Source organism: Echeneis naucrates, chromosome 6 (assembly GCF_900963305.1).
Source record: "Echeneis naucrates chromosome 6, fEcheNa1.1, whole genome shotgun sequence".
Taxonomy (NCBI): domain Eukaryota; kingdom Metazoa; phylum Chordata; class Actinopteri; order Carangiformes; family Echeneidae; genus Echeneis; species Echeneis naucrates.
The window spans coordinates 1,323,579-1,467,757 of NC_042516.1; the positions used below are offsets into that span (position 1 = coordinate 1,323,579).

The window sequence follows — 144,179 nt, forward strand, 5'->3', positions numbered from 1 at the left end:
TAAGGGATATGAGCTACATGGACAGGCAGATCTTTGGGTTTTGAAAATTGACACCTTTTAATGAAACCCAGAAATACCCCAGAAGACAGCTGAACTGAAAGTGGATGCAGGGTGACTGCTACAAGAGATTAAAAAATTATAGTCCCAGATATAACAGCATGACTCAAAATAAGGTTTAGGTCCTCAGATAGACTGAGTCTTTGAAACATCCACTTTAATCTAAGTGCTCTTTGTTTTTCCCAAAATATAGAAATGTAGAAGTTATAAGCAGTGTCACACCTGATATATTAAAGCTCAAATTGTCATTATAATTGGATGATAACCACAATTTGAAATCTGAAGTCTGTACCTGGACAACATTTCTTATCTATCAATAGGAAGGAATATGCAGCCAATCGTGTTCTACATGCCTTTGAAGATTCATCTCAGTCCTGTGGACACAATCCTGTAGTGCTGCATGAAACCAGACCTGAACCACATATGGCTGTTATAATTGGGCCACTGACACATTATCATCCAGTCTGGCTCATGTAGGTTCTTTCCATTTCTTGTCTGGAGAAATCACTGTCTGTCATTCTCATTCTAATCCATTACAATGTGTTGTTTTCAGCGATGGAACAGGGTTTCTCCAAGGCACTTTTTAGCGCTGCTCATACTTCAGAAAAGTGCTTATGGTTCACAAGTGACTGTCACTTTTAAATTGGAGATATCTTTGCCAAATGGAACACAAATCAAAAACTAATCCTGAATTAGCAGCTGGGTGTTGTAACCTATCCCTGCTAACTTTCTGGGCGAGGGTGGGGCTCACCCTGGAAAGTCTATCGCAGGGCCGACATATAGAGACGAACAACCATTTACTCTCACACCAACAGAGAATTTTCACTCGCCTCTGAATGTATACTTGTATATCTTTGGACTGTGGGACCTGAAACCTAACCCATGGTGAGCCCACGCAGGCACAGGGAGAACATACAAACTTCCCACAGAAAGGCCCCAGACCTGGGACTTGAACCCAGAACCTCTTACTGTGAAGCCATTCCTCCAACCTCCACTGTTGCTGAAGATCAAAATATTTTGAAATTGTGTTTTCAAGTTTACACAAATCATACAACAGACACTTATCAGTCTACTATCCAATATAAAGAAAGAAGTAAAAACAGGACGAAAAATAAGTTTCTCACCTGTTCTGGTTTGAGATGTGCGCATGAGCTCTGTCATGAGGCTTCCTACATGTGCTTGTTATCATTAAATAAATAAATGCCTTTGTTGATGAGACCAGATAATCAGTTTCATTAAAGTTTGCTGAACGTGTTTTTTTTTTTTTTTTTTGAAGGAAAAGTTATTTTGTGGAGACAGTAGTTTCCCCTTAAGGCCCGCTTCAGAGGGATTTTCCTATTTTGGTTTTTGACAATTTATCCTTACTCCTTTCCATCTCACCTTTCTGCCTCCCACAAATATATGCACAACTATCTCGGACTATCTCTCTCAGACTTACCAATCATTATGATTGATCAGAGCTGGTGTCCTGGGCTCTGCTGAGACCATCAGATTTGCTCCTTCTAAAATCTATTGTATGGAGCCAGACATGGATCTAGTCTACTTTTGTCAAAGTTACTTTCAAATCTGCCATTTTGTTTGGATTTGTGGCCAGGTGTAACTAATTCTGAGGTTGATTTGAGCTTGGAGACTTGGCTTTAAAGCAGGAGGTCCCAGACATTGTGTGGAAATGTGGATAGTGGGGTGATCAATCTATTAAAAGCCTTTCTTAAACAAATCAGATTTTTAGCCCCATTTGGAATATTAAAAGCCTCCCTTGTTAAATTGTGGTTGTGCATCTGTAGTCCATTTCAGTATCTTAAATTGTTAACATTGTAGTGAAACCAGTGAGCAGCAGGAGCATTTACGTCACCATAAGCTGGACCCTGTCATTCATTATGAATTTAGTTTATTCATTAATTCATCTTCTACCACTTATCAATTTCCAGGTTGTTGGGGGTGTGCAGGGGGGGTTGACCCTGGACAGGTCCCCAGTCCATTACAAGGACAACATACATACTCCACTGGAGTACCTGGAGGAAACCCACACAGACATGCGGTGAATATGCAAACTCCACACAGAAAGACCCCAGGTCCAGGAACCAAACCCACAAACTTCTTGCTGTGAGGTAACAGTGTTAATCATTATGCTGCCCCACAGGGAGTTTCACAAGACTTAAAACAACTGTATTATTCAGACAAACGGAAGCCTCTGGGCTCATTTAAGCCACCCAGTCAAGAACATAATGAAAAGTGAAAAGCCCTTTAAAGGTGAAGGCACGTCTAAAAATACAGCAGTAAAAGGAAAAGTCCTGACCTCTTCTGATCTTATGGGATGTTCAAAGCGGGCAGCAGGCAGCGTGGTGGTTAGCGCTGTTGTTCGTCCCTGTCTGTCTCTGTGTGTTGGCCCTGTGATGGACTGGCAACATGTCCTGGGTGTACCCTGGCCTCACCCAGTGTGAGCGTAGATCAACTCCAACACCCCACGTGACCTGGAAATGAAATGGAAGTGGTAGAAAATGGATAGATGGATGGAATTTCAGAGCTGGTTGCAAATATCTGTGGGTGCATCATTGCCTGTGCTATATTTAATGTTGATGATTAATATATAAAATATTCAGTCCAGGCTTAAATTGATATAATTACTATAAGCTTTAATGTTGCAAGTTGTCAGTATCATATTTTCTACAACTAGTGTTAGTTGAAGGCTGAAGGTCAGTCTGCAATTCATAAATCATCAATCATTATCTTTTTTTCCACAATTTTAATGTTATAATAATAACAATAATGTTATAATCGAAAAGCTCTTACTTCAATCAGGTAAAATGACACATCTCACGAAGAGATAGAGAGTAAATCAGGCATGAGCATTTTCATGATACTGTTCACCATCCTAAAACTATTTTCCATTTGATAGCTTATTCAATCAAGTGAAATTGCTCTCTCTCTCCCTCTCTCTCTCTCTCTCCCACTCTCAACCCAACCGGTCGAGGCAGATGGCCGCCCCCCCGAGCCTGGTTCTGCTCGAGGTTTCTGCCTCTTAAAGGAAGTTTTTCCTTACCACTGTCACCAAGTGCTTGCTCAACGGGGATCTGTTGGGTCTCTTTAAATCATTTTATAAAGAGTTTTGTCTAGACCTGCATCAAGTTCCTTGATGTAACTTTGTTATGATTTGGCACTATACAAATAAATCTGATTTGATTTGATTTGAAATGTTGGATAACACTCAAAACCACGAAGCTACTCCTATGTAAGGATTGAATACTTGGTGTGTGTGTCATCCATATAAATATAATGTATATCTGTGGCTTTAAGAACCAAAAATCATGTCAGTATAGTTTACCTTTGCCCACTCAGTAAGCAGTCAGTCAGAACACACTCCCTTCTAATGAAAATGTAGCTGATTTCAGCCAAACATTCAATGACACTAAATACCGCAAGCTTGGATGATAACTTTAGGTGGGCTGGATTTTTTTGGCACAAATTACGTGACTGTTTTCGTGTGACATCAAAAAGTTCCAGAGTTCCTGACAGCTCACAGATGTCACAGATGTATGCAACTTTTAAAGTTGAGTACTTTGATTCTTTTATCGTTTATCCTCTAATTAATAGTATATTACTTTGATAAGTTAATAAACTGGCACGTGAAATAAGCAACAGACATGAGGAAGGCAGTTGTCTCTCAGGAACAAACCATTCTGAAATTTGGTAATGAAGCAAGCCAAATCAGTGGTAGGCTCCCTTCATTTGCTTCTGTTCAAGTTGTTTTTCCTCTCTTGGGATGGCTCATTGCAGTTGCTCTCAGTTTACAGCACAAACAATAACAGCTGATAGAGAGTTCTCGTGGTGGAGATAAATAGCCTCAGAATAATCCCATTCCGTTGTCTGATCAGATATTAAGTCTAATCCATATCTTGTCTCTTCCATTTCACAGGTTCTGTTGAATCTCGGGGTCGACTGATGCAGCCATGGGCCTGTCACTGGATCTTTGAGTGAAGTCTTTGTCTGCCTCCTCCACCAGCATATTATCTCCCTCTCCCCCTCCCTCTCTTCTTTACCGTACGCCCTTCAGTTGAGTCCTTCAGTTAAAAGTCATTGGCCAAGGATACATTCTTCTCATCATCCACAAACCATGGCAAGCATTGTTCCTCAAAATCCTGGCCAGGTAGGGCAGCCTCTCCCAGTGCTGCTCTTGTATTTTGCCCCTTTGCTGCTTATGAAAGGTTGGTGTCATGCAGCTCCCTCGGGCCCAGAGTCGGACTCATGTTCCACCTTAGTTCAGAGTCGCTTCTTCGGCTTCTTCCTGTCATCATCTGTGTTTCCCACCACCCCTTGTTCCTGGACCCTGCAGAACCCTGATCCACGGCGCTATACCATATTCATCAAGGTGACCAAACCTACACAGGACTGTGTTCCATCACAGCTACGTACTTTCCAGTATGACTCCTTCCTGGAAACCACACGCACGTACCTGGGCATGGAGAGCTTTGATGAGGTGGTAAGGCTGTGTGACACCTCTGCACCGGTGGCCTTCCTGGAGGCTGGAAAGCAATTCCTCCAAATGAGGAAGGGGCTTCCTCGGGCCAGTGCAGCCATCCCAGGTGGTGACTGGGATTTCAAAACAGAATACCTGGTGGTGGGGAAGCGCAACCCTAGCATGGCAGCCTGTCAGATGTTGTGCCAGTGGCTGGAGGACTGCCTGGCTTCTAGCACATCTAATAGGCCCTGCGGCATCATGCAAACTCCATGTTTGTGCTGGGAGCCACCACCACAGCTCAGTGAGCGGAATACCTGTTATCACAATGGAGTTTACCTGGAAAACTGTTTACCCACTGCAAAAGAGAATGCAAAAGATGCAGAGATAAGCGGTGAGTTGAAAATCTCAAAACACTTGTTTAACTGAGAAGTAAAAACCAATATGACACTTTTATTCATATATCGACTTCACAGTTTTCAGAGCACCCAGGTTATATCCTTGTGCCTCTTTAGAGCAACTGCAAAAGAGAGTCAGACTTTGAATGAATTAAATAAAATATTTTTTTTGTTTTCTTTGACTTCAAGGTCCCCTTTCAGTTTAGCCTGCACTCAGCAAAATAAAAGAGAAATGGCATCTTCAATTGCAATCAAGCTGGTCAAAATAAGTGTGATTTGTGAAAAGTGTGGATAAAGTTGTGACAGACGACTGAATTTCTTTGGCTGAAGAGGGGGTGGAGGGCAGAGAGAGGGAAATGGATGGTTTATGGTTTCATCCAATGAAAACAAAATCTGTGACCTTGAAAGGTCGACACTGATGCCGTCCCTCTGCAATCCAGGGAGGGACACTCAATCGGGTTCTGGGAAGCCTCTGGAAGCAGAGGAGAATCAAGTGCTGATATCTGATCACTCTGGGGATGCTCAGAGTGATGGTGGTGGTGATGTTAAGAGAGCAAAAAAAAGGAAGGTAGAAGAAGAGGGCAGAAATAAGATGGGATAAGGCCCTCTGGCTTGAAGTTTAATTGTCTGCTGTTTGATCCCTGATTCTCTCCTTCCCTTCCCTCAGCAGATGGGATGTGTCGTGACATCTCTATCCTGACTCCATCCGGACTCTGTCCAGAGGGGTAGAATATTTCTTGGCTTCTCTTTCTCCAACTAACCTTTCCACCATCTATCTTTCCCTTGTTCCTCTGCTTCTCTCAGTCGCTTCTTTTAATCTGCCTCTGGTCTTATTCTCTTGGCCCTCCTCCTTCTCCACCTCCCCCTCCTTTTCCTCTGAGCCACCATGGCTGCCTCCCCATCTTTCACACCCCAGGCTTATATTTGGCCAATACAGAGCCAGTCGTGGGAAGCCAACCAAGCAGAGTTGTTGCAGTGGGTATCTCCTGCCTTATCCTCCTCCAGTCTCCGGAGTGGCTAATATCCCCTCGCTCCCCGGCCTCCACTCCTCTAGTTATCACAGTTATGTAAGTCACCAGCGGGGTGTGGGCTGTTTGTGCCTCAAGGTGTGAAAAAAAGAAAAAAACCTCAGCGGTTTGTGCCTTGATAGAAAGAGAAGTATGCATTATAGCTTATATTGTTCCTCTGTGTGCTACAACTCACATGGGTACAGTGTCTCCTCGATGATAATCAGAATGAGTGAATGGCTGTGGAGCCCTGTGATGAGCTCAAATGGAAGAGGCAAGCAGGCGGTGAATATTTGGCAGGATGGGTGACTGGATGGATTGAATTGGTGGATCAAGATAAAGAGGGGCTGGGGAAATGTAATGGATTTTGTGTAGAAATAGGTTGGGGGAATGCAATGGTTAAGGCCTGTGGTGCAGTGAAGAGGGGAATAGACGGGTGATGGTTGTGAGTGATGAATCAAGAAGAGACAATAGATACAGAGAGGAGAGAGATAGTTTGGCTGAGGGGAGTAAAGAAGAGTGAAGAGGCTGACAAGAGCTGAGAGAGGGGTTTGTCTGATGGGGACCAGCTTGATGAGGATAGATAGTTGTTGCATGAGTCAGGCCGTACACAGCCGGACCTGTTGGTCTCAGCACCTTCAGTAACTGAGTATTTCATAAATTGCAGTGTCTCTCCTGGGCTACTTCAATTCCTCTCTTCAGAGAGGCACTGAGGGTCAGCAGATGGAGGAGTTAGCCATGCTGTCAGCACTAGAGCTCTGCCCATGTGCAACTTTAGGACTACAGATGGAAATTAGTATTTTGCTAGATCTGGTGCAGACATTTTTTTATTTTTTGTGAATGATTAATATCACTGCATGTTGTCCTTTATAAATTAAACAAATAAAATAAATCATGGGGCTCAATGAGATCTCGATGTGGATGTGGGAGAACTTCTTGTCCTATGTTCCTGTTTACCCAAACCATATAAGCTAGACCAGCTAAAATTCACCTTATAGAAGAAAACACCATGCAGCTCTCTTTGTCTAAGCAGCTTATCAATGATTGCATGACGAAAAGTTTTCTTTTCATGGTAAAAAGTTCAATATGTGATACATATCATTGTTCAACATTTAAAAGCTATTGCACAACTTACATCTGACTTTTATCAAGGAAAGTTCAACAAGACTTGGCATTTAAATTAAAAGATAAATATGGTGAAACAGAATCTAGGAGTTTTCAGAATCAGACAGGCAGCAGGGTTGGGCTTGTTTTGTCAGTATTTCTACTGACCAGTGTTTTCCCTGAGGCTGTGATATGCTGTTGCAAGGAGCATTTAATGTAGAAGCCAACTGAAAGCCACTTCAGCCCTGTTTGATTTTACACCTGGACTTTTTGGCAGAAGAGCAAATGTCCTTTGATACAATGGATTTCACAATTTGAGGGCAAACTTATCAAGAGGTTTCTTCTTACACTTCATAACGAAGAGTGAAAATAAGATTTATTTAGAAGCAAGTACTAAACAAAAAAAAATATTGTATTTTTCTGTAAATACTTCATGATAAAACCCAACTTGTATTTGCAAGATAAATTATTGTATCATTGGGCCACAAATGAATCAACATTTCCAAATTAACACTGCGGAAAGGCAGGGTACAGCCTGGACATGGCACTGGTCATTTGCAGTTTATTGCAGTTGATGTTTTAGTATTTAATTTGGATTCATTAATGAACCACGTTTTGGTGTATTTTAGAGCAAGGTGAATCCATAGAGGTGCTATGAGAACATGCAAGTTACACACAGAGTGGTGACAGTGTGAAATGCTAGCCCACTGTGCCATCTTGTGACCTTTTGGAATTGAGCATTGGAACATTGGAACACTGGAACATTACACTCGCTGTTATCGTCCATGTTTAGCGCGACACTAACCCTAATCCCAGTTAAGAAGATGATGATGTCTCATATCTTAAAACTGCCTGGAAAGCTGGGACTGGTCCTTCTTTCCACAGCTGGAAAGACAACAGCTCTGATTCCCAGATTCCTTTTTCTGTTAAAACCTTTTTTTTTTTTTTTTTATTATTAATTTGAATCGGATGTTACCCAGTCGATCTCTGGTATGGCAATCTGCAATGCAGCTTATTTGTCTTCCTTACTCTGTCAATACAATCATCAATACGAAGCCCTTAACCTTGTATTGATTCAATATGATCTTTTTAGCATTTTTAGAGGGTGAAAGGATGTTTTCTCAAACATCACAATAACGTCAATAAAGAGTTTCAATGTCCTTGAATAGCAAATAGCAAAGAAAAGATCCAGGATCATGAATTGAATTACTAAATATTTATGACTATTTGCAGTGAAGCATTTCAGTTAGTTAAATAATTGTGACTTCATAGATTAATTCAATTGATGAGTGGGAGTCTGTGATTGATGTGTCTATGATGACTGTGTGATCTCAGCTCTCATGCTGTATGAGAAATTTTTAACCTTTAAGTTGACAATACTGGTGACTTCATGGCTATTTTTGGATGTTCTGACATTCAGATGGTCACAGTTAAAGGTTTTGGGACAAATTATTGGCTGCTTGTAGCTTCCCTTCAAAAACACTCTCCATGGCAATCTTTTTTGGTGGACCTCCAATGTGTGTTTGTGTATGTGTGAGGGTGCAGGGTAATTCATGTCTTGATGTGTGTCTCAGAGAAGGAAGAGATTCATTTGTTAGCCCTCAGTGGGCAGCAGAGGAGGCAGTGAGTGATTAAAGGGTGGATCAGAGATGTGAGGAAATGAGAAGGCTCATGACTCAATCTGAATAAAATTGGGAATGTTTCAGGAAAGCACCTGAAGTGACTGTTAAATTGAGGGGGACGTGTAAACTCCCTGACTGTGCCTTGGGATCGTCTGGGTCATAACCTTGGTTGCAAGTCATGCAATTTTCAAGTGTGAAATACTTAATAAAGCAGAGAACCATGGAAAGTAAGTAAACAAGATACAGTGTCACAGACTGAAAACACTCTGCCCCTGTGTCATCTCACAGCAAGAACCAGCCCAATATGCAGTCCACTCGGCCAGCATAAGGTATTCTCTGTTTAATTCTCTGTTCTGTTCTGTATAAATGCAATATATATCAAAACAGTCAAGTGTGATAATGTGAGAGACTTTGCCAAAAAGACCCCCACTTTGATGTGTAGACCACGAGTCATAACATCTTCAATACTGCAATTCTGTGGTATGTTCCTGGTCTGTAAAGATCATGACCCAGAAGTGATCTACGGAAGGAAAACTGGTAGAACTGGTCTGAACTGTGGTTCTGATATAAGATGTCAGAACACACAGAGCATCACAGTCTGTTGTGTATGGGGCTTTGTAGCTGCAGACCAGTCGGTGGACAAGTTGATACTTGTACACCAACAAAAGCTCCAACTATGGACACATGAGCAATGGAAGAAGATGATCAGGTCTGATCAATCAGGTTTTCTCCAACATGATGCATTATGGGAAGATGAAAACCTGGTGACTGTCAAGTCTACCTCTTCATGGAAACAATATTCCCTAACGGCAGTGGTCCCTTTCAGGAATGTTTGGATTGTACTGGGCCAACAAGTCTGAGAGGTGGAGACCCCTCCTAACAACTTCCAGGACTTCCAGGACAAGAATGTGTCGCTAACATCTTGGCCCACATACCACAGGTCACCTACAGGATTTACACAAGTCCAGGCCTCAATGGGTCTGGGCTGTTTGATGGAAAACACAATACAAGTGGTCATTATGCTATGGATGATTGGTGTTTATGCCACATTAGCCGTAGATGTAAATGTGAATGTCACACAATTTATCCCAGGTTAATGTCCGAATCCATCAATGTTTGTGTTAATTTTCCAATCACATCATCAAATACCAGCAAGGTTATTACATTACATCTTTCAAATGTGGTCAATTCGTGCCCTGGGACATCCATCACAGCCGTCACAGTTACAGCTACAGCTGCAATCTGTTGTGCACTGGATGGTTTAATGGCCTCTTCACACAATACTCATTAATTCATAAACTTGACCAACGAAAAAGCCCTTGACAGATGCATGAAAGCTTGTATATGAAATTACAGAAAAGGTATTTCACAATAACGAATTAACAGATGCGGCAATATGATAGATATGTGACGTATCTATCATGTTGAAATAAAGGGCAGCAGGGTGTCATAGCAGTTAGCGCTGTAGCCCCACAACAAGAAGGTCACAGATTCGGATCACAGGCATTGCTGTGCAGAGTTTTTATGTTCTCCCCATGCCTGTGTGGGTTTCCTCCGGCTGGTCCAAAGACATCGTGTTTGGGCTGGTGTGAGTGTGAGTGGTTGTTTGTCTCTGTGTGTGTCTGTGTGTTGGCCCTGTGATGGACTGGCAACCTGTCCAGGGTGTACCCCGCTCTCACCCAATGTGAGCTGGGATTGGCTCCAACTCCCCCCGTGACCTGGATAAGGATAAGTGGTATAAAATGAATGGATTAATGTTGAAATAAAACTCCTCCCTCTTCTCTCTACCAAACCAGAAACTAATGATGCAAAGTGACAGGAGTGAATATGGACATATTGTGTCACCATAAATGAAGTATTTCAATATCTCTCGTAACTTGATGAAGTATAACATTTCTACGAATTCAATTAGTTTGTCACAGACTATAACTTGACCACTATCGTTTCAAATAGAATTTGTTCTCATTTTGGATTTTTGCTTGGAAAAGTTAAATGTGGTGAATACTGCAATTAAGCAGATTGGAGTGGAAGCCTACATAAGGGGCACTCAGTGGCATAGTAGTTAGCACTGTTACTCCAGTTTCCTCCCACCGTCCAAAGATATGCATGTTTAATTGGTCTGAGTGTGAGTGAGTGTGTCTCTGTGTTTTGGACCTGCAATGGACTGGCGAACTGTCCAGGGTGAGCCCCGCCCTTGTCCAATGCAAGCTGGCAATGGCTCCAGCAACCCCCCCCCCAGCCAATATAAGTACATGTAATAAACTCAGTTAACCCAGTAAAGGAATGTGTGTTTATGCATGCCATGTCTGGTCACAAGGATGAGGACCTTTCTGTGCTTGTAACGTCTGTCAGACTACATTAATAATCAACTCTGTCTAGTTGATGAGTGCAGGTTAACACCACCATTGGAATGGAGTTTGCATTAGAAACCTCATTGGATCTAATTATGCAGGAGTAGTTGTGACTGTAAATGGAAGGAATATTCTCATTGGTGAAATACTGTAGATGACTTTAGGTGGGGTCCGGGTGTATTTTGGTGTGTTTATCATTCTTTCACTCTGAAAAGACAAACTCGGGGGCAATCTTTTGCATGGATAAACAATCTCCAAAGTAGGACATGCGTTACTTTTCCATCACAGTTTCTAGATTGCTCAATGGCTGGATAATGGATAATAAAACACTGAGGAGGTATGAGTGACAACTAAATAAAATAATATGTACTGTGGCTGTGCTCAGATGGGATTAAGTTAGGACTTGGGAAGGAATATGAATTTTGATGCCTTGTAGTGCTCCCTCCATGCTAGCGCTGTGATACCTGATGTAATCACCAGCCCTGTGAAAGCCCTGCGATAGGACACAGAAAAAATGGTTTGAAAAGATGGAGGGTTGCAGGGAACAATCTTCAGTCTTTCTCTTCTTCTGATCATGAAGATAGTTTGTCATAGTTTCTGGAGCTTGACGGAAAAAAGAAATGATCATGTCTAGCCTGGCTTAGACAAAAACTGCCATCTCACAACACTGTTTCTTTTTCTCTAACTGCTTTGGAACCTCGGGGGAAAGAACGGACTATTCTTTCTCTTACTATCTTTTTTTGTGCTTCTTCTTTATGTATATGTTGTGTCAGAGTGTGTCAGGTGCATCACATATAAAACTACAGTACAGTACTTACTATGAAATTAGTTCTTCCTGAATTGCTCTACTTGGGGGGGACTGGGGGACATCTTCATCTGGCTACCTTGAACCACTTAATTTACCACGTTGATAGTCGGACAACTGAACACCAACAACTGTAATACATCATCTCACAGCCTTTCATCACACAACTTCAAAATTTATGTTTTAAATCTATATCAAGGAAGAGCATACAAAGTTATTAATGTGTTCGTTAGTTGCAGTTACTTCAGTTAATCAAATTGCATTAAGAAACCTGACCAAAAATAAGGTGGTCTATAAATAAACCCATTTTACGTGTCAAAATGCTTGATTTGTTTTTTGTTTTTTTATTATTTAAACATTTTCATTTCTTTCCATATGAATCAAATGTGACTTGACTGATTTTCAAGGCTAAACAAATTCACCATTATGATATTACTGTTATATTTCTAGTATGGATGTAAGTATATTAGCGGGCATACATAACCAAGTGGTTAGTGGAGAGTGTGCAAAAGCATATGTGCCAAGCCAAAATGGGATACACCTCCAAACATAGTTAAGAATGATTAAGATCCCAAGGGACTTCCCAAACGACACAGGACATAGAGGCTGATAAGCTGGTGATGGCAAATCAGCCGGATACATTAGTGGTGGACAAACAGCAGGAGAAGGCAGGAGTGATAGGTAGGAATTTTAATGCAGGAATAAAATAGCCCCAATGAAATCAATAGCTTTCAAAGTGAAGAACAGTTAAAACAAATAAAACAATCATGACTAAAACCCGCAGAGTCATTCTCCAAGAAATAAATTACCTTAAGGTAAGGTAATACCAGCGTCACCCTCAGATGAGAATCTGTTTTAAGGAGAGGGGAATTTTAGATTCCACCAACCTAATTTCTACTGGCAGATCTTTCCAGAGCCTTGGCATTGTAGCTGGAAACACTTTGTTCCTTTTAAACTTGGCACTTTTTTCATTCATCATCACATCGCAGAGTGTGTAATACCCTCTACATGATGAGATTATAGATTTGTCGTCATTTACATTAGACTAATTCGTTAGATAACCTTTGAAAACTGTGTGGAGCATTCTGGTCCTTAAATAAATAGGACCTCACCACTGCTCTGCAGGCAGCAGACCAGGGAGGGGTGTATATCACACTGACAGCAGGAGGAACATAACTTGAAACTTTTAACTTTCTCTGTTTGAGCTGTGACTGCACTGCCTCCTCTGGCCGCCTGGGAATGCCTGAAAAGTGTTGTGATACATCATTTCACTACTTTGATCACAGTCTAATCACTGCTGTTCCACATATTGATTGTGGTGGAAGGGTAAAGAAACAGTAAAGGGCCAGACAGAACCACGGTCCAAAAAAGTGACAGCATGAGGAAAGAAGAAATACTCATGAAGCCTCCTGACTTGCAGGTTTTTCTCACAGCTGGCAGCAGGCTACAGCTGAGGAAGATGAATGTAAGTGTGGTGTCTCTCCCTGCAAGCCTCTGCAAGGCTCAAGCACATTGTCGCTAAACTAAAGGATTCCAATCCCACCTCCATAAGGAGCACCGAGGAATCCTAAAGCAAGGCTAACGCATTAGCTGCTCTTCACGCTCATATATGTGGACGTGTGGACCGGCGTGCACTTGCACACACACATCTGTGCACACTTGTTGAAATGTCATACCAGAAAATGGCACATACACTCATGCAACCAAGCACTGGTCCCTTGTGACTGAGTGTGGGTGGCTGACTGTGAGAGAATAAAGCTGATTTTGTGTGTGTGTGAGCATGTGCAAAGAGCGAGGTGTGGTGTTAACCACAGGGGGCGCTGGGTGGGCAGGCATAAGCAGAGAGAGAGCAGTGAGATGCTCCATGCCAGTGTAGAGGTCATTCCGCCTGCAGGAAGCCTCACAGCCCCTTTGGGATGTTGTCATTTGGATGTTTTCAGTCAGGATGGTGGCAGGTAAAACAATTAGCAGATGTGTGTGGTCTTCTTGTTTGTGCTCACAACATGTGCACCTCAACCCTACTGTAATTATTAGAGAACAGCAGCTAATTAAGAGCAACACAATTATTACATTATAAATTAAATGCATCAAATTGAAAAATAAAGTGGGAGAATTGTGGCTCTGCATCACATGAACCATTTTCAAAAAGATGCAATATAGCCTTCACTACTGCTTCGCTGCTCTGCTCTCCACGTCAGATCTGTAAAAGACAGCATGAAGCTCAAAATTTTCAAACCTAGGTTGCAAGGATATAAAACCTGATTCAGAAAACAAAGTGGATGCTTGTTTTGAAACGATGCTGATATTACATACCATATTCATTCATTATGTATGAATCCTCTTTGAAACAATACGAGGAGCCAAATGATATCAAACCCATGACCCTGTTTTTGGTGATGCATTTTATTTCCTTCTTTTGTCATCCTTTTTTTCTCTTCCTCCTCTTCTTGAACAGTGTTGGTGTGTTATGGTGGTGCTACATAGCCACCAACTGAAATTGAGGCTGCATTTGGAAAAGCAAATGCATACACATCCTCAAATGCAGTTGCATCGGTAGTGTCTTGTGTGCTTCTCATAGACTACATGTAAAATGTGGCATACATTCTGGGTCTGAAAAGTGAAACCAATTTTGGAAAGCCATGAAGCATTCCATCAAGGGGAGACGTCCTGATTCATACCCAGAGCCATTTTAACCCCTAACCCTGAGAGCCCACAGTTTCAGTCATTAGTTCATGTGGTGTTTCCTGACCACGTATGAAGGTCATTGGTGCGTTTGACCAGTGATTCCAAAGGCTTCATTTGCTCATGTTCCTAGATTTTCTCACTGTGATGCTGTAAATTTATGCACAATTGACAAACGTGGCATCAAAAACGCTTTCACTTTCAGAGCTGATCAAACCAAACATACACACATCATATACTGTTGGAGTGTCTGATATCCAGCGATGGGAGCAACACAGTTAAAATATACTGCAGTACTTTTTTCAGTTACTGGTAATTTAACTGAGAAGTGTTTCCATTGTTAGAACTCCATTACCATTACCGACAATCACTCTTACAGTTACTTTAACTGAGCTTCTTAAACTGTAGTCACCACCAGCCCTCTTGGCCAGAGAGAAGCTGCAAAGTATTTTTATTTATTAATTGATTTTATTTATTTTTATATTTTTGGGGTGGGGAGAGAGGAATCACATGATAACTGATGATGATTAGCTCAGGTAGAAGTTGCCAGCATACGAAACGCACACACACATACAAATTCTCGGGACAAATGCAGCAATAGTGAGTCAAGACAATTCAAAGGTAGCGTTTACAAACTGGAAGTTCAATGTTTTCTGTCAATACCTTTTATAAGGGGGGACATTTCATTAATTAAAAAATATTGAGCATGTTTTGTTTTTTTTTATATTTAGAAATGATTCGATAAACAGTTAACTTTAAAATTCCATTAAACGGAAAAAGTATCCAAATCTTTTTAATTATCTGTTCATTAAAAACATTGTAATGTAGTAGATACTGGTAACTAAAAATTTTATAATGTAACACAATTACTAGCTCAGTTTGTATTTGAGAGAAGTAGCTAGTAACTATAACTAATGATTTTGTTCAAGTAACATGCCCAACACTGCTGTTATCAGTATATCTAATTCCTGTTTAGGAAATAAGAGTTTTAACGTGTTAAAAGCTGTAACTGTATTATCACATTAAATCAGAGTTAAAGTTCACTCTTTGGGATGTGTCTCCCATTCTCAGTTCTTTTAGCAACTCTGTCAAAGGCTGTGCCACATTGTACACAATAAAGTAATTCATTGAATTTTAACACTGTTACATCAGCTTTTAATTACTTTTTGGGCTCTCTACATCATCACCTGATTTTGCTTTGTGCATGGTGTCAGTCCTCTTTAGGAAGAGCTTTAGAATCACCTTGTCAACACACTAGAGTTAAGACTACACTAATAAAACGTACGTTTATATTATTGAGGCTCAAAATTTAAATGTTAATCAGTATAGCTGTCCTTCAACCTTCCACAGAGACACTCTTAATTTTTGTTTTTGGCCATGTTAGCAGTGCTGGCAGTATGTTTGTCCACTGCCCTCAGAGACTGAAATATCTTTCATAAATCATAATGGATTTGCTTATTTATCAAGCACTTCAACCAGGTCAACATTTTTACTAACTTTATTCCAACATTAGCCGTGAGATCTTGCACAGACATTCATTGTTCCTTTACATGCATTTAATTTAGAGAGCAGCAAAACCAATGATGGACTTTATCCTAGGCAATACGGCTCGGTTAATATGGCATCAGTTATCAGTACCTTGTATGGTTGCAGTACCCATGGATCCATTGGCATTGTAGTAGAGCCTATAAAGACATGTAGCCATGAAGCCTGTATGTATGAAAAAGTATGATGAGGTTAAGGTTGCAGCACCAGCTCAGAGGATGACACACACAGCAACTCAACAATTTAAGAGTTTTAACAAAGTTCAAAGCGGCGACCTCGCCACTAATGAAGTCTCTGGCCTTTATCAGCTCCACCTGTTCTCTGTCAAAGCACTCACTTGAACTTAAAGTCAGCGTGAAGCAAGTTGAGGAATTGTCTCTCTCCTTCCCAGAGGCTGTCTGTAAATGGAAGGCCTATCTCAGGTCCCTCCTCACAGAGCCCCAGGGTTTATTAAACATTCATGCTTTAATTAAGCAATTTTACCGCTCCTACTTACCAGGTGATGATAAAAGCACTGCTGCAGGAGGAGCATGGCGAGCAGACAAATGTATATAGTGCGTGTGTGTGCGTGTGTGCGTGTGTGTGTAAAAGTGTCCGACATGAGAAGCCATTAATTTCCTGCCATTAATAAAAGTGTGAGGATTAGAGAAAAGACAAGCTGAACTTTTTTCCCCCAGCTTCATCAGTCATGTGTGACTGCAGGAGAACAGTCTGTGGATAACATTAGGATGTGATAGGGATCCCTCTGTTTTCTGACAGGCAGCTTGTCACTGCACACTGCTGCTCTTTCTCATTCTTCTTGTCTCCATTTTACACTTCGTCACACCATCACACCCTTTTGGGGAGAAATCTGTTCGAGGAGATTTGAAACTCTATTCCCCTCTCTGAAAAGTGCTGTATTACTGATAGACTGCATTGTGTCTTCGAAGGGTGAAATTGTGTGAGTAAGGAAGAAAATAGAGAATTAGAGTGTGTGTTCATGTTGCCAGTCTCCTTGGCTGTGGGGACATTTAATGCTAGTCCAACTGTCTCACTGTCGTCTTTCAGATTTGATGACTTGGACAATGAAGATAAATTACCTTGGATCACACAGCAATGTACAGGTTTACTGCTGCTGTGTGCCAGACCTGGAAGAAACCCTCTATATAAATTGTGTATGTATGTGTGTGTGTGTGTGTGTGTGTGTGTGTTGCTGCATCTCTGTACCTCTGTGTCCTTGTTAAGAGCAGGAGGTAGCTCTGCGGGATGGCTGTAAAGGCTGCTCTCCTTGGCTGAATCACCTGGAATGACACCCAGAGGTGACACCCTGTCAGAACATGCACCCACACAAGACATACAACACACACAATGATACACACTAACAATAAACTGAGCACATCTTAGCCATAGCTTGCTAAGTCGAAGGAAAATAACTTATTAGTGCAGACATGTTGCATGTGCCCTTGTAACAACACACGCACACTGTCAGGAATTTTGCAGACCCACTATAACATACAACCATCAGACTTTTTTACCAAAATTTATACATGAATAAGTGTTGAAAGCAAAAGAACGCCTTATATCACGTGAACAGTCAGAATGAGCTGTTCAGTATGTATCCTGAAGTCCTCAGTCTTGATTGCTGTTGTTCGACTTATCTGGATAATTGGCTGATCATAGATAGTGAGGCATTTAACTGAGGTATGTCTTCCACAGTTGCAGTGGAGTCTAATTAGATTTTCTTATACTAGAAACATCAGCAGATGTCAGACTGAGGTGTCAGTTCCTGTAAATCACGGATTCTTTTGAGGATTAACTCTTAAGGTCTCTTCACATGTTCTTCAAATTAACCTTGATCATCCAGGCCAACAACTGTGTATCCTGTGACCTGTATCCTGAGATCTCACCTGGACCACTTTCTGCACATGAGGAGAAATTGGTTATGTGGACCTGAATGTTAATCGAGATTTTGATTTATTTGGTTCCTCAAAGCAGCTTTGGGCCTCTTCTCATTTTTTGATAAGCCAGGAGTTAGATAGAGTCAAGGTGACGATGGTGCAGTAGCCCACTGTGAGCTTTAATATCCCTCCTCAGAAACCAGTTGGTGAAGCTATGTTAATCTTTATGTGAGGACTCAGGGTAAAAGCTATATTTCTAATTATCTAAAATAGAAAGTAAGGATTAATATATTTTCATGGCAGACATTCGGTCACATAATTAAGTTTTGTGAACCTGACCTGTACTTCAATAATTAGTCAAAGTCTTACATAACATGACATAACATAACATAACATGTCTCAAAAATGACATCATGAGATGGAAGAAATATTAATGACTCCAAAAGATTTCATTTATAACCAAATACCTGCTCAACAAATTTGAGTCCTGTTGACCTCAATGGCACTTTGGTGGTTAGTGTTTTCAGCAACAGTTATCACACTAATATGCTTATGTTATAAGTGTGGCAGGCATTCCACATGTAGTGTAGTGTAATTTGTCCAGATTTGGATGTAGCATCTGCGAATGATGCTGTATATCAACTAGCCCAGAATGGGACTCAGGTATAGGCTGTAATAAAAGCTTTGCATTGATTCAGCTATCTTGCAAATTTCTAAAGATATTATATAGACACCTGGTGAAAAGAAATTTTATGCTAAAATGCTATGGCAGCAATTGCTCCACCTCAGGTGATAACATCCATCCATCTTCTACCGCTTTCCCATTTCTGGGTCGTGGGGGGTGCTGGAGCCAATCCCAGCCAACATTCCAGGCGAGGGGCAGGGTATACCCTGGACAGGTTACCAGTCCATCACAGGGCCAACACACAAAGACAAACAACCACTCACATTTGCACCTACGGTCAATTTAGAGTCACCACATGCATGTCTTTGAACAGTGGGAGGGGAGTGGGAACTGAACCCGCAACCTTCTTATTGTGGGGCAACAGTGCTAACCAGTACGCTGCCGTACTATATATATATATATATATATATATATATTATTCATACATATGAATGATAAATCCAATTTGCCAAATCTTTTTGGATCTCTACATTGCATGTGTGTGTACTTGAAGCTGCAAGTCTGCAAAGTCATTAATACAACAAAAGTAGCTAACTGGGCCATTTTTTAGGGCTCATTTAGTCAGCAACAGTTAATTAGTTTGAAATAATGCATGAACACTCCTATTTGGAATAAAGCTGTATAAAAGATGTCCCATTCTGCTGACATTGCATGAACATAGGATAAGTGAAACATAAACATTTAAATCAAAGGATTGCTGTACCTGTTCAGGTTCATTGAGCAACTATCAAATTAAACCTGGACTGTACTGTTTATGTGGCACATCTCTGGATGTCCCACTAAAGATTGTGCTGCCCAATCTAAACTCAAACATAAATAACAATTAATTGTTCTCATTCTGAAGGCATTTTGAAAAACACATTTTATTATTGCCGCTCAGGAGTCAAATTCTCATCCTCCCTCTATATTTTAGCTCCTTTCTTTTTCCAATGTAGTGTGGCTGAAGAATCTTTACATGTGCTGTTGGCTTTATCCTTCTTGCTGCAAACATCCACCTCTCAGATTGGAGAGCGTTTTTTTGTAGCTCATTTTACAATACAAAATATGAAATGTTATAATTTGAGCACTGTGATTTCTATAGAAAATAAAGGGAGTTGCTCTCTACCTCTGGAGAAAATTGGTGTTAGCTGTATGACCTTTTCCTGTATTAATGTTGATGTACACACAACCAGCTCAGCTGCATAGAGCAATATAGGGACTTGACTGGCTTGCACAGACACCTGTCGTCAAGCACATACCAAACCCAGCCAGGCATTATCGCCCAGAATCAGTGCCGGGAGCTGCAGCCAGGTACAACATGTAGTGGAGAGACCTCACAGTTTCTCAGAGAAGGAAAACAACCCTTACCTCCCCCTGTTTAGGTTTGATGGTTACACTAAACACAACATTACAAAATGTATTTTTTCATGTTGGGTTGTTGGAGCCAATCCCAGCTCACACTGGGCAAGGGTGGGGTACACCCCGGACAGGTTGCCACTCCATCAGAGGGCCAACACACAATAACCACTCACACTCACACTCAGACCGACAGACAATTTGAGAATCACCAATTAGCCCAAACATGACTGTCTTTGTACGGTTGGAAGAAATCCACACAGGGACGGGGAGAGCTCACAGTCCCTGCACAGGCCCTGACTTCTTGTTGTGGGGAAACAGCGCTAACCACTATGGCACCTAACCCTAACCCTAACCCGTCACATTACACTATCAAAAGGAAATATCAGTAGTCCTTGTTCTCCTCTCAGTGCCTGGATGAACTAAACAGCAAGAGAAGAAGAGAACAAAACTTTCATCCATTCATCCATCCATCTTCTACCGCTTTTTTGTTTCCGGGCTGCGGGACTGCTTGAGCCAATCCCAGCCAACGTTCCGGACAAAGCCAAAGCTATGCAGTTACATTTGTTTCGCTGACAGTGAATCAAAAAGTATAGGATTACAACCAAAAAACAGATTTGAGAGCAAAAGAAAATAGAATGAATTAAAAAAAAAAAAATGTTTTGAGAGCAGATTTCTTGGACATCAATCAAAAATAATGCCTACAATCAGCACTCAGAGAAGGATCACAAGACCATGCAGTAGATTCAGGTATCGTATTAATTGGTTCCAGCTCTGTTCAGGGTGGCTTAGGGTTACACTGTTCACATACACTTCTTCTCTTGCTGCACCGTATCAGCATCCAGACACACATCTGTCACCTTTCCAGCACAGCGCTGCTACTAACTTGCTCCTCTGACAGTGAGGTAAAGCAAAGGATAAATCAACGTTTTTACAGGAGTGTCAACTGGCAGCTGAGCGATAACAGCTTCCTTTCTGGCCTAACAAATTAAACAATTTATCACAGTCTTCACTCATCTCTGATCATCTTTATCGTTTCCTTAAAATGTCAATTGATGCTTACTTTCAGTCAGAAACTGGAAAAAGTAAAATGTAGTATCCATGATCTATTTTGCCTGTTATGTGGCACTTACTAACTTTAATTGTGAGTATATTACAATCAAAGCTCCTGTTTACAACATTTCATAAGAGAGAAAATGACTTCTTTTACTTTTTTTACTTGCAATCTAAATGACGTTTCAACGTGTCTTTGGGGCCTCACATGCACAGCAGCAGTACCTCTTTCCTCTATCTTGTTTGACTTACTGTACTATGGTGCCAAAGATAGAAAGAAGTGTTGATTTTCTGCCATCCATCTATCTCCAACCACTTATTAAGCTGGGTCGGAGGGATAACAGCTTTAGCGAGGACCCCCAGATTCCTTTTCTCTGGCAACCTCGGCTAACTCTGACTGGGGGATCCTGAGGCACTTCCAGGACAGTGAGGAGATATAATCCCTCCACGTTGTCCTGGGTCCGCCCCAAGATTTCCTCCCAGTTAGATGTGCCAGGAGCACTTCTCCAGGGAGATGCCTAGGTGCCATTCTTATCAGATTCCTGAATCACCTCAAAGGCTCCTTTACAAACAAAGGAGCAGCGGCTCTACTCCGAGTCTCTCCCTTCTCACCCTTGATCTAAGAAAATCCATTTCAGCTGCTTGTATCCACGACCTTGTTCCTTTGGGCGTGACCCACTGCTCATGACCAAAGGTGAGGGCAGAAACGAAGATTGACTGCTATATTGAGAGCTTTGCCTTCTGGCTCAGCTCCCTTTTCAGGATAATGGTGCTGTACAGTGAATGGAGCACTGCACCAGCTGTCCCAATTTTCCAGTCAATCTCAGGCTCCAGAGTTCCCTCACTTGTGAGCAAGACCCCAAGATATTTTGAACTCCTTCACTTGGGGCAAGGACACATTCCCCACCTTGAGTGGGCAATCCATTGGTTTCCTACTGAGGACCAGGTCCTCAGATTTGGAAGTGCTGATCCTCATCCTTGCCACTTCACACTCAGCTACATACCAATCCAGTGAGCGCTGTAGATCTAAGGATGATGGTCCCATAAGGACCACGCAAAAACAATTCATTCCTCTAGCTACCAACCTGCAACCCTTCCTCACCATGGCTTTGCCTTCGAAATCCAGTCCATGAATATCACAGACAGAATCAGAGACAATCAGATTGGATGGCCCTCAGAAGTGACCCCCTCACCCCATACTCCCACTGCACCTCCCTTCAGGGTGTATCTCATCAACTTCTGGGGCTTTGCCACTGCGGAGTTGTTTAACTATCTCAGTAATTTCACCCAGGGAAATTAACAATGATTCCCCATCATCCACCAGCCCTGTCTCCATTAAAGAGGCTGGATTAGTCCCCAAAGTGCTCTTTCCACCGTTCCATCACCTTCTCAGTTGAGGTCAACAGTATTCCTCTCCATACACAGATTGGATGGTCCTCCATCTGCCCCTCCTGAGGGGACGGACACTCTTCCAGAAACACCATGGGGCCATCCGCAAGTCCTTCTCCATGGCCTCACCAAACACCTGTTGCTTAGCCTCTGCCACAGCCATGGCTGTTGACCTTCAGGCCTGTCGGTACCTCGGGAATCCCTGGGGACAGCATGTCCCTAAAAGACGTCTTCTTCAGCCAGACAGCTTCCCTGACCACTGGCGTCCAAGGGTTACCGCCCCCTTAAGACACTAAAGACCCTAAGACCACATAACATCTCTGCATCTTCAACAACGGAAGGTTTTGAACATTGACCATTCATGTTCAATGCCACCAGCCTCCACAGGGATGTGGGAAAAACTCTTCAGGTGGGAGTTGAAGGCTTCTTGGATCGGGGCATCCATCAGATGTTCCCAGTTTACCCACACTACTTGTTTGGGCTTGTCTGTCCAGGGGTTTGCCCTGCCACCTGACTCAACTCACCACCAGATGGTGATCAGTTGGCAGCTCTTCACCCAAGTGGACACGGTGTCAGGTCAGATGATGCGATTACAAACTCTGTATTGACCTTTGCTCTAACCAGTACACCAAGTAGACTTATGAGCATCCTTGTGTTCAAATATGGGGTTCATTATTGACAAACTGTGGTTAGTACACAAGTCTAATAATAGAATACTACTTGGGTTCAGATCGGGGAGGCCGCTACTCTCAATCACACCCATGCATGTATCTCTGTCATTGCCGATATGCATGTTGAAGTGTCCGAGCAGTACCACAGAGTCCCCCAGCCAGGGTCTCCAAGATAGCTGAATACTCTGAACTGCTGCTCGGTGCATATGCACAGACAACAGTAATAGTTTTCAGCCCTGTGTTCGAGGGTAGGGAAATGACCCTCTTGTCCACTGGGGTTAACTCCAACACGGTGGCACTCAGCCAGGGACTTGTAAGTATCCACACACCGCCTGCTGCCTCATCCCCCTGGCAACTCTGGACAGGAATAACCTCTAGCCCCCTTCCAAGATTTTGGATCCAGAGCCGAGGCTATGCGTTGAGGTAAAGCACACTGCTCAGACTCCTTCCCCATCAGAGCGGTGACATTCCCGGGCTTCCTCCATTCTCTATCTTTCATGGGGTCTTTTGAACCATTCTTTGTTTGCCCCCTCCCCTGAGACCAATATTCCATGGGAGACCCTACCAGGGGCATCCTACAACACAGCTCCCAGGCTCATTGGGGCACACAAACCTCTCCACCACAATAAGATGATGGTTCCCAGAGAGGAATTTCAGATTTTCTGCCATCCAAAGGAAATTTTGGTCTTTATGTCAATACAATTTTATTTCAGCAAGAAAGAAATATAATGGTTCATTTGAAGAATGAAAACTGAATTCAAAGAGTACTCAGAAGACCATCTCAGATCAGTTACATTTATTTATTTTTTTTGACTGCACTTTTCATGCTTGGATGCTCAGATTGTCAGATTTTACCCTGCTAAAATTTAGAATTAATTTCCATTGAGTGCTGAATTTAATGGGCCGCTTTGTGCCACTTGAGCCTTAAGTACCAACAGCAAGCATGGCAGTTCATGTGTTTTAAATACTCTTTAATAACAGGGGACGACCTCCCACTGCTGTTAGCAGACTAATAGTAAGAGAAATTGCAACACAAATCATTTCCCACAGGTTTCCACCTGCAAAATACTGCATACAGATGAACCAGGGTTCAACAGGCACTCCTACGGTTCCTCAGCCACATTGATGTTGTCCAGTCAGGCAGAAGATGTGTGAGATTCCAAATTAATTATGTTTTGTTGCTCATGCAGACAATACAAACCTTTGTCGTGCATTTGTTTAGTTTGCAGGTTTCACAGTTAAGTGTGAAGTCTTGACAATTTTTTCCCATAACAGCCTACAATATCACTGATGAAACATTACGTAAGTATAAATGATGTTTTGTTTGTGCCATTTTTATGGTGAGGAAGGTGTTGTTTTGCTGCTTTTATTTAATAGTACATACTATCCTTCCTATGGAAAAAAAAAATCTTTTAAAGCTCTGATTATGTGGTTGGATTTATTTTTACAGAAGCTCTGTGACTTCCTTTTCCTGGCCAAGTCTTTTTTTAAATTATACAGTCAAACAGGAGGAAGAGAAGCATCATACCGAAACATGATGGTTTGAATTAATCCATGGTATTAATGTGTCACTATAACCGTCTCTATCTGGCTGGTGGTGTTTGTTGCTATTCAGCCATATTATTGTTACTGAGGCCCAACCACGGACAAAGGAGTGAGGCCAAAGCTGAAGATCCATAAACCTGCATTCTGTCTAAGGGCTATTAGGGGGCAACTCATTTGTCATCAATAAATAAAAAAAAATATTGTATTTCCTATAGGGGAATGCCTCTAGATGTAAGTCATTTTAAATATAGCATCATGTTAATTTAATATTTTATTCAGCATTCATTAAGCCAGGTAATATTACCTTAGATCTGCAAAGTCACTTTTGTTAGACCATGCTTTACATACATATAGAAAATATGGACTCATCAAAACAAATCATAAAAGCAATAAATTTAGACAATTACTTCACATATATGTTATATTTCTCAAATTGATATGTAAGCAAGCAGCTACCAAGTGTTATACCACTGTGACATCAGGTCATTGTTTTTTGTGTACTGCCTTGTACTTTGGCTGCCACCAGTTTTTTTTAAACCAGAAGACATATTTTATATTTGGGAATGTAGAATTTATCAGGAATGACAGAGGAGGGGTCTGACTTGCTCCGAAAACTTTGCAGGTCTGAGACTATAAATCAAGTGAGGAATAGGACCATTTTCACATAGCGTTCTCTTTACAGACCCAGAGTCCACCTGTGGCACTCACATGCTCTGTTTGATGTTACAACCAAGGGACCAGGTACTTTCGAAATCAAATCAAATCAAAACAGATTTATTTGTAAGTTACATCAAGGCACTTTACATATAGAGCAGGTCTGGACCAAACTCTTTATAAAACAGAATAGAAGGCTCAGCTATCTCGTTTCAGCCCCTATAACAACCCTTATAACAGCAAGTTGTGATATAACCATAGATTTTGTCCTGAAGCGCAAAAAGTTTCTACACTTACAAATGTGAATTCTAACCATGTTTTTATCTGTCATATTGGATGATGAAAAATCAACCAAGATTTGTTCGTATCCCAACCAGCAGTTGCTTCTAGATGAGTTTCCATGACATAGTGTTCATAGTATTCAAAGAACAAACCTGTGGCCCTTTTGGAGCATTTTGCAAAAATCTATTACAGAACAGTGAAATGTCTCATGCATCCGTGAGTTGTGTATGGCTTCATACACAACATTAATATGACACTAATGACACTAATATGAACAAACCCGCAGCATGGTGGCATAGCGATTAGCGCTATTGCCTCACAGCAAGAATTTTGTGGGTTCAATTCTTGAGTCTGGGGCCTTCCTGTGTGGAATTTGCTTTATCTCCCTGTGCTGCATGGGTTTCCTCCGGGTACTGCAGTAGTGTGCGTGTATGTGGTTGTTTGTCTCTGTGTCTATCTGTATGTTAGCCCTATGATGGACTGGCGACCTGTCCAGGGTGTACCCCACCCTTGCCCAGAGTGCTTAGAGTAGAGCACCTTCCGTGAATGTCCACCTGGGACCACAGAGTTGAACCAGAACTGGTTTGAGAGACTTCGTCTCCCATCTGGCCTGAGGCTGTCTTTAGGTCCTTCGGTAGAAGATAGAAGATATTGCTGGAGAAAAGAATGTCAAGAGACCTCTGCTTAGTCTGCTTCCTTCTTGACCCAACCCTAAATCAGCAGGAGAAAATGAATGGATGGAATTAGTTTTCTTTTTACAAATTTAAACCACAAACACACGCACACACACACACAAAAGAGTACTGAAGAAAAAATAAAATCTCCTACCTCCTCCATGGGTTTCCCTCACACACACCCAGCCGCCCCCATTAACCATTAGTTTTATGCAAACACAAGAGAAAATTCAATGCATTACATGTATACTATAATGTCACCAAGTTGGAATGATAAGAATGAACTAGAAGCTGTGAGGAGACAGATGTCCACCTCCCTTTTTCTGTATGCTTACTGGCATTAACAACCATCATATGGAGTTTGAGTTCCTATTTGCCCATTAAAGGCGAGAACCACACACATGCTGCTGTATGTGCGTTGTCTTCTTTGACCTCTGATGCTCTTCCTTCACCAGGATGAACCCCAGCAGCCCCCTGCCACCTCCGCGTCTTTCCCTCCCTCCAATTCCCTCATTCTGTATCTCTGAGTCACAATGCAGTCACCATCCCACACTGTGGGAGAGAGAAGGGCCTCTGATGTATGTGAGTGTTATAAAGCGTGGGATGAGTAAACCGCATTGCTCACAGATCAGTGTGTGTGTATGCACTGATGTACATGCATCTGTTTGTATGTGTGTCAGTGGATCCAAGCCTTACAGGTTAGTGATCCCTGTACACCTCTGAAAATATTTCCTATACCTATCATACCATATGGGCTTTAAACGGAGTAGTTAAAACCACTCCCAGAGTAACTTAGAGAACGAGTAAGAGGAAAAACAATGACGCATCTCTCAGCTGTGGTGTGAATGGAGAAACTGCACAGAGTTAAGGACACACCAGAGCTTGAGAGGGGGTGATTTTTAGTCTTAATAGCCAAGTGGAGGGAGGTTGAGGGGGTGGGCAATCCACTCAGGTCCATGGAGGAAATAGAGACAGAGGCTCCGGCAGTTCCTATAGGAACCCTTTAGCCTGATGCCCAGCACATCAAGGGTACAGGTGGGAACATATCATCCAGCTCAGGTCAGAACACCTCTCAGCAGCTCTCAGAATCTCCTTAAATCCTGTGGAAATCAACAGAAACACAGAAAAACAAGTCTGAATCTGCAGCCCATCTGGGGAGAGAGTTGTTTGACAATAAACCAAGCGTATGCTGCACATGCATTTGCTGTCTGAGCAGGCTTTATCAACAGTCATCTCCACCAAAGATGGATGTGTTTCAACAAGGAAGGAAAAAAGAGAAAAGCCTTATTTGTAGGAGCTGTCAGTCAGGCTGCAGAAAAAGTAAGAAAAGCATCTGACTCCTGCAGTGAAAGACCTTTTGAGCCTTTTCTTATCGTTTCCTCTGAAATGGGGCATCCATCTTCGGAATTGAAATGTCTGCTTGGATGACCTGCACCTGAAACCAAAGAGCTGCCCACATTATATGTATTTATAGACAATGGGTTTGGGCTGAGTTTCAGAGAAGGCGTCACTGAGAAAAGGCAAGGGGTGTAATGGTTTGTGCTCTGTGGCTGATGGGATTAAAGAGATGATACAGAGTTACACTGATTCAAGGTCCTGCTGAAGTGTGAGGGATTAATAAATTGATTTCTAAGTGGATTACCACTGAGTACACTGTGTGTGTGTGTTTTGTATTATCAGAACATGACTTTGACTGATAAATGGGTTTTCTAAATCTCTATTCAGACACATGTCTGGACTGTGCTGGCAATTTGACATCTTAGTATCATAAATGAAAAGACATGTGAATCATATTTTTGTAGAAGCAACACCAAAACACTTTTTCATTCTCTAATGCTGTCATGTTCCTGTCTTGACCACAGCCGAATACCTTTGTGTTTGCACAAAGATATTTATCCATTCATGCATCAATGTGAAAGCGAGCTCATAGGCCATTCAGCTGTCAGAAGACTGTTACGATGTTATAATTCGGTTTTGCTGTTAAGTGACAGTTAATGTCTTTAGTAATGATGACAGGAGCAAAGGGAAAAGTGTGGTGACTGTTTATAGAGCGACAGTTCATGTCAGGAGTAGGCTGGGGAGGATGGATGAGTCAACAAAACAAAACATGTTTGATTTCCATGTGAAAGTAGCAGTTTAGGTTGCTTCGATTATCCATGTTAACCACATTGATATTATTGTAACTATGACAACAAAGACTATCTGATGTGAAGGATGTACGCACTTTAACCCTCAAACCCAAACCATCTTTTCCTTCACCAAACATAACCAAGTCCAAACAGTATTCCAATTGCGTTAGTGGTGCTGTTTCAGCAGACACCGCTATGGCTCGTGTCAGGGGATTGATATAAGGACCTGTGTGCTTGTGCAGGTTGGAGGACTTGCTGTGTGTAATTGCATTTGCCAGTGTGAATAATAAATAAAAAAAATCTATTTTTTTGTTGTCGTTTTTGCTTTTAAATGTCCACAAATTAGCAGATTTTTTTTGTTTGACAAAATATTTGTGAAATTACAGGGTTAAGAGGTCACATGTGAATGTATAGCAGGTGAGCTGGTGAGCTGCTGGTTTGACTCCCTGCTGTCTCCCTGCTGTGTTTACATCACTGTAAATGACCATTAAAATAATAATAAAAATATATGCCATCTGCTGCTTAGAGTAGCTTGATTAGCCTGTGAATTAACTGGTCTGGTGTTGAAAGAATACATTTTTGATGTTGTGGCTGACAAGGAGTCAGCAGATCTTTCATCATCTTCATTCGAAACTATCAACCTGTCTAATGTTAAATATTACTCCAACACATTTGCCTTCTTTTAGCTGTGGTAATGATGACTCTTTAAATAGAAAAAACACAGACAGTAGCTCCTTGAATAAAAAAACCAACAGAGCATATTATTATGGATTATTTAGCCTCTTTTAGCAGCTTTAAGCTTTACAATTGCTCTCAGGCAGAGCTTGGCAAATTTTGTTGTGCATTTAGATGCAACCAGAGCTCCAAGGACTGCTAATGATTATTCCCTAATCATTAGGTACAACCTGTAAACAAACATAAGCCTTTATAAGACAATAAAAGGCAGCAGAGCAAATCATTCTGCCCAATGCTGAAACTATAGATTATCATATTAGATAACAATATCTATTTTGATCATATCTCTCATTGTTCTGTAAATGTCTTAATGTCAGTTATGTGTTGTGATGACAGTTTGTGTTGAAAAAAAAAAAAGGGGGTTAGGGTTAGGTTCAGCTTTTATATATATATATATATGAACTGCAGCATATTGATTGACTGGCAGTGAAAATACTTCCGTTTTGATTCCAGGGAATGGCGTGGCAGTACAATGTGGAGTGAAAGCTTTCCTCCCCCTGTCTGAAATAGCAGTTAACCCATTTAAAAGAATCTCAGCTTTTATTGGGGAGATCTATTAGTTCCGTGGTTCTATGAACTGAGAAGCAATGTACTGGATGTGAACCAGGACTCTTGGTTTCACTGAAGGGAAATTTCTGTTTTGCTATGCTTGGGTCTCATTTTCATAATTGCTACTGGTAATAATGACATGGCACACATGGCCATGAACAGAGAGAAAGATGCCACACAAGCACATGAAATTCCATCAGACAGTACTTATATATAGCTGAAGGCAAATATATAGACTAATGAGGGACACTGCAGCTTCTCCATCCAACCTGAACCTGAGAATAAACCAGACACGTGACACAGATCTAGTTTAAGGCTTGTGTCAATTTGCTGACTGTATCTCTAACTTGAACAACAAACATTTAGGCAGTGTTATGTGATCTCCTTCTGAAAACTATTGGGAAAAAAACTGGACCGACCTTGGATCTGTGTGGATCCCCCACCTCTCACTGAAGTTCATCTCATACAAGTGTCAGCTTGCAGGAACCTCACTCATTGGTTTGCGAACTGCCCTGTTGAAACCATATTCAGAAGAGAAGGTGGTGCAGAGGAGGAGCATCGAGGGGGGAGTTTAGATATCGTCAGTCAGGTTCTTACTGTATCAAAGTGCAATAATATCTGGTCTGGAGAACCAGGGTGAAAAGAAACAAAGGTCCAAATGGCAGAAATAACACCCAAGTTTTAGTGAAGCAAAAATACCCATTGGATATTCTACTGGAAACAGCCATAAGCCACACGCTTATACACTGTTTTTTAAAGCATGTGGACTTAACCTAAAACACATTGACCAGCTGATTCAACACATGACAAGTTTTGATGTTTTTTTGTGAAGTGAAAGGAAATCAGATGTGGTAGGATACATTTGGGGCTGCTTACTTAATGTCAGGAAAGACCTGGCAGGGGAGCTGATTGGGTGCTGGGTGCTCTGTGGCAGGTTCACCCACAGGTTAAGCATCCCACTCCACAGGAAGCAACTGATCAATACAATACAGTTGTGTTGAGGTGAAGTCTTTTTTTCATATTTATCTTTTTTTCCAATTCATGAAACATAATAGAAGTTGCAGGAAAGACACTTGGGCTGTTAGAATTTCAGATTTATCAATGATGTATATTAATGCATATAATTCACATAATAGGTATGTGTATTCTAGTATGTAAATTGGTAGTGTATTTCTCTCTGCTGTCAGTCAGCAACTGAATATCACTGATGAATTTGGCAGCATGTTTTCCTCAAGAAGTAGTGGGTTAATCTAATCTCTGACAACTGGAAATAAATAAATAATTCTTCTCTCATTCATTCAGCATTTTGACTAATGTGATATTCGAACCATTTGGGAGAAGCCAACATTTTTTCCCCACTTTTCACTCCCCCACCAACACCACTCTTCTTATCTGACCAATATTTTTTTCCCCCTCTTCCTGCTCCTGCCTCCCTTCATCGTCTTCTGCGAGCCCTTCCCTCCTCCATGTTTTCTCCTTTCACCACGTTATCTCTACCATGCAGTTGACTGTTTCCATCCTCTGGGTGTCAGCACTTGCCTTATCCTTCACTCAGCCATGCAGCTTTGTGTGAACCAGTCACCCACCAGTTAATGCGAGCATCCCTTGTCCCCATGATGATGTCTGTCCTCCCTCTTCTTTCCATCTGTTTTAATGCGTTCTTCAACCCCCCCACTCACTCCCAAGCTGCTTGCTACTTGTAACAACGATTGTAAAATTGAACGTCATGCTTCACTCCTCTTCTCTAAACACATACACACACACTTGTCAATCAATAATGCTGCAGTAACCCTATCTGTAAGTGTATCTGCGTCTGTGTGCATGTATTTGTGTGTGCGTGTGTGTGAGAGCAGTGAAGGAGGGGGTTGGGCTGGAGGTTACTGGCTGCTACTGATGATTTCAAAGCTCCAGAAACTTGAGTTGTAATAGGAGATACCCTACCACTCATCTTACCGCTCCAAATAGGAGGCAAAGGTGACTTTCAGGAAGTTCATAATGGACATGCACACACATACACACAAAGTTCCACACTGCAGATGCATACAACTGGAAAGCGCTTTGAATAATTGGAGGGGATTGTGTGATTTGAAGAAAACTCAAGGTCAGTCTGAAGCAGGGATTTTGGAATGTGAAGGAGGCAGAATGAGTTTAGGGATTACTGAGGACACTTGGACTTCAGCTGCTAACAGGACTGTGCTGACAAAAGACCCCCTATGAATGAATAGAATATAATGAAATGTCCTTGCAGAGGGAGAAAGACAACACTGTGGCACACTCCACCCATTTTTCCTTCACTGGCTGAAAAGAAAAAAAAAAACCCTTATACATTCTGTCATTTCTCTTTCTTTTATTGTCCCTGCAGAAAAATGAATCTTATCTGTAAATGGACCCTCCCCCTCTTTTTCTATCACCTTGTCAAAGCTTTTATTTGACAGAAGGAGTTTCTGTCCTTTGCTCCAAACTGCAGTTAATCCCAGCCAGTATTAATAAAACATGTTTGCTCGCAATAAACCCCAACGATGCAGGATGGTGGCCGAAGGTCACACTGCTGAACCAGGCTTCAAATGAGTCCGCTATGTATGATGCTGAATTGGAAAAACAATTGGAAGGCTAATAAGTGGGGATGAGCGAGTACAACACTATCCGTATCTGTTCATCCATCTGCATTATCTGTAGCCGTTTTCGGTGTGGGTCCTAAACTGGTGTGGGCATGGTTTATATCGAAAGTTGTATTTTTAAGCCTGAATATGATATGGGTTAGTCAGAAGTTGCTATATGTATTGTAAGCCTCAATATATTTTTATTTACAGCTTAATTTGTACGACACCAAGGTAAGAAGAGGGAGCTGACCGGAAAAAAACCTGATCCGGTGAAGAAACAGTGAGAATGAGAAATGTGATGCGGGCTGCATGCAGCCCTGTCTGTGACACAAGCACCAATTCTGTCACGAATCAAGCTTTTATCCCTTAACCCCATAAAGGGGTCAGATTATTATAAAGAGCTATTTCAAAATGATGATGTAGTAGTGTAGATGTAGCCTAACTTTTTATCACTATTGGGTTAAAGGATGATCTTACCGGGGGACTCGATCAGGTAGTTGTAACTATCGATGTCACCTCCAGCCATTCAATGGGATCATTTCTCCATGAAAATGAATGCAAACAGAGGGGACAATGAGAAAGACCCACTGGTGGGATCACCTCACATGTGCTCTGAAAATAACAATAGAGAGGCCTACATGTCCCTCCAGAAGCCTGGGCCAGAGTTGTCTGCCTGTTCGAAAACAGCGCCACAACCCCCACAATTCACACTTAAAGTGTGGATTCAAGGCTGAACAGGAACTGAGAACAGACATTGGCTGGACTCAGGCGCCCTCAGCAGGTGTCCCCAGTGACGTCAGCCAGGTGATAAAGACGCACAGCAGCCCTCCACCTTTGCTTCTCACAGGCACCCAGTTGCAGTAGAGAGCTGTCCCAGCTTTCGTCTCGTCTGGGCCGCCGAAGGAAGCAACATCAAATGTTTGGATCCTAACACCACAAATACCTGGATCACAGTCTTCAACTTGCGGGACGAGCACAGACTGCTGTGTTGTTTTTTTGTTGTTTTCCTGTTTTTTTTTTCTTCTCCTCGAACCAAGCGTGGACCACCGCTCGATCGGCTGATTCCACGTGCTGCAAACACCAGCACGCCACTTTGTTACCCGAAGCTAACAAAGAGCATCGTCTTCCGTGATCTTTCCCGCTGCCTCCAAGGAACTCATGACGTCGCCGTTATCTGAGGATAACACGGACCGCTCAACCGAGCTGAAGAACACATTGCAAACACTCATTGCGGATCTCTCTCTCTCTCCCTTTTACTCCCTCACTCCAGAGGAGCGGAGCAACCAAAGTAAGAGGTTTATGTCTGGGCAGAGACAATTAGGATAGCATGTATTGTATTTTGTTTTACCGTGTCTTTTGTTTATTTGGGATTCAGTTCTATCTGTTTGTTTGCTTTGTTTTGTTTCTTTCCCCTAAATCCCATAAGTTGCTAAATTGATTGGTGCTACAGATCTTGAGCCGGCCGTCACTGTGATCAGTGAGTGAGCAATATCACTAGTTAAAGGAGCAATACTGGACCGGCGAACGGAGTTCACTGGTCCGGTATTGCTCCACTATTGTGTAGTGATATTGTAATTATCAACTGTAGTGACGTTGCCTGCCATCTCTTCCTCCTTCTCTTTTCTTCCCCTCACATACACCTCGCACACTACATTCACACATGGCGATCTGTCGCCATCTTGGCTCCGACGGATGCGTAGTCAACACCACTCCGTCGAAATCTTGGCCATTAAAGACGTCACTCACGTGACTTCATCTTTACTGCTCACACACACAAACACACATACATTCCCACACATTCAAGACTCATAGATAGACTGGTGCAATTGTCATTGCTATCACTAGTTGTTCGTGTTGTTGCATATGATATTACTACTGTTACCGCTATAGCTATCAACATTGATAAGGCTATTGAAATTGTTTTTCCATTTTTATTACATGTGTGTTATTCATTGTAGTTAGTTGCTGATATGTGCCAGAAAATTTAAACTACAACAGCCACTTATCCTGAGTAAGGTCATCTTGAATAATTCTTGCTATGAATAAATTCAGTTATAATTTAATCCATCGTTGTTTGTGATTATTGTGGCAACGGCTGGATTCATAACAGTCAGTGCTCCATTTCACTCCTATTAACTTTCTGAGACTGTATATTGAGTTTGCTAATTTGGACAATGGTCCCTGGTAACAGGGAGGTGCCCCGAAATTCACTACTTATAGTCTCAGATATCAATGATCATAATCATTGATATTATTATTATTATTACAACAGTGCGGTAGAGCGAACGCAACATCTCCCCTGGTGCTACGATTTTCCAGCCAATCTCATGCTCCATCTTACCTTCCTCGGGAACAATACCCCGATATATTTGAATTCCTTCACTTGGGGTAAGGACTCATTTCCCTACCCCACCGGTTTCATGCAAAGAACCATGACCTCCAAATTCGAGGTGCTGATTCTCATTCCAATCGCTTCACACTTGGCTGCGAACTTGTCCAGTGAGCACTGGAGGTCACAGGCCGATTGAGCCAATTGAACAACATCATCCGCAAAAAGCAGGGATGTAACCCTCAGCTCCCCGAACTGCAGCCCTCTTCCCCCATGACTATGCCTCGATATCCTGTCCATGAAAATCACAAACAGGATTGGTGACAGCGCAGCCCTGGTGGAGGCCAACCCCCACCTGAAACAAGTCCAACTTTTTTGCGGAGAAACCGGACACAGCCCTCGCTGTATACAGAGATTGGATGGCCCTCAGCAGAGATCCCCTCACCCCATTGTCCTACAGCAACTCGTACTGTATCTCGTACACCTTCTCCAAGTCCACAAAACACATGTAGACTGGATAGGCATACTCCCAGGCCCCCTCCAGGATACATGTGAGAGTAAAGATCTGGTCCGTTGTTCCACGACCAGGACGGAATCCGCATTGCTCCTCTTCAATCTGACCATCCTTTCCAGCTCCTTGAAGTAGACTTTCCCAGGGGGGCTGAGGAGTGTGATGCCCCGGTAATTGGCACACATCCTCTGGTCCCCTTTTTTAAACAAGGGAACCACCACCCCGGTCTGCCTCTCCTTTGGTACTGTTCCACACTTCCACGCAATATTGAAAAGGCGTGTCAACCACGACAGCCCATCAACACCCAGAGCCTTCAACATTTCCGAACTCATCAATTCCCTGGGGCTTTGCCACTGTGGAGTTGTTCAACTACCTCAGTGACCTCCTCCCGGCAGATCTACACTGATCCTCCATCATCCTCCAGCTCTGCCTCCACCCCAGAGGACATGCAAGTTGGATTCAGGAGTTCCTCAAAGTGCTCTTTCCACCAGGTAGTTGGAAGGTGGAAAAATCAAGATGAAAACATTTTTTTTCCTGGGTCTCAGAGGGATATTATATTGCCATCCATCTATCTTATACTGCTTTTCCGTTTCTGGGTCATGGGTCCTGGGTCAGGCTGTTGGTCTGCGGTCCCAGATGGACATTCAGGGAAGGTGCTCTACTCTAAGCACTCTGGGTGAGGGCAGGGTACACCCTGGACAGGTCACCAGTCCATCACAGGGCCAACACACAGAGACAGACAGAGACCAACAACCACTCACACTAACGGACAATTTAGAGTCACCAATTAACCCAAACATGATGTTTGCAGACGGTGGGAGGAAACCCACGTAGACATGGGGAGAACATGCAAACTACACAGAAAGGCCCCAGGCCAGACACCAAACCAATGAACATCTTATTGTGAATCATATCTTATGTTATCTTCTAATTGCGACAGTGCTAACCACTATGCCGCCGCACTGCCCATTATTCATATTATCCTTAATAATTATAATTTCATTTGAATTTCTGTTTCTGTTTATGTAAAATAATATATTGTGATATTGCCATCTATTACAATATATTTATTTTGATAATTCCATTATTTTATTTTAAGTGATACTGTCATTACACAACAGGATCGCTGTAGTTCCTTTTAGTTACTGACAGCGAAGTTTAACTGAGCTTCTCTGTACTTAGCCCTCGCTCATCTCTGCCCTCAACACAAAGGCAATTGATTTGTAAGTAATTAAAAACGTGAGTGTCTGGATGTTGGCCAACTTCATGTACTATTCATGCAGATTAATACATATTCGTAGATGCCTATGGGGGCTGAAAGGCATCTGTCCATGGCATTAAATATTCATGAGCGTGCAGGACAAAGAGAGAAATAGACATTCTGCAGCTCTTTATCTGCTCCCCCTCATATCAGCACACATCTTAATGGAGCACATTAAATAAAAATGGCCAAACAGGGAATTTCCCAATGACAGTGAGATTGATCACACCTATTTTCAAGGAAAAAAATATCCCCTCAGATACTCTCTTTGTTTGATACTATCAGCCTGTTGTGTGCAGGCGTGCTGTTGCAGGCTCACTCTACTCCTGTTTCACTATTTATTTGTAGATACTGATTTTGTTCAGTTGCGTATTTTTTGATAAACAAGAACATTCACACGTGTGCACCACAAGGAAAATGTAACTAGTTCCTGAACATCAAACCCTGAGAGAGGGCAGCTTTGTGCTAGTGATCCCTGTGCCCTGTACCACCAATGCCTGTAAGAACAAATGTAAAGAAACCTTCATTTTCATTCATTGCCATCTCCGTTTTTAGCTACTATTGTAATAGTCCATTTACTATGAACCTTAGTCCTGAATGAGTATTTAGTATCTGAATTAGTACCATTATACTGATTCTGAAAAGACACTGCTCAAGCATGTATAGGAATGCTTTTTAAAAACTTTGAACTAAATTCTTCTCAAGTGTTTAATGTCAAGTTTTAACCATAAGACATTTCAGCATATGCCAAAATATACACCAAAAACCCACTTCTAATCACTCAGGCTTCACGAGAGAGCTGTTGAAACATGTTGAAAACAGAAACAGAAAACAGTCAGCCAGTCAGAAGCAAGGATCATAGCCTCTTGCAAAGTAGGATAGGTCCAGGTGGTCTGAGCTTGGGGCTTCCGCTCACCACACCACAACAAGACTTCTCAGTTTGTGATTAAAATTAGATAATGTCCATGATTGGACAAGGCAGGGCTTTTTAAATGACCTTTATTGTGTGTGTCTGTAGGTGGATGGAGTGTGTGGGGTCAGTGGGCACAGTGCAGCAGCGAATGTGGAGGTGGGATTCAGACCCGGACCAGGACCTGCCAGTCACCTCCGGAGGAGTCATACCTTTGTGAGGGTGTGTTGGAGGAAGGTCGGCCCTGCAACTCACAGTCCTGCACTGGTGAGCTGATCAATCCGCATGTGTGTGTGTGTGTTTGTGTGTGTGTGCCTTCATTTTGGCCAATTTTTTTCAGTGAGTGCCCCAATGAGGTGCTTTGGCTAAACATGACTGTGTGATTTGCATTTGCAGCTACCTTTTTTTAATCTTTCCTGTCTCACATGTGGCCCATCTGCTTGTGTGTATATTCTTTACGAGTCATAATTTTGATTTAAGGAGTACATGTTGGAAAGGGGACTTTGATCGATGAAAAATAACAGACATGGTCAGAAGACCCATCAAAGATCATTACACTGACAAAGCTCTAAAGGGACACAGGTTACAGTATGGGAAAGCTATTTACCAAGACGCTTTAGCTTCACAGGATACAGCTATCACATGTTTACATGTCAGCCATAAAAACAGCTCAAACAGCAGATTGCAATGAGAGTTTATTATTATTATTATTATTATCATCATTTAGCTATGCCATCTGAGGCTTTTTAGTCTCTTAAATACATATTATTATATCGACAAATTCCAACAAAAAAAGAGCAATCAACATTTACGCCACATCAACACTGTCAGCACAACAGAAGTCCCAAGTTTGGCTGATGCTGTTTTGGGTGACCAATCACGTCACGGTTGTGTCCCAAATATAAGCCATTAATAAAGGAGCTCTGGTTGCTAACTCCCCCACCCCACCCCAACCCTCAACCTTGCCTCAACCCCCCCACCCCACCCCCATTCCCCTTTAGGCAAAGGTCGACATCTCTCTCGCAGCCAATCGCTTCGCTCAGTGGACAGCCGCAAACGTGATGACGTAGACAAGCCCCGCAGCGGACAGCAGAGCCCTCAGACAGGTAAGACAACAGGACGCAGAGGGATCCCATGCATCAGTCACAGTAGCAGCTTGGGTGACCACAACATTTTTGCAATACATATTTTTTTAAAAATGCACCCACTTCTAACATGCGCACACACACACACACACACACACACATCTATCAAAATCTCCCAAAGTAGTGCCTCGTCCACAGTGGACTGATTCCAACATGGACCCTGACTGAACATAGTGAAATTGTATATGTGAGGTCATGGCACGATACTGTGCCCTGTTTAAAAAATACAAAACCAAATGGAGTCCTCCCTCTCTGTTAAACTGATACTTCACCCAAACTCAGTCATAGCAAGCTCTCTGCCCTCTGTGGGCCGATGGCAACAAGTTCCACAAAGTGCAACAGTGTTTGTTCATGACGTTATCTTCCCAAGGGTTAAATATCAGTCTCATAACTCTGAGATAGGTCTTGAGCAAGATTAGCCTAATTAACACTAATGACTTGAAGCAGGGGGAAACAGTTCACTTAGTAAAGGAAAAATCTACATGCTGACTGATGAAAACCTTGTCAGGAAAACAATTTACCAGAGACTACTCCTGTCGTTCCAAATTTAGCTGTTTTAAATGAAAATGTCATTGGGGGCTCAAAAATCCAGGAAGTCTACCAATACATAGTTGCAGCATTATATAAAAATAAGATTTATTGAATAAGATTGATTGAACAATTTCTCTGTAAGGTGTTAAGGTAACTAACTTTCATGTTCAGCTTCTTGATTGAGATAAGCAAGCGGGATCAACTTGAATTAGTCAATTATAACCCAACAGAAGTGGGAGGTTTGATATGACAGCAGACTTTGGGTGAAGTATCACTTTAATTTGCTGATTGTTCCTCTCCTCCTGTTTAGTTTTTCTTCCTCTTCTTATGACTGTCTTTGCTCCCTGATTGGTCAACTTACTTGGAAGCAATGACTGACATATTCTAAGCCAGTGACATTCACTTTCCCTGGAAGTGAATGCAGAGGATATGCCATCAGAGCCCTGCGGATGGATAACAAAAGCTTGGGTCTATTTCAGGGGCCGCTGTCTTTGAAGGCTATCGTGTGTGATGTCGGACAGAACATTAGAGGCCTGGGCCTACCTCCTTTCTAAAAGAAATGGTCCACAGTGGTTTTCGCAAGTTGCTGTCATTTTAATGCAATGGCTTGAAAGACCAAACAAAAACTATGCAATGCCATGTGCTATGTCTGAAAAGAAGGCTCCATTAATCAGCCACATTCATTAATTTAGCAGTCTCTGGAATAAAACAGTATCATCTCTGTGTAGGGACACATTACGCCTCTGAAATGTGGCACAGCTAAAATCTACCCTTTATCACACCCTTCCTCTTTTGGCCACAGAGGCTGCATCCTGCATGATAATTAGTTATGGCCCTGTCCTTTCCTTTTCCTCCTTTTCTCCCCCCGTCCACCTGTCCTTTCCCTCCCCTTCCTCCCCAATAGAATCAGCTTCAGGTGAGGAGTGGTCAGCTTGGAGTGTATGTTCTGCCACGTGTGGGGAGGGCTGGCAGAGTCGTACACGTTTCTGCGTGTCCTCCTCCTACAGCACCCAGTGTAGTGGGCCACTGCGAGAGCAGAGACCTTGCAACAACTCTGCCGTTTGTCCAGGTAAGCGCTGTCGACGCCCCCACAGTGTCGTGGATATGCGCTCACTCAGGCCTAACCTGGACCCCTGCCTCACCCATACAAGACCCCCTTGACGTCCTTCCTCAAGCAATTTGCAATATTGTGGCCCCTGGGATGAAGTCTACCTTCACCCTCAAGAAAGGCTTTGTCTGCATTTTAAAATGATTCTCAATCAGGCTCTGCAGTCCCCAGACAGGAAGGGAGACTCCTCAGTTTAGAAACAACCTAACCTCAGGACAAGGAATCAGCATGGACAATGGTAGTGAAACCGAGCAGCAGACTAATTGATATTTGTCAAAGCAATTAAGCTTCTTGGTGGAATTGTATCGTATAGTTCTGGTGTGTTAAGCGTTACTGTGTTTGTCTGTCTATGAATTATACTTTAGCTGCTTTTATTGCAGTGCACGGTGCATGGGACGAGTGGTCACCATGGAGTTTGTGCTCGTCAACTTGTGGCCGAGGTTACAGGTCACGAACACGAACTTGTACCCCTCCTCAGTTTGGGGGTGATCCCTGTGAGGGCCCAGAGAAGCAGACCAAATTCTGCAACATAGCTGTCTGTCCAGGTGAGGAACACATTATAATCATAAAACAACAATCTGGTTACTGTTGAAAGAATGTACTGTAACAACCAATGACAAATGGAGTCTACCTCAAGCAATTGACAACCAATCCAATAAAAACACAAAGGAGTGTTTCCTCAAATTGTCCCCCTAAAGTGGCAGACCTAGGTTGTCATGGCTACCATCATGCAGTGCAGAACTAGAAGGACCAGTATGCCCGTCGGGCCCCACCTTATTTAGATTTTTTAAAAATCCATCAGTAGCCACATATTCTACTCTGAAGAGTGAATGAGTGCACTTTTTTTGCCATTCATCATGGATGCTATAATAACAACCAATAGCCGGTGTGTTTTTCAGCCTACAATTTGACAGTCACACTCATTTATCATTTCATCATTTACACAATTCAGTTACATGATTGAATTAAGATTAAACGTGTGCACCAGCCTAAATGATGTTTTGCCTGCTTCTTGTGGACGCTGGCTGTCCTCAGTGGATGGTGTGTGGAATGAGTGGTCCAGCTGGAGCTCCTGCTCTGCCTCCTGCTCTAATGGGACCATGCAGAGGACCAGAGAGTGTAACGGCCCATCATACGGAGGTGCAGAGTGCAGGGGGGAGTGGCTGGAAACTGTCGACTGTTTCCTTGTGGAGTGTCCAGGTATGAAAGCAAAAGACAAAGGGCTTTTCATTTGAGGCATGACATGGAGCAAGCAGCAGTGTGGAATGAGGCTGAGCTTTCAACCCTGAAGCAGTGAAGTAACTCCAAAAATGTTTCCAAGTTAGTTTCCGAGTTGAAATTAGGCTTTTTACTTGTAAAATATGGCTTCACTTTTTTGTCTTCATCTAATATGGAGCTACTAGCAGGACAAAAGAAGAGTATTGCAGTTGAGTATTATAATTTAACCAGGCAATTTAAACACGTTTTTTAAACACTTTATTTATATTTATTGTAGTATATAATGTCATAGTATGCCATTTTGATTTCCTGTTTTACTTTGAAATTAGTTTTAACTCCCATCAATGTACAGTTTCCTTCTGTATTAATTAACCAAATTCAAAATTAGCCCCATCCCCTTCACTCTATCCACTCCTCATCCATTTGCACATTCTCAAGAAAGGTCTGCTATATTAAGGGCTTTCCCAAACCAAAAAGGTCACAGGGGTAGTGGACTATTAAACTTTCAGATTGCCAGCCTGCATCAGTGCAGACTTTTTTACTCAGACTTTTCTCACGCTGATTAATAAACGTGTGAAAAATGTGTGAAAATAGTATAAAATATATCAAAAATATAAAGAAGAAAATAATCACTTTGTCTCAAACACCATTGTGATTTTCCAGCTGCAAATTTGCAAATTTCCTCAAATTCAAGCACCTTGTCTTTTTTTTTTTCGTCAAGTCACAAAGACCAAACCCGTACTCTTACATTTATACATCCTGAAACTAGTGGAATAATGCAGCTCGACACGTAAGTGTCAAAGCCTTAAAAGCAGGACGTCTGGTTCTGGTAGGCTGTAAATGGCTATCTATACCCTCCCCTCCTCATATGCATGGGAAACTTGATTTGGAGTAACAAATAGTAGCTAAGTGGCAGAGTTTGGTTTGGGATTGGGCCACTGTCTGCCTCACCCTTATGTGACTTACCTGTGTCCCCATAGCTCTTCCGCTCTGTGTTTCCCTCTTATTCCCAGTCAGGTCACCTGCTTTGTCCCATTGAGATTTCTTCTTGTCATTCTTTTTGTCTCTGTTTTTTCTCAACAATTTGGATTTTCTTGATTTAGTTTTATCAGTTTGTAAGTCAACTTGTTATCTAGTGATCTTTTTTTTCCTACCAATGCTACTGACCTTTTCTGCATTTTTCTTCAAACATGATATATTTAGTGTCAGTTAGACAGTGTAAAGCAACTTGTAGAACCTGAGGATTTGTGGCTTAATCTGTTTTAGACTCCAAATCCTACACGATCTGTCCCAGCCCTGTGGGGGGGCAAACCATGTTACAACCAGAAAAAAGACAAGGAACAATCTGGCAAGCAATAAAGCCTATTGTTTACTGCCTGAAGGTTTTGCACAGTGCTGTGACTGACATGAACGAAAGCCTTGTTGTTGCTGCTCATGATTCAGGTGTCTGTGTGGAGCAATTAACCAATAATGAACTTCATTAGTCCCTGTGTAGTTAGTGAATTGATACCCAAGTCTCCTGAGTCACTTTTTGTTTTGAGTATTTGTAGTATCGAGTGATTGTTTTCTATAAGTTCTCAGTCTCTCTGGTGTTTCCCACTCTTCTTCTACCCTGCCACACATAACCAGAACTCTACACAATTTCCATTGCAAATTGCAGCAACTTTTTGGCATTACTTGTATTTTACTTACTAGTGTTTCATTGTGATTTAAATTAATGGATGTGTTTTCTGCCCTCCAGACTGCCACCAGCTTCCATTAATTTCCAAATGCATGAATTATTAATCAACAGCATTAAACAAATTCCAACCCTGCAATTTATTTTAATGCTATGGGGAAATAAAAAAAAAAAACAACATCATTTTTTAAAAATCGAAAACAATTCACTGTATTTTGAAAAATGATCTGCACTAATTTAAAGTAGACACTATTTGTGGTATAATTTTCTTTTGGATTGTGTTTAATGCACTGAATATAAATCACTGTCATGATCTGTATGTGTGACTGTGCCTGCTTCACTGCAACTTTCAGTGGATGGCAAGTGGCAGCCATGGTCTCTGTGGTCAGGCTGCTCTAAAACCTGTGGAGGCGGGAGCCAGCAGAGAAGCAGGATTTGTTATGGGCCCTTTTTTGCTGGGCAGCCTTGTCCTGGAGAACGAGAGGAACTCCGGAGCTGCAACGAAAAGAGATGTCCAGGTCAGTGAATGGAAACTCTGGCCATCTTATCTGTAAAAATACAGCTGGGACAGGAAACCATGCTGCACCCAAGCTGTTGCAATTTCTTAGCAGCTACAATTCTGTGAGACTTGCTCATGCTTCCCTTTTGACAGAGCCTCATGAAATATGTGGGGAGGACAACTTCTCCAACGTTGTATGGAAGATGACTCCAGCTGGGGATACAGCAGCAGTACGCTGTCCTCCCAATGCTATGGGTAAGCTCGCACCAGATACACAGATCAGCCTCAACATTGTGACCACTACCGAATATCATGTACTGTAGGTCCTGACCTCCCACAGAGTTGCAGTGTTGTAGATGCTCTGACTCAGTGGTCTACACATCACATTTTGGTTCTTGTCAAAGACTCTCTCACTGTCACACTTGACCATTTTCCCAGCTTCAACGTCAACTTCAGGGCTGAATGTCCTGATATATCCCACCCACTGACAGATATCCATGGTGACCAGATAAACAATGTTATTCACTTCACCAGTGATTGTAATGTTATGGCTGATTGTTGTGTGTACAATTTTATGCTCTTTCAGTTGTCAGAGTCACACTTTTTCAAACCATTACAGCATATGTTTTCATTCAGGGCTTATCCTGCGCCGCTGTACCCTGGATGAGGAGGGCATCGCCTACTGGGAGAATCCCACCTACATGAAATGCATTTCCAATGACTACCGAAGCATTCAAACCTTGGTGAGCATGAATAAGCTTTTCTGTTTTAATAACAAGGGTGTTGTGTAATCTGGCTGCATAATGTTCAGAGTGGATGAAGAGGCAACAACAGCACTTTGGTTAAAATTTGGTGAGGATGTTTTTTCATGAAATGTAAAATGGCAAAATTATTCTGGCTTTTCAAATGTTGCCTCAAGAACAAAATTGTGAAATTGTGACATTATTTTAGAAGATAGTGTCAAAGGCCTAGTAGCTCTGTTGCATGGATAGTGTTTTCACAAGCAATGCAGGTTAAATTAACCCTTTACTGCCCCCGTTAGACTCGGGAACATTTGTCTAAAGCACAGCGTGGCCTCGTGGGAGATGGTGTTTCAGAGGTGATGACCAAGCTGAAGGTGACATCCAGTGATGGTACAAGCTACAGCGGTGACCTCCTGGCCATTGTGGATGTGCTGAAGAATATGACAGAGATCTTCAGGAGGGCTTACTACAGCCCCAGCAGTGCAGACATGAGGGTGAATAGATTTATGGATTAATTTGATGCTTAATGCTGTTTGAAAGTCTTTGATATTGTTAAGATAAAGTCACGATAAAGTCACGATAGTTTTTGCTTTCAGAGCAGTTTTTTAATCTCAGATGCATAAAATCCAGATACACTTGGTCTAAATTAGTTATTTATAGCATACATGTCAAACTCAAGGCCAGTGGGTCACATCCAACCCAGAATTAAATTTTATCCGTCCAGTGAGATCATTTCGTGTCGAACCTTTATGCTTCCCTGACAATGCACCAATTAGGCATCTTTGGATGCTTACAATCAACAGTTACTACAGTCAAGTTTAAGTTAGCTCCTTAAAATGGTGAAACTAAAAGTGGACTTTGAAAACAGGGGCTTTCAAAAAAGGTAGAGGGTGTGTTTATTGACTTTGCCAGAAACCTGTGTCTTGTTTGTGGAGCTTACGTGGCTGTAATTAAGGGATATAAGGGTTCAATTTCAATATTACTCAAGTTCGCACCAGCATGTTCACAAGAAGAAATTTTAGAATTTGACAGGAAATATTTTTAAGGTTATAAATATAATCTGTATAAAAAATATCTTTTAATAGTTGAAGATGCAATTAAACAAAAGGCCCTCTCGTCGAGGATTTTCAAAGCACAAAATAAAACGCTCACAAGGAGGATACGGACAACACAGAATAAACTAAATGAGGATCCAAAATATTAACACAAAACTTGGATCAAACTTGATAATCGTGAAACCTGGCTGGGACAAAACTGAACAAGACATACTCGCACAAGTACTTGTACACGATTATTTATACATGAGGTAGGTGAACACAGATGAAACCAATCATGTGCGGGATCGACAATTACACTGGCAGAAAAAAATCACACAAAGGGAGTAAGTCAGGGTATGAAATGAGAGGGAAGAGATGTGTACAAAATAAAAAAGAAAGTGCATAACGAGAGACAAATGAAATTAACAAACTTGACGAGACACAACATATTCTGTCTGTTTCAAATTATATTCATATTCAACACATTGTTAGTTTTAGTACAGTACAGGCCAAAAGTTTGGACACACTTTCCAATTCATTTGAATGAGAAGGTGTGTCCAAACATTTGGCCTGTACTGTATGTTCAACAAACCTTCATCCTGTTTGGCCTATGACCTAAAGTGTGCTTTGAGTTTTAGTCACTTACGTGGAGCAATGCTTTGACAATAAAATCAACCTTGCTGCTGTAGTTTCTTGGAGGAAATGATACATATACTGGTGACTATTTTCAGCTGTGGACTGATACCACTGACTGTATATCAAAGTGGAAGTAGACTCTCGGTCTGTAAATGAAGCCAATGCCGAAGAGCCTCCTAATGGCAATGTACCATTAGGGCAAGAAGGAAAAGGTTAAAAAAAAAGTTGATTGCATTTAAGTCAATGTAAAATGGCCATATTTCTAATTTAATTTATTAGCTCAGTAAACCGAAGACTGTGAATTTATGCTCAAACAGAGGTGGTTAACTCAGTTCATTTTATATAGTCAGTTGATCTGAGTCACACCCTAAAGTGAGCCAGTTTACTTGGCTTGGATTACTTGAGTCTATCCATGAGATTACTCATGCTAAGGATCCACATATGTATTATTAGTTTACAGACCTTTATTTAAAAATTCCACACACCAAAAAATAACGAAACACAACTTTGCAGTATAAGATATGTTTGGTATCATTTTGCTTACAGTAAAATATGCTGCATTACTAGTCTATACCACTACTACTGATAATAACAATAATAATCATCGTCATCACTGTAGCATGTGTGTTAATATGTCAGTCACATAACGAACACCAGTGTGTTTAACCACTTTTAATTGCAAATATTAATTTTCTCTTATTACTTAAATTCACTGACTGGATTGAAGTCAGTGAACCGAATCATCTGAGTTTGTGGTGTTTCCGGTGAGTCACTGATACAAGCCCGTGAACCAGTTCCCCCAAATCATCTGATTCAGTAGTGTTTGTGTTGGGTCTGCTGACTTGCCTTGTGTACTTTTCAGCAGCCAACCAGAGGACTCATAGGATCCAGGTTCATGGAGACCTTGGACTCATGATTCATCATTCAGGATGGAGATTCTAAGAATCGAATCATTAACTTGGTTGATTCAGGAACTACCCAGCGTTCTGCTTAAAGTCTGTAGTTTCAAATAGACCATACCCAGGGTATGTATTCAGGGGTGTGGCTACAGTGTGATTGAGAAATTATACCAACCAATCAGGACAGCGTAGACAGCCCCGAGCCAGCTGTCAAAATCGAGATGGTCCTGAGCAAATTAAAAACTGAAAGCTTCAAACTGTCAGCTCACAAAGTCATGGGGGACATCCTTGCAGATTTTAATTAATCCACTGTTGGTGGTATGGGAGGTGTATGTTGGACTAAATCCAAATAAAAAATATTATATTTTATGGCTGTAAATGAGTTTTAACTGTTGAGGTTTATGGACTGTAATTGTGGTTATAAGCTTTGGATACCAGCGTTGTAGTGAAGAAAGGGTTAACCCTGCCACCTCACTGGCTGCCCCATCTGTGGCTGCAGAGATATCATCCTGGTCTTTGCCTTTTAAAAAGCAAAGAGTGGCTTTACATTTAAAATAAATGTGATTTTCAATTGCAGCATTCATGCAAGCTCAGCACATAAAGGCCCCAGGGCAAGAACTAAACCCCCAACCTTTTTGTTGTGGAGCAACAGCGGTAACCAGTATGCCGCCGTTCTGCCCTCAATATGACCAATAGACTATTTATCATAGATCATATACTGACCATCCTTTTTATACACCATATCTTTTACTCAGTCAATGACTGGTGAGTTCTAATTTAGCAGTCATCAGGCCTTTTTCATTCTGCCTCCAGAGTTCAAAGTATTGTCTTCTGTCACTGACTATATACTGTGCATCCATTTTTTTATTTTATCAACACGCCTAAATAATTTCATTCATTTCATTGAGAAGCGAAATAATGTAAACGTCGAGTCACATCATTATTATGATTACACAATGCTCTTGAAAATTGTTATATTTTGGTTTAATCTTGTACCTAACCCATTCTCACCCCCCTTGGTCTTTACTTGACACTTTCTTGGTGTGTTCTGGGCTTGGTCTTGAATCAGTCTCGGGTTAGATGGACTTGACAACTAATTTGAAATCAACCAATTTTCAAGTCAAGAAAGCTGAGCTTCGAGTCTTGGCCTCGAGGATTATTAAGTTATTAAATGACACACACTGTGCATGCTAATTGTTGTTTTGGGTCTTTTCATACAAGAAATGGCCTGAACCAGTTATAGATACAAGAGAATCTGAATCAAGGATGTCAAGCTGATAATGTAAAAAATGTTCTGTTTTTTATTGTGCAGAACTTTGTGCAGTCGGTGAGCAACCTGCTGATGGAGGAGAACAGGGAGAGATGGGAGGAGGCACAACTGGTTAGTATCACATCATGATTCCCAAACTGGACATCAGCAGCTGTAGAAATGATGAGTTAGACACTACCACAAAGACACAGGTGTACAATGGCCCACCTGTGTCTTTTCGGACTGACAGGGGTAGACAAGAGCAGAGCTGCTGAAGGACAGAAATAGATGTAGCTAATGAGTAACCAAGTCAACACAAACACCCACACATCCATCTGCTACACTCATCCACTCACACACCTCTGTCTTTGTCTCCACCTAACCATTCATCTCACTCTCTGCAGGTATCATAAAGACATTACATGAACCAAAATGAGTAAATAAGTTTGGTGGGGAAGGTTTTTCCCTCACCATGAAAGGATTACTATCATTGAAGTAATAAATGACTGTTTCTTTCAAGATCTAAGATCAAAAGGGGAACTTTACACCTTTGTGCACAGTTTCCAGTAGTTTCCTGTAGAATTTTATGCGTTGGATGTGTGTCCCAGTTTCTTGAATGTAAAATCAATAGTAAGTTGTTTTGACTTCAAAGTTGGGTTAGGGAATTCATCACAATGTGCACTATGTCTGCTTGTAATGTTAAGTTGGAGAAAGAAAGGCATTTTATCAAAATGTCAAACCTTCAGTCTTTAGCTCCATCAGGGCCTGAGATGGATTACCAACCTGGTGTATTTGCCTCTGGGACCAAGAGCCAAAGAGGCCTGGGTAATATGGGGAGGGGGCTCTCAGTTTTACCTGTGACAATTTCACATTTGGTTCACACTTTATTCACTACTACTACATGTGGTAATATGAAAGTTTAGGGTTATTATAATATGGATAATATGAAACAATGAGGGTTTTATTTGATTTTGCAACAAGGTTAGCAATGTTGCCTCACAGCAATGAGGTTGCAGGTTCGATTTGGAGTGGGTGGCGTTTCTGTGTTTGCATATCTCCCCTTATGTGCTCCAGTTTCCCCACACAGTCCAAAGACATTGTTTAGTTGATTGGTGATTTGAAATTACAGGCAAGAGTGTGAATGGTTGCTTGTATCTATCTGCCTCTATGTGTTAGCCCTGCGGTAGACTGGGGATCTATCCGGGGTGCACCCCCCCTCTGCCTACCTGTGTTGGCTGGGATTGGCTTTAGCACCCCGTGTGACCTGAAAATAGGTAACTGTAGAAAATTTGTGAGTGAGTTGTGTCAAAATAAAATTGTGCTGAATTAATCTGCCATGCAGAGATGAGGAGGAGCTGGGACCGGAGGGAATAATTTGAATTCTTACGAATCTTTAAAGACCTCCTAACACAAAAATTGAGTTTTTCAAATTATTAACATGTCTATGCAGTGTTTGGGTTCTGCTACAAGACATTTCAGCTGCAAAGTCTCTATTGTGCGCCATAACTAAGCATTTTAGATTTGAAAATGCAGTTTCAAAACCAGATCTGATTCAGTTTTTCAGCTCCTCAGTTGGATTTCAGACGTCACAAATCCTAGCAACCAATCCTGTGGATTTTCTTTCCCAGTTCATTTACATAATATATGCAAAGACTGGAATGTAGGAGCAACACTTGCTCTGTGTTTGGGTGTGGAGAGGCTAATTGTGATACCAGTCTTCATCTTTTACCAAAGGATCATCCTGCAGGAGAAATGGTTGCAATTTATTTGGAATGATAATGTCAATGAAGAGCTTAGCATTCCAGCTAAAACGCAGGTCTGCAGCAAGCATTTTGGGGACAGCTGCTTCTTGAACCTGGGGCAAAAATGGATGGGTTTCACCACGAAGCTCATCTTGAATCATGATGCTTTTCTGAGCGTTCTTCCTGGGGTTGGACAGTGCACTGCTGTTACCGAGCAACCCAGATCAGGCAGCAGCGGTGGGCGGACGCAAGTCTGATGCATTTGCATACTCATGAATATGAGTATTCATTTTTTATGGATTTTTTTAATGAGGGAGAAATAGTGAATGTGTTTTTAGCCTCTTTGAGAGCTTTTTTTGTGGGAAAGCAATTTCAACCAAAAAATAGTCATAGCACAGCATTTTTAGACATTTTAAATTTTTAAATTTGAGCAAATGGACAGCAATGCCGTCCAGCAATAATAATAATAAGACAGAAATTATAAAGAAACAATTTTTCTGTGATGGTTAGGCATTCAGTAAATGCAGGTGAATTGATTTAGGGGTTTATTTGTTGCTACTTTCATTTTGAAGCCGTTTTCTGCTGTTAAGCTAAAGACATTGATGCTATCAGTATTTTAGAGCAAGAAGTGTTCAAATGAAACCAGATGCACACATGTCAAAATTCCAGTCTGTTACAGGGTCAACACATAGACTCAGACAGAGTTATTGTACCAATGTATTTATTTTGGGGATGTGGTGTTCACAGCCATATCACATTTCTAACAGATTTAAATCTTTTCTCTGTGAGCTACCCACCTAAAAGTGAATAACTTCATTGTAAACATTGCTTGCAATTTTGAGGAGTCTCTAGTCTGACTGTCTGTCAGGAACATTGTATGGGTTCCCACGTCTCTCTGCCATCATCGCCCCTACCCAATACAAGTATACAAAAACTTGCAAAACATCTTCTGTCATGTCAGAGGAAAGGTCACAACTTTATTCATATCCTGGTCATTTATTATCCCCTCTAAAACAGGATAACACTGTTGCCATCAACCTGAGCGGATATACATGATGCACAAAGTGGACATGTTGCTGTTGGTCTAAGTTCGGAATGCACCAATACCACTTTTTTCCAAAATAAGTAGCGTACGAGTACTTTCATTTGAGTACGCATTGATATTGTTACTGAGTATTTATGCTAGTAAACATAAAGTTACTTAGATTTTTTTTTTCCACCACAGATATCATCAAATATCTTCCTCAGAATGATTTTCTTGTACATGGGTGACTTTACTACAGTTAAACTTGTGACAAACAAATTTTAAAAAATTGTCATATACTGACATTCAACATTCATGCTTTTATAAACATGGCATTGCCACGCATACTGTAAGATTTCAGTAAGACTTTGTCATATATTGAGTCATCCCGCTGCCACTGCGTCAGCTACACTTCTCTGAGCCAGCACCACCTTGTTTACAGCCAGGTGAAGGGTTTGTGCGACACACAGAAGACTCAGAAGTCCACATCACTCATGGCTTTCACCATGTGCTTCGCATTATCTCGCAGTACAACATGGACTGCACTTTCATGAATGTCTGAAGCATAACATCAGTCTCATCTGCAATAGCTTGGCCGGTGTGTGAACCTCTGAATTGTTTTGCATGCAGAATGGCCCTCTGCAGCTTAAAATCATTGTCGATCCACTGTGCAGTCAGGCCGATGAGAGACATTGGGCTGATGCTGCTCCTCCAAATGTCTGTGATGAAGCTTAAAGTTTGTGGATGTGTTTTTTTCCTGATGTTGTACAGCTTCGGTAGCATTGTGTCTGTGATATGGGTATGGCTAGAAAGTGGTATCGGTGGCAATTTTATGAGTATGAGTACAAGCACTAATGCCCGGTATCAGATCGGTATTGGTACATCCCTAGTCTAAGCTCTGAGTCACAATAAAACATGTTGGGATGGTGTGCCACAATTGCCCATTTTGTATAAAAGACCTTTTGTGTTCCAAGTGTTGTACAGCTGTTCAGAATTTTCACCTCAGATCCGAAATCCTTTTCTCTCTTTCTTCTTTCATATGTCTCTGTTGTGTTCGCAGCTGGGGCCAAACATCAAAGAGCTCTTCCGCCTTGTTGAGGACTTTGTGGATGTCATCGGTCTCAGGATGAAAGATTTTCAAGACACGTATGAGGTCACAGAGAACTTAGGTCAGTCTTATCTCCGTCCATGAAGTCTGCTTATTGAAAAATAAAATCCAAAAAACATTATCTTTTTTATGAAGATTGATCTTCATAGTGCAGAGGAGAGAGGGCAGAGGGTGTCCTGATGGTTAAAGAGATGTCTTCTGTGCCTTCAGTCTCAAATTCAGCCACAATAAGCAAAGGAGTTAAAGAAACTGTCCAAAAAAGTCAGTCTTTTTTTACTTCTATAGCTTTTCAGTTCAATGACACGAACACTGTCAATATTTCAGCACCAAACAGGAAGCACCAAAGCCATCTAATGGTTAACAAAGAGGCAACTCACATGCCCAGTGTGAGACAATAAATAATGGCAAAGGAAAATTATTTCAAAATAAAACAGGAAATGATAAATATAAAGCCCAAATGCAACGTGCTAAAGGCCAATTGATAGCATAATTATCATGATAATGTTTAAGTTTTCTTAAAAAAAAAACAGATTGAACTTGTCATGGAGCTTTAGATGGTATCATAGAGAGAGGAACAGATAAAAAAAATTCAGATGTTGTTCCTGGGTAATATTTGTTTAATTTCAGTTAGTGGTAAGACTCATCTTATCCTCCTTAAAGTGCTAATCCTGCACTATACTAAAACTGAAACGATAATGAAGTTTTGATTATTTTATCAAAGCTAAAGTAAAGGATTGCTATATCATAAACCTTAGTTTGGAATGAAGGGTTACATTTCTAATCCTGTATTTCCCATTAAGAAGCAATTTTGATCACTCTATGCCTGCATCCATTGTCAAAGCCTAAATTTTACTAAAATTAACAGGAAGGCAGTTTTGAGATGTGAAGGGGTATTAACAAAAAAAGGGTTATGGTTAACTTGGAATCCCTTAGCTTGTCTACAAAAGCACACTACCTTGTATCCCTGGATGGATTTTAGATGCATTTTTGTGTAATTCTAAATCCACTTCCACAACCACCTGCTGCCTGGCAACTGTAAACACTGTTTTCCTCAACTAGGGAAAAAATAATGCATTGTAGTCATCACAGAGGTTCTGTTGATGTCTGTGACCTCCAGATAAAAACGAGGCAGAGCGTGAGTTGAGTCAAGGGAGAGTATGTGCGAATTGGGGCTAGATGAGAGGTCCTGTTTATAGCAAAGCCATCGCACAGTCTGGAGCCAAATAGCTGCCCGCAGAAGCAGCTCCTCCCCTCCTCAGGGTGGCTGACCTCCTCTCCTCCCACACCTAAACATAAGCGGAGCCACACACAGGAGCGCTCCTTCATCCGCCAACATATATTCAGAGCAGAGTTTCTTCCTCCAAACTCATCAAAGTAGTCGAGTTCTATAGGGTGTGGGAATTCACCACACATGAACTTCATCTACTTAATGGTTATTTTTGTTTTGTTTTTCTAAGAAAGTAGTTATTCTCTTGTTTAAATGTATTACTCATTCACTCTCCCTGGAGAGAGATTAAAATCAATAAAATCGTTTTTACTTCTCTTCAGTGGTATGTAGAGGTGAAATGCTCACCCTGATGCGTGCTGTCCGGACAGATGGATGGAAATTAAAAAATAAAAAATAAAACATTGGCAACATTCAAATGTGATTGCCTGTTAAATTTAGCTTGACAGCTGCCCTGGAGCCACACAATTCCCCACAGGTCCAGGCTTAGTGTGCATTAGCCGACTTGTACCAGTTTAATGGAAACTTTAGTTCCACATTCCTTTAGCACATCTGCAGACAGGGTGAGGGCTGATTTTGAACTCTTGTGTTAAAGAGGGTCTCTCTGTAAGAATCCACCTTGAAGACCTTTTTTTTATTTCAGTTTTGTGCTCATATTTTGGAGGTGGAGGGAGGTTAATATGGGCCCAATCATTCATTTTTACAGTGGGCCCAGCAAGGTTATTCAACCTTGCACACATTAGAATGGGTTCACACCCTACTCTGCTTTTATTTCATGCATATAATGTATTTTGTAGCTGTTTTATATGCAGAAATCGTTCATATATTACTATGTATGGATCAAGTATAGAGAGGTCAATTCAATTTAAACAGGACACTATTACAATTTTCTTACGAAGGAATATACTAAAGTCAAATAAGTGAACATATAGCAGATGTTAAATCTACAGAATGACAATATTGAGCACATAAAATACATATTTTAAATACACTCAAAAAGGACTCTATGAGGAATGCCTCTGTCACGGATCCCCATTTGTTGAAATGTTCCTCGAAGACACTGCTCCATGTTGACATGCCTGCAGCTCTGTCACGCCAAGCATTATCCCACAGGAGGTAGGTATTGGAAGATGGTGAACTATGGCCATGAGGGAATGAACACGGTCAGTAGTAATCTGACATATCAACTGAAGCCTGAAGTGTATCAGAACAGTTTCCAAGCAATGACTGCTGCCACACGATTGGTTGCCTGCATGAATGGGAAGGTGTACAGATGTTCTTAGTCCAATGCTCAGTGAGGTGAAATTTAGTGAAGCTATTCTTCTCTCTACAGTTTTGAGCATCCACAAGCGTCCAGTCGTGGGTCATGCAGACATCAGCTTCCCTATGAAGGGCTGGAGGGGCATGGTGGACTGGGCCCGCAGCTCTGAGGACAGAGTCACTATCTCCAAAAACATCCTCTCTACTGGCAAGCCAGGTAAGATCTGTAACACCCATTTAGTGTGCATTTCATCTTCAGACCAAGTACCTTTTTTACTAATTTACTTTTATTTTTAGTAACTAGAGTAACAAGAGCAGAGGTGACAATAGGTAATGAGGGTGTACATTTTCTTTCTTTTCTTTCACAGAACAGCTTTCTTGGAATTTTTTTTTACTATTCTATATGGAGTAAAATGTTTCCCAAAATATTGATTACAGCTGGCCATCTTTTTCTCCCTTTTGGCTTTTCCCTGGCTTCACCACAGCAAGTCAGCTCTGTGACTTGCATGATTGATTTGGCTACAATTTTTTTATGTTACATGCCCTTCCTGCTGCAACCCTCCCAATTTATCCAAGCTTGGTCATGTCCATGCAAAGCATGCAGCACTACCACTGAGCTATGTCCTCGGGCAAAGAGATGGTTGTGTAAATGTTGCAAAAAAAAGGAGTGGCATAATAAAATCATTTATTATTTAGTAGCTGTGCAACAAAGGCTTCTCTTTAGTAAGGCCAGAACACGTTTTAGTGAAATGTAAATACAAGGCAGTTTTGCCTTAATTATTTGATTGACCTTCATTGCAAACTGGAACATAAAACAGTCTCCTTATTTGTTGTTTACATTTAAAGGGAATTAAACAACCCTGCTCTCAAAACAGGGATGAGGAGATGCAAACTTGTCTGAAGTGAGCATCTGCCATTTTCCTCCCTTTAAAAGTGTCCGTTGAACGCATTCATACAAAATTCAGAAAACATTATCAATCTCATAGCACATGTTGAAAATTTATACAAAAGAATTGTTTTCAGGCAACACAAGAAATGATGAAGAACTAGGCTTGCATTGATGTATTGTCATGTATGCATTGTAGTAAATGCAAATGATTGGTTTTCTTGTATGTGCAGAGCATTTGTGTTGTGGGTGCTTGCATATTGTGGTGTGTTGAGCTCTCATGGCCACCGTAACATTGGTGTGATCAGACAAAGAGTCTCATTAAATAAGCATTGTTTTACATTATTTCCCATAGTTTTGACACATTGATTGAATTAATCAATAATTTGTGAATGAAGTTGTGAATGAATCAACTAAAGTTAACAATGCAGTGCCACATTGACCCTCCTCAGATTAATTTCACCCCATGCTGAAGTGATGTGTTTCAGTCACTTATATTTTACCACACTGTTGTTTCCCTTCATTGTTGGAGTGAAACATTGAAATACTTGATGAATGGTAAGAATTGTTATTAGGAAATTTTCGACATCAACATTAATTTAAATTTTTAGGAGCCATGGCTGTGTTTGTCGTGACAAGGGCAGTGGCAGCTTAACTTTTCTGTCTCCAGGCAGGTTCAAGTTGCAGTGGTGTTATTTGTCAGTTGTCATGTTTTCAGCCATTTAAAGATAGCCCTGTACCGCTAGCATGCTAATGAGGCCGTCACTCCTAATCAGGAGTCAACAGGAGACAATCAGGAGCAATTAGAAATAATTTCCTCCCCAGCTGGGAGATGTGTCTCCACAGTGGTAATGTCACACTCTCAGTCAGCTCTCTTTATGAATACAGCGTGGACCTGCTTACATGGATTAAAAGAGCTCTCTGATGTCTTGTTTGCACTGATTGACTGCTCCCCTCTCACACCTCTGAAAGTATTCCGAAAAGCCTTTTTCTTTAAAATGAAAAACACAGGCAGCGTTCTCTGTAGGCTACAAAAGGACAGCAAGAGCTATTCTCTGAACATGAAAGGAAACCGCACCGAGAGCTGCAGGAGCAATTTGATTTCCCTCTATTTTGTAGTTTGCATACATGGAAGAACAACATTACTCACCTGCAATTAAGTCTCAGAATTGCAGTTTTCATGGTTAACATAATAATCAATGATCTACTTGGTTACTTCAACAGGAACCAAAAGGAGTGTTTGAAGCTTTTAGCTTCCTAACAAGAATTAAAACACATTTAATAAGCTTGCTGAGACATTTCATAATGTGTACTGCACAACTGCACATTACACATTATATTTGTGGCTGTGTTATATTAAAGTTGGCCAGCTGGCTTTTTTTTCTCTATTTCCATAAAGTACAGAGCAATGTTAGTGGCAATAGTCCACATTTATGCCCTACATTTGTCCAGCAAAAGGATGAACACTCTGTGTTTTAAAGTGGCATGCAACACTGCTCTTACATATTTCATTTTTGTGGGCTAGTAGCATTTGCATATTGCCACTTAACCCCTGCTGCTCGAATTCAAGGAGTCGGGATCATAATAAATTTTTGTGAAGATGCAGATTTAGCATGAATGCTGTCCAATGCAACACAAACGATAATAAAACAAATAAATGAAATAAATATAAATAAATAAATAAAATAAATGTAAAAAAATTAAACATGACTGTGTATCCAATAGTACAGGGGCAGTAATATAAAAATAAATAAATTCTAATAAGCTTTTGTAAAGAACGTTTTCGACCACTAGATGTCACATAAAACTACAAACTTCTCAGACTAAACCAACTTTTTCAGCAGCCAAACCCCAATTACTGGGTTTCACTCCAGATTAATGCTGACATTGACACTAACTTAACTGGTTGAGGCAGATGGCTACTGCCAAGCTGTGTGCAATAGCTTGAACTGCAATACAAACATTTGTCAGCAAATCCATCAAATAGGTAACAGAAAGTCAGTTATCAGTATAGCACTTCCCTAATTGTATCACTAATAAAACAAGCGTGTAACATTATGTCACATAAAGTCACTGACGCAACAAGAAGAGGCCCAGTCTAGTTGGAGCCATTAAGCCTTTTGACAGATTCTCCTCTTCATAAAGACAGAGCGGTATTGGCTTGACACTCAGGCAAACAATTCACCTTGGACTCACCTTGATCCAAATGATTTTTAAGCTGCTCCATCAGTGATTTTCATGTTACCAGTCCTAGCAGATGTTTTGATGAGACGTTGAGTGACTGGGATTTGAACCAGTTGCCCCATGCTCATGCCTCCTGTGCTTCGGTCCTATGTCATTCTTTGTCACAGACCATTTTAAGTAAAAACCTGGTGTGTACAGTATTGCACACATCCTTCTCGCCTCTCCCATGGGATGTGTATTTTTTTCTATTCATCACATGACCGGGATGGAACATAAAAACAGGCAGCCTGAAAGGAAAGGATGGGAATCTTAAAAATACTACATTTTTATTTATGTCCTAAAATGGACGAATACCATTTTCTTTATCAGGAACATCGTGTTAATCTGAGTTATGATTAATTTGAAAGGAGGAGAGTGTTGCGGCAGAAAAGAAAGAAAAGCTCAAGACAACATTCTGCTTTGCTGCCGAGACAGAGAAAGAGGGTCCTTTGAGCTCAGCCCTCCCACAATGCTCATCTTTTCACACATATGTGAGAAGACAACAACAAGCTATAAATCAAGCTGATATTGGTCACTGTATTAAATGTGGCCCGGGTCTACAAAAACCTGTTTATTCCTCCTCCCTTCTCCTGAGGCTCTCACTTCCCTCACACCTGTTTAGGCCCCTCTCTCTTGTTTCCTGGATCAGCTCTGGGGTTGGTTCCCCTGAACCTCCATTGGATTAGCCCTCCGGACTCGGAGATCGGCCCTGACTTCCTTTGCAACTCTTCACTCTTCCCATGGTAGCAACACAAGGTCTTGTACAAAATTTTCAAGAGTGGACAAGTTGAATGCCAGCAGACTTGAAGCAATGTCTCGCTGCTGTTTCCTGCAACCAACAAGTTAGAATCAACTATACCAGCAACACAACTAATTTAAGGAGCTAAGGAGGACTTCGGCCAAAGCGTAAGGAAGGACAGGTACTGCTCCAAGAGCTGGGTAATGCTCACTGGGCCAACCTAGTGAAATACAAACACAGATGAACAGGGTTTTTAACCTTTGTACCCTTGTTTGGTTACTTTCTCTGTGAGCTTACTTGTTGCTGTTTATTGTTGTGTGTTCAGACATGCTTTAGCACATCAGTCGCCCTGTGTGTAACTAACCCTTCCCATTTTTACCTATTATTTCAGCTGGCCTTAACAAAGGACCACATGAGACATGTTGCCCCAACAGCCATCTTGTTTGTAGTTTCATTGTCTGCCCTTTGGTCACACGCACACATATATCTATATAGCCCATATTAAAATAGTACCAGTGTGTTTGTTTGCTGCTTAATAATAAATGTTCTTAAACACATTTGATGTTGTACAAGAAAGAATACCAACCTCTTCTCTGCAGAACTCTGAATCCTTTTTCTTCAATGTGGTAATTGTCCGTAGTTACTAAGTTGATTATAATCAGAGATGCTAATTAACAGTAACAGAGACTGAATTGGTGATTTGGCTATTATTTCCTTTTTTAGGGTGGTACCCTATGGTTAACATTGATATTAAACAAAGTTATCATTTAACTTTAACATCTTTCATATCTTATCTCATATTTCAGATTTTATCTTTCATAATCTAGTCAATTTGATATCTAATCACCAATGACCAACAAATGCTGTCCCATGTAAGTTGTACCACAACATAATGGTCCCCCGTGTGAGGCAGAGAAATGTTGGCACTCATTCTTAATTGTGCAAGTTAATTAATTGTGCACAACTATTGTGATAGTTGTGCATTGTGTTAAGAACTTCAGTCGAGCACCTTGAATCCCACTGAATCTGGTCTTGCTGTCAGAATTGTTGTTGATTGAAGTGCTCCACTTGCCAATGTATCCACAGCATGCTTCCAGACCTGTAAAACACAGAGAGCTCATACCTGGCTGTTACTGACTTGCATTTCAGCCTGAATAACCAAGAGAGCCGGAGATAGAGATACAGTGTGTTACCCGCCCTGTGAAGTATAACTTAAGTACCTGGCTGTTACTGTTACATGTTCCAGCCTAATTAAATTTTAAGAGAAACTCCTAACTGTCACCGCCCCCAATTTCAGTTAGTGCATTTTACATTTTGGGAAAGCAGACTGACTTGTGCAAACCCTACCTCTGCATTTAGTGGCCCCAATATTTTACAATGATAAGTGCCACCAACAGGGCTGTAGATACCCTTGTCTACAGGAGACTACCCCCCATAGTGTAAGTGATTAGATTGCTTTGATTAGTTGGCTAGTGTATCACCACAGCCGAACCACACTTATGCCTGGCTTATGGTCCTGCATGAAATCAACCCCAAACCTTCGCCATTGCTGTGACGTGACGTGAACTCTTTGAACTTCTCTACCTCGCCATTTCGTCACAGTGCAATTCACCACCACAGCGTTAGGGGGCTGCACTCCTTTCATGAATGGTTATCATCGTCTCTGGTCGATTCTTTGTTTAGCTTCTAGCTTGAGGAGTTGTAAAGGTGCTCATATTTTCTGACTTCCTCAATGAGTCGATCCTTGATTTGATCCATGGTCTGTCCATATACAGCAAATTGTTTAAAAATAGCTGGCATGGCGCATGGGATCCCCCAGTCAGAGCTGGTTGATATGGCCAGGGAAAGGAAAGTCTGGGGCTCCCTGCTAAAGTTGTTACCCTCGCAACTCGACCTCAGATAAGCGGATGAAAATGGATGGATGGATGGTTGGGGATGGCGCAATCTGGAAAAAACAGAACTGGAAATGCATCGCTGCCAAGCAAACCAATCACAGCCCTCTCAGTCTGGCTGGGTCTGCATTACTTCGATGTGTAGTAACATTTTTGGGAGGTGCATGTCAGGCTACGCCCGAGGCTACGGCGAGCCTCCCTACCCGATGACGTAGGTATGGCGTTGATTTAACGCAGGACCATAAACCAGGCTTTAATCGTTTTAATGCTTATTCTGCTTAATCTACATGTCAGTTCAGATCCCAACAATGGACAGCCCTCATGCAGAGCAGTATATGCCTGTTGTAAGTTAAATCTTGATCAGTGCAGCCAGGCAACAGGTGTTCTACTAATTGACAGGTTTGATGTGCAGACAGCATCCGAAGGCCAATTGTCAGCATGCTTACCCTTACCCTTCAGAGCAATGAAGCTTTAGAAGAAGAGCTCAAAATTCTTGACTCCCCAAAGAAATTCAGCCAGCCAAAAAGAAAGCTATGTGCTATTCAAAAGGCCAAAGCAAAGTTAGATCTCAAGGGAGAGCACTTGGCCTCACCACAGTCATTCAGATGTAATTCTGACCACCAATTCACATTCTTTATTAAGTCAGAGGATAACTCCATTTCCACTCAGCAGTTGTGAGCAGCTCCCTTGTGCTCATTCCCCCAAAGGAGCAAATAGAGCCTTCCTGACGGCCCTGTCTCTGCTCTGCATGACTATGAAAGTTATGACAGCAATTCAGATTCTGTGATTCTGTGTCACTGCACAGATTAGCGTGTGATCTACAGCCACCCTAAACTAGTCTCACCTTCATCACAGGGTTCTCCACAGTACTCCGACTATGACAAGCTTGAGTTCTTAGAAAGGATATGATGCACTTCAGACAACTGTGACTAGCATGATGAAGATTATTTAAGGAATCTAGACTGCAACCTTGTGGATTTGCACAGCTAAGAACAGGCTGTTAACATTTATTTATGTAGTAAATAAATTTACTTACAAATGTAGTTACAAATGTTAGTAGTTACAAATGTAGTTACAAAACTGAAACTACATTTACAAATGTAGTTTTGGTTACTTTCTTCTTTGTGTTTAGGTTGTTGAATAACCACACCACGAGTTGATGTTGATTGTTGTATGTTCACACATGCTTTAGTACATCACTCACCCTGCATGCAACTAACCCGGCCCCCTTTTTACCCTGGCACTATTTGGTCACTGGCACACACATACAAACTCACACTCACACAACCAGAGAGAGATTCAAACACAACTCCCATCCCAGATACTGAAATTGCTGTATTACTATTTAAAACACTGTTTATGGACCTCACATGCTGTTGTTTTTGAAAGCCTCCATTAAAGGAAAGGTAGGATGCGTTAAGTACAGGAAAGGTTCATTTTTGTGATCAGAAAAATATCTGACAAAGCAGCAAGACATTAAAGTTGCATGTAATAATTAAAGGTAATAATTTTGGGTGACACAGTCGCTGCACAATTGTACCACTAACTGGCTGACAAGAGCTCTCGTGGACAGTTTGATATGAATAAGAATTATACTGAGTTGTGATTCATGTTTCTGAGTTCATGCTTGTCTCATATAACTTTGTTGCATCTCATTTCTGAAGTGATGCAAATTGCAATGCGTCTGTGTGATTACATGGCTATTCAACACATGCAAGTGAATATTCAGCACTTTCAGATACCCCGATGGATACTTAGTTTCAGCTCTCAGACAGACACAGAACTTATTGGATCCCTGGTTAAAGTACCCCCAGGCTACCTCTAGCTCTTGCTGGGTGCAGACTGCATCTGGATGAGTATTTTGGACGGGCCAGCAGAATAGCTGAAGAACGGGAAACATAATACACCCCACACACTTACATACACATGCACGCACGCACACACACACACACACACTCTGATGCCCAGGGAAGCTCAGCTGTTGCCTAGAAGCTACAGCCTCTGTCTGCACCCTGGCCCACTTGCATACTCTCAGACGACGATGGAGTGTGCTAGAGCAGAAGAGCTGGGCTTCTTCAGATGACCCAGCAGATGGAGTTATGTTTTCTTCTCTTTTTTTTTTTCTTTTGTTTTCGGCAATGACGCTGGGATTAAGGCTTGTGCTCACTTCAGTCTGATCTGTGCCTTTATGTGGCACAGTGACCACATTTGGACAAAGTTCATCCCATGCTGGTTATCCTCTGTCCCTGGACTACCACTGGTCTCGCAGCGGACAGATCAATATCAGCCAATAGAGGTCCCTTTGCACAAACTGGAGGCCTTTTCATATTGGCTGATGGCCATTTCAGTGGGTGGCTTCTCAACTGGGTCACTGTACATGTGCTCAGGTGTCATTCAGGTAACCATGGTAGCCCGTCTTCACTGACTCGTGGGTAAGGCTATAATAAAAGCACATTATTGCAGTGCTGGAGAATTTGATGGGAGTGATTAGGTTTCATTCTGTTTGCTGAATAGTCAATCCTTTCTGCTCACAGTGTCTGCCAGTACATACACACACACACACACACATACAGTTACATATGTTTGTAGGAATTTGAATTGTAAATCCTGATGTCTTTGGTGAACACAACCATGAACCAGTGGGTGGAACAGCAACAAGCAAACCTAACCCTTATTCATGGCATAAGTCTTTCAGCAAGAACAAATTATACCTACATTTCATGGTATTTTTGTTAAAGTAGGAGTTGTAATGAACTGAACTTGGATAGTTTGCTTTCACTTTGGTTTGGGATGAACCAAACATAAACAGTGCTGAGATGTGTATTAGCAAATCACACTTACTGTTATCATCAGTAACCACAGGAGCCAAGTCAACCAGGATCAATTTTGTGGTTTGTTGAGCGTATGACCGATAAATGGGTCACACAAACATCATTACATAGCATTGTCGGTTTATAAAAGTGGATGTACATTCAGCCTGTGAAAAGAAGCCAGAACTAATGACCCTTAAAACATTCTATCTCATTGTCATCAGGGGTCACCTACACTGGCTGTAAAAAAGATGTTAGATTGATGTCTATGGGAAAAGGGTCCTATTTCCCAATTGATCAAAATCAAATCAAATCAAATCCAATTTATTTGTATAGCGCCAAATCATCAAGTGACATCAAGGCACTATATATACAGAGCAGGTCTCGACCAAAACAAATGAAATTATTAAAAGAGACCCAACAAATGCCAATGGAAAAACTTTCTTAAGAGGCAAAAACATAGGGAAGAACCAGGCTTGGGGGGGCAGTCATCTCCTTTGACCAATTGGGTTGAGAGAGAGAGTCAGTAATTTTTCCAAATTGGTTTATAGTCTGAAGCTCTACTTTTAAGTCTTCTTCAATACAACATGAACAATGGTCCCTTTTAGAGGAAAAGGGACCATAAGGCAGTGTTACAGTGTTACAGAGAGTGTTAGACAGGGACTACTATGTTGATTGGCAGACCGTATCACAACTACCATGTTCAGGATTCAGGAAGCCATATTAGGCAACTGCTGGGTTATTGTCAGCATATAAATAGTTACTCTTGTCATGAGGAGGGTAGCAAGTAGGAGAGGAGCAGGAGAGTCACAGGAAACGTGCATTGGCCCATCTATTACTGCTGGTTCTCTATTGAAACTGTCCTGTTGCCAGATGACGGGGAGTCTGTGTGAACTGTCCTAACCCTAACCCTCACCTTCCTGAGCTCTACTCTTTTCTCTAAATATGGCTTCTTCTGATTTCAGAAAACCAAGCCAGGTGACAGACAAATTACAAACTTGAAAACGAAGCCTAAAACAATGGGTTGGCATTCACAGTTCAAAGCCTTTTTGTATTTAACAGCAGCAGCTAATGATTTAAAGAGACCAGGTGTTCTCCCAGAAGCTGGACCAAGATCTATACTACACTCTTCAGCAGGGCGGGTGCCAGGCTCTGCTGCCAATTTCTCGTCCTTTGGACATTAACAGTGTGATGTCAGATAAAAGGGAAACCATACAGTGAATGTGGATGTGTATGTGTTATAAGGACATCTGTGTGTTACTATAAGTGTGTGGCTGAATGAAGTTGTGACTGCACAGTTGTGCCAGGGTGTGTATGTATGTGTGAGAAAACAAAGCAGAATAAGAGAAAGCGTTTATAGCTGACTAGTCATGTAGGCCAGCTCCAGTGTAGAAAGCTCATGGGTGGGTGGAGGGGAAAGTGTAGGGAGCAGGACTGACCTGCATTCGCCTGTATGGCAGGCCACTGTACCAACAGAGGCATAACCACTTGGTCTCAATGAACACTCTGTGTGTGTTTCTTCCTCACTACAGATTCGGACGACTCCTCCACATTTGTGACTGGCATTGTTCTGTACAGGAACCTGAGCAGTATGCTGACTCTGCAGAGGTAAGACAGCTGACCACTCTGTAATTAGAGAAATTAATTCACATTGTTTTCATTTATTCTATTTATTGGCTTTTCTACAGCTATCAGTTGCACATCATGGTCTTCATCAGCAGCTTGGTCCGTTAGCATGAGGATACAACTGTGGGGAATTTTATTTTATTTTATTTTATTTTATTTTATTTTTTTTTAAACTCAATATTTAAATAGTATTTAGTGAGTATTTTAAAAATAAACACTTTTTGTATGTATGTATGTATGTATGTATGTATGTATGTATGTATGATGCTCAGAATTCAGTGGGGAGCAAAATTTGCGTTCATATGCCTTAATGTTTTTAGGAATGCTGGCTGTATGTTTGTCTTGATTCACTGAAATCATTCATTCTTCTACCACTTATACCTTTCCATGTTGCTGGGGGTGCTGGATCCAATCCCAGGGAGAGGATGGGATACACCTTGGATGGGTAGCTGGTCCATCGCAGGGCCAGAGACAGACAGAGACGAACAACCACTTACACTCACGCTCAGAGCTACAGACAGTTTAGGTCACCAATTAACCTAAATGCGCATGTCTGATGTGACATGTACCTTTTTTTTTGTTCATTTACCTATTGAAAACGATGGATATGCTATATTTTGCTAACATGATAATGTAAGAATTTAATAAATATAAAAGGCCAAAGCTAGTATTCAGCACCTGTCACTCCTGTAGGACCGCTTTCCCTGATAGAGTTCATCCTGTGGGTCCAGTACCAGGATCAGATCAGTAAGGTGAAAGTGCGAACACTGAAGATGTGATGAGCTGCTGTGTCAGAAGATCACATTCTGAATCTGTGTGTATTCCAATCACAGACATGCTTGAGATCAGTGAAAGTCTGGAAAGACTGAGACATAGAGAGAAAAACTGGTCAATGAACAGCCTCACATTCCTCCAAACTAAACAAAATGGGTTGTGTCCTACAAAACAACCTGTTAAAGAGGTTTTTAATCCAGTGTCTTTATGGACAGGGCAAACTGTTTGTTAGCGTTTTCTCGAAGCATCTCAAAGCAATATAATAATACAATTACTAGCATAATTGTATGCTCACAGAGGCAGCAAAGCCATGAAGGAGGACTATCATCTGGCGTCAACGAAGTTCGATGCCTGAAAACAGGGAAGCAGTAGCCTGCCAATGCTGTTTACGATGAAGGCGAGGAGTTGTTGACCTCGACTGGAGACATTGTCAGAAGATGGCATGAGTACTTCGAGGATCTTCTCAATCTCATCAGTACTCCTTCTGTAGAAGTAGTACAGGCTGAGGACCCAGAGGAGGTTTCATCCATCACCCAAGCTGAAGTCACCAAGGCAGTTTGGAAGCTGGTTGGCCAGTCACTTGGGGTGGATGAGATCCACCCTGAGTGACATAGCTCTCTAGATGCTGTTGGGCTGTCTTGGCTGACACGCCTCTGCAGTGTCACCTGGCTTGGGCACCCAGGGTGGTGATCCCTCTTTTTAAGGAGGACTGGAGAGTGTGCTCCAACCATAGAAGGATCACACTCCTCAGCTTACCTGGGAGTCTATTTGAGTGTACTGGAGAGAAAAATTTGGACAATAGCCGAACCTCGAATACATGAGGAACAATGTGGTTTTCATCCTGGAAGGGGAACCAGCATCAGCTCTATGCTCTCTACAGGGTGTTTGAGGGTTCATTGGAGTTTGCCCAGCCAGTCGACATGTATTTTGTGGTGTTCCTTTGTTAAGGACCTTTTACAATCAGAGCAGGAGTTTGGTTCCCATTGATGGCAGTAAATCAGACCTGTTCCCTGCGCATGTTGGACTCCGGCAGGGCTACCCTTTGTCACCCGTCCTGTTCATTATTTTTATGGAAGGGATTTCAAGGTGCAGCCAGGGACTTGAGGGTGGCTGGTTTGGGGACCACAAGATTTCATCTCTGCTTTCTGCAGATGAAGTTGTCCTCTTGGCTCCCTGGAGCCAGGACCTTAGGCATCTACTAAGGCGGAGAGACTAAATCTTTTGGTTGGAGCTGAAGGAAGTGTCTGGGGAGAGGAATGTCTGGGCTTCTCTGCCTGTACCTATAATGAATTACTCTAGATTCTTGTCCTCGAAAATGCTAGTAATGGATTTTATATTTGAACATTATTCCCTTAATAAATAATCATTTTGGGCCCTATACAGTAGCTTTGGGCACGTTGGCCATGTGGCACACAATTTTTTCCATGAAACGTTGTCTACTAGGTATATATCAGAATATCAATTCACCCACTATCATCCCCACCCCTAGGACTAGTGAAAAATAATGGCTTATTGCTTGCTTTTAATTTATAATATGTCTGAAGAAAATATTGATATTTCAAATGGCCTCATCTTTTCCCTCTGTCATAAAACCTTTGCATCAGATTGGGACTTTTAAGAGAAACCAGTTACCAGTACAGCAACATTCTTATTGTTTAACCTCTTCATGATTTGCTGGACCCCACCTGGTCAGCCACCGACTGAATTAAGGCATGTGGCCAGGTGAAGCAGCGGTTGCTCTGGCCTCAGGAAAACATTTGACTATAGTCACTGGTATCAGTAATAATGCAGATATGATCGAGCATACCATATACACAAATTCAAATATCTTAAACAGAGTTTAACATTTTAATTTGGAGACAGAAATACACCAGCAATGATTATTAATGATGATTATTAATTAATTATGCCACTCATTTGTTGGGCCTAGGTAGTTCATTGGTGGATAGGCTTGGTTGTTGTAAAATGGTAACTTTAATTAATATCAAAGAATTCAGACTCATTCAGACTCATGAAATACAATTAATTTGTATCCCTGACTAATCATTAATCTAATAGCAACAGCGAAAGTATTGTTCTGCAGAGAAGAGGCTGGCAAATTATCCTTCATATGCAACATCAAATAAACCAGTAGTTTTGATTTAAAACATTTATTACAGAGTAATAAACACACAAGTACTATTCTAATATACATATATTTGAATGTGTGTGTGGCTGTGTCTGTGTGTGCAACAGTGACTAAATGGCAGATGATTAAACTACAAACAAGGCAGCTGCTGGGATCACATGTCTCAAGTGAGCCTTTGTTAAGGCCAGCTGAAATAGCTCAAAGCTCAGGTCCAAGAGAGAAGAAAGGGAGAGGAGGAACAAACGGGTTTTTTTTAGACCTGGGTTATATATCATACAGTGACCAATAGCAGCTGGGCTTAGGGTTTGTGGCAGTCTTCTAATATAGGTGTGAAATCAGAGCATTGTGGAGGAGTTCATTGGCCCTCCTTTGTCTGTGGAATGAAGGGTTAGGGTTAGGGTTAGTCCGTAGTCCGTAAAACTCAGCAACCATACAGGTAATTTTTTCAAACGATGGGCACAACAATGAAAATAGAGAGTGCACCAATACCAGCATATCAGGCCTTTGCCGCCATGGTTGCATAAATAAATGGTCGTGGCTTTGGTTAGGTTGAGAAAAAGGTTTAAAGTGTTTCCACAAGAATAGCAAAGTGGTTACATTTTAGAATTACTTTGCCAACCTGATAACTTATTGGAAAAAAAGCAGTGGGTCATAATAATCAGCTGTGCAGTTAAGCTCAGTTGTATTTTTTTCCCAGTGACTATTGCCATATTGCCATGTTTACAGTGTGCTTTATTAAAGTCACACACTGAGGAAATTACTTTTCTGAAACAGTCCCTGATCTGAAATCTTCCCCAAGATTCTGTTTGGCTTTTTTGGATCGTCCCTATTTGGTTAGGACATTTTACATCACTGCTGGTTGAACAGGAATGTTTCCAGCTAAATGAAAATCAAGGATTAGGTCCACAAACAGCTGCACACTAATAGCGGGGGGTCCCTGTGTATGCCTTTTATCCCCATGAGTAAAGGGATGTGTTGCTCTGTGTAATTATATGCATTTGTGTGTGAGTCTGTATTGTGAATGTGCATATATGAGAAACAGGTCATTATCTAAGGCTGTTTTTACAGTGGTAACGTTAGCGCTCAATCGTTAGCATGATGTTGTCAAAGCAAATAATGAACTCGTAACTCTGTGCTGTCTATTCTGCCCATGTTCCCTCATACTCTCTGGATTTCTGCTGCTGCTCTCCTTTTTTTTCTTTGTTTTATTTTTTAATTTTCCTTCTATTTTTTTGCATTTGATTCTCCTCTCAAAGAAAATGAGATGAGTTTGAGGCAAGAGACTGGATGACATAAAAGTTTAAGTTGACTGATTGTGTTTTGAAATGGGGAGAGTGCAATTGTTGTGTAGAGGATATAGTGATGATGAGGGGATCCAGAAAGGAAAGCATGGGTTGTTGAACATATTTGGCGGGCTGGAAGCTTTCCATGTCAGTAGTTGCAGGCACAATTCACTCTTTCCTGATTGTCTCATTCCACATGATTGATAGTATCAATGAAAAGCAGAAATTGTAATGCATACTAAGCAGGCAGAAAGAATGTAAAATAAAATGCCAAAAATGGTAATGGGTAAGCTATTGAAAAACAATATGAATGCTTCAGGTGGGTGAAAAAAAGTCTTACTTAGTGAGTTGAATTTTAGCAGTTTGCTCTGATTCTAGCAATCTGAGACATCTGACTCAGTAATCTGTTTCTTATTTTACTCTTTCATGACCTTTTTGTAAACTCATAGCTTCTCTGAAATGTCAGTGTCTCCAAATCTTGTGGGACACCTTTTACAGGATCTTCTGTTGGTGGTTTAAAAGCAACACAATGCAATAATTGCTGAATGTTGGATGTGTTTGTTGTTGTGGATACATTGAAAATTAATCTTTGGATTTTAATGAAATGGCTGCACAGTGAGTGAATGGACTGCTCAGAAATTGCCCACAGTATGACTCTTTGATGATGCCAACAGATTTTTTAAGGCAGTCTAAGGAAACAGAACGATCAGTAGTGGCGAATGCTGAGTTGAGATTGAGATTATATAAATTTTAACCATCTCCTGCTTTAGCTCAAGGTCACAGATTGTTAATATCTTCTGTGATGGTGATTTCAGGACCATGAAAAAAGGTTAATGTCAAGATGAGATAATATTAAAATCAGGGTTGAAATGTAGGTGCACTGACATATCCAAGACAAGCAGGATCATATTCATAATGGATTAAATTGTTGGGTTGGCTTCTCAGATGGACTCGCGCAGGATTAATTTTTCCTCTGCATCCCCCTGCTAATTTAGCTGAGGTGTGATATTTGTTGTTTTGATTGTCCTGGTTGTCGTAGGTAGGCTAAAATACCAGAGAACCCCTGAATCAAACCGGAATCTAGTTTCCAGAGGGGGCCCAAAACTTACAAAATAAAGGTGCTATTATAAAACCAAGAGATTAAATGTTAAGAGGACCATATGGAGACAATAAACCTAATCCTGAAGTTAACTAAGCATAAAGTCATCATATTATACACAATAACAAAACATGACTAAGGTGGAAGATGGACATGAAACAGGGCCCTTTTAAAGAAGATTTGAAGTACACTGAGACAATGAAATAATTGAATTGAAATAACAGGTGGAACCACACCACAGGAGTTGAGTTTCCTTATCTTAGCATTGACATGACGTGAATGCAAGACAGCAATGTTCTCTTTTGCCTTTTGCCAGAAGCAGCAGACCCTGGAGCCTACTACTACATGGGGCACTAAGGCGATACTTAACAGCGGGTGGTTATACAATGAATCATTCTTTGACAAATAAAACTGCTTACTCCTCTCGGAAATTGCAATGATCGCATATTGAAATTGAATTCAGAAGTGAGACATCATCACCTAGCATTATCCTGAAGTAACTGCATATATTTGCAAATGAGTAAAACTTAATACACAGTCATGACTCTTTTTTTTATAGAGGATGGAAGTAGGATAAAATTGACTTGGCAGGGTTGTTGCTACGCTTATAAAGCAGGATAATTTATTATTTCTAAAGGAGCACTCCTGTGTATTGGCTATCAAAGTACGGAAATCCATATCCCTGGCATACTGTGCAGGTTAATTTATTTTGTGTTTTATATCCAGTATACAAAAATACTGCCCTTATGACACGTCACACCACTGAGCTTTTCCTTTGTATCTGCAGGAACAGCACAGTGCTCAACTCCAAGGTTTTGTCAGTGATCATCAAGCCAACTCCTGCTTCCCTCTCTGCTCCGGTTGTGGTTGAATTTTCTCACCTGTATAACGTGAGTGGCAAACTATCTTTTGTGTTACAGCAATTTCAGCTCTCAATAATTTGTGCAAATGCTGGTAGTGTGTACTTTGATGGTAATTGTGGGCATTTCCATCTGGTAGGGCACCACTAACCAGACCTGTATATCCTGGGACGAAAGTGACAGGTAAGATCCACTTCATTATTTACTATATTTAACATCTGAGCATAAATGCAAGTTGCTTTGTTAACATATCAGCCTTGATTGGTTGATCCAGGATACAACTGATTTCACAAATGAAAATATAATCCAGGATTTTTAAACCTTGCCTCATACTGAAAACTCATAGTCTGGAATTCATATCGTCTGGTGTGTCTATTTTTTTTTTTTTTTTTTATCTCAATTATGAATTCTTTTTATTGAGGTGTAACACAGTGGAGTAGCACTTCAATTCAGCTATTAAGATAGATTCCATCTAACACTTGACTCTGGCCACATGAATGTCAAAATCATCTTTGCAGGGCCAAAATGCAGAGACAGACAGAGACAAACAACTACTCACAATCGCACTCATACCTCCAGGCAATTTAGAATCACCAGTGAACCTGAACATGCATGTCTTTGGACGGTGGGAGGAAACCCACGCAGGCATGGGGAGAACAGAAAGACAACCTTCTTATTGTTAAGCAACAGTGTGCTGTTGTGCTGCCCAAAAGTGTATTGTTTTATTTTATGTCATATTACATTACATTATCAAGGCAATTTACCACACAGGCAACCTATCAAAGTATATGACCGCAGCAAGCTGACTGGGGCCAAATGGTCCATGGCCTGTTTGTAATTAGCCAATCCCATTAGCACTAAAATCCCCACATGTAGGACTTCAATACAAGGGCTGTTTCAGAGACACCATGTTCCTCTGAAAGTACCACAGCAGGCCATGGTGTTTTTAATCCTGACAAAGTCAGTGCGTGGCTCTCCAGTGAAAGGTGATGCATGCGTTGGAAAGCTCGGCAGCTGTTGTCTGGGACAACGCTAACCCCACGCTATCACTGCTACAACCATTGATGCAGCATATGGAAAATTAAAAGTGTCGCTCACAGCTTCCCTTCCTCGCTCAGCCTACCCTCACACATCAACATGTAGAGAGAGACGGCACACTCAGCATAAAGGCCAAAGAAAGGCTGAAACCTACATTTTCAATTTCACTGCTTATGCAGCCAGAGTCAAAGCACTGCTCATTTGCTGCTCACTCTTAAGTGCACTCTTTGTTTAAGACAAGAAAAAAGCATGTTAGAGCGCCAGCAGTGAGTGAGCAACAGAGAGAGAGAGAGAGACACATTTTGCAGCCTTATTGCAGTGTATGTTTGGACATTTGTGTTTGGATGGATGCACACACTTGTGTTACAGAGACAGAGAGCAGAACTTTCATCCTCTTAGTCTTAGGATTAAAAGAATTTTGACTTGGCATATATAGACCTGACCAAGATGAGGAAAACACAGAGACATACATTTTTCTGGAGGAAGAACTAACCAAATGTTGTGCAGTTGTGCAGCTTAACTTTACCATTATAAAATTACAGAAACAGCCTCTCGATGACAGTAGAAACAATCCCCTGTAATCCACTGTCATGCTTAATTGTTACTGACAGTGTTATTTTAAATTCAAATCTACCTACACTCTTGAATGGAGGCTTTCTTTACCTCAGCTGCAGAGAGAACCAGGCTTTTATTATATCAAAGAAACATCCTTAGGGGTAATTCCAATGTACGTAATTATTTCAAATTTAAGTAAAACATGGTCCTCTGTCCTGGTTTATCTTGTTTTGAGTTTGTTGTTGCACCTGCAAAACATTAATTCCACCTGTTGTGTTAATAATTTTTACAACCTTACTTACAGATAGATACAATACAGGCCAAAAGTTTGGACACACCTTCTCATTCAAATGAATAGGAAAGTGTGTCCAAACTTTTGGCCTGTATTGTAGATAGATAGATAGATAGATAGATAGATAGATTGATTGATTAATTGGGGCAGCAAAGCTTTCCTGTATCAGTCACTGTGACAGTGAAGTCCATCAGAGAAGGTGCTCTGCTGTTAGGGCAGTGTGAAGTGGAGAAATGCTGTCCATGATGGACAGCAGTTTGTTCATTACTCCTCTCCATGACAGCATCAAGGGTGTCCCATTTGCAGCCAATCACAGAGTCACCATTCCTTATGAGTTCATGTAGTTTGCTCGTTCCACTGGCTATGATGTTGCTACCCCAAAAGACAACAGCAAAGAAGAGTATGCTGGACACAACAGACTAATAAAGGATCTCAGCTTCCTTCTGAAGACTCTGCTCGTCCCAACATGGTGACAGCAGAGCAGGCCACAGTGAACTTTGAAACTGCTCTTCAGAAATATTCTGGAGCCAACCCAAACATTGGGCAAGGGCAGGGTACACCCTGGACAGGTCCATCATGGGACCAAAATACACTGACAGATCAAGACAAACAAGCACTCACACTCACCCTCATGCCTAGGGGCAATTTTAGAGTCACTAATTAACCCAAACCTGATGTCTTTGGATGGTGGGAGGAAACCCACGCAGGCACAGAAAGAAACATGACATCCCTGGTCCAGGAACCAAATCTGTGACCTTCTTGTTGTGAGGCAACAGCACTAGTCACTATGTCGCCGTACTGCCCCTATTCAGAAACAGGAACATCTACATTTGTAGTCTAGGTACAAAATTATAATCCCTTCATTTTGATGCTTAGGCTTTTGCTGAATGTTGTGTTGAGTCAACCACTATGACAGTGATAAAAAAAAAAAAAAAAAATTGACGTAATGGAAGTAATTCTTAGTCATTAGCGACAGAAACAATGCTAAAAACAGAGATTAGCAGGAGCAGAGCCAGTATGACATGGCTCTTGCTGTACTGACAGAATTTGTTAATTATATCACACAGAATTGTATTCCCTCAGAAATTGTCAAACTGCAGTGATGATGTGTTTCTGTAGAAAGACGTTCAGCAGGATCATCTTCACTAATACTAAAGCTAAGCATTCAAAAAACCCATACCAAGGCTCCAGGTTGAGGGAATTCAAAGTGATAAATACAACTGATTTCCAGGTTTTATAATTACTCCAGCTGACCTTTAATATCCAGCAGCTTTATTCATTTATCTGATCTTTGGCCGTTATTTGAATTCTAGTTTTAAATGTATAGCATTTGCCTCATTTCCATTCACCAAACAGCACAGTGTTCACATGATATGTTTTAAGGTTATGTGTTTTTGATAGTGCTAACTTCCCTCACCTCTCCAACATCCAACACACATGAGAGTAACAGGAGGATGGAGGATGACATAAATCTAGCAAGGACAAAGAATGTAATCTCAAAGTGTTTAGGTCTGGGGTTGGGGGGCGGGGGGTTGTTCTATGCAAAATTAAAATCCATCTTGGACAGCAGATATGATTAATGAGTTAATATTTGGGAGAGAAATTGGTATCTGAGGAGGCGTCCTTGTCATGTTGATAAGGGCTGTGAAGCAGCCTTAGCCTTCAGTTCAATCTCCTGAAATCAATAACAAGACCATCAGCAGCATCTTTCTGTCTCACTCAAAGTGACATTATTACTTAGTTTTGTTCACCCTGTGTTTTACCTGACACACTATAAATATTTGAACTCAATGGGATAAAAAAAAAAAAAAAAAGCGACAATTCCAACACTCTTAGTGGCAGCAAAAAAAAAACTAAAAACTTTTTTGTACCTCACTGTAAAGATTTCCTGGTCATTGGTGGATGATGCCTCTTCACAAGAAAGTAGCCTAAAGTAGGGCCTTTTCAAAAAGTCTAGTTTGATGAATATTTGTTCAAATTCATTTTAACACAACTTGTTAACTCTAAAGCTGATCAAACTGGTAGAGCTAATAGGCCATCTCACAATTTAGGATCCTTTGGAGGCTGCATTTAAAGGCTAATTGCATCACAGCAGCATAACAAGGTTGTACCAGTTCAGATGCGCCTTCTTTTCCTGGCCCATGAAGAATTCACTTGTTGGATCCTTCATGGACCAACTTAATGCATTTTTATATTAATGTATTGAAAATACCTTTATTTAAAATGTAAATTCTGGATTTCAGTTTAATCCAAGAGCATAATATGTACGTAATAGCACGCAATATGTGCTAAAACCAAGGACCTTAAAACCATTTATTTTTTTAAAGTGCATGTAGAGCTGGTGATAGAAACTGGCCCACCATGTCCTCGGGGGTATGCAGCTCCTGCATATGGACATAGCTCTAGTTTCACTGATTTACATTTGCCTGTCTCACTTGAGTGAAGAAAATTTATGTGCTTCCTGTTGTGCTTCTTCTGTCAAAACTTCCTCCATCGACAGTTTTGAAACAACATTGCTTCCATTAATCACTTCACAGGTGGTATGATAGCATGAATATCCATTTAACACAGCTTGTTAGTTTTCAGTGTTTTCCCTCAAACAAGGGATCAATAGCTTGGTTTGCTCACAGTTAAAATGAGTTTAATCAAAAGCCTGATGCACTCACAATTTTAAGATAATTACAAAATGTTTAATTTGTTCTCAATTTTGCGTTGTACTGAAAGCCACAGAAACTGACAGTCATACTCTAAAATATACCTCCACCGTGATGAATGATTTGTTCATGAATCCTTAGGTACATGCTAAAATCCCCTCCAACATGTTGAAACACAAGTCACTTAAGGCATTTCTCTACGTCAGTCAATCTGCTAAGACCTGCTAACATCTTTCTTTTTTCATCTTGTGGTGAGAAAGTTGCATGTTACGTCATGGAGATATGGGTGTAAAAAGTAATGTGTAATTGAAACTCATTAGCAAGACTGTTTTAGGTCTTATCCTAGAGTGTCTTTATCCTGTATGTCTCTGTGGATGCTTCGGTTCCCTTAACCTGCAATATACCAACTCTAAAATTTTTCAAGTGTGATTGAACCACAAAACAGACTTAGAGAAAATGCAGTTAATAGCATTTGAGGCCCATGGTCAGACGTTACCATTCAGATAATGTATAAAGTTACAGATCATATGTTAAAACCAGGTGTCACTGCTGGAACAAAAAACCGGGGGACTGATTTTTGTTTGTGCTTGTCATCACTTAACAAATTAGACTTGATTAAACAGTCTCCCAAAAACCTGACGAGTCTCATTAACATTACCATAATTTCCTTATTAGTGTTGACAACATTAGACAAACCCATTACCATGGGTCACATCCTGTTCTTCATCATACCCTGTTATCATGTATGTAACAGATTATTTGATGAGCATATTGTTGGTGTTTCATCTGTGAAAATCTTAAAATGTATATGATATACAATGGAAAGCAAAGAAGGAGAGAGATGGGAGTAATTTCTGTATTATTTCCAACTGTAGCCACAAACCAACCCTGCTTGCATTCAAATAAATAAACCCTGCTGTCTCAGTTAGTTTAGATAGCTGGTGCTGATGTGAGGATTTGCCGCAGCCCATCAGATGTATTAGGATCTAACCACCCAGGACTCTGGGCTGTGGCATTTTCATCAATTACTGCAAGACAATTAAAATAGAGGTGGTGATGTTTGGTGGGCAGGGGTCATGTTTGTTTACAAGTACATATGAATTCAAAGAACGTGCACTGTATTCATATTCTGGCCTCGCCAGCTGTGAGGTTGAATACCCAAAATACCCCTGTGTCTGACCTGAAGTCTACAGACAGGAAGTCATGTGACAAACCCCCTGTCATGAAGCATTCTGGGCTTTAGTTATATTTTATTTTTTCTCTCAGCCTGTTTCGTATTTCCGGTTTTATTTTGGGGCCAAACTCTCCTGTCGTTTCAGATCCACTTTCCCTTTCCTCACCATCCCCTGATTTCCTCCACCTGTGCCTCATTACCCTCACTCCCCTTGTTTATTTAGTCTTTCTGATCCCTACTCCCTCTGCCAGATCTTCCGAGCAGTTCCCTAACAAGCGTTCCAGCATTTTCTCTTTGTGCTCTCTCTACAGTGTTTTCTAACCTCGGATTTGCCTTTTGACCTCGTCCTTGCTCTTCTCCTTTTGTACTTCTGCCCTTGCGGACTGCTATTCTGTGTACTGAACCTTCATTAAATCCTTGTTTTGGAGAACCTATTATGGAGTTGTGCTTTTGGGTCCACTCTGTGTCCTGACCCCCTCGTCACCCTCAGATGTCAGAATTAAAATTTCTGGATATTCCCTCAGTGTCAAGTCAAAGTCCAGTTCATGAGTTTTATCTTGACATGTGACTGGTTATTCAATGCCAAAACATCTTTAGATCTGACAACGAATTGTAGGGTTGATAATATTCTGGCTTTCTCACTGCAGCCAAAACCTTTCACTTCATTTGTGGACCATTGTATCTAAATTATCTTAGATCATAACAAGTTAGTATATTTACTGGTATTTTTACAGTAAAGAGCAATGCAGTAAATGCAGCAAAAAAATTGAAATTAAAAAAGATGTAAAAAAGAATGTTTTCTTTTCATTATATTGCATGCGTCTGATTGCAATTACTGTAATTAAGATTGATTTTATCTGTATGTAGGGAAATAAAGATATCTTGTTTTTTATGCATGGTGTTAGACCAAGATATTTTTGTTATTGCAACATTACCCTGAATAAGATGTTTTGCCCAAGGTAATCCTGACATAAATTTTTCATATTTCCTCAGATTAATTTATGCTACATTCACATGTGGCATAACATGGTTTACATCCACCTCCTTGCATAATTGCAAATAAACAAGAAAGAAATGAAAGAAAAAGCCAAACATTTAAAGTTTATTAACTTTGTGCAGTATTATCATTATTATTATTATTCATTTATTTGTTTAATTATTATTTTTGTTCGTTTCAGGTTGAACTGGAATGGAAATTTGTATATATATATATATATATATATTTATATATCATTAATATATATCATGGGTCAAGTCCCAAATTCCCCCAAAATTTATATTAGCCATAATATTACTTTACATGTCTTGACTGCATAAAGCAGGGTTTCTCACATAACATTCTCTAAGCCCATGGTAAGATAACTGTGTGTGAAAAGTGAACCTTTTCTTGGCTTTTTTTTTTTATTAGTTTTTACCTCACCAGTGAATGGCGTGTAGGATTGATTAGCCCATGTTCATTTATTTCATTTGTGTTTAATCCATGTGGCCTGTTCTTGGCAGAGGGCAGTCTCCCATGCAGTGCTGCAGCACCAGTGCCTAAATTATCCAATTAGATGGTGGGCAGGTCTGTCTGCAGGCCACAGGAAGGACTAATTCCGTCAGCTGCATGCATAAACTGCACTTAAACCTAACACACTGGATTTCTGTTAAAGGCGATGTGATAACGTGTGCACACGTACAAAGGCACAGGTGTCTCTGTGAATGAACTCATGGGTGTGTGAGTGTGTTAAATATAGTGTTAAATGCTCTTTTAAGGTTCCTGTACAAACAGATGACAAAGGAAATACCTTAACGAACAAAAACAATAAATGCAGCAGGTCTTGTTAGCTGTGTGTGTGAACTTGATGTAAACAATGGTCTACAGCTTTCACCACATCTCAACACCAAAGAGGGATCTTGGAAGAGAATGATAGTATATTCTAGACGAGATTAAAGGTATTCTGGAGGCTCATAAAAACTGAGACTTTGTACTGGATATTGTCTGTACTGGAGTAGAGTGGACAACTCATATTGACTGTAGGTGGTGGGATCAAGTTGAAGGTGAATAAAACTGGGTAGAAAAGTGAGCCCAATGCTAAAGAGTCTTAAACTTGCACTCTGCTGGTTTTAAGAAGTCAGATTGTGTATGGGGGAAAATGTTTCAACTTCTTACTTGATTTAATACCTCAGTATGCATTTAAGTAAATTGTTATTTCAAGTCTTCTTAAATACACTACGATGTTTTCATGAATGGTCTCATTTGGAGGAAAATAGACCATAGAGCAGGGAATAGCTTGGAGGGCGGGGCCACTTTGTGATTCACAGACTGAAACTACGCAATCTGGGTAGAAAACAGAGCAGGTCAGATCCATTTTCTCATTCATATGTTTTTTTCTGATTAATAAAAAAAAGATGGTTAACACCTGGAGGCTTCAAAACGGTAGCTAACAAACCAATCGGTAACATCACAGTGATCTGATGCTTGGTCCCATCGTGGGGTCCACACCTACAGAGTTAGCCAAGAACCCTGCCATGCAGGTACATAGGCTGGGGTTCTATTATTTGGTATGAAAACAAAACCTAACGTGCAGCTGAGTAAGACATCCCTGCTGATGAGTCTAGTAGACACTGGCTTGCCGACTGGCTGTAGTGGCAGCAAAGAATCTCTGGCAATTGCAATTGAGCTGGAGCAGCACCAGCAATACCTGTGTGAAGCTTCTTGCCAGCAGGGGAACTGTATGATATAATTAATGCAATGTTTTCCCAGAAAACTCTTCACTGTAGGACCCGGCACTCCTAAGAAGCCTCTTATACTTTAAAGTCCTATACAACAAGATTTACATAAAAAAATGACTCATTGCTTATCCTTTATTTGAGTAGTCTGTGTGAGGCCTGAATTTGGTGTATTGATTTCATGAGTGGCATTTCAAGCACTCACTATTCAAACTATTCAAATTAATTTGGCTTCTATGGTCAGAACACAAGTTAGAGTCAACGCTTGCGTTTCCTCAATCAAGTCAATGCAAATTCAAGTAGTCAAGTTGATGTAAAGTTGTAGTTGAGAATTGCAGTCTGTTGCCTGTTCATAACACTGCCACTTCTTCACCACTTTTTGCTGTATTGTACCGTATATTGTATTTTTTGTGGCCGCACAGTGGCATAGTGGTATGTACCCTGCACAGAGATTTCTGTGCAGTTTGCATCTTCTCACCGTGCTTGCATGGGTTTCCTCCAGGTACTCCGGTTTAATCCAAAGACATGAATGTCTAGGTTAATTGGTGACTCTAAATCGCCCGTAGGTCTGGATGTGAGTATGAGTGATTGTTCATCTTTGTGTGTCTGTGTGTGTTGGCCCTGTGATCTCCAAATCTCGCGAGAGCAAGGACTTCATTGACTTTACCACAAAACTTGCTCATATGCAGATTCGACATGTTATTTTATGTTATTATACAAATTCTGGATTTGAAAGGCAGTTCTCACCATTCATGAGTTTTGATCTCCTGTGCCAAATTTTCAGTTAGGTTTTTGATTATATATCAATTATGAACACAAAATATTTATTTCTTTTTTTTATTTTACTAAGTCCAAATTCTTTTTTGAACTTTTTAATTCTAAACTACTAGTTCCCACAGCAGCCACTGACATTTCACATAAACATTCTAAGGGCCAGATTGTGGGCCACCTTTCTAAACTCAAACTCTTCAGTTTTGTAAATGATCCACAAAATAAGATGAAAGACGTTTCAGCCATGCTGATTTGTTATTGAAAAATATGGAAATGATAATAGCAATGATGATACTTGGGGTAAATGTGGTATATGTGTTTGTTAGGTGCAATCCCAGCATCCAGCAGTGCTTCACTATGAAGTAGTGTATATTTTTCGAAGGATAAGGATATAGGATTTTTATTATATTCATACTGTATCAGTTTAAGCAGATTTTAACAATCCCCATGATTATGGATCAGTTTATTTCTATATTTCCTGTAGTTATGACATCAGTACCATAAGTTTCGAATAAAGAAGAATTGTTTAGTCCCAGTAACACGGAGCCGGTATAGTTTCAGGCAGAAACCTGCAGCACGCTCCTGTCAGCCTTCCCAACGCTGCTCACTTCGCTCTGCGCCTTCGCCTGCGACCGGCGGAGATGTAAAGTGGGGGAACTCGGTGGGATTCGAACCGCTTTCTTATTTATTTTCCAGGACTGTGCCTATATTCACTGCATCGCCTCTCTCTCTCTCTGTGTGTGTGTGTGTGCGTGTCTTCCCGTGCAGCTCGTCTCTGCTGGGATCCTGGTCTGCCAGGGGCTGCAAAACCGTGCTAGTCGACTCATTCAGAACCAAATGCGTTTGTGACAGACTGTCCACCTTCGCCATTTTAGCACGGCTAAATCCCGAAATGGTAAGTCCGACAAACCTCCCTTCAGTTGCTGGCGTTAGGACTGTGGCGGGCGGTGTGTTTGAGCTATCGCAGACGGTGTGTTTTTGTGAGGTTTTATGTCAATGCATCAGCTGTTTTTTTCCCCTCTTCTAAAGGGCGTCATTGTCATTACATATCGACAGACCCCCCCCCCCCAGCCCCCACCGTCCCTCTCTCTGTCTGTGCATACCAGAACCATGCTGCAAAGGGCTATGATATGCCTTCCATCTAGATTTCCATTTATTTCACTCTTTATGTATCCTTTTACAAGGACAGCACTGTGCTAACATGTGCATCCAGCTGTCAGATGCAAACTGCTGCATTTCATGTATAATATGGTGAGTGTGAATTTCAGATATCTGATGATGATCACCTGCATGTGAACCCCTCACTACCCCCTTCAAATCCCACCCTCAGTGATCTTAGTTCATGTGAACACCAGCAATTGGTGTGCATATTAGCATATTTTAACATATTACACTGCCACTGGTGTTGCCATGGTTACCATGGCAATTCAATATTGTGACCAAAAAAAAAAAAAAGACACAATTTATGAGACTTGGAGTAAGGCTAACACAGACTTCATTTCCATCATGACTGCAGCTAGACACAGCAACCTAGCTGTGTGTGTGTGTCTGTGATAATGGATTTTTCTTTAAATCGCAGCAGATTCCCAATGACTCAAACAAGTCCAGATTTCCTTGGGGAAAGGACACTGTCTATGTGGGGAATTTTTATTTAGTGCAATTAGTTATTATTAGACGGGAAATTGCTTCCTAAGCAATTTGTTCACTAGTTGCCCTGGTAACAGCACCCAGGTTTTTCTTAAAGACATAGCAGGCAGTGTGCTTTTCATTCCGAAGCCTGTGTGGCCCAGGAGGAAGGCTAGGCCGGGAGGGAAGCTGTGGATTACACTGATGAAAATGGTTGAATTTTTCTGCTGTGAGCCAAGCACAGATGATTCTATTTGTTCCGGACAGTTGTGGGTTCGATTTAGACAGACAAGCATGTAAGTGAAGGGACTATGTGGTTTGACTGCTCGAGCAGTGACATGCTGACAGGCTGCAGTGGTCGATTTCATTTATGCTTTGTGCTCTCTCTACTGAAAACGTTCTTCAGTTCATGAAATTGCTTGAGAGAGAATTGGTCAGTGACAATTTACTGGAAAGCAATGGTTCAGTATTTTGGGAAATAATTATGTGTAAAGCTGCAGTCATGTGGTTTGGTTTGATTTAGCAAAAAGGTATAAGGAGGCAGTTAGCTTAGCTCTGTGTAAAAAAATATATGGACATGTCAAGCTAAGTGATTAAATGCACTTCATCTTTTGACAAATGAAAGTTAAAAGGTAGTCTATGCTATGGAGCACATTAATAGTGGCTGTGGAGCAGTTTTACCCACTGGCCACTGTTAATGTCCAGTGATTTGGAGCCCAGACACATTTTGTAGTTTGTCAAGAAAAACTAGAAATCCAATTATACATCGTATCAGAGCCCATTGCTTTTACCTGTTTTAGGTCTTCAGCTCCAGATTGGTTGCATCTGATCATTGGAAATGTTGGTTGGCAAAACCAAGCTTGTTATTTATTTCTCTCCCCTTCAGTCTTGCTAAGATTGGCTAACCTGATTCATTATCTCATTAGAATTTGGTTGCAAAATTTGTATTAATATTTGTATTGTATTATTTGTATTTTAATTCAAAGCTAGCTACTTGGTCAACTTGGTCCTAAAGAAAGTTTAGGACCCAAGCATGTCTGATATTGGATCATTGACAACAAAGCGCAGCTAATTCTGATTTTTGCAGCTGAAAATTTGACTCTGACTTTCTAGGTTGAAAAATGACTGAACCGTTTGATCTTCAGTGTGTTGAATCCTATGCCCTTTTACATCAAAATTAGTGGACATGAGCAAGTTTCCTTTCAAACATGGGCAATAAATAAAAAAAAAGACAATTTCACTGCTGATGAGTGTGCCTTTCTGTTTGGACTGGGGACAGAAAACTATGAGTAATCCTAGGTCATCACATGAGTTGTGCTAACCTCTGGGTTGGTTCTTATGAAAAGAGTTGGCATGTCTGTGAGACATTATGATCAGTGATTGTGTGTTTAAAAAAAACAAAAAAAAAAACAAATGTTGGAGTTAAGCAGTGTGTTGGACAGTTGACACGTATGTCTGGGCTAAGAAAGACATAGACAAAGGCTAGAAATTACTTTGTTACTCTTCCCACAGTGTAGCGTTTACATCAATGCTGACAGGTGCCGGAGTAGATAAATACCCTTGTGGCCTGCAGAAACATTTGACCTGGAGCTGAATGCTAATTGTAAAATTTTGATAATTAACAAAAGTCTGATGTTGGAGGGCCTTATTTGCTTTTTCACCAGTGGAAAAGGGGCTCTGCTGACTTTTACCTCAGTGATTCCAGCAGGTCAGAATGTATTGTTTTTACAGGCATGTCAAGGTAACTATTTGACAAACTGGCATGAAATTTTATACAATTATGCCCTTTGCCAAGAGTGTGAATCTAACCCTCTACAGCACTTATCTGTTTTATTTTGAAGCGTTTCCCTCATCTTGTCTGCCTTTTGTCCCTCCTGTTGATTGCATCCCCTACCTTAATGTGATGCGCCTGTGTCTTGTTAACCTCAGCATATAAATGTGTTGCACTCTCCTTCTGTGTCAGATTGTCTTGTCAGTTTTCTGTCAGCGTTTCAGCGTCTGTTGTCCCAGTGTTAATTGATAAATGTAGTTTTCTTGGATTAGGGGTGTCAAACTCAATCACACAAGGGGCCAAAACTCACACGATAGGTCGTGGGCCAAACAGGAAAAAAATGTATTGACTAAAACTAATCATGTTTTGGAAAAAAAAAATAAAATAAAATAAAATTATGATTTGAAACAGACAAAACACTATATTTTGCCCTCCAAAATAAACAGACTTATAAATATTTTGTTCTCCGTAAAAATGTCTAAAAATAAAAATTTTAATTTTAAAATTAGAGTTACATTAGCTCCACAAACAACACACATTTTGTATACAATTGAAAACATCTAAAGAAACCTGATTGGCGTTTTGTCAGGGAAGCTGAAATTTGGGTATCTGCAGGTAGCCTGTTGTTTAGCACGGCAGCTGTTGTGTGGCATTATGGGATTTGCAGTATGAGTGTTATGGGTGCCTCATACAGCCGGGCTATTAAAACTGAAATGATCTTGTGGGTTGGATGCCGCCTGCGGGCCTTGATTTTGACATATGTGCCTTAGATTCTTAGTTTTGCTCAGTGATTTCCTACCTCTCCCCTATAGTTTGGATTTTCATCTTTTTTCTTTTAACTGTTGGACCGACTAAAACAACTTGAGAACCATTCTTCTCTGTGTTCCTTTTTCTGCATTTTGAATCCACTTAGTCTGTGCCTCATAGTATTTGGCCAAGAGATGGACTTGGCAGAGTCAGATACTTTACAGGCTGTGTTACAGGTGCAAGGACAGAAGTTGCATCACTAGGAGGAGCAACTAGCTATGCATTGCCAGGAAGTGGCAAGAGCTTCAAAACATAATGAGGCTGTCTGTGCCACTTTGTCTGCTCAACTGAACTATGTAATCAGCCAACTCCAGGGGGCTCGAGGAGACGGAAGCTGTTTGTACACCAGGGACAGAAACACCCATTGCAGCACCATTTGAAAGTTCTTCTCCTCCTGGGACCCCTTGTGATCTGTAGCCACTGCGCCTCTCTAGCCCAATGCGCTCCTGTGACTTGTCACCCTTTCCTTGCCCAATGTGAGTTGCATTTTTAATTCCAAGCTTCAGCCTTTGATTCTGACCATTCTAAGATAGTTAATATCATATCCTATCTTTCTGGATGTGCCAAGGTATGGGCAACAGTGGAGTGGTTTCGTAGATCCGCAATCTGTAACTGCTTGTTTTTATATAGACAATTATACAAAATTTTCAATCTTCCAATCTTGGCAGGGAGACAGCAAAGGCTCTAATGGCCCTGAAGCAGGGCAGAAGGTCAGTTTTAGATCGTGCCCTTGAATGTCGTACACTGGCAGTGAACAGTGGATGCAACCAGCCAGCTTTAGCAGAAGCCTTTTTCAATCCCCTATCTGAAACAATCAAAGATCATCTGATCCCCTTGAATTTACCATCTGAGTTGGATGCTTTGGTTTCCTTCACCTCAAAGATTGATGAGCTCCTGGCAGACTGTCCACGTACCCGTGAGCTACAGGACCATCACCAACCCAAGCTCCTCCTCGTTGCCAAGTCTGGTCATTAAGTCCACTTAAGCCGACATTGGGTGTGACATCATCATCAGACATCCTGTAACCCCATGCAGCTGGGACCAACTCAACTGTCACCTGCTGAACGTCAACACACAATGAATGAGGGGATATGCATCTACTGTGGCCAGCTGGGTCATTTCCTCCCTGGTAGTCCAGTTAAAAAAATCTCCCCTTGGCTCATCAGTTAAGAACATTGTGAGTGTTACTAACTACAAGAGTCAAACTAAAAAGACAGACACCCATGACAGTCACATGACTCTCTCTATCTCTCTTTCTCTCCATCCAGCCATCCAGCTCTGGTGGACTTGGGTCCTGAAGCTAACATGATGGATTATGAACTAGCTAAAAGCATTTACTCAGGCATTCAACCAGCCTGTCCCTCAGCCTCTGTCTGCCACAGCTTTAGATGGTTCCCTCATGTGCACCATTACTCACCAGTCTTCCCCTTTGTCAGTGGTGTATGAAGATGGTTACACAGAGCAAATTACGTTTTCCCTGTATTACTCCTCTCACCATCCATTAATCCTAATCCTTGGCTAAAACTGCACAACCCACATATAGTCCATATGTGCCCACATATGGACTGGGCCACCTGCAGGGTGCTGGGCTGGGGAGAGAGCTGCAGGCTGAAATGTTTCCCTGCTGAAACCACATCCAGTGCTACTAAATCTACTCCAGGGTTGGGCATAGACACAAAGTATCCAGACCTTTCAAGTGTACCAAAATGCTACCTTGATCTTATTCAGTTTCTTTTGACTTGTATGTAGTAAATCTAGGGCAAGTTCTCTCCCACCTCATATGTCCTATAATTGTGCTATAAACCTTTTTCTGGGTGCCCCCTTTCCCAAGGGGTGGTTATACTCCCTGTTTACCCCTAAGCAATGCTCTTAATGCTGGCATAATCCAGCCTTTTTTGTCACCAGTGGCAGCAAGATGCTTTTTTTGTTGGGGGGGACAAAAAGGACAAGTCACTCTGTCCCTGAAAAAACTACACAGGTCTGAACAACATTACTGTGAAAAACATACCTTCTCCTCGGGGCTAAGATTTTCACCAAACTACATCTCCCCAATGCATATCATTTAGTGAGAATTAGAGAAGGTGACGAGTGTGGAAAACTGCTTTTAACACATTATGAGTATATGGTGACGATTTTGGCCTAACAAATGCACCTGCAGTGTTTCAGGCTTTGGTAAATGATGTTTTGAAGGACATCTTAAACATATGTGTGTATGTTTACCTTGATGACACTCTGATATTTTCTCCAGATGTGACCTCTCATGAACAAGCTGTAGAATGGGTTCTCTAGAGACTGCTAGAAAATCAACTGTGAGGACCAAGCAGTGTGAATTTCAGATGAATTGTGTTTCTTGTCTGGGTTATGTCATTGTTGAGGGAGGGGTAAAGATGGACCAAAAGAAAGTTAAGGTGATCATGGAGTGGCCTACTCCATCGACTTGTAAGGATGTTCATCATTTTCATTTTACCAATTTCTACCGCGTCATTAAGAATTTTAGTACCGGTGCTGCTCCTCTCCACTCTCTCTCCTCTTCTAATGTTCAGTTCTCCTGGTCACCACAAAGGGATGTAGTCTTCCAGCATCTGAAGAGGAGTTTTTTTCACAGTTCCTGTGTTTACTCTTCCCCGCTGCTCCACCCAGTTCATTGGAGAGCTGGATTCCTTAGAATCCGGCGTAGGTGCCTTCTTATCCGAGCGGGCAGGTAACAACAACAAGATGCATCCCTGTGCATATTTGTTCAAAAATTTGTCTCCTGCTGAAAGTAAGTATTCAGTGGCCGATCTGGAGCTGTTGCCTACAAACATTGTACTGGAAGAATGGGGACATTGTTGGAGGGGGCTGAGCAGACATTCATCGTGTTGATGGATCACAAAAATTTTGAATATCAAAAGAGTGCTAAGAGGATGGTGGGCGCCCTTTTTTTTTTACGTTCCATTTTATTATCTCTTATTGCCTTCTTATTATTTGGTCACATCTCCACTCTCCCCATGACCAGTTCAGGATAGCCCAGATTCATTGTCCCAGCGACATGTTTCCTGGCGGCAGTCTCTTGGGAAATTGAGTCCATGGTTAAAAAGGCTAGTCAGAGTGTGACTGCACCTGCAGGGGGGCTCCAAACAGACATTATGTACTACCAGATTTGAGGGGTATGGTAATCCACTGGGCCCATGCCTCAATGTTTTCCTGCCATTCTGGGGTGCAAAGGACTATATTTCGCATGTGGGAGAAGTTCTAGTGGTCTCCCATAAGAAAAGAAAAAAAAGTTTCATCCATCTCTTGATTTTGTCACTGGTTTTCAACCTTTTGAAGGTAATACCAACATTCTGACATGTTGTGGACAGATTTTCTGAAGTGGAGAAATTCATTGCCCTTCTTAAGTAACCCTCCACAAAGGAAACGGTGGAGGTCCTGCTTACTAATGTCTTCAGACATTTTGGACTTCCCAGAGACATTCTGTCTGACTTTGGGGGCTGCAGTTTGCGGCATAGTTCTGGTGGGTGCTAAAGTTGGTCTGACTTCTGGTTACCACCCTGTATCACCGCAGTGTACCCATCTTCCATTGGATACTTCCAGCAGGACAATGCACCATTGCACAATGCTCATTTAATCTGAAACTGGTTTCTGGAACATGACAATGGGTTCACTTTACTCCAATGGCCTCCACAGTCACCAGATCTCAATCCAATAGAGCACCTTTGGGATGTGGTGGAACAGGAGATTCAGGTCATAAATGTGCAGCTGACAATTCTGCAGCAACTGTGTGATGCTACAATGTCAATATGGACCAAAGTCTCAGAGGAATGTTTCCAACACCTTGTTGAATGTATGCCATGAAGAATTAAGGCAGAACTGCCTTAAAAGGGGGTCCAACCTTTTACTAGCAAAGTGTTGCTAATAATAATAAAATGGCCTGTGAGTGTATGTGCTGGGCTCTTTCCCTTTATCTTGTCAGTTTTCTCTCAGCGTTTCAGCGTCTGTCCGAGTGTTAATTGTCCAGTTTTGTTTCTTCAGAGTTTTGCCCAGTGATTTCTATTTATTTATTTATTTTGTACCTGTGCCCTGTAGTTTGGATTTTCTTTTTTTGACTTTTGGATTGAGTAAAATTACTTGAATTATTCTTCCCTGTGTTCCTGCTTCTGCATTTTGAGTCCACCTAGTCTGTGCCTGATATTATTTTGAGAACATTTCCTATGTTCCATCCACCCCCCTCATCTTACATCTTAAATCACAGTTTTTCCCATAGTAATACCAGCCTCAAAAAGCTACCATCATAATTGTTTCTTATTTTTGGTCAAATACGGATGTGAATGTGAGTATCAGCTCGTGATGGGTGAACTACCACTTGGTCTTGCACTGTTTGAGGTCCTCCTTGAAAGCTGTGCAGATGACAGCCTGCTCACAGCTTTGTTGCAGGATGGAGAGCTAAATTTGATAGCCTTTTTTTCCAGAAATTGCACTCCCTGCCCTCGGTATGCTGCCATCCCTTCCCCCATTTTCTATTATATTTTGAGACAGCCATGGCTGCCATGCTAATTATTCCTACTGCAACCAATATAGCTTCTAAATGGCCCAGCCACTCTCTGCAGCTAGCCTCCTACAGCCTTGGCATGACAAACACCCAAACCTCGTTTTTCCTCTTCATCTTCCTCCTTGTTCCTCTCTTTCTGCTATTTTCCTATTATCTATTCCTCTGTCATTTCATCACACAATTTGTCATGCTCTGAGGGTGTATTATATTTTAGCTCTCCCTCTCTGCTGATGCTTACTACATCATTTACTCTCTTACTGGCACCTCTTGTGTCCATTTTGCTCAGTCCAGCTTTGCTGCAGGCTTTTAGTGGAAAAAACTGAAAAATCCACTGCAGTCAAAGGCGCCCCCCTACCCTCGGCCCTACCCCCCTCCACTCTCTGTAGCCTGAGCCCACTGCTCTACCTTCATGTGATGAAGTGGGTGAATGAACATCCTTGTGTCTTGTTGGTTGGGGTAAACTAGCACGAGCGTTTTCCTCAATTTAAATACACTGTCAAAAAACTGTAGATACAGTGACAGCTAGCCCATATTGTAAGAAAAACAAATAATAATTAAAAGCTGCAATCTTTCAGGCCACCAGGGTGTCAGCAAACTCAGTTTACATTTTTGTTTTATCTGGTACTAAAATAATTGTGGAAGTGATATTTAGAGAACTGCTGCTGTCCCATGGCATTGTGAAATAATGCAAAAAACAGATTCAAATGTGCATGAATATGTGAAAAATACCACACAACGCTCCTGTGTTGTGTGAATTATAACACAAAGAAAGTTATGTCACCTTTTGTTTTATTAACCTCCACTGTATACATTTGTCTCAAATGCAAAGTGATTATTAGCACTGTAAGTGAGTTGTTTTTCATACAGCTCACTTTATTATTAATAAATGTGCAGGTTATTTTCTTAGATTATTTATTATTTTGTCCTCTTCTCTATAAAACCCAAAGGTTTGCAGCTTAAAGTGTTACATATCTATAAAAAGTAACAAAGTTCAAATTTTATTTGGCATTTTTCTTGATAGAGAATTGTCATTGCATTGTATTGGTTGATTATCAAAGATACAATATTATCATTTGTTTATTTTCTGCATTATCATTCATCTCGATTTCTTACATTTACGTCCAGCTTCGCTGAGGAGTGAAGGAGCGATTGGAATTTTGATCAGTAGTTTAATCATCCCTTACAAAAATCTGTGTAACTTGCAGTCATATTTATCGACTGTTGATATTGGCACAAGCTTTATCTGATATGTGGAGAAAATGACATCCCATGCTGGTCCTCAGCGGTGATGCTGGAGCATCTCTGTCTCTACTCGTGTGGAATAATGCAGTCTGGCCGCTTTATTTTCCACGGTAGTGCTCTCATTTGGACACTGCATGATACTTCCTTCCAAGCTTTGTCATTGGGTGAGGAGGAAATAAAAGTTTTTCTGTCTCAGCAGATGCCTTTCCATCCCACCGCACTCTTAATCTTTCCTCCCCCCTCCATCCTTACTTTTAAAGGTGGAACTTGCTGCAGTGCAGATTAATCAAAGGGATTTAATTAACTTATTCCCTGCACACACATCAAACCTGGAGATAAGGCAGGCTATGAACTCAGCCAATTACATCTACCAGGGTGAGGCATCCCCATGTCCTGGTCCCCTCATGTCCACCCACCTTCCACCCAAAGCAACTACTAAACTTGTATAAACTGTCCTCTCACTTCACTTTAAATCTGTTCATCTGGACATGACACCACATGGCCACGTCATAGTTGGACTCTATATTCAATTACAGTTTTGATGACAATCCCCGCAAATAACATATTTTTGTTATACTTTGCCTTATCTTTGAGATACCTTTATTGCTTGCTTATGTGATGCACAGTTCTGAAATATCTGAAAAACTACTGGATGGATGCACCTGATATTGGTTGTTCTGGGAGTTTTCCTCTTTATGGACAGTTATGGGAAGGATTGTCATGAATCGTCTTCTGGCTTAGTAGCACTGTTGCCTTTGTGGCTTTGAGTCCATAGATATGCATATTTAGGTTAAATGGTGACTCTAAATTTCCTGTAGGCGTAAGTGTGAGTGGTTGTTCCTCTCTGTCTGTCTCTGTGTGTTGACAAGGAGACCTGCACCTGTCAATGGTGTACTAGCCTTTGCCCGGTTGCAAGCTCAGATTGGCTCCAGCTTCCCCCGCAACCCAAAAACAGATAACTGGCAGAAGATGAATAAATGAATGAATGAATATCTACTGGCTTTTCATTAGCATTAGCATTTTAATCATTATTGTGATTGATGCAAAGTTTTCAAAAATTTTAGTTATGTCCTCCTCCAGAGGATAAAATGTAGCAACACTCATCCTAGACTTTACATCTGGCATCATGTGCAAGTCAAAAGTTCAATTTGTTCTGTGCTTTGAGTTATGACTTAATATATACAAAACCTACCCTGTAAACCTTTGCTGAACTTCTTTAAATGGCTATTAGCAAATGTTGGGCGGCACGGCGGCGTATTGGTCAGCACTGTCACCCCGCAATAAGAAGGTTGGGGGTTGGGTTCCCTGCCTGGGTCCTGTCTGTGTGGAGTTTGCATGGTCTCCGTGGGTTTCTTCTGGGTACCCCGGTTCCCTCCCACCATCCAAAGACATGCGTGTCTAAGTTAACTGGTGACTCTAAATTGTCCGTAGGTCTGAATGTGAGCATGAGTGTTTTTTTTTTCTTTTGTTTGTTTGTTTTTTTTTTTCCTCCTGTGTGTCTTTGTGTGTTCACTCTCTGATGGAGTGGCGACTTTTCCAGGGTGTATCCCGCCCTCACCCGGAACATTGGCTGGGATTGGCTTCAGCACCCATGTGACCCGGAAATGAAAAAGTAGTAGAAGATGGATGGATGTACAGGGTGCTTAGCCAAACAAAAGGCATTTGGTGAAGCAAACAGACAAAGACAAAATCAAGGGATTGCCAAATGTATCCACCACAAGGATTTTGTGTTGCTTACATCAGTAACCTAGTAGAACAAACCAGTTAGCATCTGCTTTTTACCAAAAGTGGTAGCTTTATGGACCTTTTATGTGGGGTTTTGTTGGCAGCTACATGTATGTAGTAATGGCAATGGCAATCAAAGAGTCTGGCAAAATGCCCTGAAATAAACATCTTTTCTCTTTTAGGTTCGTAACCATTTCAAGGAAAGTAATGTATAGTAAAGTTTTTATTTCATAAAATGAAATGAAATCTGTAGTTTTGCCATTTTTCCATTTCATGCTTAACTCCAGCAGTTGGCACACCATCTTACAACTAAACAGCTTTAGCGCCACCCTCCCTCTTAAGTTCCTTTCTCTTTCCCACATTCCATCCTTATTCCTCCAATGTGTCTCAAATCTCAAAGTGTGTGTATTAACTCGCTCACTTACTCATGTCACAATGATTGGCTGCATCATGTGGCCAGTGCTAGGGCTAGGGCTAGAAAAGCTGCACAAGCAAAATGGAAGTATACAAAAACCGTAGTGATATACAAGTTTTACGTCCAGGTCTGCATAAGGTGGCCTCCGGGTCCACATTTGAACCAGAGTCCACCTATTAGCAACCTTCAAAGCAATAACATTGACTTATGAATCATGTAGACAGTCCTCTGCAGTGAACAAGTTTTACAATCCAAGTCACCCACATGAGACCTAATCCATTTTAGTTCATAGTGGAGACATGATTTTGAAGATAAAACTAACTAAACTAAGATAAACTAAACTAAAAATCTATAATCATTTTTTTCATCATTTGTTACATTTACATGTATTGCCAGTCTGGGATGTAGCCTCTGTTGTTCCGCTGCACAATGAATTTGCATTTGTCAGTTGTCTCTCTTATTGTGCTCTACAATTATTCAGAATCTAAACATCTGGAGTACCTTGATGGTCAAGCATGTGCCACTGGGGCTCAATTGTGGTGTGGGTTTGATTCTGGCCCACATTTTTTTTTTTTTTGCCTGTCACCGCCATCTTTCCTAGGTCTCTATCACTGCACCTATCTAAACATATATGCTGCACAGTCTTGTATGTGCAGTTGAATGCATTTTATTGGCCAATAGCTACCAGCTACTAGCTTCATTACCAGGGTTGTCTGTGGCAGAGCCCTGCTGTGCTAGTCAGAATAATGTTGTTTGCATGAAAGGACTTGGAAGGTCAGAGTTGTCAGATCATCTTAGCAAGGCTAGGTGCTTTGATACATTGCTTCCTTTTCTGTTTTTGGTTCCTTCTATTTTCAACTACATTTACAGTTTTGTTTATCACAGCTAGGGTAGATTTCTATCTTCCCTGTGATCTCCAAAATTGTATAGATATAAGGGATCAGAGAACTTGAAGGTCAACCTGTGTATTTTGGATATATTCAGTGTGTGTGTGTGTGTGTGTGTGTGTGTATATATATATATATAACACTTTTTCAAAATAGTTGGGCCTATGTAAAATACAACAAGAAGCACAGACAGAAACACACAACTGAAAGCAACACCCTGCTGCAGCTGCCGTGGCAACCAAGACAACCCCTGCTTTCCCACCAGTTAGGCTTTAGAGGCCAGTTATCAGTACTAGAGAGCAGGCCAAGTTTATATCATGTCTTTGTTTATTCCAGGAAGTTGGCTTGGCAGATATTGCCCTCTCTGTGTGTATGTGTGTGTTTGTGTGTGTTTTTCCTGTGTATTTATCTAACTGCTGATTTTAAGCATTGTGATTCATTCTTGAAGTCACCTTGAAGTCACCTTGCTCTGTCCAAAAGTCATCCAGTCAGTTGATGTTAACTCTCCAGAAATAGATTCCAGATTCCAGAATGTCCATTGTGCTTGTGTGCATTCTCCTGAGTTGTATTACTCAGAGTAAATCCTCTGTACTGGAACTACACCACTAAAATCCCTTTAGTTTAGTTCTCAGTCTGTTAAGGCAAAACTGGACTTCCTCCAGTATATGTATGGCATCACCCTGATAAACATTACAATGTACTGTCGTATAGTCCTCCATTGAGACAGTACATTTGGACTAAACTCACTGACCCCAATCATCTTTCTGTGAGTCTCTTGTGGAATCATCAAGTTTCAAGTTGGTTGAGAAAAAGCTTTTTACTGTCCTATCTGTGTTATTGTCCACAGAAGTTAACAGCTATGCCTAGACAATGAGGCCTGTAAATTGCACTGGGATATTTTTGAAATACACAAAATATTTTTACATTATATGAAATCTCCCTTAAAACTTTTCATAAATGTGTAACTTAAAGGTCCCACTGAAACAGTCACCAATCTCAGCCCCCACCAAAGCACAGAGAGATCAATAAGTGTACAGTCAATAATCAAGAAGAATGGCTGAGTGAGACATATATATCCACTTTCATTTAAGATGACTCTTCATTGTCAAAAAACTCAATTGACGAAAGTTTAGCACAGAAGCATTGCAAAAATGTATCTTGTAGTTTTGATTCAGTTGAGGGCTGAACATCAGTTTAGTTGGGTGTAGTTAATTTCAGGGCAAAGGCTTGTGGTGACATTCTTATCGTGTATTCTATCATGTGTTTACGGAGAAAATCTGTGTAGCCAAGAGCAGCTCAGAAATATATTTTACTCTGCACTCTAGCTGGTCACATGATGCCTCCAGAAATCAGCAGAAAGAAGTATAACCCCTCACTTCCTTGGTAATATATCTCCTAAATGGATTTTTTAGTAATGGATAACAAAAGAGATCAAAGTCTTCTGAGTATTATTAAGCTTGAATGGTGCCTTTGGCAGAATCAGTCAGAATAGTGCACTCATACAGAAGGGAAGGTTTTAAGACAGCAGTCAGTTTTTCATGATCCTTTCATGATCTTAAAAATGATAAAAATGGTAATATAAAATCAGCAATGAGAGTTCACCACAAAACATTCATAGTCTGTATTCATCGCTGCTTTGTAGAGCAGTTAGTAGTCACACAGTGTTTAGTTTTTTTGTTGTTGTTGTTTGTTTGTTTATTCGTTTTTTCTCTGTGAATCTTGCCAGTGTAATAATGTGAAGTTACTTCACCAACTGTTTCCTCTTCTTTGTCTTCTTCATTTTCTCAGAACATGGATAAGTCTCAGCTTCCATCAGTGACGCTGATTGTTGGCTGTGGAGTCTCTTCGCTGACACTGTTGCTGCTCATTATCATCTACGTTTCCGTGTGGAGGTGAGATAAAACAACTTCACTTGAAAACACAGTAGAGGTATATAAAGCACTGGAGAGGTTTACATGATTTATTTTCCATGCATTAAGAACAGTCTTGAGTCTCCGGCAGGGGAGGGGTTTGTTTATTCATTCTCTCATCTTCTACTGCTTATCCATTCTGGGATTTTAGAGTCACCAATTAACCTAGACATGCATTTATTTGGACTGTGGGAAGACACTGGAGTTTCTTTTCCACACGGAAAAGCCCAGGCCCTGGAATTGAACTCACAACCTTCTTGCTGTCCGACAACAGCATGAACCAATACGCTGGTGATCTGTCCCAAATCAAGAACTGAGTCTTTCAGTTTGATACACAGTAAAACTGTGGACCACATCTTCACATCTGCCATCATCTGATCCTATGTGTCATTTCCACAATGAACTCTGTGAAGTTTTTTCAGATTTATTTTGAATTTACTGTACCCTCCTCATGCATCTGTTATGGTTGTACTTTCTTTTTCTCACCATAACATTGTATCCATGCTCCTACAGTAGCCCATCTTTCTGTCAGTCCATTTTCTACTACTTTTTGGGGGTCTGTCATGGTGGCAACAGGTTAAGCAATGCAGTCTAACAACGATTTCCAGCTGCTTTAGTTGGAGCCCTATTTCTGGTGCAACACTTACTTTATCGTCGGAACTTCAGCAGTCTGGCTGTCAATCTTCTGTTCCACCCTCCCCTCATTCATGAACAAGACCCAGAGAAACTTATAGTCCTTCATTTCTGGATTTTTTCTCCCGGTTTCTTCTGTTTTGGACTGCCTTGCTGTTTTTGATCCCCAAAGACTGCATTAGCTGGAGTGTTTGCTTTTGGTTCTTATGCCGGTTCCTGTTTTCCTGCTAGCACCAGTAGCTCATAGCCATATTTTAGGCCATCATATGCAAGATTAATGATGTACCATTTACAAGTGTCATCATCATACATATTTAAAAAAAATGTCTATATTTCTATACAGCAGCACAAGGGCTGTCAGTAGCAGATGCTACAACTCAGCACAGATCCTCTTTAATGATCAGTCTGAGCACAGGACAGAAAGTGAAAATCTGCTCACTAATTCATCTGTGCTGTTTTTGTTGACAAGACATCAGTCTGATATCTGCAGTCACCTCCTCAAGAGGGGCAGACTGAATAAAGCAGCAGAATGCAGTACTAAACAGGTCAGCTGTCCCCCTCACTCCTCAGCTCCACCTTCTCCTCCGATTACATCTCTTCTGGTTTTAAAAAGTCTGTGACAGACAGGTAACAAAACAACATACAAACCAAGGGGGAAGTGGGTTTGGGTTTGCCATTTGGCCTGGACTGTACTCATGCAAGTGTTACTGACCTCGCTGCATGATGGAAAAGGATTGAGGTTGAATCATAGGCTGGAAGAGGAGGTGGTGGTGAATTACCTGTTAATAGGGTACCCTATTTTATTGAGAAAGTTTATAATTTTCCTCTGGGGATTAATAAATTATTTCTGATTCTGGTTCTGAGCACTGACTTATATGCATAAACGCTGTTAGTGTTATGTTGCTAATGTTACTTAAAGTGCTCAATCCTATACAAATTGAGAGTTTTTCAATCTGTTGTTTTTCTGCAGGTACATTCGGTCTGAGCGGTCAGTCATCCTCATTAACTTCTGCCTCTCCATCATATCGTCCAATGCACTTATTCTCATTGGACAGACACAGACACTGAATAAGGTAAGAAACAGTCAGTCTTGGCTGAGTGATAACAATTGTGACATATTTATTAAGCACTGTTTACTGATATGTTTTTATTCTGTCCCATCTCTTTTTATTGCTTCAGGTTTTATGCACATTGATTGCTGCATTCCTTCATTTCTTCTTCCTGTCCTCATTCTGCTGGGTTCTGACAGAGGCGTGGCAGTCATATATGGCAGTGACAGGCCGCCTCAGGAATCGCATCATTCGCAAGCGTTTCTTGTGTCTCGGCTGGGGTGGGCCGTCTTTCTGCTGCACATTATTTTACAGATATGGTCTCTCTCACATCTCCTGTGTTAATGTCTGCTTGTATTTTCCTCCCAGGTCTCCCTGCACTAGTAGTTGCGATCTCAGTCGGATTCACCAAGGCAAAGGGATATGGAACACCAAGCTAGTAAGCAGCCTTTTCTGTCAAACTGCCCCCATCCTCCTCTTTAAGTATTAATGCAGGGTTATTCCACATGCTTGTGGGTTTATGTTTGTAGAATATTTACCCCCCCTCTTTCTCATCTGTCTTTTACCCTTTCCATTCTTGTCATGCATATGTTCCTCTGCCTTTCACTTCTTTCTGTCCCTCCTCTCTCCAACACTCCATGCTCCTCCCTTGCTTCTTTCCTTTTTCTAATCATCTCTCTCTCTCTCTCTCTGTCTGTGTTTTTCTTGCTTCTCTCTTGCAGCTGCTGGTTGTCTCTGGAAGGAGGGCTTCTTTATGCATTTGTTGGACCTGCTGCAGCTGTCGTCTTGGTATTTCTCTTTTCATCTTTAGTCTGTCATGGTTTCCTTTTAACACCTCTCCACAAATTAGAGTAATAGTAATAGCTCATGCAGGAGTTTTCATGTTCAGCAAACAAACAAAAAAACAAACAAGCTACTTAAAAAAAAATCACTGTTAAAATAAAAAAACAAAAACAAAAAATAAAGACAACGAAAAGAGTACAGAAAACCTTGTGCATGAAGGAGTTTTCAGAAGCCATCAGGGGTGCTCTAAGACCTTCTTTCCAATCACATTCCAAAATAAAATTAAAGGCTAGCACAAATGTTTGTATATGATACTGAAACTATTATTTCATTGGATGTCGCTCCTGTCTCCACCTGTTTGTGGAATATGTGTGTATTTATATTAGGGCTGAAAAACCCGCAACCTTCTTATTGTGGGGCAACTGCGCTAACCACTACGCCACCATGCCGCCATTTAATTTATTTATTCTTTTTAATTTTAATGAATTATTTGAAATTTAACAAATCCTGCATACATGCCACGTTGTTCTATGGTAGGGCCATGTTTGCCATGTAAGAAATACTTTTTGAAAGAAGTTAGCCTCTTTTAAAATAAACTGTACAATATTATGGCACCCATGACCCAGAAATGGATAAGCGGTTGTAGATGAATGAATGAATATTATGGCATGGGGACTCAAATGGAACCAAATGCCAAAAATTACCCAAATACAAAAAACCTACATAAGCACTTGAAAAAGCACAAAATGAAATCAAAGATCAAATTTCAATCGTAATAGCTGTCAGAAAAATCACAAATAAATATTCTATCCAAACTGCCCAGCCCTAATGTTTTTACATACATATATATGTACACATATAGGTAATGTGACGTGTGTGTATGTATATGTTTTTCACTTCCTTTAATTTATATACAGTTCTATGAAAATTTGAACTTCAGCACCAACAGCTATTTATTTTGAAGGAATGTCAAACTTAGCTTACTCACCAAGATCTGTCTCTATCTTAAATTAGCACACTAAATGTTTAGCTCCAGCTCTATTTCATTCCCTTCTTCTATGTCAGAATAGTATCCAGTCGGTGAACTAGCTGTTTAGAGGACTTGATATTTCATGCCGTGTTCACACAACCATGGTTGAAGCTCCCAGCAAGGCTGTTAAGTTAACAGCTGTTCATGCTAATTTTGGCTATGTAGCATCGCAAAATGTTCAAATAGCTCCAAAAACATCAATAATAAAGGAAAACACCAAATATTGAATTGGAGCAGATATATTTGTATAGTGCCAAATCATAACAAAGTTATAGAGCAGGTGTAGACCAAACTCTTTATAAGCGGCCATCTGCCTCGACAGGTTGGGTTGAGAGTGGGAGAGGGAGAGAGAGAGAGAGAGAGAGTGGGGGGGTACAAGGTGAGGCAAAGTTGGGTAGAGTACGGAGATAATGAGAGCAGGAGGAGGGGATATTCAAATAGGTGTAGGCTGCATCAAGTTCATAGAAATGTTGCTGTATGGAATCCATGAAGACATGAGAGCAGCAGGTGTTGCAGGAACATGGGATGGTGATGAGTCACCACCTGCAGGATGAGGACAGGGAGAGAGAGGAGAGGAACTGGGAGAGACAGAGACTTTGGCAGAACATGGTTAGTAAACACATGCTTAGGACTGGGCTGGGAGAAACATACAGTATTAACTGTACCACCCAAACTTTTTCGGATGGCACAATTACTGTAATTTTTTTTTATGTTTGCAATCTAAAATTAACCTTTGATGCATAGTTTTGAAAGTCTTTTTTCTGAAGAAGGTTTAATTTACCTTTTTTAGTTCAATTAGATAACATAATTCGCCCAAACCTATATTTGCAACTGTATATCATTACCTCAGCTGCCCTCATCTTCAACTTACATCTGACGTAAATCACTGGCAGAAGTGCTGGCAGGACACAGACTGCGCTGACAGTGTGTCCTTGTTTCTTTCATCAAATCCATTAGCCACGGTGTCAGTGATTCACTTCCTACTGCTTCTTTCACGCCTGCAACTGAGCATTTTGGTTTGTGTGTCCTTTTTACACAAGCTGCTTGTGTAATAAAAAAGCTACTGCTCCATTTGGCAGTTACAGTGGAGGCCCAGCTCATTCTGAAAAGCATCAGAGCAACTCACACAAGATGTGGTTGTAGTCCCTCAAGCCTTGAATGGCTGAAACTGTAGGAATTACAACTGTCAGAGATATTCCCCTCCCTCTCCATTTTGTTTTCACACAACTTGTATTTTATATCTGATTTCTATTTCTAGCACTGTCTACATTGAACAAATAATTTTGAAGTTAACAATCATCCCTGAAACATTTTTTTACCTCTCACTCTTCATTGGGTGCTTGATAGATTTTGTCTTTAAAATTTAAGATTCTTAATGTTTACAGTGCAGAGCTCACAGTAAGTACATATAGTGTTTGTGTATGTGCATGTCTCATCATCATTGTCATCACTGACCATCATCAGAGTAGTGTTGAATGTTCTGAAGTGATGAAACTGTCTCTGCTCTGATTTAATCCTGTGCCTCTTCTCTTTGGCAGGTTAACATGGTTATTGGGATTCTCGTTTTTAACAAACTGGTGTCCAAAGACGGCATTACAGATATGAAACTAAAGGAGAGGGCGGGGTATGCCTTATACCACACATCCATTTTACACAGTGACCTATAACCAGTCTGATGGCTAAGCTTGGGGCAAGAATTCAGGGTGGTTACTGGCTCTTTAGGCGAAATCATCCTAGGCCACCCTTCCAGGCTTGAAATAACACTGCAGTTTTACCACTATGATGTTGAGAAAAAAAGAAGAAACATGACTAATTTAATCAAAAATACAATCAGATACCAAAAGTCTGTTTCTGCTGATATCGTCTAAGACTATGATCCGTGCTTCTGAATTAGACATAATGGAGAGCCGAAAAAGTATGAAGGGAAAGAAGGATGTGAGGAAGGGTGTCTGGTTATTGGTCCTGCACAGACTGAGCAAGATGATGACTCATCTCATCACTGTCTTTTAAGTTTCGAATGTGTTACATTTTCCTCCAGCTCCTCTTTTTTTGCAGGTGTTGCTATTGATGTACAGCTCTGTATTCCATCCACGTCTTTTTTTTTTTTTTTTTTTTTTTTTGGTTCTTTCTTGTAAAGGGAAGCAGGGTAAGACCACTCTAACATGTACTACCATTTGGTCTCACATGTCAGTGTGTGCAAGGTAGTAAAGGCTTAGGTTTCAGGATGTGCACATACGGAAATGCAGTGTTATGACCAATATAACAAATGACCAAAGGTACAGAGATGCCACTCTTTTTGCTGCCATCTTGAAAGTGATTGAGGGTTCAGTGACATTATGTAGTAAAGTGAGATTAACAAACAGCTATATTGTCATTTCCATGAAAAAATAAAAATATTGTAAGTTGGACAGTGGGCCCTTGGAAAATCTACCCGTGGGACCAAACTGGGAATGTGGGGCCCTCACTAGCCTCAACGTGAGGATCCACATTTAAAACTGGTTTAACTCTAGTACTAGCAAAAACCAGATAACTAGGTTGTAATTGAAAACCTTGTTTGCTTACAGTAACAGGTTGAATAAGGTTCACACTAGCTATTGGTGGCATGAGTCTAAAAAATCTCATTGGGCTGTTGTGGATGAGCTTGCAAAAATGCTCAATTCAGGGCAGAGCTGCACCCTGCTCCTCTTTACTTATGGGCTCTTTTGTCTCCATTGGCATTGTTAGTGCATTCAGATGTTATTTTCTTTCTCTCGTTGAAAATGTTTGCTTTCCTCAATGATTTCTCTGTTCAACTGTACTTGTTTTTGCTGTTTGAAATGTCATGTTTGAGTTTGCACAGAATCCCCTCTCTCTCACTCAGGGCTCTCCACTCAGGAAAACATCAGTCTCAGAAGCCCCCTCCCATGTCATCAGTGATTGGGTAAAAATATCTGCCCATCCTACCCTCTTATTAATGTATGGCTACCAGCCCTGCCCATCACCAAACTTGCTGAATCCTTTAGCGCCTCTGATTGGCTTACTATTATTTCCTGCCTATTTACCTCACTACTTCACCGTTGACCTTGCAATTTATGCTGCCTCCTCTTAGCACGATAGACATAACCCATTACCACCTCAGATGCTAACAATTGCTAGTATGCTTTTAGAAAGACAGTGACTTTTCTACATAATAACAAACTGGTAGTGACAGCACAGTAATACTAATATGTCCTGCTCACTTGGATGATGTGGGAATGTGTGTGTGCTAGCATGGTTGTCAGTATCACATCTTTGTGTGTGTGTTGTTTGACTGATAACTCTTAGAAATAAGAATTAATAAGCAGTAATTACTTGAGAGTTTGTTGCCTAGTGTTTGTACCAAATTCAGACACTAGATTTTTGAATGTATCTTGTGAAGAGCATAAGACTGCTACACCAGTGACCATGATCACTGAAATAATGGCACCATATAATAATTCTATATGGAATTAGGTCTGTTTTAAACAGAGGTTCACCGTGGAAAGAAAGAGAAATATACAATAGGCAAACACTATGAAACTTTCTCTTGGAGCTATACCGACAGTTTGTGTGCCTATAAATGAGTTTTGCATGACTTTCTTGCTTCCTGAGCAGCCATTTTGAGGTTCATAGTGAGCTGCTTCACTGTTGCCATTTTGACGGTAGCTGAGGTTTCCTGACAAGCTAATCCAAAAATGGGCAGTCAGGCAGTGCAAATGGAGCCAAGACTGCATGTAGCTTTAATTACAATTGCAAGCACTCCCTTTGGCATTATTAGGTCTGCTTTATGGAAATATTTACTTATTAATACATAGTCAGTGTTAAAGAGTTAACATCCAAGAATTTGTAAGTGGACCCTAAATGAATTGTAACAGCTCACACATTTTGATTCAGCATTTCAAGCGTGTGAATTATCAATGTCGAAACTGGGCTATGTGTGCGACCCTTTGATTGTCTGTCCTTGAACTTGTGGTCAGCCCCATATGCAGAGATTTTTTCTCTCTTTAAGTCTTGTTTTATCCTTAATATGACCGTTTTGAAATGCAGTATTGCTCCTCAAGATCAGACATGTAAAATTGATGGAATTCCTTCATGAATGATATTATTATTATATAAGTAAAACAACAGCGCAACTTTAAACGATAAATAATGGGCACTATATATATATATATATATAGATATATATATATATATATATATCTATATATAGATGTAGATATGTATAATTCCTTTCGACTCTTTTTAATCTTGATGACCTTGAATGTTATCTTTCCCACATGTACTGAAGCATTTTCATGGATCATGGTGACTTAGGAATGCAAATCTATGCTGCGGAAGCTGCCCAAGCCTATTGGTGGCTAGATGTCTGAATGTGATTTAGATTTTAATGTTTGTACTGACCTTGTGGTGTATTGAATGCTTTTGTATTTTTTCTGGAGTTGACAATGGGGGTGGGACTGTCATCTCTTTTGGTAATATTCTAGCACTCCTCCAGACTCAACCTTTTGCCAGTATTTCTGAAGGTTTGAGTTTAAAATGTGTTAAATGAAGCTAATTAATCAATGCAATTGATCTAATTAAGTACACAGCAGCATCAGCACCAGACTGGTCAGGGCTCATCCCCACACCCCTCCCCCACCTTGAATAGTCTCATTTACCCTCAAAATTAGAAGATAAGGCTTAGAGAAAATTAGGGTGGACAGGAGTGTGTTTGTGTGTCTGTGTTGTAATAGCAGATTAAACTTCAGCTGAGGACACTTTTTTTTTTAGCATGCTAACCAGCCACTGAGTCATTGTAGCCTCCAACCCAGAAGATGAACCACTGAGAACATATAACTTGTGTAAAGATAGTTGAAGCTCTAGTCAAGCGACAATAGCCACCAAATCTGGTGAGAGAGAAAACTCACAAAAAGCCCCATTAAAGGAGTACACAGCTTTCAATAACCATACATATGCTGTATGATCGAGTCAAAGACCAGCTTTTAATCAATCCATGGAATGTCAATCCATATTAGAAACTTATTTATCTTTATGTCTCTTTCCCCTCCCTCTCAACCACTCACCCTTTTCCCTTTCAGCCTATAGGTCTAGGCAAGTGGTGTTGTATTTCAAGTGTAGATTGCTTCATAATATAATTTCATTGAGTGTACATCTAGCAGCTGTGTTATCCTTACTTTAAAATGATTTTTTTCTATAATGTGATTTTTAATTCATACTTTCAGAGGTTATAACAATTGATTGCTTTAGCTCTTCAGGTTTAATTGTTGTTTAGAAGGAAGCCATATGGTAGCAGATAGGCTTGCTATTACCCATCAATATCTGGAGCCTTGTAGTCAGTCTTTGCAACAACAGTTGACAGTTTAATTTTACAATAAATGGGATCCTGATACTGTCGTTTTATGTATACACATATTAATGTTTTAGCATTTCCGAAAATCTATAAATTACATCAAGTTTTGCCTCACCATACATACATACAGTCATGAGTAATTAAAGTAAAATCACTGACTGATAAGGGGTCTGGGTTTTTTCGTACTCCTAAACATTTATCAATGGAAATCAGATAACAAAGTAATAAAAATGGTCAACAATGGTCAACAAGCAAAAAACAGAAGGATGCAAAACTTCTTTTTGAAGCACAAAGTTGTGACCAAGGGAATCGGTAAAACTAAATGGACAGGACTATATCCACCAGCCCTCTGTGATCACTTGGCTGAAGACAAAATTTGAAATAGTGTAGCTGTGTTCACACTCAGGGGTCACATCCTTCGGAGGTTGCATTTCAATAGAAGTCTCTCTCTCTCCCACTTTCAACCCAACCGGTCGAGGCAGATGGCTGCCCCTCCTGAGCCTGGTTCTGCCCGAGGTTTCTGCCTCTTAAAGGGATCTGTTGGGTCTCTTTAAATCATTTTATAAAGAGTTTGGTCTAGACCTGCTCTATATGTAAAGTGCCTTGATGTAACGTAGTTATGATTTGGCGCTATACAAATAAATCTGATTTGATTTGATTTGAATAGCTGGCTCCTTCAAACGCATCCTACTTTTACCCAGAGGGCAGACAACATGCCTAAGGAAGGCCACATCTTTACCAGTCATGTTTGTTTAAGGATACAGGCCCAGGATTGGGTAACAACTTATAAATATAGTGATGTTATGTGAAACTGTGATCACTGTTGAGGCAGGATTTCCTGTTAGTGATAACTGTACTGACTAATAGAGCCAGCTGCTTGTATGTGTGTATGTGTATGCCATTGTTGTCTCGTGAGAGGGGAGCTCTGACATGTATTTGGAAGTGTGTAAGTCTTTGCATACGAGCTTTGCATTAATCAGAGAGGACTCAAACTACCCTGTGAAGATGTGTAGACATCATGTGACATGAAAACCCCATCAATGGCTGTGTCGTGGCCCCACCTCTAATGCCCCCCAGCACCATACACAGGCAAACCCAGAACCACACCCACCAAACTCCAAGCTGGACTGCAGCCCTGAGAGAGAGACTGAGTGAGAGCACTGTGACTCACTGTGTTGCGTGTGTGTTTGTGTGTGCTTGTGTGCGCACATGCATCTTTGCGAGTCTGTGTATAGGTGCATTTGTATCTGTTTGTGTATGTTACAGCGTGTTAATTTGACTTTGCAGTCAGATGACAGTGCCACTGTACAATATGACGCTCAAATGTGCCAAGTGCGGAGTTATCTCTTCGGCTGACGTTTCCACCACAGCTACCAGTAACGCCATGTTAGTCCCGCTAATTATTTTTTCCTTAACTCTTGCTTCTGTTCTCTCCTTTTCTGTACACCTCCACTCTCCTCCCTCTCCTGTTAGTTTTCTGACCTTTTACCCCGCTGTCATTTGTTTTTCTCCCTGATGCCCTGGCAGGGAGGCTTTCATTCAGTGAGAGACTCCTGATGCTTATTTGCTGCTCTTGAAATTAAACTGTGGACTGTATATATGTACATAATAATAATAATAATAATAATAATGCAGATGTGATTGACGATTGAATAAGTGTGTGTGTGTGTGTGTGTGTGTCCTTGAAGAAAGTCACAGAAATGATCAGAACAGATGTTCAGAAAGCCATGGTTTTTTATGAGGACATCAATTATTTTGTGTGCGTGTGTGTGTGTGTGTGTGTGTGTGTGTTTTGCTGCGTACTATGCATGCACAGCTGGGTTTTTGGCAATATTTCCAGCCTGGACTTTCATGTTGCCAATAGAATCTAATCAGAACAACATAGGTTAATCCTCTTTTTTTCAGTCATACCAAAACAGTTACCAGTTACCAACAGTTTACCAACACTTTAAAAAGTGCAAAATTATGATTCCAGATTTCTTAAATTTATAATCTTTATTGTTGGATTTCTGACATACTGCATTCATATATGCATACATATACACGCACACAATGTGTATATAAACATTTTGGTCTCTACTGGTTATCCATTTAAAGTGATTGAAGTCAATAAATTATGTGCACAGTTCCTCGATTACAAACAAAGATTCAACCACTTAATTCTAGATTTTGTTGTATCTACTTCCATGGATTTCTATCTGCAATTGAAAATAATTTTAACATGTTCAAATGATTAACTATTTTTCCCAGGCCCACCAAAGTCTTGCTGTGTTGAAATATTTTAGTCTGCAATATCAAAAGACAGGGCAGCACGGCGGCATAGTGGTTAGTGCTGTTGCCCCACAATAACAAGGTTGTGGGTTTGGTTCCTGGCCTGGATCCTTTCTGTGCAGTTTGCATATTCTCCCCTGTGTGGGTTTCCTCCAGGTGCTCTGTTTTCCTCCCACCATCCAAAGACATGCATGTTTGGGTTAATTGATGAATCGTACTTCTGAGTGTGAGTGGTTGTTGGTCTGTCTGTCTGTCTCTGTGTGTTGGCCCTATAATGGACTGGCGACCTGTCCAGGGTGAGCAGGAAGAGACAAATAACCACTCACACTCGGCCCTATGGGAAATTTTGAGTCACCAAATGACCCAAACATATCAACTGTGGGAGAGAGGAAACCCCTGAATTCAGCCCACAACCTTCTTGTTGTGGGGCAACAGCACTGCAACTAAGTAAAAGCAATATAATGCTAATCATTGCTTGTTATTATTAACATGTTGACAGTCAGCTAGCCTGTTAACCAAGGCAATTTCTGTTAACCAATAGTACCACAATCATGAACATTATCAGTTCACACAAATATTAACACCACCTCTAAAACCCCATGGGTTTGACTGACGTTAATGTCCCCTGTCCTCATTAGACTGTGTGGTCATAAAAGATGAAGGTCCAGACTGAAAATAAAGGGTGTGTCCTGTTTGAATACAGAGTCGATTTGCTGTGCCAGTTTTGGTATCTTTAAATGCTACCATCTTGATACCAAAGTTACTGTTGAGGTGGTTTGTCAGCCATAGTGTTACTGTGAGCAGGGTGAAATGGCCTCTCTGAATGGATCATGTCACAGGGTACAGCATCAGAAAACCCAAACAATGTAGACATATGACCTGACCAGTATAATACTAGAGAATGTAAGAAGCAGCCTGAATTAGGAAGCGTTGAGTGTGTAATGGAGCTGCATTGTGGTTTTCTTTTTGTCCAAATTTGTTCTTTTACTTAATATCAGCTTTTACTTTGTCAACGTTATCTGATGTTTTCCTTTGCTGAATTATTTATTAAAAACAAATTAGCTCATGTGTATTGAAAATGTGATTTATTTGAACTAGACAATCTCTTTACAATTAGTAGTAGTTAGCATCAAGGCCTTATTTCTACACGTTTTCATTAAATGCTTTGTCTTTTTAGCAGCAGTATAAGTGATTGTTTTTGTTTTGTATGATTTTAATTGGTATTTTCGCCCATTACATCTCCAAGTGCATGGTTTGTACTGGCTGTGTTATCATTGCTTGACGAGTAATGCCTTGCAGGAAACATGTGGTCACTTGCCTCATACATTAGTCATGATTATTGGAATGTCAGTTTACGTCAGAAAATACAGTTTTAATGTGACACGAAATGCAGCATAAGCACAGTATGCTCTCACTTAATTTGTCTCTTGTGAAGAGCAAAGGACTCTTACACCAGCGACCATGATCACTGAAACAGTGGCGCCATATATTCTCAAATAATTCAATACAGAATCTGGTCTGTTTTAAACAGAAGTATATGAGAAAGACATTTAGTTCTAATTTACCTTGTTTTATGTCTTGGCAAATCCAGGATACAGACTAATGTACATTCAGCAGACTTGTAGTTTCAACTTTAATCAGAGAGATTTTTTTAGGTGCCAGGCAATACTATATCAGATGTGACAGGTCTTGAATAATAAAAACACTGAAGCCATAAACCTTTGAGAGTGTTTCGTCCATAGTATTTCCAGGCTGGTTGAAGATATTTGTAAAGCTGGTTATAATGAAAAGTATTCTTTCATTGTAGTAAGTCTTCTTTACTTTTTCCACATCTGAAATTTTCTCGGATGAAAGTAAACATTAACACATTAATATAGTCAGAAAAAGAGCGACAGAATATGGGCAGGGGGAATGAAACTTCTCAGGACTCTGTCTCTCTGTCTTTCTCTGCTCTGCCTATTCTGTTTGTCTTTGCATTCCGTTTCAGCCTCATTACACTTGTTTTCTCCCACTGCTTACCTTCGCTCCTCCTCTCTTTCCTGTGTCACTTGCTCCTCTTTGGCTTTGTGTGAACCATCTTAAAACATACACGCTTGTAATATATGTGAAATATAAACATATATATCAGCCAATAATGGATGTATGTTTTTGTTTGTGATAGTAGCATAATTATCTGTGGCGATGCTATGCATTTATGCATGATTTGAGTTAGGCTGCTTACACTATGGCAGCAGTGTGCGAAGTCATATAGGGGATATAGGATATTGGTTTAAGATTGTGTTAAATGTTATTTTCTTGACTTACTTTTTTGTTGTAATAGAAAAGAAATACAGTTTATATCTTAGAATGTATGTATTTATTTATTTTTGGGATAATGAGTAATCTAAGCCAATGAAAAATAAGACATTATATCATTGTCAGAAAACAGTGCAGTCCTCTCCTCTTTTGATAAAACCTTGTTCATGCTGCCCTTGACAGTCACTCCTCTCACCTTCAGGGCATCACTGTGGAGCTCCTGTGTGGTTTTACCCCTTCTGGCCCTTACTTGGATGTCAGCAGTCCTTGCCATCACTGATCGACGCTCTGCACTCTTCCAGATTCTCTTTGCCGTCTTTGACTCTTTGGAAGGCTTTGTCATTGTGATGGTGCACTGCATCCTTCGCAGAGAGGTACCTCACAGGACCTCTGATATCATAAATTCACTTTGTCTGTTTAAATAAGAATCATGAATCCAGTTTTTGTACTTCCAAGAAATATCTTGGCAGACACCAGACTGATTTTTTTTTTTTTTTAACCAGTAGTCTATAAATGGCATTGGTGGTCTGTTCATTCATTCAGTCAACTCTCAGATCAACAACTGACATGGTATCTATAAAAAGGGTAGTGTCATCAGAAGACAATTAAAAACAATTTCTATCACTATCTTGATGTTCCCAGAGAATCCTTGATGATTATAATGTATCACGGTCCATGATGTCCTTGGTCCTGTTGGCTGAATGAAAAGCACCTCCTGACCTTTCAATTCCACCAATAGTCTAATATGATGAAAAGAACTATCACGTGTCTAATCAGGGTCTCGGGCCACAACTGGCCAGGAACCTAATATTCCTTTTATTCCTTTTATTAGCAAATTCAATTTAAAACATTCTAAAATTTACATTTGGACAGCTATGATTTCATTAGTATGAAAATTATGTTTTTTGATCAGTCTACCATACTTATTATCTTTTAGTTTCCATTGTTTTAAGTTACCGTTACATTACTTTTATTGAAACCATAGTTCCTGCTAATTCATATCAAGAACCTGCAAAAATGTAGACTCTGCCCCAGAGCTGCTGGAAGACTCCATGTGAAATGTTATTGTGGAAAAAATTTGGTTGTATTTGAAATGTCATAGTTCTCATTGAAGGCATAGTAATATAAGTGGATTTAGAGTTTGAATCTTTATCACCACCAGGTCAAATATCTCCTCACCCAAGGTTGTCAAACTTTTGCTTGTTCTGGGATTAGGGTCAGTACGCAAGGGTCCTTCAGCACATTCAGCCTCCCAAAGCGGTGACCCTTCTTGACTTTAACTATACTAACCTGATCGGAGCATGAATTGTGCTCTTGTGTTTTATCACAGGTTCAGGAGGCTGTGAAGTGTCGTGTGGTGGACCGGCAAGAGGATGCAAATGGAGATTCAGGGGGCTCTTTCCAGAATGGCCATGCTCAGCTCATGGTATGGATGTCAGTATGTTGAGTGCTACATTAACCTTTAAAGGTTCATTGTTAAATATTGCAGTGGTTTCTGCACTTCCTTCAATAATTGTTTTCTGTCTTCAGACTGACTTTGAGAAAGACGTCGACATGGCCTGCAGATCAGGTAAACTCCAGCTTGAGTGGAAGTCATTTTGTGTTGTGATAGAGCATTAGATCAAGCTACAGATGCCCCTTTGTGTCTTCTCTCTGTTATTTTACTGCTTCAAATTCCTCAGTGCTGTCTTAACAGATGTGAGGCATGTTCCCCCTCAGTTCTACACTTGTGTATTACAACATTACTGCAGCATAAAACAGTTTAGCCCAGGCTGGTGGGAGTGGGCTGAGCAGTTATATGCAGATAAATAGGGCTGTCAGAGTCTCTCCTACACTGCAGCTTTATAATTAAGTCCCTCCCGACAAAGCAGCATCAGATACTACCCCTGCTCTGATTTTTGCTGGGAGTGAAAATCTGATTATCTCTTGAGACAAGATATCAAGAGAAGCATCTGGAGCAAAAACAAGCTACTGAGGTACAGATGGGCTTGATAAAGACAAGAGAAAATAATAGAGAGGGATAATCGCTTTGTTGAGGTTTGTTACATCCAAGAGAAGTCCACAAGGTTGAGGGGTGTTATAACAAAACCACGTAGAGGAGTCATAAGAATGCATATTAACAAATCAGTGTGAAGATACAGCACAACAAAACCACTGAAGGCAATAGAAATCATATATATACAGTTTTAACTGTAAACCAATAAACTGAAACTCAAAAACAATTTCTGTAAGTTCTTATGAAGGTGTAAATGCTTAAATATTTGCATTAGAGATTTCTATGAATTACAATAAATTAATAAAGTTTCCAGCATTCAAATAATGAGTTAAATCATAAACACATATAATTTATTCATATTTCTCAGCATCATAAACCAGCTACTTCCTACCTTTAAAGTCTAAAAGTCTCATTGTATTTTATTTTAGCCTCCAAGTCAAGTGTTTTTTTATACATGTATTCATAGTTATAAATATTGTTATCAGAATTCAATTGCAGCTTGTCAAGTGACTTAATTTGAATCACTTCTCTCTGCATATATACATTTCTTGCCCTCCATCTTCTTGTCAGATGGTATATTTACATTCATGGCTTATGGCTGCAAAATGTTTTTCTGCAAGGATCCATTCAAATTTCAAGGCCAATTAAAGTGAGCGAGTGTACCCTAGCAAGTGATGGCTGATGCGATTCAGTCAGGTTTTGCTATTGGTTACTGCCTTTGTCAATCATTCCAACTTAGAGACATGTTTACTTTGTTGAATGACACCAAAAAAGGGGTTTGGCCACTTCTGAACTCATGCTGACAGGCTGTGAAAGATTTCAAAAACAGCTGAATGTCATGAAGAAAGCAAATTCTGAACAAAGTTTTTTGAGAGCTCATAAGGCTGTAGTGTGTTCTCTGTTGTGCAAATATAACCTGTATTATACCATACCATGAATGAAGTGATGAGGAAAAGAGATGTTGCCTTTCAGATGAGGTCTTATAACTTTTTGTCTGTATATACAATTGTAGACAAACAAGGTAAAAATTGGTGGATTAATTTTATACCAAAAAACTTATAATCAGAATAAAACAAACAACGACCACCTTCGCACCAATACATAGGAAGACTTCTTATCTCAGTACACATCAATTTGAGCTGACACCTAAACACACTGCTGCCCAAAGAACCACTGGCACTGCTGTGCCTCTTCTCACAGCCTCTGTGCTCTGGACCCTGATGAATTGGGGGTAGGGGGGGATCAGGTGCTCCATCAGATGCTGTGGGAGTTTGGTACCTGTAGGAGCACAGAGGAGAGAGAGCAGGGCAAAACAACAAGGGACACACAACGCTGCAAATAAAGCCATGTTTATTTCTAGATGTTTATCATGGCAATGGAAAGGTCACTCAGAGTTTAGAAGATGGTTAGCGTTATGGTATAATCATTGTGGTTGACCAGCCAGGATGATGTGGGATGCCAATGCTGCCATCAGTCAACAGTTGTTATGGTGAAATGAAGTTAGGTCACGAGACCAGGCCAGGCACAATGGCAGTCATAGCTGTCAGTACAAATATTTATCAAAGAAAACTCACTGGAACTGGTTTCCGGGAGATTAGAGGCTTCTACTATGAAGGGGCTTTAACGTATCCAAGATATTTAATTTATCTGGCTTTATTGAGTCAGACAACTGCAATCAGTCAAAGCATTCACATCACAGTTGTAGGGTATCCAAGACTGACCACAATGAATGCCTCAACATAAAAAAGTAAATGTTAAATATCCTGGATTACTCTCCAAATGAAGAGCTGGCCCTCTGCAACAATAATAACCATGATAAACGCTGACATGTTGATCTGTGTTACAATGGTAATTACCACAGTGTTTCTCATACATTGACTTTTTATATACTATTTTAAAACCCTATGTATTCGTTCAGATCCTCACCTTGCCACCACGAATTACTCCCTTGTATTTGGGAAACACTGGATTAATATGTGTGTTTTAACCTTAAACCCTTTTGAGTCGCTGGACACTTGCTGGTGCATCCAAATCATGAGACTGATTTTAGATGATGTAGCAGCAAGACGCAGCCTTGCTCAGCCTGCATTTGAACGTGTGTCGGAAGCGTGGACTTCAAACTATATACTAGTGTTTCAACTATGCTAATACAAAACTGATTTATGATTAATAATGTATGCCATTCTTTTTTTTTCATGATTGTTTGTTGATTGTTTGGGGCTTGTTTGGTACAGCAAGGAAGAGAAAAACAGATTATTCTAAGAAGACTGCTGACAACAGAAAGAAACATGACACCCCCTTTCCTGTTAGTGGAGAGATTTGCATCTGTGGCAAAAGAGAGATAGTATTATCAATAATGAGATTTGAGATAATAATAACTTGTGAAGCATCTTACAATGTATTGTCTATTATCTTGTAACACCTAAGATGTACACTGTGCACACAAAAAGGGGTTTGGTGGGTTCACCAGGGAAGCATGCCCAACCAGCCACTGCCAAACTGTCTGTCTCAGACAGGTTCTGTGTCCTTCTGTTGCCAGGCACTATGAAGCGCTCATCTCTCCAGGGAGAGGAGAAGGGTTCCTCTGGGACCCTCACCATGCAGAAGGGCTCTAACTTTAATACCATGCCAGCCAGCATGGCCAAGGTTCACCTGCAAAACGTCGCCGACTATAACAGTCATACTCTGACACTGCGCAGGGAGAAAGGCGCTGCTAAGGGAATCAGCACAGAGCTCCCGGGAGCCAAATCCATCTACATCTGTGACGGCGAGCTCTTTAAGCAGCTGGATGGAGAGATGTCTCGAGTGAACGGTGAAGGCAGCAGCTCTGATAGCACTGGCAAAGGCCCTGGATATGTCATTCTACCGACCAACAACACGGGCACCCTGAAGCCATCCAAGGGGAAAGAAGAGCAGACAGCCAAGTATAACATCAACATTGAGCAGCTGCCTCAGACGAGGCTCATCCACTTGGCTAACACCGCCAGTGGAGAGCCAGTGCCTGGGTTTGGGCTGAAGACCCTCCCTGCTGACCAGGTCAGTGTGTCATGCTCTGACAGAGACTCACCTGCACACAACCTGCAGAACATGCCCAGAGATTCCCATGTGGCCAACAGCATGTGTGATCAAGGAGAATCTGGAAATTCTGGTGTCATGTCGAAGAGTGAGACCGTCTCCACACTGTCCATGAGCTCATTGGAGGTAGGGGTCTCCTAAAACTAATCAGCATTTCATAGTCATTGCAAATATCTTAAGTGATTTAGCTCAACTGCTTTACAAACCAGACCTGTGTCAGGCAGTGTTTTCTGTGTGTTATTTTATTATTAGATATCTCAGTGTTGTCTGATCTTTTTCCATTTTAAGATACTCTTGATATTTCTTGATGTGTTCCAATTACACACTTCAGCTGGATTTGCACATTTTTTTTGACAAATTAAGGATACCAAAGTACCATTTAGGTTTAATCCTTCCCCTTGCAGCCCCTGGCCCTGCATGTCATCCTCCAGCCTGAGAAAAAGTAACCACCCATCCAAACCAAGTTGTTTAAAGCAGCTTTTGTTTGAGAATTTACAGTCGTATACTGTAATGGTGGTGAACATCAGTTGCTTCATTATATCTTCTTGCTGTTGCCCCTCTCGCAATACAGACATTAATCATTTTTGTTCATCATCTATTAGTTGGCATGGACTGCAGCCATTCATGTAGCAAACAAGTGATATTCTGTAAATGTGCTCACATAATCCTTGATGTGGTATCTACTGTGTCACAGGCTGGTTGACCAAAAAGTATTAGCATATTCTCAACAAACAGTAAAATAATTAAGAGATGACCAACCAGGGATCAACCAAGGAGATCAACCAGGGAGCCAAAATTTGATGAAATGAACAGTCATCATATCCATGAAAAGTTGCTAAATTTCCTAAGTGCTTGTTACACAAATGCAATTGGCATTGTTTCTCATCCAAATGCCTTTTTTAGTTGGAACTGAAGTAGCCTTTATGTAGCACTTAGAAATGAATGTATATCAGTTATTTTAGTCAGATATGAACAGGGTGGCATTGTCTTACATTTCTTACACACTAAGGTCATCCCTTCTCTGCTGCTATAACTATGGAGCAAGTCCCCTTTATTTAATCCGTAACGCAGACTGCATCACAAGAGGCACCCCAACGTTTTCTGGCCCCATGTAAGGACAGCATCTTTAAAAAGGTTAGTTTTCACTCAGCTCCTAGAGCAGACAGCAGTGGCAAGTTGAGATGACATGGCGATCAGCACAGAGCGGCCTGGACATCTGCCTGCTGGTGTCTTTTCACTTCGGGGCAAAACACACTTCCATAATGCCGTGTGAGGCGGCAGCTGCCACAGCTACTGAGTAGCCTGAAGGTCAAGTTTTCCTCACCAATCTGTGACGGAGGACTTAAAGGTCGTTCGTCACAATCTGTTAACTGCAAACTTGTGCCAACAAGGTCAGAATGACTAGCAGCAAACCTTGATTCCTCCCTTATGACTCACTCCTCTTCTCTGAGTCCCAGAGACATTCTATCTTGCCAGACCGATGCGGAGCAACACTTAAGAAATAAAGCGCACAATATCAAGACACATCTTTAATCTCTCTGTCTCATCTTCCTCCAGAGACGAAAATCACGCTATGCAGAGCTTGACTTTGAGGTAATTTTAGTTTCTTTGATTCCTACAAGGTTTTTTAGAATTAGACGAAAAATCTGATGTCTCTCAGATATTCAGTCTTCTAGATGTTTGTATACATTTATTACTCAAAGTTTGGGTATAACTAGAACAGAGACATCTCATGTAAAGGGGCAAAGTAGGATTGATAGTAGCCTGTGCTGTTTACCCTGTACATAACGTGCAATGTTCCTGTGTAGAAAATAATGCACACCCGGAAACGCCACCAGGACATGTTTCAGGACCTGAACAGGAAGATTCACAGTGCAGACAAGGATAGAGAATCCCCACCTGTTGACGCCAAAGCTGCCAAAAGATGGAGTGTGTCCTCTGCCAGCAGTGACAAGACCAACATGAGTGTAAAGAGTTTAACTTTATTCTGTTCTGATCCCCCCGATTCCCACCCCCGTCTTCCCTTTTATCCAATGTTGTTCTCTCCTCTGCTTAACATTAGCTCAATCAAAACTTATAGGTGGAGTTGCCTCTTTAATTAGTTTAGCAGACTGCATCTGCTTACGATATCAATGCCAGAGGAAATTTGCTGTAGGGGAATCTAGAGGCATGACTGTGGGTGGGCATACAAATTAAAACAATCAAGCTAGCCAAGCACACAGGGTCACTTCTAATGCTGCAGCTAAGCAGCCTAGGCCGTTGGTAAATACAAGCTAATCATCTGCTACCCATATTGAGAGAAATTTTGCTTTGCCCATAACCTTATTGCAAATTGTCCTAACCTCTGATCATGGTAACGCAGCATCTTTACAAACATCTGTTAAAATTAGATAGAGTATAGATAGACAACTGCTATAGCAAAAAGAAACTTAACTTGCCTGGGTCAATTAAGCATTAAGCATTTAGATTGAACACAAAAAAGAAGGTTGCTTCATAAACATGTCAAGGTAACAGTCAATAATCAACAAATGCAAGCAAGAATACATCATAGCTTTAATACACAGGTTACGTAGCAGTGCACGCTTGTGGGCTTCCTCAATGCTAAAGTGCTATCTTCAGTTTTGCAAGTCCCACTTGTTAATGTAATGTGAAATATGGAAAGTGGAACCCAACTGCCCCATTTAAAAGTTGTCTTGGCATTATCTCCAGCATTATCATTGTTCTGGTTTATATCATGGCTACTATTTTAGATGATTTTGGTTATGTTCGAATAATGATTATTACAGTACCCAATATCCTTCCTAACAGAGAAAATTAGCCAAGCAAATCTGTACTTTGCTACACAACAATATGGTGTTTTAATGTATACTTCTTTAGCCTATTGTAATTTACTAACTTAATGAGGATCTGTGCACTTTCTATCTTCAAGATGAAACTAGGTAGAAAGTGGTTTTGCTGGGAACTATTTACTAAGAGCAGTGAATCACATGTTGGCTTTGTAGCTGCAGTCATTCCATGGCAGCCGCTGATTTCCATTTCCTTCTTCTGCATAAACCCCCAAGCTCCGTTTGTTTCACAGCTTTGGAGTCAGGTTTTCTCTGACTGGAGGCCAACTTCACATCCATGTCACGGTTACAGCTAGATTTCAGAAAACCAGTTATACTGTAGATTTGTGATAGTCCTGTTGAATCATACAGCATTCTCCCTAGAAAAAGTTGCGATGTAATTATCTGCCAAGTGGAAGAGGCAGAGAGATAATCTTCTCCGACGTGGGTACAAGATGTGTTTTGAGGATGTGTCTTTGCGGTTAACATGAAGGCTTTTTGTGAATAAATTCACAAACTAAATCCATCTTGTAAATTACTGTGTTAAAAAAAATGTTTGAAATTTTAAATTTGAAAGACACAGTTCAGGCTAGTTTTTCACCATGTTTATTCTTTATGCTAAAATTATAGGTTCAAGATGCACACCTGTTGCATAGGCAAAGGTGTTTTCATTTAACCTTTGTATTGTCCTGTGGGTCAAAAATGACCCACCACCATGTTTAGCTGAAAAAAAAAAAACATTTAACACTTTTTTTCAACTTGAAATTTTCTGACTTTTCCTAAAGGGACCCCAACATTAAAAAAAGTGAAACTCTGGTTTTGTTTACATTTCCATATCAGCTGTTCACCACTAGGGTCCTAAGATTGTATTACGGGTCATTTTTGACCCGTGTGTTATAAAATCATTTACGTGACAGAAAAAAGTTCAAAGGCCACATACACAAACACACACACACACTATGATGTGGAAGAAGAGGTATCTGAAGAAGAAGATGAGGAGGAATACAATACAGACCACAAAGCCTCTTCAGATGAAGAAGAAATGACCCAAGCTGACAGAGAGATATTTTTATCCAAGAACAGTAAAATAAAATGGTCCTCATCAAACACAGACGCCACCCCAGGAAGAGCTGCAGCACAAAATATCATTAGGATGACCCCAGGGCCATCAAAATATTCAGCTGCCCATGCCAAGAACATCTCCTCCACTTTCCTCCTGTTCATCACACCAGCCATTGAAAAGATCATACTGGAAATGACAAATTTGGAGGGTTCCTGTGAATATGGAGACAACTGGAAAAATGTGGATCAGACTGACCTGTGTGGCTACATAGGGCTTTTGATCTTAGCAGGTGGTGAGGCTACATCTCATCTCTGGGATGCAGAGAGTGGAAGGGCAATTTTCCATGCCACAATGTCGCTGAAAGTCTTTTTCAAGAATGCTAAGATTTAACAACCATGAGTGAAGTCAAGCAAGGTGTGTGACAGACAAACTGGCAGCCATCAGAGACGTCTGAGACAAGTGGCTTGAGTGTCTGCTATACCTTTACAACCCTGTTGGTTCCATTCAAAGGTAAATTTTTATTTTCGTAATGTTACTTACCTGAAATATGGGTGGCCTGTGATGCAAAATCCAGCTATGCATGGAATATGCAAGTCTACACCAAGAAGCTGCCCAGCGGAGCTCCAGAGAAGAACCAGGGGATGCATGTTGTACTTGGCACAATGTCACATGTGACAACTTTTTCACCTCCTCCTTGGCCAGCAGCTCCTGAAAAGGAAAATGACCATGGTTGGCACTGTTTGGAAAAACAAGCTGAACCCCCCCCCTGCACTCCTCGCAACAAGACACGACAAAGTTTGCCTTCACCCCCACCACGACTCTTGTTTCTTACCTCCCAAAAAAGAAAAAGAACGTGGTGTTGCTGAGTACACTGCACAAGGCAGCTGAAATCACTGATCATGAAGACAGGAAGCCAGCCATCACCCTGGACTAAAACTGCACTAAAGAGGGTGTCGACAACCTTGACAAGGTTATTGGAACGTACAGCTGCAGAAGGATGACTGCATGCTGACCCCTGGTCATCTTCCACAACATGCTTGATGTCTCATCATACAATGCCTTTGTGATATGGCAGACGATCCACCCAACCTGGATGGCTGAGAGGAAGAACAGGAGGAGGATCTTCCTGGAGCAGTTGGGAAAGGCTCTTGTCACCCCATGCATTACAAGAAGGGAGCGCCTCCCCCGCACAGAAGCCTCTGCAGCAATTGTGACAGCTGCTCAGGGAGCTGAATCTTGTCCTGAGCCACCTGAGGCTGCAGCTGGGTCAGGCAAGAGAAAAAGATGTCTGCCCCTGGAAGAAGGACTGCAAGATGAAAGTTGTGCGCTGCACGTGTGAGAGATACATCTGCAAAGCCCATGTTCACGTTTGCACATACTTTCCCACATATGCTCATGTTCAATGTTAAGCAACCTTTTGCCGTTTTGTTAATGGACAAGAGAAGAGAAGAGATGTATTTGATAATTCACTTCCTAAAGAATATAAACGAAGAATAAACTGTTGGAAAAGTTCCATACTGTTGACTGTTATTTTTCCTTTCAATAAAATTAATTCAATGGTAATTTCTTCTGAAATAATAATAATAATAATAATAATAATAATAATAATAAAACTTTACTGTATAAAAGAAAACAAATGACAGTTGGATTGTGGTAAAATAAAAAAAAGAAAAAAATAATCATATTCACTGGTGAACATCTTTTATCACTGTTAGAAAAAAAATATGATAAAGTATAAAATTGAGTTGATTTGATAAATAACAGGATGTTTCATCATATAAAATAGATATTGGATTTAAAATTAAATTAAGCTGCTTTATTTTAGGGCTTTGGTGAAGGCAGATAATTTTTGACCCATAGGACAAGGGGAGTATACAGAATGTTAAGACTGCACAAGGGTTAAATCAGAGCATGAAAATGAATATGCATGTATTTAAAAAAAAAAACAACATATACCCACACGCACGCACACACAGTTCCTCAAGGAAGTAAGATTAAGTGTGAGGTGAAGTAGTTCCACCAAAATATATGAAATATATCACAGATTTGATCTCATACAAACAGGCCTTTGCACTCTATCTTCTTCCCATCAGGACAAGCCGCAGACTCCAAGTAAGAGGGCATGGGAGGGCATCAGGAAGACCCACTCCCCACCATCCTGGGTGAGGAAGGACCTGGAGACAGTAGCAGCCTCTCCCCTGGAGCTGCAGACAGTGGAATGGGAGAAGACCAGTGCCACCATTCCTCTGGTGGGCCAGGAGATCATGGACCTGCAGACAGAAGTGTGACCAGTATTCTGGCATCATACTCTACAACTCTCTCTTTTTTTCCAATGCTCTCAAAAAAGCACCGCACACACTGCCCTGCTCTGTTCTTCTACTCAAAGGCTGGATGAAGCCTCGTGCAAGAACATGAAGGGACAGGGATGGAGGATGAGGAGGAGAGAGAGAGAAGCACGTCACAATATCAGAAACTCAACTTAGACCAATTAAAACGAGAACAGGAATGGTGTCTTTCTCTGTTGTTTCATTTGATGTTTGGGCTGTGTTTTTGTTAACAAAATACTAGTCATCTTGTATATGGTCTCAGACATCATTCTGTCTCACAAGGGAGACGGTTTGCCAAAGTAGCTGTTTCAGCTACTGTCCATCATGTAATAAACAGCATAGCAAAGGTAACCATGCAATGTTTACCCCTGTATTAAATGGTTGCAATGTAATAATCATGATTATGTCTCTTCTTTTCCACTGCTGAGAGTATTGTTACTTCTGCTCTCTCTTTCTCCTGATGAATGCTGACATTGTAGATGGCTCAAGATGCCTCTGGATTTATGTCTTTGTCAACATCAATGTGAAAAAGGCCCTTCAGCTTTTCAACTAGTCGTTTTGGCTCGATGGCTTCCCACTTATCAACCCTTACCCCAGTGGGGTATGCTTGGCCCGTCAGAAGCAAGCAAATGGAGAGATTAAAAAAAAAAAAAAAAAAAAGACATCACCTGGAGCCAAAATGGCAGGATGCCTACTCATTGACAAACACCTCAGAGACACCAGAGAGCGGGCCACTTAGCTCTGTGCTCTAATCAGTCCACAAACTAAATGCCACCTACAGAGGGACGACACAGACTTCAGTGCATCCTGAAGGACCCACGGTCAATTGATGCACAGTTTGGGTTAGGTTCTTAATGTATAAGCAGGCTTAAACACGAAACGCTAAACAGGACAGTGTTTCAGAGATGCTAAGGAAGAAGGCACTTCTGTGTGTATGTGTGTGTGCTGAGTAATAGAAGATGAGTAATTGATTAGAGCTATAAATATAATATGATGTGATGATTACAAAGCAGAGTTGTGAGTGATGGTGGTTGCAAACAGAAAGCACAAGGCTCATTTCGAGTCCTGATGTACAGCATTGTAATTATTTCAACAGAGTTCTACAGAATGGATTTTAGCCTATAAATATCTTTCTTACTGTGCTTGGGGATAGTTGTTATCATTATTATAAATATGAACATAATTACATTCTGATACTGATCTTCTCATCCCCTCCCCTGCCCCTTCAGGTTACTGGACTATACGAGTGTTCTGTATCGCAATGTAACGCTATGTGTTTTGATATCATTGCCAGTCACTCCCTCAGAGCTTTGTTTGTCAAAACCCTGACCTCTGATCCCTGCCATTCAACCCCTGACCCGTCCTCAATGTGCTGGGCCCCCTTGCCACACACACGCCTCGCTCCTCCCTCCTCCCCCTTTTTATTTGACTGGGGTCAACTCTTTGTTAATGTACAGTTTTCAGAGCACAAAATGAATGTGTCTTATTTCTAATAAAACATATCTGTATAATCAAGCACTGGGCCTCTTTTTTTTTTCATATTTAATAAATCATAGTATAAGCAGCTTGATGTATATTCAAGGTGTATATTTCTAGGCTAGGTTACTGGCTACAAACTCCAAATACCAACATTTCTGACAAATTATTGAAATTTTCATCTGTTTAAAGAGATTAAACAGTAATAAGCATCTACACAGCAAAAGGCATCAGTACCTAAATTTTGCCTAATCTTAGCATTAATACAACACGAGAGGGCTCTAAAGCATGACTTGACTGTTCCTTTCCAAAAAAATCCAAATGTTTATTTACACAACCCAAAAAAACTGAGTTGGGCAGGCCAGGGCCAATTCACCAGAAAGACAGTAGATAGTAGCGAAGGTACTAGAAAGGCTAAGGCAAAGGCAAGTCAAAAATCATAAAAGGATAAAAAAAGACAAAACAATGTAGGACAGAAACTCACAAGCAAAAGGCTGGAACTTTTGATGTGACAAAATTAACTGGCAAAGACAAACACTAATCACAAGGCTTAAATACACAAAGGGAGGGGAGACAAAGAGACACAAGTACTAAAAAATCAGGTCAGGGCTGCTGCAATCAGCACACAGAAGAGAACATAAGGGCAGGAAGTCAAGACACCTGAAATGAGATGAGAAGGTAAATACACAACAAAATAAAACAGGCAAGAACATGTACAACAACAAAAACATGACGTTAACCCACGAGTATTCCAGATCATAGCTCAGCTGCCAAAAAGTAAGGCACTGGTTAAACCCATAACCCATAAGTAATGAAAAACGCATTTTAGGTTTTTTATGTGATTCACACTTTTATTGGTTGACTTTACACTTGTATTGTGACGCCCTTCTCTCTGGAGCTCTAGCAGTAAGTAAACAGACAATGCTGACAACAGAAATTGCTTTGTTGTGAGATCACAAAATCCTGATGTCTCAATTTGACGCTCAGATGTTTTTGTTCCTAGAGCAGGCATGGGTTGTACGTGCTGGACTCCACAATCCCACCACCTTCCAAAGACATGTTGACTGGTGACTCTAAATTGTCCGTAGGTCTGTGTGTGACTGAGTGGTTGCTGGTGTCTGTCTGTCTCTGTATGTTGGCCCTGTGATGGACTTGTCACCTGTCCAGGGTGTACCCCGCCCTCACTCAGTGTGCACTGGGATTGGCTCCAGCATCCCCTGCAACCCAGAAATGTCTCAACTCTCAACTCAGTGCTGACAATCTATTGCATATTGAGTATGTCACTGTGAGTTGGCCCTGCAATAGACTGGCACACAAACCAGGGTGTACCCGGAATACTGTCTGGGATTGGCCCCAGCACCCCCTGTGAACCACATGGACAAGTGGCAGAAAATTAGAGAGGGAAAATAGTAACACAAGACTGAATGGTACTGTTATTAGCCTATACTATGCAAAGATTAACATAATTAGTGTTTAAAATCTGCCTATCACACTTTATCTTCCTGTCACTCAATGACATGGGGAGCCAGTTGTTATTAACTTGTTTTCATGGACATTGGCAGTGGAGGCTGGATGGCAGTGCTGTAATGGTTGGATCTTTCACTGCTGTGGGGGTGCCTGTGTGTGTATATAACATCCCTAAACTGAAAACCAGCCAGCTCAAATAGATGGTAGGGTCTGACAGTAAAGATATATGCAGCTGTAACTTGCCAGGCAAATAATAAATCACTGATAAAGCTGTATATAACACCATGCAAAAACTAACTGAGCAAATGAACTCAAAGCAGCGGCACATTATTTGCGTGGGGTCACCTTTATTTTACTTCTTTACTCTAGGCCCTGCTCAAATACGTGTTTCGTGCTGATATGCATTAATTCATCTCCTGAGATCATGGTGATGAATGTGAGCAATTACTCACTGCTGTTGACGTCCCTTTAATTGAACAAAAAATAAAAAAGTAAAAAAAGCTTCATGACTGTCTCCTCCAAAACTGTTAAAATCTAAGAGTTTAGGAGGAGAGCTGGTAGTGATAATTTCTGTTGGTGATCTGTTGGTTGTCCAGGGTGCAGAAGTGGGAAGTTGAGCAGCAGGAGGAGGAGTGAGATCTAAGATAGGAGACTGCAGAGAGTGCTGGATGAGTTGGTGGATGAGAGGCTGGACACGCAGTGAAGCAGGTGAGTATGTATCTTAATATTAGAAGTTTCTTAAACTTGCCTTCTATTTAGTGACCATCAGGGGAAAGTCGCATTTTGTTGAAGTGAATGTGAAAATGTTGCTACTTCTCAGTTTATTTATTGTCTGTGTTGTTTATGGTCTCCGCCTGTAGTTTTAAGCCTCCAACTCAACAAGGTGTTCGTGTTTTAAAAAGAAATAGACCAAAAATCATTCTGTGGCTGGAGAGGGCGTGGCTACAGTGTGATTGAGACCCTAACCATACAATGCACTCAGGAGGACACAGCAGGTCAGATCCAGCCTTCGTTTCTCCTCAGCTCCACTTTGTTTTCCAAGTATGACTGCAGAAACCAAAAAGGCTCAAAGCCAAATTGCAAATTAGACGCTTCAAACCAGCAACTCACAAACCAACAAGTGAGATCATCCATCAGAGATGAAGTCAAGTGGTTTCACACTTGGTGCTGATGCTGAAGCTGTTCTCATGTAGATGACTTTTTATTTCTGTTTTAAGACAATGTGGATTTGGAGAAGGGTGAACTGTCAAATTAAGTTTTGTCCAAGAAATGGTTGCCTCCAAGTAAATTTTGAAAAGAAGAAAAGAAGAGAGAGATTAACTTTGCCAGATTTCTCAAACAGTGGAGTAGCTGTAGTAAGCAAACACTGACATCAGTGATATAAATGAATTGTGCTTAAATTACATTATATTTACTATTAATCATAGTATAGTATATTGATAATATATTCTATTCTGTTCACTTCTACCACAGTACAATCCCACTGTACATCAGGACTCAAACATGTAATGTCTGTAGAAACCTGCAATGTTAGAAATGAGCCGGGTAAATTTGACTGACAATAAAGCTGATAATTACAGCTTTTGGAGAACGCCACCTCTGTGGATTGCTGCTACCCTTAACATCTAAAGTCTGGATCGTCTCCAGTTAAGAACTTTCCAGGCCAAATTTCCCAAACTTTGAATAAAAACAATAATTATACATTTTATTTAGAAGTGCCTTTAAAGAAACTCAAGATAAAGATAAGTCTATTAAAATTAAATCAATATGCACACAAGAAACAATGGAGACGTTAGAGTGAGTCAGGAAGTTTTGAGTTTGAAGATGGGGAGAAAGTCAGTTTTGTGAGCAGAGCTTTCAGCCGCTCTGTACCCCATGTTGCTGAGCCTGGGGACAGGGGGACAGGAAGGTGGATGGAGAAGGGAATGGGCTGGAGTCACAATGTGATGAAGGCTGTCGATGGCCTTGAAAATGTACAGGAGAAGTTTCTTTAGCCAGTGGAGATGCTGGATGATGTGGGTGTATGAGGGGGTTTTGGTGATGATGCTGGCAGCAGAGTTCTGGACCAGTTGGAGTTTATGGAGGGACTTTTGAGGAAAGCCAAAGAGAAGAGAGTTATAGTAGTCAATCTGAGAGGTCACAAGGATGGAGGCAATATGAGGAGTGACAGAGGGGCAGAGTCCATTAATTTTAAATAGATGGATGTATGCAGGCTGGGTAATGTTACTGATATGGGATTGGCAGGATAGTGTGCTGTCAAGGAGGACAGCCAGGCTCTTAAACTGAGGAGAGGGGGAAACTAAGACATTGTCAGTGGTGAGGGAGATGGTGTCAGCTTTAGACAGTATAAATTTGGTTCCAATGAGGAGGAATTCAGTTTTGCTGCTGTTTTGGGAAGTTTTTAAGGTGAACCAGAAAGTTTATTTCAGATATACAGGAGGAGAGGGAGACAGAAGTCCAGTTTGCAGGATAAGCAGAGCTGGGTGTCCTCCCCAAAGCAGGGGAAATGAATGTTGAATTGGTGGAAAATTGAGCCGAGGGGAAAGAGGTAAGTGATAAAGAGAAGGGGCCCCAAGACAGAACCCTGGAGCACACCTGAAGTGACAGTAAAGGGGTGTGGTTTGAAAGATTTAAGTTGTATGAGCTGAGCGTTGCCTAAAAGATAGGAGTGAAACTTATCCAGGAGGGTATGAGTGATGCCAAGGGATAAGGGTCAGCTGAGGAGGATGGGATGTGAGCTTGTGTCAAAGGCTGCACTCAGGTCAAGGAGGATGAGGATGGCGAGTAACCCAGAGCCAGCTGGAAGAAGGAGATCATTTGTGATTTAGGGCAGTTTCAGTGCTGTTCTGAAATGCTGAATGTGTGTCTAGCTTAGTGGTGACATTTTTCAAGAATTCTTAAGATGAACAGTAAATTAGGGACCAGGCAGAGAGTACTGTTGAAAAACCAGGTTTTTCAGTACTTGAGTGACTGCTGTAGTTTTGAATAGTGGTGGAACAGTACTAGTGGAAAGTTAAGAGAATAATAAGAGAATGGCAAGCATCAGAGGAAGCAAGCAGGAGAAGCAGGATTTGAACAAGGTTGTGTGGGGAGGAGATCAAACTGATATTTGGAGGGCTTGGATTTAAGGATGAGGTTGGAGATTTTGGAGGCATCAGGCAGTTGAAAATTGGAAAATGGCTGGCAATGTAGTTGAAGATTCAAATGGGGAGTAAAGCTGTGGATTTAAACACAATTGAATATTGTATATATTTTTTTAAACAAAGAACAGCATTAGAGATTTACAGATATCAGGTGAGTACTAATGGGGGGCTGGAAGATTTTGTTGAGGAGTGAGAACTGTGTCTTGGTGTTTCCTCCACCAGAGATGATTAAAGCAGAGTAGTACTTTGATTAGGTATGAGCAACAGAGTCCTTGTAGAGTATAGAATAAGGGTTTTGTGCATATCTTTATGAACAGTGAGACCTGTTTTTTTTAGATTAGATTAGAAAATGGCATTGCAGCAGATACAATGAAAATTTTGTTTGTCCAGCAACAATGAACAATGAAGACAGAATAATAAAAGAACAGATTAATAAAATTAAAAAATCAATAAACATTTGAAACTGTACACAGTGTAAATGTAAAAAACTTCCTGAATGAAGTGTAAACATCCTGACAGTGATTTCAGCCCAACATATAAATAATTCTTGCAGTACAGCAGTGGTTACATTCTGACGCTGATACAGTGACAAAGTTTTTAATTTTGACATACTGACATTTAATCATGTAGACATGTCGATCACCACCCTGGATCAAAGTGTGAAGTGTATAGTGTGTGTGTGGGTGGGGCATAGAGGGGCTACTCTATAGTGCATGATTGTGTGGGTGGGGCATGAGGTGGGGTAAGGGAGGCAACAGCTCTGGAGAAGAAGCTGTTTCTCAGTCTGCTCCAGCGTGTTTTAATTGCTCTGTATCTCTTCCGCAATAGGAAGGGGACAGTCCGTGAGCTTTTTGTAGAGTCACTCAAGCTCAGGGGTATACTAGGGGGCAGTTGTGGAGAAGGAAAAGGACTGTGTTTTCTCTGGGGCAAGAGAGTTGAAAATGTTTTGTAAATAGTTGTTGGAGTGTGTTACCAGTTCATCTGGGATGGAAAGATAGCCCGGGATCAAAAGATTGTCAGTATTTGAATGGGGAGTGACTATACTGATGTTCTTCGCATTCCAAAATGAACTGACAATAATATTATAACCAACAATAGCCGACGGCAGCCGACAGTCCAGCTGGAGTTTCTGGTAGGTCGGCCACAGGTGGACCAGAAGGAGTTGCATTTTGAGTTGCTGTGGAGGAAAATCCTGTGGGACCTACAGATGTATCTCCAGCAGAGGAAGAGAGCAACGTGCGGATGGTGGTGCAGCATTGGCAGTGGAGGCTCAGGAAGGTACCAGCGGATCCAAAGGAACGTAGTGGCTGCTTTCAACTCAACCAGGAAGTAAAAGACTCAACATGAGATCATTTTTAAGGTGCATTAAGGTTAATTACTGTCAAGTTAGATTTCTTGTTTACTTGCCGCTGTTTAATCTGCATCACTAAAAGTTAATCGCTTCACTTTCGCTTTCTAGATGCAGGTAATGCAGGAATGAGAATGCACACTCGGTAGCCTTAGTGCAACTAAACTGCAAATGTGTTTCTGCATTGTCCAAATAATTTTTCCTGACTTTATAGTTAAACACTGCATTATCATAATAAGTTGAATGTACTTTACTTACTCAGTCCGATGTGTTTCCGTGTCACGGCCGCTGTTGGTTTAGGCCAATCTGCTACAATAACTGTCAGCAGTGTATTTAGTTGGCCGCCTTTTTCACAAGCCTTGTCCTCCTCCACCTTCATCCTACACTTTGAGGGACCCATCAGTCAAAACAAGCCCTACTGGTGTTCTGATATCACTTGAAATTCATTTGTGTGTGTAAGAGTCTTAATGCAGCGGAAAAGTATGTGTTAAAGTCTTTATGTTATGTTAAGTGACTTGCATAGCATAATTAAAATGTATTTATGTTTAGATATATTTATATTTTAAAGAGCATTGATTATGTTCAAAAATATTCAGAAAGACTTAATTGTAGTGTTCACAACACAATGAGGTCATATAAACATTTCATTTCTGCTGTATTAGGGATATATGTGGTTGGAAACAGATGTCAGTCATGGGCTTAGTTTGAGCCAAATCAGATTCACTAAACTGAGCCCAATTTCTAATGACTATTTATAGACTAAATAAAGGCCCTGATGGGCATCTGGTGCTCCCTGGAGGGTTGTTTGTGTGTGTGTGTGTGTGTTTATGATCTAGCAACAAATGTTCCCAGTCTAAAAAACTGTAACTTTTCAATACCCCCTAATCTAAGTAATTTGTCAATTAATTTTGAATTGATTCTTAATCACATGACATTGGGTTGACCAGTAGAAGAGGTATGATCACTCAGATCAACTTATAAATAAAACATAAAAAATGTTGGTGTTGGTTCCTGCTGTCACAGTCCAATTGAAAATCTTTTATTATGATGCGACAACTCAGTGACATAACAACATAACAAATGAAGTGTGATGGCTGATGTAAATGTTGTTCAGACAAACTGACTATATGAATAGAGAATAGTATTTTGTTCAGATACTCTGGGTAATAAACCCAGAGAGATGCTTGTCAGTGACTCTCTGCTGCTGAATCCCCTTTGACATTCATCACTGGCTGAATCACTTATTACATTCTTTGTTTATACAATTACTCATAAGCTTAACTTTGCCTATGACATTGCAGGGATCTAATAACATTGCATCTGTCATTAGTTTTCTTGAAAGCAAACAGCAGGAAAATTAGAGCATACAGGCTCTCTATAAAACCAGCCACATTTAAATGTTATATTCATGTTTATTATGACTGCAACAATTATTAATGAATGTCATTTTACCTGATGAAAAATTATAGGAAAAAAAACATGACCATCCCATATTTTACAGATGTATTGGAAATGAAGACACTCTATAACATTTAATTTTCAAATAAGACCCTGGAGGGGAAGGTGGAGCTGAGGAGGAGCGAATGGTGGATCTGACCTGGTCTGTACTCTATTCTGATTGTAAGGCAGGTTGACGTGTTATATGGCAGCTATCAATCACATGGCAGCTATCTGCTAGTACATATCCTACTGTATTGTCTATTTTACTCTAAATGAGATCATATAAAAAATTAACATCATGCTGTAGTAAAGAACACCTGAAACTAGAGACTAAGACCTTTCATTTAAAATTGTTAATTCAAGGCTCAATAAACAAAACTGAATCCACAATGCAGATCTTGGCAAAAAATGATTTATTAACAAAGGGTCCAAGGGGGAGAGGAGAGGAGTGAACAACAGAGCTGGGGAAACTTTCAGTGAGGTAGACATGCGGCTGGCAGAGTGTGGCAGAAAACTCAGCTGTGTTTATGGCAGGGCACTGAGGACTGAGACACAAGTTAGAACAGGGTAAGGAAAAGGAATCCAACGAACACGGCTGATCTGGTTACCATTGGAGGATAATCAACAAACTTGCAGCAAGTGGTGGATGAGACCTGGTATTTCAGCTGCAGCGGAGGCGAGTGACAATGAGCTGCGATACAGTTCAGGTGGTGGAGGAGGCGATGCAGCCACACCCAGCCAGAGATAGACAAAACAAATGGAGAACACACAGGATCCTAAAAAAAAGATGTTAAAAATAAAGTCCCCCTCCTTCTCTGGTGAGGATTGAGAACACGGAGCACTTAATGTCCCTTTAAACACTCAGCTTGTGTGAGGGTTCACGTTGGCTGAGTGAGCAGCAGCCGCTGGCTATTAGCATCCAGCTCTCCCTCTTTTACTGCCCACAGAAACACCCCTGTGTCCTACAATGAGACAGCTAAATTGCAAATGACCACCCAAGTATGTTTAGCTCTTTTACTACAAGCTGTTCGCCCATTCACACACTCATTCACACTGTCTCCAACACACTCTGTGATAATCTGGGGTGATTTAAGGCTCAGTATCTCGCCCAAGGGCACTAAGACATGGAAGAGTTGGGGAGTGAACCATCAACCTTCCTTCCTTCCAGAGCCACAGCCACCCTTAACACAGTGAGCAGCTGAAAGGATCAGACAAGTATCAGGAAATGCCAGTCCATTAATGGCTTTTGTCAGGCCTTTGTGGGACCCTGCACAACTGAGGCTAATGTCTGTTAATGGTCTAATTAACGACGTGAGGTTAATGTGTCTGGATGGAAAAACTAATGATGTTACAGGCCAATCCTCTCTCATGCTGAACTACCACACAATTGAAGGCACCACCGCCCAGAATAACCCTCTGAAATGAGTAAAACTAAGTGAAGTCATTGAAGTTCAAACAGTTATTACACCATAAGTCAGAAGTTCATGAGTGGTACAAGAATACGGGGGGGTGCTTGACACAGCAGACATGAAAGATGTTACTGCATGTACAGCATTTTACAGCACAACAACAGTGAGGTGGTGAGACAATGAAGAAGTGTCTTAAATAAAAAAATGAGATACGTTTTGTCACCTACAGACACTTTTCCTTTTTTGTTTTTTGCTTGATAGCTACCTAGAATATTTTTCTAAAGCCTTCCGAAAGCTCTGTTGTACAAGATTACATGTCACTTTGTATTTCTATAGTACATATTTTTAGCAAATGACTCAATGTTCTCCTTGTATCTGTATTTGTATTACAGATAGATTGCTTACAACACTCATCAACATCTTGTCACAGTCACTGTCTGTCTACCTCGCTGTGTGGGAGATCATGAAGCACCTCTTTCTCAAAGCTGTATTGGGACATGCGAATGCTGATAAATGCTTTACTAAACTTCGCGCTTTTTTTGGCTCTGACCCTCTCTCCTGATTGGGTGAGCCACTTCTGTCTGAATTGCTGAAAAAAATAAAGGTAAAAGAATCAGGTAAAAGAGTCAGGTAAAAAAATCTATCTATCTGGATGGAGGGTCCAGATTGCCTGGTCTTGGAGGTGTGGCTCAGGTTGCTGACTGCTTTGTATTGACATCATTTAGGTCCCAGTAATCCTGACAGTTGGCTTTAAGGCTCAGTTCTCAATATAGGCTGTGAGCATTTCACTAGGGAGATTTTTTATACATTTGCAGTATTAATATAGAACCTAGACTTGTTTTAGAATTAAAGAAGATATGAACTCCACCTTTAGACTAATGGGGACCTTTATTTACATTATCCCCTTTAAAATTATGTTATTATTGGCTCGACAAACCTGTAAGATGGCCTTGGGCTGCAAATATTGAGAAGCAACTAAAGTACTCAACATGTGTCACCTGTTTGGGCTTATATAAACATGTGGTACCATCCATCCATCTTCTACCGCTCTTCTGTTTCCGAGTTGCAGGTGATCTTAGTCTCTCACCATCACCTTTCTTCTAACAACACCTATTACAAGCCGTCAACCCCAGGGCTTTAAATAATACATCTGCAAATGGTTGAAACCAGAGCGTCCTGATAACTATTTCACCACATAGGTGTGGTGTGGAACTGAAGTTATGTATCCACTTGTTGTAGCTTAGTACACCTACGCGTTAGTCTATTGCCCAGGAGTTCTACAATAATGGGGTTTTTGTTCACCCCCCTTTGTTTGGGAAAGGGGGAACGGGAGGGAATAGTTCATTCTTTTTTCTTTTTTTTTTTTGTTCTAGGTGCAGTACTATAACATTGTGTTTAGAGATTATGATATCCAGCATTTTTGCTGTGCAGTTGTGTCCTAATAGCAGCTCTGATTGAAATAATATTATTCATCTAACTTTATAAGAATTTATAAGGTTTGAATAAACCAACCAAGAGAGCCAAGGTATTTTCTTACTTACAGAACCTTCGTAGCGACATTATGTTCCTACAGGAGACGCATATCAAGCAGCATGCGGATGCCTGGAAATTGAAATTTAGCTGGATAGGGCAAACCTTTCAGTTAACTTTTTCAGCTAAAGCAGAGGGTGTGGCCTTACTAATGAAAAACAATATCCCTTTTCAACACAAGTCCACCAAAACAACCCAAACTGTCGATTCATAATTGTGACTGGCACTATTTTAACACATCACGTTACAATGTTAAATATATATGCACCAAACTGTGATAATCCAGGTTTGTTCCCAGGCGTTTTTAGTCTCATTCCTGATCTATCAACAACCCCCCTGACAACTGGAGGAGACTTTAACTGCATCTTAGACACGTTTATGGATAGATCCTTCTCTCGCCCCGCCAACCCCTTGGACTCCACATTTGTGCTGAGTAATCTGATGAAGTCGCTTAACCTCCTTGATATCTTGAGAATACAGCAACCCGCTGACAAAGAATACTCCTTCTTTTCTCAAGTTCATAACACAAGAAAGGACTGCTTTTTAATTGATTCTAAACTAGCATCAGCAATTCCCTCATTAAAATACCACAATATCTTGATCTTGGACCACAGTCCTTACTATTGGCTTGGACACTGGATGGAAGAGGCCTCATTACAATCCTAACTTACTTAAAGATGACATATTTCGTGATAAATGCTCTGTCTTTATCAAGGAGTATGTGGCTTCAATGACACGGGACGTTTCAGATTCAACTTTGTGGGAAGCCTTTAACGTAGTATTTAGAGGATTGTAATATCACATGAAGCCACACAAAACGCATATGAAACACAAGTTGTCCGAAATGGATCAGCAGCTCACTTCGCTGGAAAAACAGTGTTGAGTCTCCATCTCCTGCCTGCACATAAGGACATTAACTAAAACACAAATATAACAGTATTATCTTTAAGCAAGTTAGCACTTTGCTGCTTAAAGACATAAGACATAAGCAATTTGAACTGGGAGAGAAACCTGGTCCATTGCTCTCTCGCCAGCTGAGAGGTGCACAAGCTAGCAGGACCATCCATAAAATAAAACCTGTGTCAACCCCTTTAGTCACAGACTAAAAGAACTTGTTGAAAATTCGTTGAAATAAATGATTGTTTTAGGAATTTTTTATGAGGAATTGTACACATCCCAAACTCTTACAAAGGAAGAAGATATTCTTCAATTTTTGCAATCTTTTCCACTCCCCAAACTAGATTCAAACGCGCAAAATGAGCTTAACTCAGAAATATCACCACAGGAAGTCCTTCCAGTAATAAAATAATTCCCAAATGGGAAGGCAGCTGGTCCTGACGGCTTTGGTATGGAGTTGGATTACAGGAGGCATATGCAACAGATGTGGCCCCTCTATTGTTAAGAATGCTTAAAGACTGCATTTTGTGTTTACTTATGAGTTATCTTATAAACTCATATTTAAGTTTGCTATTTAAGTTACTAACTCATAGATATCTCTTCCTTTTAACCTACACCGTGGAGTTTGACAGGGCTGCCCTCTAAGCCTGCTGCTGTTCGCCATTTGCATAGAACCACAAGCTGTCTGCATTAAAATGACCCAAAAAGTATCCCCATGAACCTTGGGAAAATAGATCGCCACATAGCTCTGTACGCTGATGACATCATTTAGTTTTTCTCGCAATCTGAAGAATCTGTTCTGCCTCTACTGAACCTTATTACAAAATTTGGTAGGTTATCAGGTTATACTATACAGAAGTATGAATTTATGCCTTTGAATGAAGACCTAGTCCCTTAGTTTCCCAGCAATCTTCCAAAGCACCTTGGAACCACAATTCCTGGTCAGGTATTTTCCGTTTCTGTGTATGGACACAACCCTGGTCCAGAAATAAGCACTCTAGGCTGGTCACAGCAGCTAATATCTTTAAGTAGTTGGAAAACTTCATTGATCCAATATGGGATGGTAATTGCAAAGAAAGCCATTCCTAACGTCTGGAAGAGATATGCCCCTTTTTTGATACTTGGCTCATAGAGTTTTCGAATACTTTATACATGGAAAAAAATTCAACATGAGATTTCTTGTAAAGCAAAGACGTTTGAACTGATATGGCAACCTTTCCTTGACTATATCACAGGCCAGGGGGGCCACTAGATACCTGAAAGACCTATTTTCAATTAAACTTTTGCCCCTGTTTTACACAACAGTGTAAGTGGATAACCATGCAAACGTGTAGCAGAGTGCACCAGTTGTTCTTTTCAGACACAACACACACAAGGACCGTTTGGCGTTTGACATACTGACCACAGTTCTGGCACACTGACTTCTTTCTGCTAAACCAGCTTGTTCGTAGTGTCATCGAAGACTATCAGGAGGCACATGCAATAAAGTGGTCTAAGGTATTTACACTAAATTCATGAGTTTTCAGTTTATGAATTGCTGGTCTCATCTGGATATTACACCTAGTCTAACATTACCAATAAATGTTTTGTTTTGTTTTTTTAATGCAGAAAGACAGACCTGTATTCAGCTGTGAGTGATGAGGAGTTTGACCGTGTTGTAAGTGATGTCCTCAGAAGACATCCAAAAACTGGCTACAATCTAATGCATGGTCATCTGAATGCAAGAGGTGTGTGTGTTCCAGGTAATAATATGGCCACAATAATGTAGAATGAGCCGACCGTTACTGATAAATAATCTCAGATAGGATGAACATTATACACTGTGGCTATATTCTTAACTGGAACACACACCAAAAAAAACAACACATCAACAACAAGTAATGTTAGACTACACGTAATATCCAGACGAGACCAGCAAACCATAAACTGAAAACTCACTGACTTCTTTCTGGTAAATCAGCTTGTTTGGAGTGTCAATGGAGACTATCAGGAGGCACATGCAAGAAAGCGGTCTAAGGTATTTACACTAAATTCATGCAATTTCAGTTTATGAATTGCTAGTCTAGTTTGACAAGCTGGTTTACCAGAAAAAAGTTGGTCCTTGTGTGTGTGGTTGTGTCTGAAACGGTCGAGTGGTCGGAAAGTACGGAAATAATGCCAACAACTTCAGTAAATTCCTTTGCTTTACACACTACATGCTCTGGGTCAGCAGGTCCCACTTCCACATACTCTGCAAGGTCTGAAATGTCTTTCACCAACTCCAGAGAAAGTTGAAGCACATAATCTGGAGCTACAATGTTTTCAAAAACTTCCAGGCTTCTGAACAAAGCAATCAATGGGACTTCATTCATGTTAGCCCTGCCCCCTGAGTTTGATGAGCGAGTTTGATAAATAAAATTAATTCATGAAGCGCTGCAACACAGGACCATGAAATAATGACATACAAAGGGAAATAATTATATATATTTTTACATTACATGAACTGGTATTTTAATTAATTAGTGACACGTTTAAGTAATTATTTAAAGATTTATTTATATATTTTATTCTGTCCCTTTAGGTCCTCCACAGACAGCAGGCCACGAAAAGCGTAGAAGAGATGTCCGACGAGAGATGGCCGCGTTGAGGTCCTTCATCATGGCCTCCCAAGCTAGACTGGTTCTCAGCTGAAGTGGCTGTCGCAAGCGACTAAATTTAAATTTACTGTCTGGGAAAGCAGGGCTTGAGGGGTGTGGGAGATTTGAATCTCCGCCCCCTCTTTCCGGACCTCACAACACTGGGGTATGTGCATATACATGTATATATCTTATATATATTTCATAGAGGGTATGAAGAAGCAGGTGATGTTATTGTTTGTCACCTACCTCAATGTTCTGTTTCACTCTATACAAAAAGCCATAAATAAAGTATTTTAAAAAAAAAATTTTGAAATCCTTTTTTTAACATATAAAGCTCTTAATGATAAAGCACCATCATATCTCAGAGAGCTCATAATTCCTAACTGTTCCTTACTAGCAGGCCACGCCGCTCTCTAGATGGAGGTTTACTTGTGGTCCCTAGAGTCTCCAAGCGTAAATCTGGAGGCAGATCGTTCAGTTATCAGGCTCCTCTTCTATGGAACCAACTTCCAGTATCAGTCCGGGGGGCGGACTCTTTAGTAACTTTCAAGACCAGGCTTAAAACTTTCCTGTCTGACAGAGCTTATAGTTAAAAAGTTAAAGTCCATCTACTCTTTAGCTATGCTGCTGTGGGCCTAGGCTGCTGGGGGAAGGACTGAGCTTCTCTCTCTTGCCATCCCTCCTGCATGCACCGACATATTAATAACCATGTAGCATCATGTTCCTGCCTACGTCTGTTTAAATATCCCCTCCTCTTGCTCTCACCTCTCTCTACTCTACCCAACTCCCCCCACGCCCCCATTCTCTCTCTCTCTCTCTCTCTCAACCCAAACAGTTGAGGCAGATGGCCGCCCCCCTCTGAACCTGCTTGTGCCAGAAGTTTTTCCTTGCCACTGTCACCAAGTGCTTGCTCATCAGGGGATCTGTTGGGTCTCTTTAAATACTTTTTTAGAGTTTGGTCTAGACCTGCTCTATATGCAAAGTGCCTTGATGTAACTTTGTTATAATTTGGTGCTATATAAATAAATCTGATTTGATTCGATTTGCTTTGATGTTGATGAGGTGACTGTGTTGCCAGATTTAGTCTGCTCTGTTATTTTCACTTGGGAACATGGCCTTTAACCTTCAGAGGTCAAATGTGTTTTGGTAGCCTCCTGAAAAATGGTTCTATGGTGATTTGACAAAAAGTGATCTTGTTTTATTCTTGGCCCTCTTTCATTTTGACCAAATATTGTCTGTATATCCTTTAACAGCCTCTGCCCTTAAACATTCTTTCTTCGACAGAAGCAACTCATGTTATCAAAGCTAATACTTGGAACAAGAATGAATTACATCCAAAGTGGATGAATGAACACTGGGTGCTTGTTTTTTTTGGCTTTTGTATTTTTCATGTTAGAATGAGACATGTGTGGTTTGGAGAGGTGGTATTGGACGTTTTCCTCATGAGACGGTTCTTCAAACATTCCTCTCACAGACATATCCTAACCTGTTGAAACATTTCCAGAGCTCAGAACAGCCTGGATATTTTGACAGATAATTTTTCAAAACATCCAGAACCACTTTTTCAACTATTTAGCTGAGAGTCTAATGGTTGTAGTTATCCCAAAGCCCGAGTTCTTATTTATTTAACAAACACATTTCCGTCACAATTAATATGCCACATCTAAAAAACAGGCCTACTACAGCTGGACAGGAACAGACAGTGAAAACAATGACTGGAGGCAGCATATTGCATGTTGAAGGAAGAATTAAATGAGCATAAACCCTCTGGCTTTATGTCCTAGGTCATCTGTTAATTTTTCATGGGTGCCTCACTAATACATGAGGACATCTGTTTTTGCAGCTTCTTTTTTTTTACAAGTCCCATGTTTGGCAGTTATGAGCGACTCCAGCTGCAAACTGATTAGATGAGACTTCTGATGGGAACTTGAAGAGGAAAACTAAGTGCAGCCAACACAACACAAACACAGATATATGCTGACATATGTTGGCCTGATAACTGGAGGGTTTAGTTTAGGGCAATCTCTAGCTTCCTGAAGGCTGTTTTATTCTACAACCCTAAAATGTGCAGTGAATAACATACTGATGTTGAGGCTTACCAACACAGAGACTAAACCGCTCATAATGGTGCTTCAGGAAAGGGTCATAAAAACACTGCATCGATCCATAACATCCATTCTGCATGTCATATAGAAACATATTTGGGTATCATCCTTAATTAACATCTGAAGCTTGAGCTGGCATTCCTACTGTATGTATGTTGCAGTTTCACGTCTTTTAATGTCCCAGGCAGACAAGTGAAACTCCCTTCAAATCAACAGTCACATTAAGTGCAGAGGTGAAAAGGTCACTACTATTAAAGCTACTCTGGTGTTTTAATCTAATATGAGCCTCCATTACAATAGATGGCAGGTCTCTATTAAGAGCCAGGTGGGTTGGCGATTTGACCAAATAAAAACCTTCCTCAAATAAGGCACCCTTTTTTTCCCCTCTGGTATAAAAAAAAAAAACAAAAAACAAAAAACTGTGATGTCACTATGAGTTTGTAGCTATCTTCACTATGATACTACCATGTGACCAGCAGCCCACTTCGCTTTTATAATGGCACACTTCAACCCACGGGGGAGATGGCACAACACAGCACTCCTTCCAGGATTTCCTCAACTGAGCAAAGCATGATTCTCAGTGTCACTCATGTGGCCAGTCCCAGTGGAGAAATGAAAAACAGGATTTTTCTTCCCCCAGCTGACTATAAAGTCAATACAAGGTGGAGAGTTTAAATGTACTACAGACTGCTGAAGTGCTCTTTTTTCTGTTTAACTGATAATGTGATGATCCAGAAGTTCAGGATTAATGTTCACTCTCCGCCATATCCACTTTTGCATGGCTTTAAAATTCATAGAAATACCGAAGAATACCTTTCACTTTTAAAATTAATGTTTCACTGACAGTGTTCAGTGTACATGGATCATTCTTTGGTCTGGGATCAGAGCAGGCTAAGATTTACTTGATTTGTTCTTTTGGTAAAGATTCAGATATCAAATTTTTCATCCGGTTAGAAATTAGTTATAAAACTAAAAAAGAAATTTGCACCAAGAGGTGACCAAATGAAGCAGAGCATTACATAATTAAAAAAATATGTTTGCAAGTTGCTTGAAATATTATGCATAATGCTGGTAACAAAATACCTAAGATCAGTCTACTTATTAAATCAGATTTTATTTTTACATATTTTACTCTTAAAATAAGACACCTGTTGATTGACTAATTTACTAAGCCTAACCCACTTTAAGGGGCATTAACTTTTGTTTATGATTGCTTTTTTTCCAAAGGCCTCAAAGACATCACATCATTATCATAAATTTCCTGGCTCTTGTACAGACATAAAGCTTTATACCTAAATCTAGGCTTTAAAGCAGTTTCAATAAACAAGTGAAAGATGTCAAAGATGATATTTATTTTCATATTATTCTGCTATAAGAAGGGTAGGGCATTTAGGTAATCACTTTTGACAATGTAAGTAAAAACACTCTCCTTGCACACACACACATAAACACACAGAGATATACACATACACATTGACAGCCTTATCCATGGCCGGGCTGATGGTGTGGCTGGGTTATTATAGCAGGACACGATAAGGCGGTTAGACAGGGGGGAAGCTGGCCCGTGCTATAATAGCAATGAGCATATCTTGGCAACACTCCCAATGACAGAGAACAGCTTGAACCAGTAGCAGATCACTGTCTTCCCTTTATTTTGTCTATATTTATCCCCAAACACAACATTCACCTGTAATGTGTGATTCTTCTGCTTTTAATATTGTAAAGCACTGTTGCTGGTTAGGGCTGTATGCTGATGTATTTGCTGTGTTTATTTTGATTGTTTACTGGTGATAAAAAGTGGGGAGGGTTAATAAAGCAATGTATAGACACTGGCTGTGTTCATTCCACACAAGAAGACAAATCATTTTAAATCTAATCTGCAGGGGAGACCTATATCCAATTACATAGAAATGAAGGCTCAATGTGCTTCTGCTGTGCTATTAGTCTGATTGTAAATGAAAGGACAATAACGCTATTATCTCACGCTCTGTTTTTCTCCATATATCTCACTGTGTGCATTTTTCCCTACCAGAATCCAGTGCAGGACCTATGTGTGTTTAAAAAACAGATTCAATCAGATATAGCTGAAAATAGAAGCCTCTGTTTTTGCTGATAGGATTCTCTAAATTCAAACAAAGGAAATAATGAAAAAGGGAAATCAACAAATATTTGTTGTGTAAGGATGATGAGGCAGAGAATGTAGCCTCGGGTCAAGACTGCAGAAGGGGGTGTGTATATCATCCTTTATTAAAGAACAGCTGTATCTGAAATATTATCCTTTCATGCACATGCAGACAACACATACAACATACAGATGACTGTCAATGATCTCATGGATGTATGTACAACATGAGCATTTCGTGCTACATTGATGATGCAGGATTCAAATCCAATGCAGGGGGTCAGACTCATGAGGACTAGTCAGACTGATGCGTTGAGAACTCATGAAGCCCCTGGGGTAAGAGGCGAAACATCTTCTTAGACAAATCTAAGTCCAGTTGCTTTCAATTCAGTTTGTTGCCTGGATATGACTATGACCTGGATGAATGAGAATATACACAGACACAATGCAGGTGTGGTTAACATGTTAACACAGGTACTGGTAAAAATATGATCCCACATATATGTATATATATATTGGACAGTACTCTTGTTACCATGTAAACAAAGCCTTATGCTCACATTTAATAGTTGAGTTAGACTTGAACATATCATGACTTGCACTGTCTTCTGTGTGTGTTTGTGTGCCACTTCCTGTTTTACTTTGATACTCACCTTCTGTCTGTTTCCTGCTCCTGGGATTGCCCTAATGTGCCTCAACTGTGTCTGTCTCATCACCTCCTGCCGTCTATATGTAGCTCACTTCACCCTTTTGTTCTTTGCCAGATCGTGGTAGCATGTCTCACATTGCAGCACTCCTTTGTCATCTCTTGTGTTCCTGGTTTTCGACCCTGTTTGGATTATGTGGTCTCATTCCCTTTGTGCTTCTGCTATGTGGATTGACTACTCGTCTACTGAACCCAGATTAAAGCCTATTGCACTGATCCCTGCATCTGAGAGTTGTGCTTTCGAACCCTTTCCCCTTGCCTGTACATTACAGATCAACAAATGGATTAATTAGCCCCACAAAGTCAGTCAGTCACCCACACTGTCAGTGTGTTCAACAAAGAGTTACAAATGTGCAGTGAGTCAAGGATTGATCTGTTTATTCCACACTGCTCTCACAGAACAATCCCCTGTCATCACCATACATATAAAACCAGAGTCAACAGTACCAGTCTTATCCATCCGTCCATTATCAATACCATTAATCCGTGCAGGGTCTTGTGGACAGCTGACAATGAGTGGCAGGGTCTATCACAGGGCCAAACTTTCATGTTCACATACAGACCATACAGGTACATTTGTGAATTGACCTACATCTCTTCATTCTGTGGGAGGATGCTGAAAACCCAGAGGTAACCAACACAAGTGCGGGGAGAACATTCAAACTCCACACAGATAGATCCCACAGTGGGATTTCAAACTTCGTAACTCCTTGCTGTGGTCCCAGCTTTTCCATTGTAAAGCAACGGTGCCAGCCACTGCTTCTCTGTGCTGCCCAATAAATCATCTCTAAATAACAAAATTACTGAGTTCATTAATTCACTAATCAGGGAGTCTCATCTCAGTGAATTAAAAATCCTGCTAAATTGCGTTGGCATAGTAATATTAATGGATTTTTCTTTTTTTTATCTTGAATAATAGTTGATGCAGTCTGCACTAACATCAATTTAGTTTCTGTGACATATACATATTATATTTAAAAACCTTACCCGACAAATGTACTTTCAGAATACTGATTTTTATTAGTATAGTTTGAAGACTGTGATTATTGAAATTTACAATGAAAGTAATCAAACTTCCCAAACAAGGATGCTTATTTAACCATTTCACGATATTGCACACAAAACTTGCGATTAGCTCTTCATAGTGATTGTGCCCAAAATAGTTAAAGTACAACAAAATACAACTGTAAATCTGTTTTGTATCAAACTATTGGTGGCTAGATGGTGTTTAGAGCTGACATGTGCTTTTAATCAATGGAGCGCTGGTTTTAATAAATGGCAGACAGTCATTGTGAGGTCACCTGACCTCCTCCATATTACTTGACAGGTACCATCGGTGAGTTTAACTATTGCTGCATTGTCAAAGATAACGCATGGTGTTTCTTGTCAAGAGCTGTCAGCAGAGTTAGACAAACACTGTCTGATAATGTCTTTATTTAGCTTCCAATATTCCCTGAATGTGCTGCTCCTCAGAGAGAATATTACAACCTTGTTTTGCAAACACAATAGAAGCCAATGCTTTTGTCAAGATCCTTACCACTCATTTACTCCAAGGAAGAACCATGATCTGAGCAGACATCACCTTTTGTTCTACAGGTCTAATAAAGACGTAAAGACGTTTAGTAGCTTCTTTCCCTCAGGTTTATCACATACCTGTTAACATTGAATGTTAACATGTTATGGTGATATACTTCTAATTGTAACTTGGCAAATTTACAATGAATGAAACATCCTCACAGAATACATATGTATGTAACATATAATATATAGTGACGATTTTAGTGAGATTGATGGCTTAGTTTTAAATACTTTTCATCCCATATGATTTATTCTGTACTGAGGTTGTGTAAGTAGAAAATCAGACTAATTATCAGCACCTGAAGACGGGTCTGCTCTCCCACATTCTCCACAAGCTCAATTCCTATGCTTGTATAGTCACTTGGTATTTCAAGTGCAGAAGTGCACTTAAAATAGCACCAGATGAGGCTCATAAAATGCTCAAGGAATGCAGTGTAAAAGGATGGGCACACTCATCCTCAACAGTCACCATCTTTGCAACACAACAGAGAGGTATAGCAAGTTAAATTTATTTATATGGTGACAAATCATAATAGAGGTACAGCAAGGAGTCTTACTTAAAGAACAGGTCTAGACCAAACATTTATGGAGTTTTTTAAAGAGACAAATCCCTCTATGAGCAAAGACCTAATTATTTTTAAACAAAGGATGAGGAATGAGGACACGTGGTGTCGAGGGCAGCTCGGTGCACTTCTTATATGATACAGGAGAGCTAAGAGCTAAAAAACATTCTTTTTCAAGTTGGGCACAATCAGATGTTCATGATGAAAATGTACAGCATACATAAAGTCTTGCCTTAATACAAATGGCAGAGCTAGCTTTGCAATTACACCCACTCTGTGAATGACAACAACTGTGTTAGAAAGTGAGCATCACTGGTGTTTAAAATGAGTAACAAGAAAAGACATCCCATTGTTCTGATGAATGGCTCATCTCTGGGACACCTCCCCAAACAAGGCAGGTGTGCTTGAATTACCAACACATCAAACTTTCCTGTATCATTATATCTTATTTTTTAATTTAAGAAAATATTCCAAAACTGTGGAAAATAGTTCCACTTCATGCAAAAATATATCTCTCAGATTTGATTTTTTTTTTTTAAGAAAATATTAAATATTAAAACTGACAAGAAATAATGAGAGGATGGATTCACCCAATTCACATACAATAACTTATAAATAGGTATGATACAGCATAGGCTGCAATTTTGATACTTATGTAACCGATGTGTAAACGCAATTGTTTATATTTTTGCTGTTTGCTGCTGTTAGTTTTCATGTAAATATCCAGTTTCCTTGTAATTTTGGGGAGTCTTTATTTTGTTAAAATCATTTTTTTGTGTGTGTGTGTGTGACCCTTGACACTGTAGTGATGTCACTTTTCGTTGCTTCGCGGCATTTTCCTCACTCGGTTCTAGCCCTGGAGAGGAGAGGAAGGATGCTATGACTGCCCCTGTAAATAGTGTTAAAACATGGAAAAAACTTTAAGCACTATGTATGGGTCACACATGTTATATTTTATCAGCAGGCCACTCATTCTAGCCTGTGTGTCCGTTTTTATAGTGTATAGCACTGTTATTTTTGCTGGAGAGATAGCTGTTTTTAAGCTAGGTTAGCATAGCAGTGAGGCCGCCTCTGATGCGGTTTGTTGTTATGTACCTTTCTTTTAAAGGTGTGCATTGTGGAGACTGTTCAGAGAGAGTGCTGTACTGAATTTTATGTGATTTTACACAGGTATGTAAGCTCCCTTTGTTATACTGTTAACTAAATACTAAAAACTGCTGCTGGCTGAGATAATGAATGAGATGTGTTTTGTTTTATGAATGTATTTTATTTTGTGGATTAGATCTAATGTAAAATGTAATAGAAATATGTCAAAATGATAAAAAAAAGCAAACAAACAAAAAAAAAACTCACTTGGCTCCTGTCCTGGAGAGGAGAGGTATGCATTGTGGAGACTGGCCATGAGAGAGTGCTGTACTGAATTTTATGTGTCTTTACACAGAAAATAAATCTGCCCAGCAAGCAGACCTGCAGTTGTCCACGGCTCATGCCTCACACCTAGACACAACGCAGAGATTGTAGCAGAGACAGAGTCAGACCGAACCAGCTACACTTATACCAATTTATATCGCACCAAATCATAACAAAGTTACATCAAGGCACTTGACATATAGAGAAGGTGTAGACCAAACAAAATTTAAAGAGTCCCAACAGATCCTCTGATGAGCAATCACTTGGTGACAGTGGCAAGGAAAAACTTTCTTTACGAGGCAGAAACCTTGGGCAGAACCAGGCTCAGGGGGGGGCGGCCATCTGTTAGGGTTGAGAGAGGGAGAGAGAGAGGTGGGGACAGGGGGGAAAAGTTGGGTACCGTAGGGTGAGAATGAGAGCAGGAGGAGGGGATATTCAAAACAGGTGTAACCAGGAGCATGTTGCTACATGAAGTTCATGGAGATTATGCTGTAGTATGGAATTCATGAAAACATGGGAGCAGCAGGCGTTGCAGGAACATGGGATGGTGATGAGTCATCACCTGCAGGATGAGAACAGGGAGAGTTAGGAGAGGAACTGGGAGAGACAGAGACTTCGGGAAAACATGGTCAGTAAAAGCAGTACACATCCTTAGAACTGGGAGAAACAGGGATTTAGGAGAAGCCTGGTTGTTGGGTTACCAAACATTGGAGCGATAAATAATGCCCAGAAATGATTACCCAGATGTCAGTGCAAGCTGATCTACAGGTGCATCTCAGGTGATTTATTTCAGTAAATAAATTCAAGACTTGAAACACATGTATAGATTCATTACACATGGACTGATATATTGCACGTTTATTTCTTTAATTTTGGTGATTGTAACTACAGCGAATGAAAACCCCAAATTTTGTTAATCACAAAATTAAAA

General features: G+C 40.7%; 1 protein-coding gene across 1 annotated transcript; it reads left to right on the forward strand.

Moving 5' to 3' along the window:
• The first annotated feature begins 4,168 nt into the window (after nucleotides 1-4,168).
• On the forward strand, nucleotides 4,169-120,041 carry adgrb1a (adhesion G protein-coupled receptor B1a). Its single transcript, XM_029503679.1, has 31 exons — nucleotides 4,169-4,904; nucleotides 37,322-37,480; nucleotides 38,215-38,319; nucleotides 39,794-39,958; nucleotides 40,363-40,542; nucleotides 41,033-41,197; nucleotides 43,247-43,411; nucleotides 43,546-43,647; nucleotides 44,029-44,135; nucleotides 44,435-44,629; nucleotides 48,020-48,088; nucleotides 51,783-51,891; nucleotides 54,389-54,532; nucleotides 64,398-64,473; nucleotides 70,563-70,665; nucleotides 70,775-70,818; nucleotides 80,600-80,726; nucleotides 94,621-94,724; nucleotides 96,346-96,448; nucleotides 96,555-96,705; nucleotides 96,794-96,863; nucleotides 97,147-97,213; nucleotides 99,776-99,861; nucleotides 104,872-104,970; nucleotides 108,353-108,524; nucleotides 109,481-109,576; nucleotides 109,681-109,720; nucleotides 112,686-113,347; nucleotides 114,779-114,814; nucleotides 115,030-115,188; nucleotides 119,203-120,041. Exons 1-31 carry the CDS (start codon nucleotides 4,169-4,171, stop codon nucleotides 119,395-119,397), a joined length of 4,791 nt encoding a protein of 1,596 aa, XP_029359539.1. The 3' UTR covers nucleotides 119,398-120,041.
• The last annotated feature ends 24,138 nt before the right edge of the window (nucleotides 120,042-144,179 follow it).

What these genes read in the sequence shown, in the direction of transcription:
- adgrb1a (XM_029503679.1), top strand. Translation starts at nt 4,169, where the DNA reads ATGGCAAGCATTGTTCCTCAAAATCCTGGCCAGGTAGGGCAGCCTCTC. An exon ending in AAAAGATGCAGAGATAAGCG is followed by an intron (nt 4,905 to 37,321) that starts GTGAGTTGAAAA and finishes GTGTGTCTGTAG; the next exon opens with GTGGATGGAGTGTGTGGGGT. An exon ending in AATTTTCTCACCTGTATAAC is followed by an intron (nt 70,666 to 70,774) that starts GTGAGTGGCAAA and finishes TCCATCTGGTAG; the next exon opens with GGCACCACTAACCAGACCTG.